The sequence below is a fragment of the Pongo pygmaeus genome, chromosome 4 (assembly GCF_028885625.2).
Source record: "Pongo pygmaeus isolate AG05252 chromosome 4, NHGRI_mPonPyg2-v2.0_pri, whole genome shotgun sequence".
In the NCBI taxonomy this organism is placed as follows: domain Eukaryota; kingdom Metazoa; phylum Chordata; class Mammalia; order Primates; family Hominidae; genus Pongo; species Pongo pygmaeus.
This window is the reverse complement of record NC_072377.2, coordinates 126,330,051-126,474,229: the sequence shown is the minus strand read 5'-3', so window position 1 is coordinate 126,474,229 and position 144,179 is coordinate 126,330,051. Positions and strand designations below refer to the sequence as shown.

General features: G+C 35.5%; 2 protein-coding genes across 2 annotated transcripts in view; one reads left to right on the top strand and one right to left on the bottom strand.

Annotated features, from left to right (window-relative positions):
- Positions 1-4,083, top strand: part of LOX (lysyl oxidase) — a 14,086-nt gene extending 10,003 nt beyond the window's left edge. Inside the window, exon 7 of the mRNA XM_054489132.2 lies at positions 1,838-4,083. Coding sequence (XP_054345107.1) covers positions 1,838-1,844 — 7 coding nt within the window. The 3' untranslated portion in view covers positions 1,845-4,083. The remainder of the gene's footprint in view (positions 1-1,837) is intronic.
- Positions 4,084-42,118: 38,035 nt separating this feature from the next.
- Positions 42,119-105,297, bottom strand: SRFBP1 (serum response factor binding protein 1). The gene is made up of 8 exons (XM_054488982.2): positions 105,078-105,297; positions 92,877-92,965; positions 91,766-91,838; positions 71,796-71,867; positions 50,560-50,641; positions 49,104-49,818; positions 47,517-47,554; positions 42,119-42,956 (listed from the first exon to the last, which is right to left on the bottom strand). The coding sequence occupies exons 1-8, from the start codon at positions 105,111-105,113 to the stop codon at positions 42,772-42,774; spliced, it is 1,290 nt and encodes a 429-aa protein (XP_054344957.1). The 5' UTR covers positions 105,114-105,297; the 3' UTR covers positions 42,119-42,771.
- Between the last annotated feature and the right edge of the window lie 38,882 nt (positions 105,298-144,179).

Genomic DNA, 144,179 nt, shown 5'->3' with positions numbered 1-144,179 from the left:
TTCTTTCTCAAATAATCTGAGTAAAGGCATTTTGAGTAGGGGAAGTGAGAGAATTTCACATATAACTGTAATAGAGATACAATATGAGAAGCTTCATGAGGGGTAAAATAAAATGTGGTGGGATCAGAAGGACCTTTGCTATAAGTTTGGTAACTCCCAACTATGTCTTACTGACTTCCCACTAGAAATAGGTCTGGAGAGGTCTGTTGCATAGAATGTCTCTTGCTTTTAATCAGTAGAATCCACTGAATTGGGTATTGCTAGATATTTAGAAGAAATAAAAATTGTTGTATTGCTCCAGCAATATGACTGTACAAGAGGGATTCCTGATGTGGTCACTCATATAGAGTTGATTTTTTTTTTTTTTTTTTTTTTTTTACTAGTTATTACTGACTGTAACAAACTTCAAGAGTGGTTGAAGCTGGAATGTTTATAACTAATATAGATCAGATGAAAATATGAAAAAGTGAAATTACTCATAATTAGTGATCATAATAAAATATCATACTTATTCTGAGTGGAAATATTGGGGAAAGTATAGAATATTTGAGAAAAAAAACCCCACACCTTCAGGATAATAATTCTTGCTTCTTATATTTTGACTTTCACATCAGGCCTCCCTTCCTAGGAATCAGAGTTCAGAGAGAGGAGAGGTCTCTTTGGGCTGAGTTTCAGGAGTGACTTTAGGATACATTTGAATTGAGCCTTGAAGTCTGAGGAATGCACTGGGGAGCATTAAGGAAAGGAAGCCCAGGGCAAGTCAACGTCACAGGCAACTTGCATGGCAGGAGGAAACTGCAGGGCATGTTTGGAAAAACAAGTCTTCTAGTTTGGCTAAAGCATACATTTTGTGGAGTTACGAGTTGGACAAAAAGGATGGAAAAGTAAGTTGGGGCCAGATGGAAGAGAGCCCTGAAGAGCAGGCTAAAATTTATTCTGGAGGCAGTGGGAAGCTGAAGCTTTTTGAGCAGGAAGTGTAACTTGCCTAAGGCCATCAGGTCAGTCTGGTGGCTGTGTAAGCAGCAGTGAGTGTGACTCTGAAGATTCACAGACTCTGAAGACTCTGATATCATTTATCAGTTCACGGATTGCTTTTCCTGCCAGATATTTAAGAGCATTCTGTTGATGTGTAAAAGCCACCCAGTAAATAGGTGAATAGGTGTGTGCTGTTAATGTACCCTCTCTCCTTAATTTTCCTCATTGAAACAAAATGTATGGACCAGGTGACTCTGAGGCTCCTTTCAGTTATAAGATACTATGTAAGTTTTTTTTTTTCTCCTCACAGAATTTACAGAATTTGTTTGGAAATTGATAGTTTATGATTTGAATAAGTGAATTTTTACTTCCTTACATGAAGATCTATGGTCACATTTAAAGATAGTAATATTTGATTGATTAGCTTTGGTCCAGTTTCTGCCTATTAATGTATTATTCTACATCCAAAGCCATGCTGGAGAAGGACTAATTCAAGATGGAGCAGAGGCCTTGACTCTGCTTCTTGGTGGACATGCCAACCTTGTTCCATGGAATGAATTCCCCTGGTCAGGGATGCTGGTCCCAGAAGTCCTGCTGTACTCTTGAGTGTTTCAGAAGTGGTTTCTTTGCTTCTAAATGTGAAGAGTGTAGGCATCGGGCATCTCTGCTGTTGACATAGTCACTTTCTTCAAACCATTATTAAAATGATATACTACTGCATAATTTCACAACATGATTGCTGCTTAGGTGGAGGGAAACTGTTGCATAAGGTTTTTAAAAGGTTGACTTTAAATTTGTCTGTTGTACTCATTCATTATATTATCAGGTTAACAATTTGTCTTATTTTGTCTTCTTAACCTAGGTATTAGAAGGCAAAGCAAAACTCCCAATGGATAAATCAGTGCCTGGTGTTCTGAAGTGGGAAAAAATAGATTAACTTCAGTAGGATTTATGTATTTTGAAAAACAGAACAGAAAACAACAAAAGAATTTTTGTTTGGACTGTTTTCAATAACAAAGCACATAACTGGATTTTGAACGCTTAAGTCATCATTACTTGGGAAATTTTTAATGTTTATTATTTACATCACTTTGTGAATTAACACAGTGTTTCAATTCTGTAATTACATATTTGACTCTTTCAAAGAAATCCAAATTTCTCATGTTCCTTTTGAAATTATAGTGCAAAATGGTCAGTATTATCTAAATGAATGAGCCAAAATGACTTTGAACTGAAACTTTTCTAAAGTGCTGGAACTTTAGTGAAACATAATAATAATGGGTTTATATATGTCATAGCATAGATGAATTTAGAAACAATGCTCCTACTGTTTAAATACATATGGACACATCTGGTGCTGAGAAAGAAACAAACACATTACCATTGGTGTCAAGAAATATTACTATATAGCAGAGAAATGGCAATACATGTACTCAGATAGTTACATCCCTATATAAAAATTATGTTTACATTTAAAAAATAAGTACATAACTTTCTTTCTTTCAAGTGCACAATTTCATTTTGACTTGAGTCAAGTTTTGTTTTGGAACAAATTAAGTAAGGGAGCTACCCAATCCTGTCTGATATTTCTTGAGGCTGCCCTCTATCATTTTATCTTTCCCATGGGCAGAGATGTTGTAAGTGGGATTCTTAATATCACCATTCTTGGGACTGGTATACGTAAGGCAGCCGTAAAACTGGGAAGACATTTTGATGACTGATATGATACATCCAGAGATAAAATGCATTTAAACATATTAAAGTATTTGCCAAAGATACAATTTTCTTGCTGACATAAAAATCATACAAACAAGTCCCCCCCAAACCACAACTGTCTCTCAAATAACTTAAAAAAATTGAAAAACATTTTAGGATTTTTCAAGTTTTCTAGATTTTAAAAAGATGTTCAGCTATTAGAGGAATGCTAAAAATTTTATATTATCTAGAACACAGGAACATCATCCTGGGTTATTCAGGAATCAGTCACACATGTGTGTGTGTCGGAGGTATAGTCTAAATTAGCAAAGCACATAGTATTACATACTTGAGGGGTTGGTGAACAAAGGAAAAATATACTTTCTGCAAAACCAAGGACTGTGCTGCGTAATGAGACAGCTGTGATTTCATTTGAAACTGTGAAACCATGTGCCATAATAGAATTTTGAGAATTTCGCTTTTACCTAAATTCAAGAAAATGAAATTACACTTTTAAGTTAGTGGTGCTTAAGCAGAATTTTTCCTACATTAACCAGTATTAAAATCTCAAGTAAGATTTTCCAGTGCCAGAACATGTTAGGTGGAATTTTAAAAGTGCCTCGGCATCCTGTATTACATGTCATAGAATTGTAAAGTCAACATCAATTACTAGTAATCATTCTGCACTCACTGGGTGCATAGCATGGTTAGAGGGGCTAGAGATGGACAGTCATCAACTGGCGGATATAGCGGTACATATTATCCTTAGCCACCAAGGCACAAGCTTACCAGTAGACAATACAGACAGAGCTTTTGTTGAGCTGTAACTGAGCTATGGAATAGCTTCTTTGATGTACCTCTTTGCCTTAAATTGCTTTTTAGTTCTAAGATTGTAGAATGATCCTTTCAAATTGTAATCTTTTCTAATAGAGATATTTTAATATACTTGCTTTCTTAAAAAACAAAAAAACTACTGTCAGTATTAATACTGAGCCAGACTGGCATCTACAGATTTCAGATCTATCATTTTATTGATTCTTAATCTTGTATTAAAAACTAGGCAATATCATCATGGATATATAGGAGAAGACACATTTACAGTCATTCATTGGGCCTTTTATCTGTCTGTCCATCCATCATCATTTGAGGGCCTAATATATGCCAAGTACTCACATGTTATGCATTGAGACATAAAAAAGACTGTATATAACCTCAATAAGTATTAAGAATCCCATTATTACCCATAAGGTTCATCTTATTTCATTTTTAGGGAATAAAATTACATGTCTATAAAATTTCAATTTTAAGCACTATTGTTTTTCATGACCATAATTTATTTTTAAAAATAAATTAAAGGTTAATTATACGCATGTATGTATTTCTAATAATTAAAAATGTGTTCAATCCCTGAAATGTCTGCCTTTTAAATATAACACCTACTATTTGGTTAATTTTGATGATTTTTTTTTCAATTAGAAAGCTAAAAATACTACTTTATTCCTTATATGAACATTCATCCCCCTCCTGGCACCTCTAAACACACCCAAATAACTCACAAGTACTGATTCAACACTCAGTATTTCTGAACTTCTTTGAACTATTTTGAACTTTGAATCTCTTCTCTGAATAACTGCCGAAACTCAAAGATAATGATTAGTTGATGAAGGTTATCAATTAATAAAATAACACAGACCAGTCTTACCAAACTCTAAATACATTTAAAAAAATAGGAACTGGCAATGATAAAAAGAATGTTGAGTACTGACAGGAGATTGGCTTTTACACTAAAAAAGACAGAAAATGGACTAAATAGGAACATAATTTCGGAGGTTATGAGTCAGTTTACAATATGCCATATTAGTAATCTCATTCAGACCACTGTCTGGGTTAAAGATGTCTTGACCGCTGAGGCTAGCATAACATATATGAGTATACAACTTGCCTATTTCCAGAAAATCTTTATATTTTTATAGAATAACTTTATTTACAATTTCTATCATCCAATTACTCACTAGGCATTATTTGTAGTACTTTTTTTCTCTTTGAAATCTCATAGGATAGTCACACTAATAAACATTCCCAATATTCGAATTCTAGAAGAAATGCAATTCATTAAAACTTTCCTGGCACTGAGAGTTAATCTTTAGCAGATTGCATGAAAATACTGAATTCCTGGTAAGGAGATATTTTGTTTTAAAAATAATGTGTTTTGATACTAATCAGTGTATTAACTGATAACTAAAAAGTACCCTTTTTTCTATATATATTTTTTCTTTTGAACTCATATTCACAATCCACATATTCAATCAGTGAGTTAAGTCTCTTTCCTAGCTACCAAAATTCCTGGGCCACTTTTAAACACTAAACATTTCATTTATCCTCTAAGCTAAAATGGTGCTGAGTTATTTAAATCTGAATGTAAAATGCATTAAATCTTAGCTTGTGGTATATAAACATTTAATTAATATAAAACTACTTGCTATAAACTAAGTAACATGTCATTTGGTGTTAGGTTTTTAATGAAGTTTTAGCTTCTCCCAAATTTTTCCGGAATGTTATTTGTAAGACGTGCAACTTTTTTGAAGAACTCTTATTTTAAATGCTCAGACATTGGCTTTTATTCTTCTTTGCGTTCTCATATTCTTTTATTATACATCTATACTATAATTGCAAGATTATATAAAAATGCCTTGAATAAATGATTTCAAGTGTCTATAGTAGTCATTTGTTGTTATATAAATAAATCATCTGATTTTCATTTTAGTTAAAATGTTATAAGCCATGGATATGGTTGGTAGTTTTTCTTAATTGCCTTTTGTACTAACAAATTGTTTAATTAGGTCACACTGGAAATTTGTCTATGATGGATAAAAATCTAGCTGATGTTTTAAGTAGACACTGTCATACATAAACTTTTATCACCATTACCAGCTACTTATAAGGACACAGAGCAGGCATTGCAAGAACAATCACACTGCTTTAATTAAGGTTTACAAGAAATATATCTGACTATAGATATAAACACACACATATACACACATTCATTTAGGCGATACATCTAATTCTAGCTACAAATTATTTATATAAAGAGACACATTGCTACCATAGTAATCCTTATTTAAACATGCACCAGATTAGCCTGAAATCTGTTAACATGAGAGGGCAAACGGGCCCAAACTTTGGGCAAGTGTTTCGGGGGAACAACTCACAAAACCCGCAAAAACAATTCATCCTTAAGGAGTCTTGCAGGTAAAACAGATGTAGACTTGTGGCTGGCAATTTGCAGATTAGAGCTGTAGAATATCAGTGATACTTGAAACCACAAATGTCCTGCCTCTGTCTCCTGCTCAAGACAAAGCATCTGAATATGCTTTTGTTATTAATTCAAAGATGATTTCCTTTGTCTCATCAGTGTACAGTTTCAAGCAGTGTTCATTAATTAGCTCAGTAACCAAAGAAAGGGGTGTGTAGATCTTTCCTTTTTGTCTGAAAACTTGTCTGCCTTTATGTGACTCATTTGTTAATATTTCTATTCCTTACCACAGATATTAGTAGAGGATTAACACACAGGTTGAATAAATCACTTTCATCATAGTAATTTGTAGCTTAAAATCAGAGACCTTTCCCCATACTCCTTTTTAATTTGGAGAGTAAATAATATTTATATAGAATTAGGACAATATTGATTTCCTAAAGCATGTACTAAAGAGTTCCAGTTTCACAAGATACTCAAAAAGAATCCAATATTAAGTAAGTATGGGAAATGTTATCTTTCCCATACTTTGGGAGATTCACAATACTTTTTAGCATATATAAGTGTCTGAGAAATCCTGCAGTAAAGAAACCACTTTATCTAGTGTTTCTTAAATTTGTTTTGTCACAAGTCTTTTTTTCTAATAGCACTTATTATCCTAGTATACAATTTTTGCTTGGAAAACTCTGGGATACACCATCTTAAGTAATTTTAAATTTGTAGAAATGAGATCATTTGGAACGTATTTAAAATAAATGTGGCAGCATTTGAGCTATAGGACATAAGGATACTGGATATCCAAAACTCACTAATTTACTGCCTGCTTAACTTTCTAAAAAACTACAGAACATGGTGAAATAGGACCTTTTCAGTGGAAAGGATTATTTAACTCTCTAAACCATGTTCTATTTTAGAAAAAAATATAGGTCTTCCCTATTCGTTAGATAACTTGAATGCTTTTAGGTACCACTTATTAAAATCTCTTCCCTCACAAATCTTAGTTGTTTATAACACTAGGGTAAAACAATCATTTTCTTCATGGTTCATTCATTTTGTATACTTAAAATTATGTTATGCATAATTGCATAACTTAAGTAATTTTCAGTTAAAGTTTTGTACTTCCCATTGTGGGCAAAGAAAAATGGGACTGGAAATAAATGACTTGGAAGGATGTATTCATATATTTACAATTTGCTACCAATAATTTGTTTGTTTCTTAATTATGGGAAGTAGGCACAAAATTTGGAGAGAGAAAAAAATAGAGCTACATAACCGAAAAGAGAACCATTAAAACAATTACCAAGAATATGCCTGTGTCACTGTTAGAAACAATATTGCCAGTTCTCAATTTACATACCAAGTCAAACCAGAGCTCCTGACACAATTGTATAAGGAGGGGCTAAAGACAAATTTAATGATAGAGCCTGATAAGAGATCGTTTGTTTGAAAAAAATGAATCAAATTATGTTGGGTCTTCATATAAATGTCTTTAGTGAATTAATGCATGAATCTTGAGTCTGACAATTTGGAGCCAATATTACCAGCTAGTCATTTGCAAACTGATGAGCTAAACCATTGCCATACAGCTAATATTGGAGTCAAGAATTTTCAATTATTTTTGACATTTTTTTTTAGAATGATGATATTAGTAAAAACCCTTTTAAACTGATTTATAGTTGGGTTGGTGCTGGGGCTAAGAATCGTGAATAAAAAACAACCTGGTAGCTGTGATCACTTCACGTTTGTTTTAGGATTCTGGTTTCTGCCGACGCATATATCTTAAGCTTGCCTGGTCAAAAGAGGAATTTTGGGTTCATGTAACCAAAGGACAAGGGTGGAGTTTGCTGCAGGAGCAGATGGAACGAGGAAATCAAACACCAGCAAGATCATATTCTTGCTGTCTATTCTCTGTTTCTTTGTGAATCAACTTTATTTTCTTGGTTTCATTGAGGTTTCATGAAGATGCAACCCTGGTTGCCTGCAGACCGGGGTACATATGTACACAGCTTATTGACCAGAAAAAAGCGGCATTAACCTGTGTTCCAATTTGAAAAGCTCAGGGGAAGGTATTTCATAAGCTCAGTTTGTGTCATTTACCAATCTTTGACCCAGTCGTTGTAGATACTACAGCTGATACAAATCGAGTCAATTGCTCTTATTTTATTAATCACTGAAGTAAAAAAGGTGAGGTCAAGTAAGAGGATGCTTCAATCCAAATCACATGACTGCATTTTGGCTTATGTGTGGGTGTGATGGGAAAGTGGAGGAAAGGAAAATGATTCCCCAGATGGGGGTAAGTTATTATGGATATTGCCAATGAGAAAATTACCAGGACCATCAAGCCACCATGTTTACATCCAGCAAAAAGATTAATAAAATCAACATCTACACAATCCAACTCAAAATATTTCCTTCCAGGCTGCTCACCTACCTGATTTCTGTTAATAACCCCCTTATTCATAGTATCTAAGGCCTGACTTTCTCTCCAGAAAGAACTAATACCACCATCTTCTCTACTTTTATATTACTTTCCTCCCCGTTTGCAGATCTAACTAGCCTGCTCATTCCCACCTCGTCTTCTGTGTTTCATGAAGTCTTAGTAGGGCATTTTAGGAGGAAAGCCCATTCTTAACACGTGAGAGAAGATCCAAGTTCCTTCTTATTCAACATGTCACATTGGAGTTCCAAAAAGGAGGGTCAAGGCAAATAGAAAAAGAATAAGATCAAGAGAGAACCATTCTTTCAAGCTTTTGCTTCTACAATTGCTACTCTTTCCTACTGACCACCTTCACCATCCCTCTACCCTGTTCTTGGTCTTTGACCATTAATGCGAGTCTCCCTCTGGAAGGAGCACATTAGGGTACATTGCACTCTTTACTTCTGTTAGTTATCGTGTACTTTTAACACATTTACAGACACTATAGAATGAGTACAGTCCAAAGGCCGGGTAGAGGGGAAGGGAAAACTTCAGAGAACAGTGCAGCAAAATACCCATGTTCTTCAAGAATTGCAGAGAAGTTGAATGAGAGTAACAAGGGAAGCTTGAATGAGAGTAACAAGTAGTCAGCTATATCCATCCCTCTCCCAATATTATCTCTTGCTACTCTCACCATTCCTTTTAATTAGGGGTATAAAAAAATTTACACATAGTTTTTGCTGGGGTAAGGTGGGAGATGTGTGCGGGAGTGACAACTCATCCCAGGGGTTCCTAAACCTGAGTCTAAGAATATCTGTGACTACATTAAATTTGCACTGCAGATCAGAGATGTAAGGGGATGAGTTCAGAGGGATGGGATAAAAAACACATACATGGTACAGTTTCCTCACTAATTTAGGCAACCTGCTCTCTGGGAAATAACAGACCTCCAACCTCAAGAAAATAACTTTCTCCAAGGTCTAGACTGACCAGAGATGCCTTTTAGTCCACAGGGAGTTACCCTGTTATTCTTTCAGAGTTTGAGAAGGCTTGTCAGGAGTGAGTCTCACAAAGCCTTGTTGCCCCATCTCCTACCATTTTCTCTGGGGGAATACTTCTGAGTAAAAGAGACTTGGAAAAAAACGACATATTCTTCTTTTCTCTGTCCTCATGTTTAGGGTTTCACAATTTAACTACAGGGGATCCTCTGGCATTCTTTCTCTTTCAATGACCTGGCAACATGAGGCCAGTGGGAATGCTTTAACCTCAATGTTGGTCTATTTGAATTTTCTAGAAAAATCTAAGAATTGGATTTTCCCCATCAGAATATTTCAGATCTTCATCCTGGTTTCACTGAAATAATTTTAGTTGGTTGGCATAAATAAATAATGCTCATTTCACTGAGGTGCCATGCTACCAGTGCTTCACACACACAGTCAGTTCACAGAATCACAAATTTACCACTGTTTTGGGGCTTATCTAAAAAATATTAAATCAAATGCTCCAACAACATGAGAGGGCTAATTTCTACAATGCAGTCCCATATAAAATAACAATGACAACATTTTTAGAAGCTGGTTAAGGGGAAGTGTGTTAGCTTTTGTGAGAGAGCCCAGATATATAACGATAGGTATTAAATATTTAATGAGTTGTTGCTATGTTCTAGACATAGGGCTTTATACACACACACACACACACACACACACACACACTATCTCATTGTCTTCTCACAGCTATGAAGTAGGATCTATTATTTTCTTCATTATACAGATGACTAGGAGGCTTCAAGAAACTAAGCCATTGCCCAAGTTATGACAATTCCAAAGAAAACCCAAGGAAATCAATCAAATATCTTAGAATGAATATAAATCCAAAAACTAATTATGTAAAAGATACAAAAATTTTCTTAAGCCAGTAATAACCAATTAAAAACTGTACTTTTCAAAAGATTTTGTTTATAACTAGAAATAATCTTGACATGGTGCTCATGTGAAGAAAACCCCAAATATTTGTTGAATAGAGAAGTGTACTATGTCATTCTATAGGAAGACTGAACATTGCAAATAAATCATGATTTAAATAATATTACCCTATAATGCTATCAAGAAACTGAGAGAATAACACTTTAATAAACTGCTTGAGGTTAAATGGACATCATTTTTTATGTAAATAATTTGACAATATATATCAAGAACCTTAAATAATTCCTCTTGGGCAATAATTACACTTTGAGGAACTTCTCTTAAGAATACAATCAAGGCCAGCAGACATGGTGGTTCATACCTGTAATCTTAGCACTTGGGGAGGCTGAGGAGGGAGAATTGCTTGAGTTGAGGAGTTCAAGACCAGCCTGGGCAACTCTGAAAAGACTCTGTCTCTACAAAAATTTAAAAATTAGTCAGGAGTAGTGGTGCATGCCTGTAGTCCCAGCTACTCAGGAGGCTGAGGTGGGAGGGTTGCTTGAGTCTAGGAGTTGGAGGCTGCAGTGAACTGTGATTGTGCCACTGCACTCCAGCCTGGGTGACAGAGCAAGATCCCGTCTCAAAAAAATTTTTATATGTATACATATAAAATTTTATAATATAATCAAATATACAGATAATCTTTATCTCTACACAGATAAAGATTTATGAAGCATAATCAAACCAGTTTAATCATTAGAAATAACCCATGTAAATAATTGTTAATTTTCAATCCTACCGTAAGAATTATGGTGCAGCCTCTAAAAACTCTGTTTTAAATTTGGTGGTATGAGAAAATGCTCTGCTGTAATATAACAATAGTAGTATTGGTTTACATTTTTCTACATGTGTGTTTTGAATGCATTCATATCAAAAAAGAGACTCACAGACAATGCAACAAAAGTTTAGTAGTGTTTAAGTTTGAAGCCTTGGATAATGAAAGATTTTATTTTTTCCTTCATATTTTTTCTGCATATGATGAATTTTCTCTGGATAGCATGCATTATTTTCTAATGGAAATTTTCAGACATATAAACATTATAATAATCTGTTGAAACTTCATGTACACATCACTCAGCATCAGCAGTTATTATCAGTAGTTATCAGCTGATTATTCCTTATCCACTACTTCTCAAGCCCCATGCTCATTCTGTTATTTTAAAGCAAATCCAAGATATCATGTAATTTTATCTAAATTCCTCGGTCAGTATCTCTAAAAGAGTAGGAATCTTTCTAACAGAATCACCATATCCTTATCTCACCTAAAAAAAGTCATAATTCTTTGATATCATCAAATTTCTGGTTAGTATTTAAATTTCACTAATTGTCTCAAAATCATTTTCTTTTTTAAAAAAGGTGGTTTGCTTGAATCAGGCTCAAACAAGTTCTACACATTGAATTTGGTTATTATGTATATTAAGACTCTTTAAAATATATAAACAGATGTTTTCCTTTTATGATTTTTTCCTTGTCTTCCTATTAATGTGTGGGGAAAAAATAGGCATTATATCTTATAGAATTCTCCACATTCTGGATTTTGCTGTTATATCCTGTGATGTCATTTAACACATTCTTCTATTCTCTGTGTTTACTAGTTTAAAAAGTCATATTTAGAGGCTTGACCAGATGTAGATTAGGTTTGATTTTAGGAAGCAATGAGACTTGGTGGTGTGGTGTTGTGCCCTCATAATTATATCACATGAGGAAGCCCATGATGTCTCTGGCTATCTTTTTGTGATGTTAAGAATGATCAGTGAGTTGAATGTTGTCAGTCCGATCCATCTACTATAAAATTCCCCATCAGAGTTTCACTTAATCATTTTAGCAGCCATTAATGAACATTGCTAGATTCATTATCAAAATCAGTATTTTTTTTTTTTTAAAGAACTGAGAGCAGTCCAGGAGTGGTGGCACACACCAGCAATCTCAACACTTTGGGAGACTGAGGAGGGAGGATCACTTGAGGACAGGAGTTTGAGACCAGCCTGTGCAAAATAGTGAGACCCTCATTTGTACACACACAAACACACACACACACACACACACACAACTGCGAACAATCCAAATGGCATATGTTTTTTCATTTGAGATGGACTATTTGTTTCTTTCATTAATGAGCTTCATTAAATAATAACCTGAAAACTTGATAATAAACCTTTCCTTTTCTTCTGATAGTAATTTGAGATAGTTTTGGAATCTCATGAAACATAGTCAAGGTGCTGTGCTCTTTCATGAGAAAAACCAAAACATTGTTTTTGGAGCTGTTTTTGTCATGTGCATGTGTATTTTTCTCCCATTATGGTCAAGTGTAATTTTAACCTTATACAAATGATCTGTTGACTTGAAATATCATGGGAAAACTTTGACCTAGAACATTTTCAAAGAGGTTACTGGAAAGACAAGAAAGCTAAGGACACTTGGCAAGGTAGTTATATTACATGCTTTACATAACATTCTTCTTCCTCAGATTTTTCAATTTTAAATTTGGTTTCTCAATTTCCTGTAACTAAATTTCAAGCACCCTAACTGACATTTCAGTCCTTCCTTTATCTGGTCCCAATTGTCCTCTTCACTGGTTTCATATCCCATTGATTTTCATGTATTCTTTCCTCTGGCTATTCTAGACAACTGACTATTTCCCTTAGACCTCTTATTTCCCCAGGAGTAAAGTACATGCCCTGTGGACACAGAGGGACTTTACCTTTCTATCTCTGAAGGTGCTTGATTCCTTTTTATAGATTCACATAGATGCACCTTCTCTTATTTGACTTGTAAGGGACAGCTACAAGTCTAACAAGACAAAGTGTTTCTTGGCTAACACCTTGTCTTCTTACTTTTTAAACAAAATTAGGACCTTAATTTCCTTTTGGGAAGACATATCCCACACATGGAATTGTTAATCATGATGTTCCACACCAAGCAATAAATAGCTCCAGGTTTAAAACTAGAAAAATTAAATAGTGCTTTCTCCCTACATTTTTATTCTATGTAAGTGACTAAAAGATTGATAACGGTTAGGAATGTTTATTGGCAGCCAGATGCGTTTCTCAAGAATTAGTGGCTGATATTTACTGAGTGCTTGTCAAATTGCTCTAACCGTAAAATTCTACTTGCAGATGTATCAGGGCTACATTTTAGTATTTATTTGATTGTTTTCTAGCTGTTTCCCATCCTCTCTTCTTTCTTATTTATATTCAGCTGGTCATTGTTCTACCCTAAGTAAGTTCATAACCACTCAAGAACAAAGATTCAAAAAAGATCAGCCCTAAATTGCCAGACAAGTTCTTATGACATACTTGTAGGACTGTTTTTTCTGTCTCTAAAACTAAAACTGGGAAAAAGAGAGAGAAAATAGAATGGGCAGTCAAACGAGAGAGGGAGAATGGACAGAAAGAAAATGGACAAGAACGTTCAGAGGTTTGGGGACCGGAGTGAAAGATTCTCTAATTTTTTCACCTATGAGAAGCCTGTTATTCAATACTCTTGGGCAGTTTGAGTCCTGAAGAAAGTGGTTAGGGAATTTGGATACCTTAAATAAAGATGAAGGCATAAACAAAACAAAACTCTTACTCCTTGACCAAACAGGAAACAAATAAAATTAGTGGGAAGTTCCCCTACAAATAAAGAGAGGTAACTTCAGTGTTAATTTTATTTCTTCCTTTCACTGGTTTCAACTTTCACAACACCATTAAGTGAAAATGGTAATAGCAACCATCCTCATTGTGTTTTTAATTTGCAACATGTCGCCATTAAATACAATATTTGCTATTTGTCTAAGACATCCATTTTCATGTTGAGAAATCATCCTTCTTTCCCTAGATTTTTAATGCTTTTCTTAGAAATAAAAACAGATTTTACTAAATATGTCTTGGTTTTTTATTGGGATGAAAAAATATCTTTTATTGGTTTTACTGGAATGATATATTTAATCAAATTTACTTTCTAAAATGTAACTAACACGACAATGCTGGACAACTTTTAAAATTGTATAGAATTTGGTTTTCTGTATTATTTACATCTACATTTACAAATGATTGGACTCCTCCCACCCCCACAATCTTTGTTAGGTTTTAGTATCGGGATTATCCTAGCTTCAGAAAAGCGTGGCTGCTATGGTCTGAATGTGTTTCTCTCCTCAAGCTTATACGCTGAAATCCTCACTCCCAAGGTGATGATATTAAGAATTGTTGGGAGGTGATTAGATGACAAAGGTGGAGTGCTCATGAGTGGGATAAGTGCCTTTATAAATGAGGTCCAAGGGAGCCTGTTTGCTCCTTCCACCATGTGAGACCTCAGCAAGAAGGCATCATGAGTGAGGAACAGGCCCTTACCAGACACTAGATCTGCCAGAAACTTGGTCTTGTACTTCCCAGCCTCCAGAACTGTGAAAAAGAAATGTATGTCATTTACAAGCCACTCAATCTATGGTATTTTGTTACAGCAGCCTGAACAGGCTAAGACAATAACAATTGTCAACACCAAAGTTTATTCAAGTCTATATCCTAGCTTCATCACTTATTGGCTGTGTGATCTTCAATAAGTCATCTGACCCACAACGATTTGGGTGGTATTACAGAATGTAAATGTCATAAGCCTTCATAAGGTAGAAATGACATAACTAACAAATTTGAGGGGAAAGAATGAAAAAGTGTGTTCTATTTCTTCATATTTTTAGAGCTGGGGTCAAAATATGCAATTTAAAGCAAATAAATATATCCATTTGCCTATTCTTACATTTATCAATATAAAAATAAAATCTAAGAAACATAATGCTGCCAACTAATAGTAGTGGAGGAAAGGAAGCTGAGAGAAAGATAAATATATTAATTTAATCATTACTCAGAAAAGGCAGTAAAAGGTACTATCTATAGCAGGCATCAATAAATATGAACCATGAGCCAAATCAGGCTTACCACCTGATTTTGTAGATAAAGTTCATTGAAACACAGTTACAGTGTCTTTCAAGCCAAGATGGCAAACTAGAAACAGCTCATGTATGCCACATTCATGGACAGGAAACAAAAGGGCTAGTGAACACGGACCCTGCAGGCTGATGATCTGAGAAACCACATTGGGGACCCAGCAAGTCAGCAGGGGAACACAAACAGCAGAGAGGAGTGAAGCTGGGCACCAGCCCGTCTGGGCTTAGCTCAGAGCCAGCAGAACCTCTCCAATACAGGAAAGGTGAGAGAATGAGAACCCCTAGGGGGATTCATGCTCTCCACAGGAACTGTGCAAGATGGATCAGGAGAATCTCCCTGGACCTCCCAGAAACCCCTACCACATTTTCAGACTGAGGCAGCGAGCCACTCAGATGTTTTGTGGGGGCAATAGTCAAGTCCAAAGAGACCTCTGCAAGCTTTGGGCCCTGGAGCAGATCAGTATCAGCTTAATAGCCCCAACAGAGGCTGCAGTTGTGGTGCCTGGAAGCAGTAAGATTGCTCCATCTCACACTGCTGGATGGGGCTTGCTGCCAGCTTCTGGCCCAGCAGTTCTGATTCAGCCTGAACTTGGCTGGCCACTCCAACTACCCCGCCACTTGAAGTCAAGTGGGCGATGCTTGCTAGAGCTTCCAGCCCAGTGGTTCTGTTTTTGTGTGAACTCAGCTGGAGGGTACAGCTTCCTGATGTACCAGGAAACACTTGGGTGGCAGGGCATGTGACTCCACCTACCCCCGCCACTGATAGCCAGGAGGACAATGCTTGCTAGAGTTTCTGGCCCAGGGGTCCTGCTTCTGTGTGAACTCAACTGGAGGGTACAGCTTCCTGTTGTTCTGGAAACTCTTGGACAGCAGGGTGCATGACACTCCACTCATCCTCATCACCGGTAGTCAGGTGGGCAACACCTGCTAGAGCTTCTAGCCCAGCGGCCCCACTTCTGTGTGAACTCAGCTGGTTGGTACAGCCTCCTATTGCCCCAGGAAGCACCCACATGGCAGGGCAGGCCAGCCCACCCACCCCTGCCACTGATAGCCAGGTAGGCGATGCCTGCTAGAGCTTTTGGCCCAGTGGACCCACTTCTGCATGAACTCAGTTGGAGGGCGCAGCTTCCTGTTGTCCTGGGAAACACCCCAATGGCAGAGCACAGGAACCCACTCACTTCCACCACTGGCAGCCAGGCAGGTAACACCTGCTAAAGCTTCCGGCTCAGAAGTCCTACTTCTGCATGAGTTTGCCAAGCAGTGAAGCTTTGTCTTACCCTGGAAACATCCAGAGGGCAAGGCAGGCAACTCCATCCAGCCCTGCCTCCTATAGCCAGACAGGACACACCTGCTAAAGCTCCCAACTCAATGGTCCTGCTTCCACATGAACTCTGTGACCAGGCACAATCCTGTGTTTTCCCAGGAAGCACAGGGACAACAGATGAGGGCTGACTGGGCGTCTGCCAACTGTGGCCCCTGCCTGAGCAGTCCCATGGACCAGGATACCCAACAAAAGAAACATGGGCATGGAGACAGTAATTGCAGGGGACTCCTCCAAGGCCCAGGAGCTGACTAGAATCAAAGCAAGCCAGCCAAACCCACCTTATACCATAATCAAATCCCCAAGGGAATCAAAGAAAAAAAAAAAAGCAAAAAATCCATCGAAAAGACAGCAGCTTCAAAGACTAAAGGAACATCAGCCCATACAAATGAGAAATAACCAGCACGAGACCTCTGATCACTCAAAAAGCCTCTTTCCTCCAAATGACCGCACTATTTGCCCAGCAAGGTTCTTAACTGAGTCGAAATTACTAAAATGGCAGAAATTGAATTAAGAATATGGATAGTAATGAAGATCATCGAGATTGAGGAGAATGTCGAAACTCAATCCAAGGAAGCTAAGAATCACTGTAAAACGATACAGGAGCTGACAGATGAAATCGCCATTATAAAAAAGAACTAAACTGACCTGACAGAGCTGAAAAACATACTGCAAGAATTGCATAATGCAAACACAGTGTTAAAGCAGAACAGACCAAGCTGAGGGAGGAATCTCAGGGCTCGAAGACCGGCACCCTGAAACAATTCAGTCGGACAAAAATAAAGAAAAAAGAATAAAAAAGTAAAAAGCAAAACCTCCAAGAAATATAGGATTTTGTAAAGACACATAATCTACAACTCATAGGCATCCCTGAAAGAGATGGGGAGAAGGCAAACAACTTGAAAAACATATTTCAGAATATCATGCATGAAAACTTCTCCCACCTCACTAGAGAGGTAAACATTCAAATCCAGGAAATGCAGAGAACCTCTGTGAGAGATTACACAAGACCACCTCCAAAACACCATTATAATCAGATTCTACAAGGTCCAAATGAAAGAAAAAATGTTAAAGCCAACTAAAAAGAAGAGGCAGGTCATCTATAAAGGGAACCTCATCAAGCTAACAGTGGACCTTTCAGCAGAAACCCTGCAACTCACAAGAGACTGGTAGTCTAATTCGGCATTCTTAAAGAAAAAAATTTCCAACCAAGAATTTCATATGTGGCCAAACTAGGTTTCATGAGTGGAGGAGAAATAAGATCCTTTTCGGACAACCAAATGCTGAGGGAATTCATTATCATCAGACCTGCCTTACAAGAGCTTATAAAAGGAGTGCTCGATATGGAAAGGACTGTCACCAGCTACTACAAAATCACACTTAAGTATACATACCAGTGACACTACAAAGCAACCACACAAAAAGTCTGCATAATAACCAGCTAACAACATGATGACAGGATCAAATCCACACATATCAATATTCACCTTGAATGTAAATGTGCTAAATGCCCCAATTAAAAGGCATGGAGTGGCAGCTAGATAATGAAGCAAGACCCAAGAAGGGTTTTCAAGAAACCAATCTCACATGGAATGATATCCACAGGCTCAAAACAAAGGGGTGGAAAAAAATCTACCAAGTAAATGGTAAACAGAAAAAGCAGGGGTTGCAATCCTAATTTCAGACAAAACAGACTTTAAACCAACAATGATAAAAAAAAAAAAAGATAAAGAAGGGTATTGCATGATGATAAAGCATTCAATTCAACAAGAAGACCTAACTATTTTAAATATATAGGGAGCCAAAACAGGACCACCCAGACTCATAAAGCAAGTTCTTAGAGGCCTACAAAGACTTAGATTCCCACACAATAGTAGTGGGAGACTTCAACACTCCACTGATAGTATTAGACAGATTATTGAGGAAGAAAAATAACAAAGATATTCAGGGCCTGAACTTAACACTTGACCAAATGGACCTAACAGACAGAACTCTACACCCCAAAACAACAGAATATACATTCTTCTCATTGCCACATGGCACATTCTTTTCATTCTGAAATCAACCATACAATCAAACATAAAACACAATACTCAGCAAATTAAAAAAAAACTAGAATCATACTAACCATACTCTCAGAATAACAGTGCAATAAAAATAAGAATCAATACTAAGAAAATCACTCAAAATCATACAATTACCTGGAAATAAATAACCTGCTCCTGAATAATGTTTGGGGAAACAATGAAATTAAGGCAGCAATCAAGAAATTCTTAGAAACTAATTTGAACAAAGATACAACATACTAGAATCTCTAGGACACAGCTAAGACAGCGTTAACAGGGAAGTTTATAGTACTAAATGCCCAATTAAAAAGTAAGAAAGATCTCAAATTAACAACCTAACATTACAACTGGAAGAACTAGAGAAACAAGAGCATGCCAATCCCAAAGCTAACGGAAGACAAGAAATAACCAAAATCAGAGGTGAGCTGAAGGAAATTGAGACATTAAAAAATCATACAAAAAGATCAATGAATCCAGGTTTTGGTTCTTTGATAAAATTAATAAGAGAAATAGACCACTGGCTGGACTAATAAACAAAAAAGAGAAGATCCAAATAAACACAATTAGTAACAACAAAGAGGACTTTACCACTGACCCCACAGAAATACAAACAAACAAACAAACAAATAAAACCCAACGGAGACTACTATGAACACCTCTATGCACCCAAACTAGAAAATTTAGAAGAAATGGATAAATTCCTGGACACATACAACCTCCTGAGATTGTATCAGGAGAAACTGAATCCCTGAATAGACCAATAACAAGTTCTGAAATTAAATCAGTAATAAAAACCAACCAACCAAATAAATCCCAGGACCACATGGATCCACAGCCAGATTCTACCAGATGTATAAAGAAGAGCTGGTGCATTCCTGCTGAAACTATTCCAAAAAATTGAGCATGAGGAACTCCTCCTCAGCTCATTATATGAGGCCGAGATCATCCTGATATCAAAATGTGGCAGAGAAAAAACAAAGAAAGAAAACTTCAGGCCAATATCCTTGATGAACATAGATGGAAAAATCCTCAAGAAAATACTAGCAAACTGAATCCAGCAGCACAGCAAAAAGCTAATCCAGCCCAATGAAGTGGGTTTCATCCCTGGGATGCAAGATTGGTTCAACATATGCAAATCAATAAATGTGATTAATCACATAAGCAGAACTACAAATAATAAGCACGTGATTATCTAAATAGATGCAGAAAAGGCTTTCAACTAAATTCAACATTCCTTCATGTTAAAAACCCTCAATAGATCTTTCCTGCTTTCTCTTGTGGGCATTTAGTGCTATAAATTTCCCTCTACACGCTGCTTTGAATGTGTCCCAGAGATTCTGGTATGTTGTGTCTTTGTTCTCGTTGGTTTCAAAGAACATCTTTATTTCTGCCTTCATTTCGTTATGTACCCGGTAGTCATTGAGGAGCAGGTTGTTCAGTTTCCATGTAGTTGAGTGGTTTTGAGTGAGTTTCTTAATCTTGAGTTCTAGTTTGATTGCACTGTGGTCTGAGAGACAGTTTGTTATAATTTCTGTTCTTTTACATTTGCTGAGGAGTGCTTTACTTCCAACTATGTGGTCAATTTTGGTATAAGTGCAGTGTGGTGCTGAGAAGAATGTATATTCTGTTGATTTGGGGTGGAGAGTTCTGTAGATGTCTATTAGGTCCGCTTAGTGCAGAGCTGAGTTCAATTCCTCGATATCCTTGTTAACTTTCTGTCTTGTTGATCTGTCTAATGTTGACAGTGGGGTGTTAAAGTCTCCCATTATTATTGTGTGGGAGTCTAAGTCACTTTCTAGGTCTCTAAGGACTTGCTTTATGAATCTGGGTGCTCCTGTATTGGGTGTATATATATTTAGGATAGTTAGCTCTTCTTGTTGAATTGATCCCTTTGCCATTATGTAATGGCCTTCTTTGTCTCTTTTGATCTTTGCTGGTTTAAAGTCTGTTTTATCGGAGACTAGGATTGCAACCCCTGCCTTTTTTTGTTTTCCATTTGCTTGGTAGATCTTCCTCCATCCCTTTATTTTGAGCCTATGTATTGACACCCTAACATCACAATTAAAAGAACTAGAGAAGCAAGAGCAAACACATTCAAAAGCTAGCAGAAGACAAGAAATAACTAAGATCAGAGCAGAACTGAAGGAAATAGAGACACAAAAATACCCTTCAAAAAATCAATGAATCCAGGAGCTGGTTTTTTGAAAAGATCAACAAAATTGATAGACCACTAGCAAGACTAATAAAGAAGAAAAGAGAGAAGAATCAAATAGATGCAATAAAAAATGATGAAGGGGACATCACCACTGATCCCACAGAAATTCAAACTACCGTCAGAGAATACTATGAACACCTCTACGCAAATTAACTAGAAAATCCAGAAGAAATGGATAAATTCCTCAACACATACACCCTCCCAAGACTAAACCAGGAAGAAGTTGAATCTCTGAATAGACCAATAACAGGAGCTGAAATTGAGGCAATAATTAACAGCTTACCAATCAAAAAAAGTCCAGGACCAGATGGATTCAGAGCCGAATTCTACCAGAGGTACAAGGAGGAGCTGGTACCATTCCTTCGGAAACTATTCCAATCAATAGAAAAAGAGGGAATCCTCCCTAACTCATTTTATGAGGCCAGCATCATCCTGATACCAAAGCCTGGCACAGACACAACAAGAAAAGAGAATTTTAGACCAATAACCCTGATGAACATCGATGCAAAAATCCTCAATAAAATACTGGCAAACAGAATCCAGCAGCACATCAAAAATCTTATCCACCATGATCAAGTACATACACAAATCAATAAACGTAATCCAGCATATAAACAGAACCAAAGACAAAAACCATATGATTATCTCAATAGATGCAGAAAAGGCCTTTGACAAAATTCAACAACCCTTCATGCTAAAAACTCTCAATAAATTAGGTATTGATAGGATGTATCTCAAAATAATAAGAGCTATCTATGACAAACCCACAGCCAATATCATACTGAATGGGCAAAAACTGGAAGCATTCCCTTTGAAAACTGGCACAAGACAGGGATGCCCTCTCTCACCACTCCTATTCAACATAGTGTTGGAAGTTCTGGCCAGGGCAATCAGGCAGGAGAAGGAAATAAAGGGTATTCACTTAGGAAAAGAGGAAGTCAAATTGTCGCTTTTGCAGATGACATGATTGTATATCTAGAAAACTCCATCGTCTCAGCCCAAAATCTCCTTAAGCTGATAGGCAACTTCAGCAAAGGCTCAGGATACACAATCAATGTACAAAAATCACAAGCATTCTTATACACCAATAACAGACAAACAGAGAGCCAAATCATGAGTGAACTCCCATTCACAATTGCTTCAAAAAGAATAAAATACCTAGGAATCCAACTTACAAGGGACGTGAAGGACCTCTTCAAGGAGAACTACAAACCACTGCTCATTGAAATAAACGTGGATACAAACAAATGGAAGAACATTCCACTCTCATGGATAGGAAGAATCAATATCGTGAAAATGGCCATACTGCCCAAGGTAATTTATAGATTCAATGTCATCTCCATCAAGCTACCAATGACTTTCTTCACAGAATTGGAAAAAACTACTTTAAAGTTCATATGGAACCAAAAAAGAGCCCGCATTGCCAAGTCAATCCTAAGCCAAAAGAAGAAAGCTGGAGGCATCACGATACCTGACTTCAAACTATACTACAAGGCTACAGTAATCAAAACAGCATGGTACTGGTACCAAAACAGAGACATAGACCAATGGAACAGAACAGAGCCCTCAGAAATAATGCCACATATCTACAACCATCTGATCTTTGACAAACCTGACAAAAACAAACAATGGGGAAACAATTCCCTATTTAATAAATGGTGCTGGGAAAACTGGCTAGCCATATGTAGAAAGCTGAAACTGGATCTCTTCCTTACACCTTATACAAAAATTAATTCAAGATGGATTAACGACTTTAATGTTAGACCTAAAACCATAAAAACCCTAGAAGAAAACCTAGGCAATACCATTCAGGACATAGGCATGGGCAAGGACTTCATGTCTAAAACACCAAAAGCAATGGCAACAAAAGCCAAAATTGACAAATGGGATCTCATTAAACTAAAGAGCTTCTGCACAGCAAAAGAAACTACCATCAGAGTGAACAGGCAACCTATAGAATGGGAGAAAATTTTTGCAATCTACTCATCTGACAAAGGGCTAATATCCAGAATCTACAATGAACTCAAACAAATTTACAAGAAAAAAAGAAACAACCCCATCAAAAAGTGGGTGAAGGAATGAACAGACACTTCTCAAAAGAAGACATTTATGCAGCCAAAAGACACATGAAAAAATGCTCATCATCACTGGCCATCAGAGAAATGCAAATCAAACCACAATGAGATACCATCTCACACCAGTTAGAATGGCAATCATTAAAAAGTCAGGAAACAACAGGTGCTGGAGAGGATGTGGAGAAATAGGAACACTTTTATACTGCTGGTGGGACTGTAAACTAGTTCAACCATTGTGGAAGTCAGTGTGGCGATTCCTCAGGGATCTAGAACTAGAAATACCATTTGACCCAGCAATCCCATTACTGGGTATATACCCAAAGGATTATAAATCATGCTGCTATAAAGAAACATGCACACATATGTTTATTGCAGCACTATTCACAATAGCAAAGACTTGGAACCAACCCAAATGTCCAACAATGATAGACTGGATTAAGAAAATGTGGCACATATACACAATGGAATACTATGCAGCCATAAAAAATGATGAGTTCATGTCCTATGTAGGGACATGGATGAAGCTGGAAACCATCATTCTCAGCAAACTATCGCAAGGACAAAAAACCAAACACTGCATGTTCTCACTCATAGGTGGGAATTGAACAATGAGAACACATGGACACAGGAAGGGGAACATCACACACCAGGGCCTGTGTGAGGTGAGGGGAGGGGGGAGGGATAGCATTAGGAGATATACCTAATATTAAATAACAAGTTAATGGGTGCAGCACACCAACATGGCACATGTATACATGTGTAACTAACCTGCACGTTGTGCACATGTACCCTAAAACTTAAAGTATAGTAAAAAAAATCCTCAATAAACTAGGCATTGAAGGACCATGTTTTTAAATAATAAGAGCCATCTATGACAAACCCACAGCCAACATCATACTGAATGAGCAAAAGCCGGAAGCACTTCCCTTGAAAGCAGGCAAAGACAAGGATGTCCTCCCTCACCACTCCTATGCAACATAGTATTGGAAGTCATAGCCAGTGCAATCAGGCAAGAATAAGAAATAAAAGGCCTCCAAATAGGAAGAGAGAAAGTTAAAATATTTGTGTTTGCAGACGACATGATTCTGTATCTAGAAAACCCCACCATCTCTGCCCAAAAGCTCCTCAATATGATAAAGAGCTTCAGGAAAGTTTCAAGATACAAAATCAATGTATAAAAATCAGTAGCATTCCTATACACCAGCAACATACAAGCCAAGAGCCAAATCAGGAACACAATCCCATTCATAATTACCACAAAAAGAATAAAATACCTAGGAATACAGCTAACTATTCAGGTGAAAGAGCTCTACAATGAGAATTATAACACATTTCTCAATGAAATCAGAGATGACAGAAACATATGGAAAAACATTCCATGCTCATGGATAGAAAGAATCAATATTGTTAAAATGGCCATACTGCTTGAAGCAATTTACAGATTCAGTGCTATTCTTATGAAACTACCAATGACATTTTTGGCAGGATTAGAAAAATCTATTTTAAAATTCATATGAAAACAAAAAAGAGCCCAAATAGCCAAGGCAATCTTAAACAAAAAGAACAAAGCTGGAGGCATCACACTACCTGACTTCAAACTATACTACAGATCTACAGTAACCAAAACAGCATGGTCCTGGTACAAAAACAGACACATAGACCAAAACAGAATAGAGAGTATGGAAATAGTGCCACAAATGTACAACCATCTAGTCTTTGACAAAGTTGACAAAAACAAGCAATGCGGATAGGACTCTGTTCATAAATGGTGCTAGGATAATGGACTAGCCATATGCAGAAGATTGAAATTGGACCCCTACCTTACACCAGATGAAAATCAACTCAAGATGGATTAAAGACTTAAATGTACAAACTAAAACTATAAAAACCCTGAAAGACAACCATTCTGAACGCAGGACTTGGCAAAGGTTTCATGATGAAGATACTGAAAGTAATTGCAAGAAAAACAAAAATTGACAAGTAGGACCAATTAAATTAAAGAGCTTTTGCACAGCAAAAGAAACTATCAACAGAATAAAGAGAAAACCTATGGAATGGGAGAAAATATTTACAAACTATGCATCCAACAAAGATCTAATATCCAGAATCTATAAGGAATTTAAACAAAGTTACAAGAAAAAAAACCAAAAACCTCCATTAGAAAATGGGTAAGAGACATGAACAGACACTTTTCAAAAGAAGACATACATGCAGCCAACAAGCGTATGAAAAAATGCTCAACATCACTAATCATTTGAGAAATGTCAATCAAAACCACAATGCAATACCATCTCACACCAGTGAGAATGGCTATTATTAAAAAGTAAAAAAAAAAAAAAAAAACAATAGATGCTGGCAAGGTTGTGGAGAAAAGGGAATACTTATACACTGCTGGTTGAAGTGTAAATTAGTTCAGCCATTGTGGAAAGTAGTTGTGACAATTCCTCAAAGAACTTGAAAGAGAATTATTATTTGACTCAGCAATCTCATTATTGGGTATATATCCAAAGGAATATTAATTGTTCTACCATAAACACTCATGCACATGTATGTTCACTGCAGCCCTATTCACAATAGCAAAGAAATAGAATCAATCTAAATGATCACCAATGTTAGACTGGATAAAGAAAATGTGGTACATATGCTCCATATGACGCCATTAAAAAGAAAATGAGATCAAGTCCTTTGCAGCAATGTGGGTGGAGCTGGAGGCCATTATCCTAAGCAAACTAACACAGGAACAGAAAATCCAATACTGCACATTCTCACCTGCAAGTGGGAACTAAACAATGAGAACACGTGGCTACTAGGAGAGGAACAGCAGACACTGGGTCCTACTTAAGGGCGGAGGGTGGGTGGAGGGAGAGGATCAGAAAAACTACCTATGAGGTACCATGCTCATTACCAGGAAGACAAGACTATCGGTACACCAACCTCCTGTGACAAGGAGATTAACTATATAACAAACCTGCACATCCACCCCTAAAACTTAAAAGTTAAAGAAAAAAAATTTAATGAATAATTTGTTTCCATATTATCCATAGCTGCTTTTGTGCTACAATACCAGAGTTTAGTAGCTGCCACAGAGACCTTACGGCCTGCAAAGTCTAGAATATTTACAACCTCATCTGTTACAAAAAAAGTTTGCTGACCCTTATTCTAAAGCCATGGAGTATTATTAAGTATAGTATACAAAATTACAACTGTAAAGAGAGCCTCTGTTAAGAAATGCAATTATTTCATATTGTAAAAGAATCAGTGACACACACAAAAGTTGCCTATAAAATGACAATGTGACTGAGAGCTGACTTGACAGAAACAAAACAAAGTCAGAAAACAGTGACAGGCTGGGCATGGTGGCTCACGCCTGTAATCCTAGCACTTTGGGATGCTGAAGTGGGCAGATCACTTGAGGTCAGGAGTTTGAGACCAGCCTGGCCAACAGAGTGAAACCTCGTCTTTGCTAAAAATACAAAACCTAGCCAGGTGTAGCAAGGCATGCTTGTGATCCCAGCTACTCAGGAGGCTGAGGCAGGAGAATTGCTTGAACCCAGGAAGCAGAGGTTGCAGTGGGCCAAAATCGCACCACTGCGCTCCAGCTTGGGCGACAGAGGGAGACTCTGTCTCGAAAAAGAAGAAGAAAAAAAAAGAAAACAGTGAGACAGTAAGATATTTTCATAGTAATGGAAGGAAATAAGTATTATTACCCTATTAGACTATTATTTAAGAATGAGACTATCACTATACAATGCTGAAAACATATGTACTTAATAAAGTAAAAAAATAATATTAGAAAGAAGGATGGAGACAAGGAAAAACTGATGAACACAGAAACTGGTAAACGTGGGTAAATCTACATGAACATTGACTGTTTTAGCAATAATATCTAGTAATTAAAATATTTGACACAAATGCATGCAAGATAAGAGTGGTGAAAGACTTCTGAGGCCTATATATTATTTGGTAGGCCTATAGAGTGAGATTCATTTAGATTTTAAGAAAATACATACCTTTAACTTTAAATGTTAATACCAAAAATTCCAAAATAGCAGAGAAAGAAAATTGAGAAAACAGTTGAAATGAAATTTTGAAAAGGTAGAAAAGAGAAAAACAGTATCTTAAAAATCACAATGCTTTGGAACCCATGGGATATGGCTAAAAGAGCACACAAAGAAAAAATACATACCTTCCTTAGGAAAATTGTTAACTAACTAATCTAGAAGTATAAAACACAAATATGCAAAACAAGATAAAGGGCAAAATAGTTCAAATTAGCAGAAGTTATTTTAAAAATCAAGAGGTGCCAAGTGTGGTGGTTCATGCCTGTAACTCCAGCACTTTGGGAAGCCAAGGCAAGAGGATCAGTTGAGGTCAGGAGTTCAAGACTAGCCTGGGCAACATAGCAAGACGTTGTCTCTACAAAGCCAGATGTGGTGGCGTGTATCTGTAGTCACAGCTACTTAGGAGGCTGAGGTAGGAGGATTGCTTGAGCCCTGGAACTCAAGGCTGCAGTGAGCCATGATTGTGTTATAGCACTCACCTGGGTGACACAGTGAGACCCTGTCTCAAAAAATAAAAAATAAAATTTAAAAAAATCAAGAGGTTACATTGTTTAGTTCTGCAAATAACATATAAAACAGGGACAAAAATGGTTACTTTTAAAGAAAAATTTAAATTGAGTTCAGATTAAAATAGAAACAGATAACTTAATACAGAAAAAATAGAGTTGTCAAAATGCACCAGGCACAAATGTTCTTTCAGAGTTATTCCTAGAAATGTTTAAAGAACAACGAAAAATCATATCTTCAGTTTCATAAATGTTTAAAAGGTATCTGATAAAGCTCAATGTCTATTCTTGAACTGAAAAAAAATACATTTCAGTAAGAGGAATAGATCTTAACACCATATCTATCTAAATTTAAAAGTGAATTTCATGCTAAAAGCAAACACTAGAATTATTCCCATTAAAGTCAGAAATAAACAAGGTGGTCTAATATCATTGCTATTATTGTATGTTTTACTGGAGGTACTAACAATTCTAATTAGGCAAGATAAAGAATTATGAAAATTAGAAAGGAATAAGTAAAACTATTAATATCTTTAGATGATATAATTCTGAACCTGGAAAAACACAAGAGAAACAACAGAGGAACTATTAAAAATAGTGAGAGTTTGTAAGGTGGCTGAGAAAATTATCAGTATATAGGAGTTCATAACCTTCACATATACCACCAACAGCCAATTAGAATGTAAAAGATCAGATCACATTTATAACATGAATAAAATGAAATATTCTGTTTGAAAAAAATTAAAGCTAAAAGGCAAAAGAGAAAATGAAAATTCTTTGCAAGTCATGGTAGGCAAAAGGCTAATTCCTTTAACATATGAGGAGCTCCCACAAACCAATAACAAAAAAGATCAAGAGCCTAAAATAGATATGGTTAAAAAAAAAAGCATATCACAGAAATAAAAATACAAATGCCTATACTGATTGCTTTCACTTTAAATCAATGATGGTAAAGTTCAAATGGGGCCCAAATGCTGCCCAGTAATCATACCGTTTCTTATTTCAATTACTCTACCATACTTTCCTTAGGGGATTGATTCATTCCTTTCTATATAATCAAATATCCATCACTCTCTCTCCCATTCTCATTCTCCACTGCTACTACTCAAGCCCAAGCCACCCTATCTCTCATTTAGATTATTCTAATAGCCTCCTAACTGGTGACTACAGCTATTCAACCATATGAGTCATTGATAAACTGAAAAACTTATACATATTTTAGAAAAGCAAATATTTAACTGAGCACTTACTATGTATCAACCACTGTTCAAAATTGTCCCTAATCCACAAATCCATATTCTAGATGGGGGAGGCTGAAAACTATATAAACTTATATATGTTAGGTGATGAATGTCATAGAAGAAAAAGCAAAGAGGAGGAAATAACCAGTTGATACTTTCTAAGTGAAGTCAGAGAAGTTCTCTCTAACAAGATGACCTTTGAACAGAGATCTGAAAAATTGAGGGAGGGAGGCTTGCAGGTATTAAAGTGCGGAACATAAATTCAAGCACTCAAGAACATACACTTTAGGTATATTAATTGTGCAATTTTAGTGCTTGTAAATCTTTAAAAATTTGATAGGGCCTGACAACCTCTTCTTTATCACAGCTGGTGCCTATGATATCAACTAATTCACACCTATTTCAAATACGAGCTAAATTGCTTGCTTGTTGGTGTATGTGAAGGCTGTGAACTTCTGTCCAGACAGAGAGAGCAAAGCCAAGCATTGAGTATTCATACCATAGTCAGATGAAAAATAAACACAAATACCCTTCTCCCTTTATTGACCCTCTAAGCTTTGGCTGTCTTTACTGAAAAACATCCTTTTAATTTTATCCTGAAAACAACATGGAGAATGACTTTCTTTCAAAACAAGTTTTCCCTGAAGAGAAACACATGTTCAAAGTACAAACAACATTCCAGTATTCAGCTTAAGGCTACTTAATTTTTGCAGGATGATATCATACTTAGGCTACTGAACATGTTCCTGTACATATAATTTGTTCTACAATTCTATAGTATAGGCCCAATTCACAGAGGCAAATCCATGATTTTATGCAACTAATTAGAGAATAACAAAAAGAGATGTTTGAAATACAAATACTTCCCAGGTTACAAACAATTCCTAAAAGTAATCAAAAGTAATGACCCAACATAATTAAAAAAATAAAATTTCACAAATTGATTAAAAAATTATTTGTAAAGAAAAGGTATAAGAATAGCTAAGAAAATTTGGGGGAAAAGATTTATGGATAAACCAAGCTACTGGTTATCTGAATAAAATATAAAGGTATAATAGTTTAAAATGTAATACTGGATCAGATAAAGAGATAAGCAAAAACAGTCTCTAGGAACATTTACATGATTACATGGTGACATTTCAAATAAGGATAACCCAATTACTCAAATATAGCATTAGAATATTATTCATTCTGGACAAAATAGAATAGTTAGATTCCAACCATATATCATATATGTGTAAGGATAATCCTAACTACAGTAACAGATAAACTCCCTAAATCTCAGTCACGTCAATACTCATTCATTTTTTGCTTGTGTAAAGACTGGATGGACTTGGGAGGCTCTGCTCCATGCAATTATTCAGAGAACCCGGCAAATAGAAACTTCACCATCTTCAAACTCTATCTTGAAAATTGCCTAGTATATCAACGTCTCTCTGGGAAATAATGGAAGAAGGGTGGAAGATTACCTGGAAAGTTTTGTGGGGAAGGTGAAAATCATGTAATCATTTTACCTGTATTCCACTGGCCAGAATTTGCCTAACTTTATGGAGGCTGGGAAATATTATTTGCCCAGGTGCCTAAGGAAAGAAGAAATAGATTCAGTAAGAACTTAGCCAGTTTTTAACATACTATGTCCTTCTGGTTACCAAATATCCTACCACACCTAGAACATACACCCTCCTTCCTCAACAGAGGCAATTCAAAGTTCCTTCCAGTTACTATAACCAGTTCAAACTCCAAGGTCTTCGAATGAAGCATGGTTCTTTCCATTAATTCTGGATATACCTTCTTAAACACCAGTTATAGAAATTTCTCCCCTGCCACCAGGCCCTACATACTAGGATGAGTAAGGACAAATTTATAATAGAAGCTGCCATTCCCATTAGGGAATATGAGAGATACAGAGGACACACAGTTCTGTTATAGTTACAATATCTCACTAGCAAACATTTTGAAGTCCTCTGATCCAGGAGTGAGGGCATTTCTTTGATTTTAATTTTGCTATCTGTAAGGAAGTACTTGTTCATTGTTTTTCAAAGCACTAGAGCCATCCTCTTGGAGATTCTTTTTTTTTTTTTTTTCATGATTACCATATGCCACATTTGAAATAAATGATGGAGAGTATACCCTCCTTGGGGGTTTTTATAGTTTTTGCAACCCACCTCTTCCCTGAGAAAGTTTGGGAGCCCCAAAGTACGTTTAATGATAGAACATTCAAAGGCTGATGGAGTCCAGTCTTGCAATTACTTTGGCACCAAAAATAGGCAAATGACTATAGTTTTTGAGAGGAGGGTGTCTATTCTATTACATACATTGGTAGCATCTCTTAAAGTTCTTTCCTAAATAAAGTTTTCAAGACTGCCTTGCGTTTTCCTTCCTTTGTCCTTATGCCTTAAAGGCTATCATGTTTGGAAGGAAATTGCACACCCTTACTCAGGTCTATGCTGGAGCCAGGAGTCTCAGTGGATCTTTGTACACAATCTCTTATCACTTGGGACTGGAAGCAGTGATTTTCCATCCTTTGCTTTTCATTTTTGTTTTGCTTGCAAACTAGTAAATGATTCCCACAGCCCAACACTCACTAATAACATTTCATTTTCCAGTCTTTTTTCCTAGAGTTACAGGGTTAGGAACCATGTGGCCCACCTTCCAAAAAATTGCAGATGACCACTTTAATAACTGTTTTGTCACTGTATAACATGAATCTCCAGTTTTTTAGCCCTGGCTAGTCATTTTCCTCCTGACCCTGTGCCAGACCCTATATTTTGGGCTTTTGGGCTTCTTCCCCGTCCCCCACCCCTATAGGAGTATCATTTTTCTAGCACCAATTTCTGTATAAGAATAGTGCTACCTGTACTATAACAAAAAATTCCAAACTCTCATTGGTTTAACAAAACGGATGTTTATTTGATGATCACTTAAGTCCAAATGGCTTAAGTGGAGGAGATTCTTAGTTATTTAGGCTGATAATTTTGATAATTATTCCTTCATCTTAAAAAGGCAGGCATCCATCTGAGACATAAAAAATGAGTGAGAGATACGAGATTTTATGGGCCACACCTGGAAATGGCTCACATAGTTTTCATCCACATTCCACTTAAGGATTAAGCAATTCCTAAGTCACATGACCCAAACCTAACTTCAAGAGGGGTTGGAAAATGTAAATTAGCTGTATACTAATTGGTTAGATCAAGCAGTTTGCCAATCTCTGCCAGAACACACAGGGGTAAATCCAGATGGATTAAGAGCTACATTCAGGCCAAGCACTGTGGCTCATGCGTATAATCCCAGTACCTTGGGAAATCAAGGTGGAAAGATCACTTGAGGCCAAGCGTTTGAGATCAGCCTGGGCAACGTGGCAATGTGGTGAGGCTCCATCTCTACCAAAAAAAAAAGAATACAAAATAAAAACTGAATAGCCAGGTGTGTTAGCATGTGGCTGTAATCCCGGCTACTTAGGAGGATTCCTTGAGTCCAGGAGTCCAAGGCTACTGTGAGCTATGATCATGCCACTGCTCTTCAACACAGCGACAAAGTGAGACTCTAAAAAATGAAAAAAATAAAATAAAATAAGAAGAGAAGAGCTACATTTAAACATATACCTATAAAAATACTAGAGGAAAACATGGAATAATTTGAAGATAGTAAGAATTCTATGAGGAAAGGGAGTTTACCCTACCTGCAAGCTACTAAGTTAGCCTGTGACAATTTTAGGCATGCCGGCAGAAGACATGTGGTCCTGGATTAGAGACAAATAATTTTATTAGTCATGGCAAAAACAAGAGGCAGAGTGTGAGCATGATGCTTGTGTCAGTTTCCCCATTGGGTTGGGGGTCCTAAGGACCACCCTGAGGCTCAATGATTCACTAGACTCACAGGAGGCTGGGCACAGTGGCTCACGCCTATAATCCCAGCACTTTGGGAGGCCAAGGCAGGCGGATCACCTGAGGTCGGGAGTTGGAGACCAGCCTGATCAATATGGAGAAACCCCATTTCTACTAAAAACACAAAATTAGCCAGGCATGGTGGTGCATGCCTGTAATCCTAGCTACTCTGGAGGCTGAGGCAGGAGAATCGCTTGAACCCAGGAGGCAGAGGTTGCAGTAAGCTGAGACAACGCCATTGCACTCCAGCCTGGGCAACAAGAGTGAAACTCCGTCTCTCAAAAAAACAAAGGACTCACAGGAGTCAGAAAATGCTGCTATACTCATAGTCATCGTTTATCACAGATTAAAGGATATAGATTACAATCAGCAAAGGGAAAAGGTACATGGGGCAAAATCTAGGACAAAACAGGGGCAGGGGCAAGCTTCTGGGTGTCCTCTCCCAGTTGGGTCATATGGACACACTCCAAAAATGATGTGTGAAAACATGTACTAATGTTGTCAACCAGGGAAGCTCACATGAGCCTTGGTGCTCAAGGTTTTTACAGAGGGTCAATCACATAGGCGTAAATCACTTACAGGACTGAACTCAGCTACTCCATCTCTAGCCTCCCAGAGAAAGAAATGTTCACCGTAAATAACATTGTTAACATAAACTCTCTGATCAAATCAGTAACACGTTTGCAAAAGGCTCAGAGGTCATCTTCCAGGAGCTGTCCAAGAGCCAGTCCGAAAGACAGGCCTTTCTCAGGATGTACTTATTTCTCCCAGCACAATGTGTGACAACTTCTGCAAAGTGTTGCCAACTAGGATGCTCACCTGATCCTTGGGGTCTATGGTTTTTAATGGGGGGTCAGTCACATAGATATAAATCACCTGTATAATTGACCTCAGCTACTCAGACTCCAGTCTCCCAAAGCACAGATCGGTACTCACCATAAATCACTTAGATAAAACTAGCTGATCAAAGTGGTATTAGAAGGTCCAAGGCCTTACGCATACAAAAATGCTCTTATCAGAAAGAATTGTTAGTTCAGAGCTCATCTTCCAGGAGCTGACCAAGAACCAGTCTGGAAGACAAGCATATCTTGGGAATGTGCAGAGTTTGAGCAACCCTGGCCAGCTGAGTTAACCCCTTCCTGTATACTTGTATTCTCCCAAGCCCTATGGGGGAAACACAAAGGACCATCGTTTGATACCTGTAGATTCACTGTAGGAGAGGAGTATTGAACTTGACTGATTTTTGTCCTGGAGGAGATGTTACTCATTCCTCAAGCTTGCTCAGTGCAAATAAAATCCTGAAAAATGACCCAGGTAAAAGGTGAACAGGGCTTTGAGCTCTTGGTATACTTAGCGAGAACCTGTGGAAGCTCAAGGCTTATGGCAGATTGCATTGTCCAACAAGGGTAGGCTGTCTTACATAAGATAAAACACAGATGGCAAATTGAAGTGACTGATAAATTTGGTTACATAAAAACACTTATACAGCACAAAAGATACCATAAAAATGAAACTGGGGCATAGAATATAGTAAGCCGGAATGATCATTATTTCCACTCTAAAAATTCTAATAGAAAAAATTACAAAATCATAACTTTTCTTGAATCCAACAAAGAGATGTGGTGGTTGGAAAACCAAGCAGCCAGAGATCTAGGGAAGTACAAGCACCTCCTAGGAACAAGATTTAAGAGCACTGGCTCTCTTGTGACAGAGCACGGAAGGAAGATGGTGTTGCCATAAAGGTAAGAAGTATTTGATTAAAGTTTTTGATGAACTGCTGCAGCTGAATGTAGGCTAACTTGAGACTATGAAGCCCTGAGAGCTGCCGACATAAAGGGAATTTGCATCTAATCTTAGGCTCATAGATATGAGCCTACACTGGACACTCAGGAGAAAGATGGGAGACAGGGCAGATAAAACTGTTGAGGATGTAGGCCTGAAAGAGGAGGGGCTGCTGCTGTAGGAAAGATACAAATCTCCACTAGGACCCTTTTCCCTACTGGAAAAAACAAACAAACAAACAAACAACAACAAAAACTTAAGCCACTGGAAGGAAGGACATCAAACACTGTCACTCAGGACACAGGTGAAGACTCACTGTGACTTGTGAAAGGGTAATAGAAAAAACAACAACAACAAAAAACCCTGTATCTCTGGAAAGGGACAGAAAGCTATCCTGTGCCCAGACAAATAGACAGATCTCCTAACTGGGAAAGGGGCAAGAGACACTCCTGGAAAAGATTTATCAAAGATACAGTGAAGAGTTTTGCTGTCACAAGGAAGAGTGGCAGGATCACTGAAAGTAACAATCTCTAGATTTAGCCATGGTTCTTTAAGTATCAAAACTACAGAAAAACTTTTAAACATCAAGAGCTCAAAAAATTCTTTCCATGAGTCTTATTTTTTAAGAAATGTGCTAGAAAATAAACTTTATTCAAACAAAAAAATGACTAGAGAAACTTCAGCAATTTAGCATTAAATATATTTAATTGCAAATCTAAGATCAAAATTAAGGTGAGAACAGGGTATAATAATAATAGGTTATATGATAATGCTATTTGTTTCGTGCTGTATGTTCTGATGAATAAAAAATGATGCAACTAAAAATAGGAAGAGAAGGTAGATGAAAAGAGGAAAGTAGGAAAAACTCAGTAACTAGTATTGAAGCAACATGTGAAAGTTAAAGAATGTCATTAAAGATGGACAATACAGTTTCTAAATAGAAAATGGGCGGGGGGGCGTTAAGGGCATTAAAAAAGTATAAGAAACATAAACATATCAGAAACATAAACCTTCCTAAATACCAAATTTAAGATTTTGTTTTTAAAGGAGAGCACAGTAAACAGATTATGAGAAACAGACTAAATGTAATAAATGTAATAATTACAGCATAAAATAATCTGGAAGGGTTGACAGCAAACATATTCATCTTAACACATGTGAAAGGGCTTACTTCACTCATTAAATGGAAAAGATCTTCATTTGGGTTCATAAAGAACCAACTATATGCTCTATTCAAGAGAAACACCTAAAACAATTATTTAGAAAGGCTAAAAATAGGCCAGGCACAGTAGTTCACGCCTGTAATCCCAGCACCATGGGAGGCTGAGGCAGGTGGATCACCTGAGGTCAGGAGTTCGAGACCAACCTGGCCCATATGGCAAAACATCATCTCTACTAAAAACACAAAAATTAGCTGGGCGTGGTGACATGCGCCTGTAATCCCAGCTACTCAGGAGGCTGAGGCATGAGAATCGCTGGAACCCAGGAGGCAGAAGCTGCAGTGAGCCGATATCGTGCCACTGCACTCCAGCCTGGGCAATGAAGCAAGACTCTGTCTCAAAAAAAAAAAAAAAAAGACTGAAAATAAAAGAATATCTAAGGTCTTCCAGGAAAATGGAAACAAGAAAGCAGAAGCACCGGCTGGGCGTGGGGGCTCACACCTGTAATCCCAGCGCTTTGGGAGGCCGAGGCGGGTAGAACACCTGAGGTCAGGATTTTGAGACCAGCCTGGCCAACACGGTGAAACACCATCTCTACTAAAACTATAAAAAACCAGGCGTGGTGACAGGTGCCTGTAATCCCAGCTAATGGGGAGGCTGAGGCAGGAAGAACTGCTTGAACCCGAGAGGCAGAGGTTGCAGTGAGCCAAGATGGCACCAGTGCACTCCAGTGAGACTTTATTTCAAAAAAAAAGCAGGAGCACAATACTGATATAATACTGATATTGGATGAAGTAGTAAGCAAAGCAAGCAAACCGTTGTAAGGAAAGATTTTTGAACTATTTTTCTCAATACATTTGTAAAAATGAAATAAAAGGAAATAAAAAGAGAAACTCATGCATCTGATTACATCGCAGAAATAAATGGCAGAAAAAGAAATAACATGATAGAAAAACAACATAAAATCACGACAATTGACAAATTGGGAAAAATAGTTGCAGTATATAAAACAGGTAAAGGGCTACTATCCCTAATATATAATAAATAAACCTTAAAAAATTAGGGGGAAAAGGAAAAAAAAACCCTCACCAGTGGAAAAATGGGCAAAAAAATATAAAAAATTCAAAAAATTGATACAAAAGTGGTCCTTAAACATTAAAAATTATTCAACTATCCTCCCAAAGAGTAAGCAATACATAGCCAAATTACACAGAGGTAATATTTCTTACCCATCTTATTGTCACAAAGAGGTCATGGGAGGTGACAGAGCCAGACTCCGCCTCAAAACAGACAAACAAACAAAAAAACAAAAGCAAAAACAAACAAACAAACAAACAAAAAAAGAGGTCATGGGAAAATAGGCCTCTGTCATACACTGCAGTGGGCATACATACCTTCATGGAGGGGAACTTTTAGCAATTTTCAACAAAATTACATATGCATTTACATTCTGACACAACATTCCCACTTCCAGAAATTTACCCTGAAGACAGACCTGCAACAACACGAAATACATACTGTTTTTTCTTATATTTCCTTTGCAACACTGTTTATAATTGCACAATGTGAAAATAATCCACATACCCATAGATAGAAGAGTGGTTTAGTAAATTCTTATACATTTACCCAGTGGAGTACTACAAGACAATTTTTTAAATGAGGAAGATCTCTATGAACAAATCTGCAGTGATTGCCAGGATATATTTTAAATGAAAAAGGCAAAGTTCACGTAATCATCTAGAGACTGCTAATTTTTGCATAAGAAAGAATATGAGGTAAGAAAAATAGACATATATTTGTTCATCTGTGCAGACAGGAACACAGGAAGAATTTACCAGGGATTAATGAGATTTATTGTCTACAGGGGATGGGCGGGAATGGGGTGGAAAGAACAAACAATGGGAAAGGGGAGAGTTGCTACTCCTCTGATTATAGTATTTTGTGTAGCTCTGACTTCAGGAACAGTGTTGCCGTTTCATATACATAAAGGAAAAAAAAAACAAAACTACCAAGGATGGAGGAAAAATCATTAAAATAAAATACTCTCAGAACCATATAAATTTCACTACATTTCAAATGAAGTACTACATATACTGTAGGGAGGAGGGAAACCAGTATTCACCCAGGAAACTTTATATTATTTTTTTAAATTGAAATATGATTCACACAATATTCACCCTTTTAAAGTGCAGTTTAGTGGATCTTGTATATTCACAAGGTTGTATAATCAACGCTATCCAATTCCAGAATACATTCATCTTTCTAAAAATAAATGTCGGACTCATTAGCATGCACTCACTATTCTTCCCTCTCCCAGCTCCTAGCAATCACTGATCTATTTTCAGGCTCTATGGATTTACTTATTTTGGACATTGCATATAAGTGGAACCATATTATGTGTTTGGCTTCTTTGTTAGCATGATATTCTTAAGGCTCATCCATTCATGTTGTAGTCTGTATCAATACTTCATTCCTTTTTATGCCTGAATCCAGTCCATTGTACGTATAAACCACACTGTTTACTCATCATCAGATGATGGATATTTGGGTTCTTTTTTTTAGCTATTATGCCACTATGAACATTCACATTCAAGTATAACATGTTTAATGAAAACATGTAAGCACGTTTTCAATTCTCTTGGGAATGTATGGCTATGGGTGAAAATTCTGGTTGACATGAGACTTTCATCATGCCTATGTTGGTACATCTGACAGTGTCCCACAGGTCTCTGAGAATCTGTTCATTCCTTTTTGGCTTTTCTTCATAATTTCTATCCCATTATTGATATTCTCTATTTGGTGAGACGTTGTTCTCAGACTTCCTCTTAGCTCTTTAGGCATAGTTTACTTTGGTTCTTTGAACATATTTAAAATAGCGTTTTCAATGTCTTTTTTGAGTAAGTCTGAAGTCTGGGCTTCCTCAGGGAATTTCTATTGCTTTTTTCCCCATCAGTGCATGGACCGTTCTTGCTTGTTTTTGTGCATGTCTCAATTTTTTGTTGAAAATTGGACATTTTAAATAACATGTTACAACTCTGTAAATCAGACTCCCTTTCCTCACCACGTTTTGCTGTTGTTGCTATATTTTGCTGTTTACTGACGTTTCTGAACTAGATATGTGTAAAGTCTATATTCTTTGTTATGAAATGCCTGATTCATATGCTTAGTAGTGTGCTAATAATTGGACAGATTTCCTCAAATGCCTGGAATCAATACTTCTCTTTGTATTGGGGACTCTGTGTGTTGGGGCACACCTTTAATACTTAGCCACAAGTTAACAGCTTCTCCTTAGCCTTCACCTACTTATGCAGTGCCTCAAGGTCAGCCATTGGTGAGAGTTTAGGTCCTTCTCAGCTTTTTCCTGAGTATGCACACAGCTTTATGCATGTACATAATCTCCCTGATTCCAAAAAAATATGTCATAACTTATCAAAGTCCCTATCTTTTAGTTGTTTAATCTTTCTGAACTATTTATGTGTAAGGTCTATATTCTTTGTTGTGTAAGGTTGTTGAAATCTCTGATTCATTAAGCTTAGTAGTGTGGTTACTTTTGGTTAAAAAGAGTAATAGAAAAAAAGCAATAGAAATTCCCCGAGGAAGCCCAGACTTCAGACTTACTCAAAAAAGACATTAAAGACGCTATTCTAACTTACTTACTTTTTGGTTAATTTACTGTTTACCCCAACTGTTACTCACTGCCTAAGGTAGTCTTGATGTCAAAAAAAAAAAAAAAAAAAAAAAAAAAAAAAAGCCTCTAATTGTTTTTGAAAAACAATCTCTGGGAAAAAGCTTATCTCATTGGGCAAGCTCTAACTCAGATGAAACAAATATAGGATTGCAAGTTAAGTCTTCCAGTTAACCATCGGTCAGGTCAAATAATGACAGTACTCAGGGAATGTGTCTGAAGAAACTCCAACCCTGTTCTGAACTCCCTCCAGTGGCTGCCAGGCTGTTGGTTTGCACTATGATCATGGGCTGTTGGTTTTCACAGCTACCATGAATCTGGGAAGCAGATTAGAATAAGGCAAGGTTTCACAATGATCCCTGTTCTTATCAAGATTTAGATTCAAGATTTAGATATTTTTTCTTTAGTAAATATTTCTTGGATTGCTGCAAGCCTTTGGTTAATTATCTAGAGTTCTGAAAAGGTTGATTCTGATAGTTTGGACAGTTTTCTTATTGCTTTCACAGAGAGAAACATTTTTTGGATGTTCTTACTCTGCCATTTTAGCTGTTATTACCCCAAGTAACTTTTAAAGAGCTCTCAACAAATATTGAACCCTTTGGCTAGTAGGCTTCTGTTTTGCAGAGCTATCACTTAGCAATTCTGAAACTAACTTGTGTATGTATTCTAGGGTTGAACTTTCAAATATGTAAATATATCCTCGATAATGGTAATCAATTTTCTCACTATTAAAGAACTTACACGTTAAAAGGACATAGGAAACAACTTGTGGAGGCTCCCACTGGCCAAATTAAGTAGAATTTGAGCATTAACACAATGAAGGACTTAATTTAAAATCCAGGGACTGGATTTGCCCTTCTATATTAAACAGCTAGGAAACTGCACAAAGTACAGCAAACAACAGTTTTCAGACAATGTAGAACAGGTGGCAAAAGATAACCATAACTGACAGAAGAAAAACAAATGAGTTTGAGTGCTACAAGTATACCAGCTCACTGCCTGAAGTTTCCAAACTACAGTGCAGACAGAACCACCCCAAAAGAGCTCAGTGGCCTTATTGAAATTAGAGACAGACTTCAGAGTTCAGAAAAGTCAATGTGATTAGAATTTGTGAGGCAAAATACTAGAGGAAGGGAATACACAGAAAAAGTGCTCCAAAGCTCTGTAGAAGGGTTCTTTCAAGTCTTTAGTGGAAGATCAACCTGCATGAGCCGTATAAAGAATATAACTAAGACCAGGAAAAAAACTAAACACTAGAAAGGAGTAAGTGGATCTATGCCTTCCACAAGCCCAGGTATAGTTTGTGTTCTGACCAGCCATTGCGGAAAGATTTCCTGATAGACACAGTAACAGGTAGAGTTCCTAAAATGGTAATGCCTCGTAGTGGAGTAAGATGAACCCTAGACCAGGGTTTCTCAACCTTAGCACTGTTAACATTTTGGGCTATAAAATTCTTTTTTTGTGTGTTGTATATATTACAGACAGCTTAGCAGCATCCCAGGCCTATATCTGCTAGATGTAGCCAACCCCCACCCCCCACCCTTGACTATTCAAAATATCTCCAGATGATGTTGCCAAATGTTCCCTGGGGGGAAAATTACTCCAAGTTGAGAACCCTAGACTAATGGCTCTTGTAGACCCATTCTAACAAAGCACAAACCTCAAAATGACCAATCTGATTCTAAGTAACTTCACTGCATCCCAGAAAAAGTCCAACAGTACTTGTAACAAAATCTAATAGCTAACAGCTAACAAATTTAAAACTCTTCCCTCTTAACTTTTTACTTGGACCCTAACTCCTTCCAGTTGAGGTAAAAAGTCTTGGACAGACTCAGCAGTGTGGAGGATAGTGACCCCAACTTCACAGTCTGGCAAACTCTGGGTAGGTACAGAGACATTTTCCTTTTACTTTTTTGTCAGTCTGAAATTATGTCAAAATAAAATTTAAAAGAAAGAAGTACAAAAACAATGTATGCATTTGACACAGCAAAAATAATTTTCTCTCTGCATAATCTCTTGAATTCCATTATTCTATTTATCAATTTTTTTTTTTTTTGAGACAGTCATACTCTGTCACCCAGGCTGGGGTGCAGTGGTGCAATCTCGGCTTACTGCAACCTCCACCTCCCAGGTTCAAGCAATTCTCATGCCTCAGCCTTCCGAGTAGCTGGAATTATAGATGCTGGCCACCATGCCTGGATAATTTTTTGTATTTTTAGTAGAGACAGGGTTTCACCATGTTGGCCAGGCTGGTCTTGAACTCCTTGCCTCTAGCGATCTACCCGCCTCAGCCTCCCAAAGTGCTGGGATTATAGGCATGAGTCACCACGCCCGGCTGAGTTATCTAAATTCTTAAGCTCCTGAAATAAGTAGAAACTCTTGAGAGTTTGTGAATACAGGTTAACCAGATGGCCTTCCCTGCCATTAAAGGAACTAATGTGCAGGAAACATGGATTAGCATTATTCAGTTTACCAAGAACTTCAAAATTTTTCCCAGCATAGCAAAAGTGAAACATTTGAAGGGATTAAAAAATTTCTGTTTTCCTTTTAAATAGCAGTACTGTGATGTATAAAGCAGTCCTTTCCTCAGTGAGTCATCTTACAACTTCTTTGCTTAGCCATCAGTGGAAATGTTCTTTTAATCCTACCGCCTTCAGAATTTGTTCTTAAAAATTAGAATCTATGATTCATTAAAAATTTTAAAATCAGAATATATAGTCAAAACTAGATAATATACATTCTTGATTTAATGGAAATATTTATATGTAGTGAAACATAAAACGAATTATTGGTTGTATTGCTACATTTAAACAATTTTCTTAACTAAAATATAATTAAGAATCCCAAAATTGTCCTAGACAACTATTTTAGAATCAAAAAGTACATGATCACAAGTACTTAAAACTATAATAAAATTAATATTTATTTATCTGTACATCCATAATAAAAGTTACTATTTTAGTTTGCTAACAAGAATGATTTTTAACAAGGGTGATCTGGTTTAAATAGCTATGATTTCCTATGTTTCCATTATTATTTTAAATATATATTGACATTTATTTTTAAGGAAACAACAGAGCTGAACCAGTGAAGCACATTTCATGATAAGCACTAAAGAGAAAATATGAGATCACTAAAATCCCCGAATTACTTCATAAGGGAAACAGTCTGAGGGATATTATTAAAAATCAATTTAGGTACATATTGGATTTGTGAAAGGCTTATATAAACATAAGTTGAATTTACTTAAAAAAAAAAAAAAAGAAATAGAAAAACAAACATTCTATAATTCTCCCCAAGAGATTTATTCAAATACGAGTTTAAGTAAAAGCTGCAGGGCCTGGGGTGAGAAAGCTGGGCATGGTAGTGCGTGTACTTGCAGTCCCAGCCCTTTGGGAGGCAGAGGTGGGAAGATCACTTGAGCCCAGGAGTTCGAGGCTGCAGTGAGCTGTGATTGCAATATTGTACTCTAGTCTGGGCAACAGAATGAGATCCTGTCTTAAAAAAACATTTTTTTTTTAGATGGAAAAGTTCGCAGAAAGAGGCACTAATCAATCATCAAACGTAATTTTTTTCCCCTGAAACACAGCAATATTAGATTGCTGTTCTTTTCGCCTTCTGCTTGCTTCCCATGAAGGATGAAGAGGCAGCTGCAATTGCTGTTTTGTATTTTCAAGTCTTCTTGATAGCTTCTTATTAAACTGATTCTTGAACTGAGGCTCATTCTGTGGAAAATCTAGGAAGAGAAAGCAAAAATAATAATAACTATATACCTAAAGAGCATATAGGAGAAGTAAATTTCATCTTTTTCAAACCAATGTTAAAAAAAGAAATTTTGTTTTCTTAAATGGAATATTTCACAATTTAAAACTGAAGTCTAACAGGGAATAGTTTGAAGTTGAAAATTTATATACAAGTAGTCAATTTTGACACACATGCTTTCTAACCCTTATAAGTAGATGTTTATTGAGTGCCTCTTAATTTATGCTGTGCTGTCTTATTTATAATAACATAAAGAAAGGAATCACTCTGTTGTACTAGCATATAAGGCAAAAAAGAAGGGCATCATGTATTTTCAAAGGAACATCATTGGCTTATGATATCTGTGTACATGAAGCAGACGTAGCCAGAAAATTCACATCTTAGCTAAGACACTCCACTGGGTCTGACAATACTGATAGTGCTTTACTCATTTTTAAAGGCTATAAGTCGATTCCACTCCCGTCTGTTATTGAGCCAAAAGTGGTTATTACAAGGCAAATAGTACTAAGTCTACTCAAGAATATAAGACAAAGTTCTTTTTTAGTTGTAACGTTACTCTCCAGATATGAAGGTGGCAACTTGTGTTCTAGTCCATATAGTATTTTATCACTTTACATGATTTTGAACCAAGTCTTATTTGGGGAAGACATACTAGCATGAAAAGACATGAATCAATGAACATTTTAGGTGCTTACAGAACTTAGGGGACGGAATCAGAAAGAAAAAGAGAGACAAAAAAACTTAATATAGACTTATTAATCAGTCCTATAACTATGTAATTTCTCCACTGCAAGTTAGAAATCATTGTCAAAAGTATTTTTTTTTTTTTTAAGACAGAGTCTTGCTCTGTTGCCCAGGATGGAGTACAGTGGTGTGATCTTGGCTCACTGCAACCTCCGCCTCCCAGGTTCAAGCAATTCTCCTGCCTCAGCCTCCTGAGTAGCTGGGATTACAGGCGTGTGCCACTACGCCTGGCTAATTTATGTATTTTTAGTAGAGACATATTGGTCAGGCTGATCTCGAACTCCTGACCTCAGACGATCCACCCGCCTCAGCCTCCCAACGTGCTGGGATTACAGGCATGAGCCACCGTGCCCGGCCTGTCAGAAGCCTTTTAAAGATCTCTTTATGAAAACGAATAAAATAATGTTATATAAACCAGTGCATAGTTTGGGATAATATTTACAAAACATTATCTAGACAGAAATCAAAACAACCCTTATCTTATACACATCACATGTGCTCTAGAAATCTGTTACAATATTCAAAGAGTGCCTGTAGTGATGAAAAGTTTAAAAAAAAACTGTAGAAGATGTGCAGAAATAGGAACACTTTTACACTGTTGGTGGGACTGTAAACTAGTTCAACCATTGTGGAAGTCAGTGTGGCGATTCCTCAAGGATCTAGAACTAGAAATACCATTTGACCCAGCCATCCCATTACTGGGTATATACCCAAAGGATTATAAATCATGCTGCTATAAAGACACATGCACACGTATGTTTATTGTGGCACTATTCACAATAGCAACGACTTGGAACCAACCCAAATGTCCAACAATGATAGACTGGATTAAGAAAATGTGGCACATATACACCATGGAATACTATGCAGCCATAAAAAATGATGAGTTCATGTCCTTTGTAGGGACATGGATGAAGCTGGAAACCATCATTCTCAGCAAGCTATCGCAAGGACAAAAAACCAAACACCGCATGTCCTCACTCATAGGTGGGAATTGAACAATGAGAACACATGGACACAGGAAGGGGAACATCACACACCGGGGACTGTTGTGGGGTAGGGGGAGTGGGGAGGGATAGCACTAGGAGATATACCTAATGCTAAATGACGAGTTCATGGGTGCAGCACACCAACATGGCACATGTATACATATGTAAAAAACCTGCACGTTGTGCACATGTACTCTAAAACTTAAAGTATAATAATAAAAATAAAAAAATTAAAAAAAAAACAAAAACCTGTTTCATAAAAACAGGTTTGAATAAGGCAGTATTTCTAAATGAATGTATTATTTTATATATTACACAGAGTTGTATATGTAAATAAACTGGTAAATATTTTCAGCATACAAGCTAAGCACAAAAAACCCTTTATTTGGATATTCTCATTGTGAAAATGTAGGTATGTCTTATATTTACAGTTATCCTATGTTTGTGAATATATGGCATAAATGGGGCATACTGACATGTTTCTGCCAAATCCTGTATTATCTTCCTTTTAGGCATACAATCAGAATATAGTTTCCATTCCTGCTGCAGTTAGGTAAGGTCATATGGCTAACTGAGTTATGGCCAATAAAATGTGAGTAAAAGGCCTGGACCATAAAAACCTCACATTCAATCTTCCATTACTTCTCTATCGCTGATGAATGAAGAGAACTCCTAGGATCCAGACGAGGCAAGAGGCACAAGACAGAATAAAACTCCTAGAAGCAAACAGACTGATAGATGACAAACCATTGAGATTTAGTAGTTACTTGTTACAGCAGGTAGCCTACTATGAATAATACTAAAATTGGTACTCTGAAGTACCATTACAATAACATAAAAATCTGGCATTGGCTTAGCAGTTCGGTGGTAGGTAGCAAGGAAACAGATAACTGAGAATGAGAAGTAAGCAACCTATGTGCCAAAGAAATAGGTAAAACTGTTGTCAGTGATAACTTAGCAAGCAGGCCACAAGCCTATGGAGTTTGCTGTACAAAGGTAACTGGCTGGAAAGAATAAAAAGATCAGTGTATATTACTGGCTGTCCTTGACAATGCACTACACAAAAGAGAACAGAGAGAACAAAAGAATCTAGATATTTGGGAACTTAAGGTTTAGAAAAGCCTTTGACTCCTGTAACCTGTAAGTCTAAGAAAAGTTTTAAGCAATAAAAGGCCCACAGCAACCCAGCCCTAGAGCAGAGATAAGACTAAATGTATGGCATTCCCATCCAAATCTGATAATTCTCAATGCAGTAGATGCTGAATGAGAGTGGGAAGTGGGAAAAACAAAACAAAACACAAACAAACATAAATAAGACAAGTTTGAGAACTAGCTCTAAGAAAGAATTTTCAGTACAGTAACTAGCCCACAGACAGACTGAAGGAAACAGAGGTCAGAAATCCACTGAGTTTTTGAGGAGGTGTATAGTGAAAGAAATCACAAGCCTGGGATGGAAAAAACCTCTGCTGAACTTTGTACAATCTTCATCATTTTATATTTGTACCAGTGACTTGGGGCAAACTCCAAAGAGATCATGTTAAATATCCACCTCAGATGTGGCCATGAAACAAAGACTCTCCCTAGACACGGACCATGAAGAGCAATGGATAAAGAAGTTCCTCTCAGAGCCTTCATAATCTTTGCTCAGCAGAATTTCAGAGAGTAGACCTGTTGTGTGCCTTCCATTTTTTCCTTAAGCAATCAAGAGTTTTTATCGTCATTACTTTGTCCCTGTTCTGCTACTCGATACATGGTATATCATAGTATGAATTTCTTTTTAGTACAAAGGTCAACAGACTTTGAAGAATCTCATCCATGAGATTTGATGGAAAGTACTCCATGACCAGTGTTCCTGGACTTTGAGCTAGATGAAGTGACTGGATGTGACTTTGGGTTGGCTTCCTTGGGAAGGAGGTAAGTGTGCTCTGTGTAGGAGGAAAAGTGAAATGGCCATCTGGTGATAGAAAGTCTGGTCACTGGCAGAAAAAGTTACGTGTTCAGAAATTCCACTTCCTCTTTTCTCCTAGATATATAGTAAGACTGCATTTCTTAGCTCCCTTGTGGCTAGATGGAGTCATGTGACTGAATTCTGGCTAATGATATGTGAGCAGAACTGGTTTCCGCTACTTTCAGGCCTGGCTCACAAACACCTGCAAAATTCTCCATGTACTCCATTCCCTTCTATTGGCAAATGGAGAATATTTGGAACCTGGAGGAGGAAAACGCCAAAAGATGGAAGAAGCCTGATCCTTGAATGACTATGTGGAACACAGCCTCTCTGCTAATTCATCACAGTGGACTGTGATGTGAATGAGAAATGAATTTTTGCTATGTTAAGTTAGTGAAAGTCTAGGATTGTGTGAGAAGTCACTCTACCCAAATACATTAAACTTAGATTTGTTACGAATTAATCTGAAAATATTCTGATTATACTCTTGCCCAAGAAAGTAATATACTTGTTATTCAATGTTTAATGGCATGGCATTAGTGTTTAGGATCACTAATAATTAAGATATAACTTACATAATTTACTTGAAAATGTGTTGGTTTAATTCGAGGTAAGTTAAATAGACATAATATTTCCTGATAAATTTTGTCTATATCTTTCCCTCTGGCAGGACATAGAAAAAAAGAAAACCAACAACAAAAAATTATATTGATAATTATAAGATGCTCTGTTAATATTTCTGTGGGTACATAATTTATTCAGGCTATATTAAGCAACAACAATTTCTCATTCTTTTACTCTGGTAAAACATAGCTTAATTGCATATGAAGGTCAGGCAACTGTGAATACATACCTAGGGATCTTGTTTTTGGAGCCTGTTCTTTGAAATTTCTAAAAGAAGAAAAACACCATTATGACTTTTTAAAGATAAATCCTCTGATCTTAAGAAAATAACAAAATTGATGATAAAACTAATTCAAAGGGCCACTATACTCCTTAGTCACACCAGCAAACAATAAAATAATTATGAAAGTCCCAGGTTGTACCTGTATCAAACAAAGGTTTGTTAGAATCCAATGTTACTACAGACACATGAGGACCTATTTCCCTCACCACTTTTAAAGAGAATTTTGTTTGTAATGGGAAATATCTTGTCTTGGTTACCTTGCCTTTACCCTTGGGGATTATCTAGATAAAGAATTTCTAAAGTCTTCTCACAGGAAGAATGACTCTCATATAACAAAAATTAAGATTTACATTTTGGCGGGGCACGGTGGCTCACGCCTGTAATCCCAGCGCTTTGGGAGGCTAAGCAGGGTGGGTCACAAGGTCAGGAGTTCGACACTAACCTGGCCAATATGGTGAAACCCGTCTCTACTAAAAAAAAAAAAAAAAAAAAAAAATACAAAAATTAGTCAGGCGTGGTGGCACGCGCCTATAATCCCAGCTACTTGGGAGGCTGAGGCAGGAGAATTGCTTGAACCTGGGAGGCAGAGGTTACAGTGAGCCAAGATCGCACCATTGCACTCCAGCCTGGGTGACAGAGTGAGACTCCGTCTCAAAAAAAAAAAAAAGATTTATATTTTGTGGTAAAGGGATAGTGGTGTGCCATTTTCAAATGAGGTAAAAAAGGTAGCTTTTTGAGGCAAGTTTGGAAAATATAAGTAAATATTTTAATTATTTCAACACTCCACACGTTTTTATGTCTTTGCCATACTGTGACATTCTTGAAAAATTTTTACATCACATTTTTCTATTTCATTAAAGACTATCCCTGACTTGTAAATATATGCAAAAACAGTTTATAGCTGTTACTGAAGAAATTAGCTAACCATAAGCTTCACTCTAAAATGTGAAGATATCCTTTATCCAATTGGAATTACAAATAAAGTTAAACTTACTGATTTATAACAGAACAGCTATGAAAAGTAGTGAGCAACAGAGATGGAGATAGCAACATCATCAAATAAAAAGCAGTCTGGAGAAACTCAGTTTAAGGGCAAGCAGCCTTATATACTGAAATGGTACTAGACAGTAAAATGACTGATGTTTACAATAATGGTCCTGGATCATCAAGAAAAAACACCATATTCTTTTCAGAAAGTTCTGTTTAGAAAGATACATGAAACATTTTCAAAAGTTTTTCATCAAAAAAGATTTCAAAGTTTCAAAACTTTGATAAGTGAAGGAATAAAATTTAAATTAGCTGGCATATTATTTGGCTATAACATCTCATTTTCTGATGAAACTGGGCAAATGTGGCATTGCCATATGTGTATCTGTACCTAATATCCCACTATAACCTTGGAGAGGGCCATGTCTAAAAACAGGATGGGTTGTACAAACTAGAATTATACTCTCTTCATGTACGGACAAGTAGGTATTTCCAGCTTTTTAAAAAAGAACTAATGATTATTTCAGAATAGAAAAAAAATCTTACCTTCTAGAGCTTTTAGATCCAGATAAAGAGTGGAAAAACACTGATTCTAACTTTCTGGTTTCTGTACTTGGCTTGGTTTTGTCATTTCTTGTATCCCCATGAGTTTCACCTGTATCTTCTTTAAGAAACACTTTTTCGAGTCGTTTTTGTTCCTTAACTGAAGAATGACAACTACTTTCCTTCTTTCGTGTCCGTCTGACTTTCCCAATGAAGAAGTCATCACCGCTATCACTATCTTCAGACATGGAAGACTGCTTGTAAAACCTTTCTTCTGTGCTATCATCAAAATATTCCTTCTCCTCTTCACATAATTCTTCTCCGCCATCACTGTTACCAGAGAGTGAGCTATCAGATTCTTTGTTTTTTTTGGTTTGACTTAGAGTTTTCAGTTTTGGGTCAGCAGGTGTCTTCTGGGACTCAAGGGAAATTACAGAATCCTTTTCTGAAGGCTTTGATGGAGAATTTGCAATAGTCACTGCTTTAGGTCCATGTTCCATCTTGGCTATTTTTTCCTTTGAATTATGTATTGGTTTCTTCGCCAATATTTTGGTTTCTTTGACTTTTTGCTCACTGATGACAGTTCCTTCACGCTGTAAATTACTTCCATTATCATTTGAATATAAAGTATTCTTAGAATGATTGTCCTCTGAAGCATTCTTTGATGACTCAACTTCAGTAACATTTTGTCTTGCTTCTTTAAAGGCTTGTACAGCAGCTGCAAGAGAAACAGTGCATGACTCATTTTAGCACTGAAACATATAAAACATGACTGTTTTAGGACAGTATTTTAAAAAATTATTTGAAAAGATTTAAGAGGGCAGTTGGAATTGATACTAAATACATATACTCGGTCTGAATTCATAAAGAAATCTTTTGACTTCTTAGAAACCAAACATAAGATATGCTCAGACGTATTCATTTTAAATTGTGAAAATGAAAAGAAAATCTTTTCTTCATGTCTTGGAGTTATGAAGAACAGTAAAAACATCACAGAATACAAATAAAAGGAAATGGCAACTTTAATTTATATAATAATAATGCATTATTATAAATTGTGCTTTCAGACATAAAATTCAGTATCATGTGACAAAAACATTTTATAAATATATTTTATAATAAACATATATAAAATTATGTTCCTAAGTGGCAAAACCAAAAGTAATGAGTTATGTCAATATTTTAAAAAAACTATTCAACTTTATCTTGTGTATATTATATATAAAAAGATATATATTACGTATTATATGTTCATATATTAGAATTTATTAAATAATACAGATTTGGTTTTTCTTCAGAGATCACACTTTCTGTATTTTCAGACACCTTCCACATTGGTAAATATTTGAAAGAAACTTATATTTATAATAGAACCTCAAGAGTTAAAATAAGTGAATAGCCATTATCCAAATTCTACAAATACATTAAGTACATGGCTTAAAAGTCATTTAATTCATACCTTTTAGCACATCTATCTTTTTCTTCAGAAGAGGATGTACTGCTAGTCTGGCAATTGCTCTTTCAGTTGCAGTAGAATCTGGCTGCAAATTTAAAAATATAATAAATGTATGGGAATGAAATAAAAATGACACTATTGAAAGTGAGTAAAATAAAATCTATCATAGTCTTTAAAATTAGAGTTGGAGAATAGAATTAGTTAATATTCTCCTTAGATAGGTTATCTGTATAATCAATCCATGCTAAAGACAAAGATCATCCTGACAAAAATATTACTGCCTTTGAACAACTAAAATTATCACTTAATCATTAATAAATAATCTTTGGATACTTAATGTTCTCAGAATTGTGATAAGCACCATGTGTAACATTAAAAAAAGAACATAGTTTTTACTATCAAAGAGCTTAAACGATCTAATTAAGAAGACTAAATTAATATCAAAGAATCAAATAACATATTAGTGCTAAACTGGGTGAGACTACCGTAATACTTGAAGTCCCATTTAACAGAGACCTAGAAATTATCTAACGCTCTATATTTCTATTTTAAATGTCTACTATCACTGACACGTTCTCAGGGCCTAGACTGAATGGGAACATTATATACAATATTCAATATATTTATAAATTTGGAAAAATCATAATGCTGGCTAATGACTTGAAATGCCGTATGAAGGCTGACAACATCTAAATTTCGACCTCCAGCTCCAACCTGAGTTCTAAGCTGATACATCAAACCACCTAACTTGACATCTATTTGACATTGTCAAAACAGAATTCATTGATTTTTCCTCACAAATCTGCTTCTCCTGTAGCTTTTCCAACTTACTGTATGTAATTTCCATTGTTCTGGTTGCTCAGGCCTAAAACTCTAAGGATTCTTTCCCACTATTTCTCTTTCCCTCAAAACTCACAATACACCCTGTGGTTCCAAATGTAAAATATATCCAGAACCAGTTGCTTCTCACCATTTCTATTCTTACTACCTTTGACTAAATCACCAACACCTCTCACCTGGACCAACATAATTAAACTTATGCCTGGTCACTCTCCTTTGCAACTTGCTCTCTCAACAGTCAATTTTCCACATAGCAGCCATGGTGATTTTTAAAAATGTAATCAAATCATGCTATTTCCATATCTGTTCTTCTTTAAGCTTTATTGCTTTCTGATGCTTAGCCCATACCATTGCAATCTTTTCTTTACCTGGAATACTCTACTCCCAAATATATACACGGCTGATTATCTCACTGTATTCAGGTCTCTGCTTAAATGTCATCTCAACTAGCACAACACTTCCCATCACTATTTACTTCACATCACTTAGCACTGCATGGCAGTGTAGATGTTTTCGTATCTGCAAAGCAGAGACTTTGTTTGCCTCATTGCTGTAGATTCAGTGCCTAGAATAGTGACTGGTAATAATAGTAGGCACCTAATATACACTTAATAAAGCAAGTGAATAAATTTCACTAGTGTATGAAAGTAAAACAACCAGTTTCAAATGTCTTTATCCTAAATTTACCCTTCACCGTGAACAGTCAAATATAAGGCATTTCCAACCCAGTATTATAAATGTACGAATACCAAAATAAAAACAAGATGATGGTAGTATGCAAGCTATTCTGTTTGTAGGATTTATCTGAGTAATGTCACTGAAAGAATAATTTATTTAAATTACACCTGGTGCAAATCCTGTGCCAGGACCACCTGCTGTTTAATTACCTGTGTACTAGATTGAATTGCGTCCCCTCAAAATGCACATCCACCTGGAAACTCAGAATGTGAACTTACTTGGAAACAAAGTCTTTGCTGATTAAATTATGTGGAATCACAGTGGATCAGGGTGGTCTTAAGCCCAGTATGACTGGTTTACTTATAAGGAGAAGAATATTTTGATACGGGGCACAGAGAGACACAGTAAAGACTACGTGAACACTAAGGGCAAAGATTGGAGTTATCCTGGCATCAGCCACCAGTGGCTGAAAGACACAGGAAAGTTTCCCCTCTGGAGTTTCCAGAGAAAGCGTGGCCTCACTGACACCTTAATTTTAAGCTTTCACCCTTCTCAACTGTGAGAAAATAAATTTACTTTTTTTGTTGTTGTTGAGACGGAGTCTCACTCTGTCACCCAGGCTGGAGTTGCAGTAGTGTGATCTTGGCTTACTGCAACCTCCGCCTCCCGGGTTCAAGCGATTCTCCTGTCTTAGCCTCCCGAGTAGCTGGGATTACAGGCACCCACCACCACGCTCAGCTAATTTTTGTATTTTTAGTAGAGATGGGGTTTCACCACGTTGGCCAGGCTGGTGTCGAACTCCTGACCTTGTGATCCGCCCGCCTCGGCCTCCCAAAGTGCTGGGATTACAGGTGTGAGCCACTGCACCCGGCCAATTTACATAGTTTTAAACCATTCAATTTGTGATACTTTGTTATCGCAGCCTTAGGAAACTGATACGTGTCTATTCTGACTATTAGACACAGCTTCTGTTCAACCGTTTCCAAGAAATGTCGTCTACTTATGGACCATTCATTTAAGTACAGTGCAAAGTGAACCCGTTTCTTCAACCTGCTGCTGAGTTTCCTGATACAACAGAGGAAGGATAGAAAGAAGAGAATTTAGGAAAGAAGCCTATTGCTAGTATCCTGAGTCACTTAGTGACAAGCTGAGCTGCTGAAGGCATAGGTCAAACATGCTTGCTTGAGTATTAAAAGGTAGAATATAGAAACCCCAATGAAAAACATGATTTTTCAGGCTAAGAAGACTGAAAACAATATATGAAAATAGTCACATTAGTATATTGGGATCTACAAGATTTCAGATAATAAAACAAGTCACCAAATAATAAACTAAAAAGAAAAGATGCACAGATCACAATGGTTTCAGACTTTAATTCTGGAAGTCAAACTATAGCAGCTAATGCTTCTAAAATTATGAAGGAAAAGAATTTCCAACCTAGTGAAGAAGAAAAATACTTCCACACATGCAAAGTTTTTTCAAAAAAATTTACATCCCTTGTACATTTCTGTCCAAGAAGCTACTGGCTCCCCTAAAATGAGGAAGGATACAAATAATAAGAATGGCATAGGAGACAAGAAACAGAAGACCCAGGCAGAAGGAACTTCCCAGGATGATGGTGACAGGAGACTTAGGTTTGGGATACTTGGTGTGTTGAATATCTGGAGAGGACATGTCAATAGCAGATGGAGAGTTTGGTGTTACACTAGAGATAAGACAGAAAACTAACAAAACAAACCTATCACAAACTGTAGAAAACAGAAATATTATGCAGAAAAGTACAATAACTCAGTACATGACTCACAGTCACAATAACATAATCAATAAATGTTCATCTAATCTGATTCAAGTATATAAGGAGGAAGGAGGGGATTAGGAGGGATATCAGGAGATGAGTATATGAGGAGGATGGAGGGGATATATGACTTAGAGCCTGAAGGAGAAAAGAGATCTAAATCCTTACCTACCACAACATAAAGTTAATAGCTAGTGCTTAAAATGAAAAAGCTAATACAGTACATAAACATCTTACTGTAGGGGTAAACTCTGTACGAACTAACTGCAATTGAAGCAGGAAAGGAATAATAGAGTACTGCCATTTTTATAAAAAAATTCTTATAGAAGTATTTGATTTTCAAAACCAGGAATTGGCAAACTGGCCCATTGGGGCTGTTCCAGCCTGCCGCTGGAACTTTCTTTTATTTAATAAAGTTTTACGGAACAGAGCCAAAGTCCTTCATTTATATACTGCCTATGTCTGCACTCATGACACAACGGCAAAGCGAAGTAGTTGTGACAGAAGCTGTGTGTCTTACAAAGGCATTCATTTCAGGTCCTTTACAGAAAAAGTGTGATGCCTGCTCTAAATTACATGCAAGTAGAATCCTTGGTGGGGCAGAACTAAAAAATCAGGAAGAAAGAAAAAATTGTGTAGTAGGCCTATGATGTTTAAAAATTTAATTTAAAATAAAAATACTACCATGCCAGACTTCTGTTGCCAAATTAAAGCAACAGATTATAGCAGTAAGTGTGCTTCCAGATTGGTAACACAATTTGAGATTCTGGCTTGGTAGAAACAATTTGGTATTCAATGAAGAAGCAGTATATTTTAATCCTCAGGATTAATTACAGAAGGTTTGTATGCAAAAACAATGACAACAAAAATGACTAATCCTGAGAAATATATTCCCCAGGAAACTGCCCTTCAGGTTATAGGAAAAAAGAAGATATTCCAGGAGCAGCTTTTTACCTTTTACTGCTTCTTTCAGCATGTTTACCTCTTATAGTTTCTAAAAATCCACTTCAAAGGTAATTCCCAATATGTGAACTGATATAAAACAGACATAAGAAATTCTGGGAATCCTAACCAGATTTTGATTAAAATGTATTCAAACAATTGTTGAAAAACACATCTACTGCTGTTTGCAAATCCCTGCTTTGACAACTTGCTAAAATCTTTGCTGAACTGGGTATTTCTTTCCAGAGTTAGCTATATCTTCCCATCTTAGTTATAACAAGTTTTAGAAGAGCAGTGGTAATACTTGCATGTCTAGTGTGGACTCCAGGGTAAATGCTATTTTGTTAAGAATGATTTTATCATTAATTTCATTTAGCAAAGCTGTTTCTCTGCCCTGGAAGATATCCCAGACTAGCTCTGATTTAGTAATCTGATTTCAGTGAATTTCATTTTTTTCTTAAAGGCTCTAGAAAAAGATTTACAATTCCATAATTATGTACGAATCTCATGAATGAAGATTTTAATTATTTTTTTTCTAATGTCTTCTTCTATAACTGTGTTTTTATGTTGCAATCTTTGTGGAGCACTTATTTGTGGAAGAATATCAAGTTTATAAAAAATGAGACTGATTCGAAAAGGGCCACCGTGTTGCATAATCCCCGGAGAGTCACTCACATTGTAGTTGTCAAATTGGAGCTCTGCAGCCATATGTAGCAGCGGTGAGTCAAAGGAGAACATAAAAGTTTGGGTCTACAGGGTATGTAGATATATAAAATGAGTAGTTATGTAGAATTATGTATACTACAGCTTTAGGTTCTGTAATTATATGCAATTTGTGTTTCTGAATAACAGTTAATGCTATCAGCTGATAAAATGTTATAAATATATACATATTGTTATAAAACACTAACATGTTTTGTTTTATTTTAATTGACAATAATTTTATACACTTACAGAGTACAAAGTGATATTGACACAGGCATACATTGTAGAATGATCAAATCAGAGTAATTAGCATATTTACCACTTTAAACATTTATCATTTCTTTGTGATGAGAACATTTTAAATCCTCTCTTTTGGCTATTTTGAAATATATTGTTAACTGTAGTCACCTTGCTGTGCTACAGAGCACCAGAACTTGGTCCTTCTTTCTAACTGTAACTTTCTATCTGTTGACTGATTCTCCCTTTTCCAGTTTGTACTACTCCTGCCCCCAGCCTCTGGTAACGACCATTCTACTCTCTATTTCTATGAGTTTGACATTTTTAGATTCCACATACAAGTGAGATCTACCAAATTTGACTTCCATTAGCAATATATTAAAGTACGTTTTTCTAGGCAGTTTTCCCATGCAGAATGTTAGCAGACTTTTTGTTCTTTGTAATCCTGAACTAAAAACAGTAAGTCATTAAAACGTTATTTTTTATTCATTATGTTACTAAACCACTTGTATGTCCCTTTCTATAAACATCTGTTCATAAATCTTGCTTTGTTCTTTTTCTGCCGGTTTGTTCATCATAAGCAATCTTTATAGATTTAGAAAATTAGCTGTGTCCTTTCACACATATTTGCAATGAATAGTATTTTTTAAAATCTTTTTTTGGAAAATTTTCTGGGGGAGAAATTTAAAATTTTCATGAGTCAAACTTTCATGACTTCTGAGTTGAATTTTTAAACAAAAATGTCTTTGAGGTATGTGCTGTATCTACTTTGTACCATAATTTTATGGTGTATATACATTTGAAAATGTACTCAGTGCTTCTAATTTTTATAAATGAAATTTTGATAAAGTTGCCTACCCAATACCATGGCCAAACATCTTAGAGAATGAACTACTTGTTATATTGAAATATAAAAAATGTTAGAGTTAAGAATACTTAACAAAGTATATTTAAAAATTACAATACAGACATAGTGAGTGCATGACACAGTGAAGCTCTGGGGCAAAATAAATGTAAACACTGGGAGGATGAGCTTTGTCATTTTTATGTGATGCCATAACAACTTTGAAGAGGGACTAAAATGCAACATCACGACGTTTGATCTGGAAGATCTCTTTATTACAGAAATGAGAAGCAACAAGAGTAAGAGGTGGTAAGTAACCTGACTAAAGTCACAAAGCTAGGGAGAAGGCAACACTAGTTGAAATGCAAAGACTCCTAGAAATTTAAACCTCTAACTTTTGCTAAACAAGAATCTTTGCAGAGGGTGAGTTCACAAATGATAATGAGGATATTACCAATTAGTTCCTAGAAGTGTATCTGAATTGTCAGCCTCAAAGAAAAAGGCACAAGTTATGTTCAAGTACTAATTAGAATACTGGTATTATAACACTATAAGAAATCATAATAATTAGAATTGAGGCTTTCATTGAATTAAAAATTATTTAATCAAGGCATTCCTAAACATCAGAATGTATTGTAGGAGAGACATGTATCTCCTTAGTATGTATCTGGTCCTTCACTATTCCTTATATTTAGCTGCCAGCTATTTTTAACTAATTTGTATTTCATCTTGATGACATGTTAGTAATTTGCAAATCTCAGTTGCTTGCAATTACGAGAGTAGAAAAAATATTCTAATAGGAAAAAACTGTGCAAATGAAAAACTTATTAACATACACATTAGCTGTATGTTTCATAAATATTAAATTTAGTTTTCCATTCTTAAAAGACCAATAAAAATACTACATATATACTTGAAATGTTTGTTTTAAAGAAAGTCTTTGACATACCAATTTAGTAAATTATAGCAATTATTCAAGGATTTTTATTCTTTCTAAGAGAAAGTCAAATTTAATATTTTTAGCTTTTAATTTTATTCCTAATTTTCATTTTAAATCTTTAATTTTATTCTTAAGAATTTTATTCTTAGAAAATCCTACATTTTACTTTTAAAATTCAAATTTCAACATGATCTAAAGGGGAAATGGACCAAAGATTTTATCAATCAATTAGACTAACCTTCTAGGCTTGATTTCAAGATTACCTAGCCAATTAGGGACAAGCTAGAACTCAGAATCTGTTTTCTGAATTCAGTCTAGTATTCTCGACAAGTTTTCAACTCTGAGATAACTTTCACATTTCCTGACCCAACTCCAGATGCTTTTTACACTATAAATTGCATAAACCTCCCTTCATGTGTTTTTGAAAAGAAATGAAATATAAGCATTAAAAAAGAAAGTTGGTGAAGCAGATGGGCTCAGGTTTATTCCCTTGGCAGTGTTTTGGGTCTCTGTTGCACTGAGATAATATTTGCATCTTGCTTATTGCACTGGGATAATATTTGCACCTTGCTTACTGCACTGGGTTAGTGCAGAAACTCACAAGAATGAGTAGAATAGACTCTTTCCCTCCTTATTTCTCTCTTGCCCATCTTCCTTCCTCACTTAACTTATTCCCTCTTTATATTTACTGAACTCTTATTATTATGTGAAGACACTGCCTTACACATGAGGACACACAGATCAACTTTTGAAGCTCACAATGTTGCTCTAATTTAAAAGGCTAAGACAAATGCACGAATAACTAATAAAAGGCAGAATGTGATAAGCTTCATAGGTGAGATAGAAAATGGAGATTTATAGAGGGAATAAAAATACACTGATGCATCTTAAATAAATTTATTTTGAAGCTTAAAAGGCTACTAAGTAATCTCAATGAACAAATAGTTTTTACACCTGCATGAAAAAGTCTTCCCAATATCGGGAGGTATGAAGGAAACCACAGCTTTCCTTATTTAAAGTTGACATAATGTTTGCCATGGAAAATTCTCTGGAAACTGGTTTTCATGTACCTCCAGTTTCTTTCATTTCAAATAAATTAAATAAAAAAGGGAAAACACCTTACCTTTTAATGGAAAATTTTTATTTGGGTATATGGGTATTTATTGTAAACAGAAAAGCATTTGGATGTATCTCAGAATGTAAATAACCCAAAAATGAAAAAGATCTCTTCTTTGAAATGCTACCTAAAATAAAGCGACTATAAATAAACTGGTGGAGGTAGAATGCTAGTAGCAGTAGTTTGAATATCAGATGGACTTAATTTCAATTATAGATTTCATCTGATGACATAAATCCACATATTCATATTTGTACTTATCAAAAACATTTAGCAAAATAATAGCAAACAGTCCATTTGGCTGTATCATGAGAATTGGGGCTAACTAAACATGGATATTTAGGTGGTGATGAAAAAAGTCTCAATTATATTATCAAATATAAACTCAACTAAGATTTTTAAAATAAATGCTGAAAATAGACAAATGAAATATTTTCCATAGGAAGGAAAAAGAATTCTCTGGAAAAATACTCTCCAATATTCTGTCTACTGTATGTTCCTTTCTTTGAAGACATTTAATAAAAACACTGAAAACTGGTCATATATAAATAGTTTTTTTGTGAAAATTAAATAAAATTTTATGGGAAATTTAATTTGATATACATACATACACACAGAATGTTATATGTGAACATTACTGTGAGGGAAGGAACATAAGTGTAAGTGATAAAGCCAGTCATTTAATCATTCAAGCTAATCATTTATCAATCAACTGGAGGAAGTAATAGCTTTGTAGTAGGGGTATCTGAGCTATTATTTGTTTTCTGCACGAAAAGGGAGAGGACATAATCACTGCTCTATTTCCCCTAAGCCACTGGGTCTGCTTTTAAGTGACAGTGATGTTAATCTTCAATTAAAACTTACATTAAATACCAATTACAGCCTTCCTTGGTTCCTATTTCCAGCAATGGATCAATTTCTAAATGTATTTGGTCCCAGAGCACCATATGCATAGTCCTATAGTCAACTAAGGAAGAACAAACACATAAAAATAGGACAAAACAACAAGAACAAAAAGGAAAACTATGTAGAACTCCATGTACTTATAACGAATTCTAGGCAAGCAGAGGCCAAAAATGAACCTTCCTCTAATTCGCCCTTTTAACACTGGAAAGCCATAGGGAGTTAATAATATGACAGAAGGAAATGAATGCTGGAGAAAATAAAAAGCGTAGAAATTAATTAAAAAAAATTTTCAGTAGTGATGTGACACAACTGAATCAAACAGTGTTTATACTTATCACTATTTTATGGGTCTTTGGATCTTACAATTTGGTACTGGTGGCAGAGTTAGCGGGAAGGGAAGGTTAAAGGGGAGGATGGAGTTGAGTGCCAGAAAAGAAGCATAGAACAGCTGAACAGATCAGGATGGGATGTTCCACTATGGCACTAGCTTCTAAAAGAAAAATGGAAAAGATTGACGACATATAGAAAGCAAAAATTCCAAAGACAAACTTGGCCCAGAATATTTTCCCTTGAGAGATTATGGGAATTATCCTTGCCATTATTGCAGAACATGAATCACTTTCATCAACTTGACTTGCTTGCAAGAATAGTAGATAGACAAGAAATAGGTAAGGTAATCCTTTCAGGACCATGCTCATCTATATACTACAAAGAGATACACATACACAGGACAGTCATTTTAACTATTTGTGGTCACCCTACTCGGAAAACTTACCAAGAACTATGCATGAATCTATCCTTCTACCCATCTGAAGAATGGAATACTTCCTGTGAGCTTTAAAATATCACATCTTTATCTGTTTATTTTCCACCTCCCAGTTTCAAAAAGAACTAAAAAGATCACAGATATAACATATAGTAAGAAAATACCAAATAAAAGTAGGCAGAAAACATGAAAAGGGGGGAAAAGAAAGAGAAAATATTATCACAATGGAAGAGACTAATTAAAATGAGGAAACTGTATCCATCAAAAGACACTATTAACAAAGTAAAAGGAAGCCAAATAATAAAGGCAGCTATTTCCAACCTGACAAAGAGCTCACTCCAAAATATCTAAAGAACTCATATAAATCATTAAGAAAACAAACCAATTAAATAGTTAAAAAGATAAAATCAGGCACTACACAAAAGTGGATATGCAAATGACCAAACAAAATGATGACATTTCAATGGAAAAATGCAAATTAAATTTAGGTATTATACATGCACTAGGATGTCTAAAATGAAAAAGACTAGCAATACAACTTTAACTAGAACTCTCATATACTGAAGGTGGAAGTATACATTAGTGCATCTACTTTGGAAAACCAGCATATCTCCTAACTTGAACATATGTGTGATACTGTTACAGAATAAGAAATATATATTTGGTCTTTATCTTGGTTCCTAGCCAGAGCTCCCAAAACTCATGTTATTTCATAAGCAATAAGAAAATAAAGGTAAAAGGAACATATTTTATTATAATATTTTATTTTCGGTCCTAGTTTCTGAAATATGCCATATTCCATAACCAAGTAACTCCACTTTCAGGTATATGCCCCAAAAGAAATATGTAACAATGTTCATAGGGACAGATGTCAGCAAGATGGCAGAAGAGGACTCTCTAGGGCTCATACCTGCACAGAAACATCAATTTGAATGACTACACAAAAAAAAAATCTTTATAAGAGCTAATGAAACCAGATGAGATACTACAGCACCTAGGTATAGCACAGAAATAAGAAAAACAGAAAAACAACAACAACAACAAAAACACATGAAGAGAGTAGGAAGGACAGTTTTATACTACTCAAATTACCCCTTCCCCAACCCCAGGCAGTAAACCATGGAGACAAATACTTCCATGTGGTGATGGGAGGGAGAGGTGAGCACTACACTTTGCCTGGGAACCCAAAACACAACCTACTCCAGTAAAATCAGCACCAGGAAGGCCGTCACAGCCCAGACTCCAGGTTGGGAGCCAAGGACTGAGACTCCAGGCCCACCAGTGCTAGGTTGAATGCCGCAGTCCCAGGCTCCAGGCCTACACAGCAAATTGTGTCTCTCGGTTGTCCCAAGACAAGCCAACATCAGTGGCTCCAGGTTCTGAACTGCCCTCAGCTGAGGATGATCCCCATGGCCCCAGGCTTCAGGCCAGCCCTAGGCTTCAGGGCAGCCCAGTATCAGGCCAGCACTTGTGGTCTCAGCATTTAGGTCAGCCCCTGTCAGACCTGTCAGGTCCCAGGCTCCAGGCTGGTACATTCAGACTAAGCCTCCAAGCCTGCCTTGGCACCAGGCAGGATCCTACAAACCCCAGGGTCCAGGTCTGCCTCAGTGGCTTCAGGATATATACTGACCCCCGTACTGAGGTGGTTTTTATAACTCTAGGCTTCAAGCCCACCCAAGCACCAGGCCAGGCCCTGTGACTGAGGATACCGGCCTATGCAGCACTAAGTCTGCCCCTGTGGCCCCGGGTTTCAGACCTGCCCCATGACCAGGTTGGCACCCTTGGACACAAACACCAGGCAGGCACGTGCAGAGACAGGCTCCAGACCTGCCCAGTGCCAGGCTGAGTCCCCAAGGCCCCACGCGCCAGGTTGGCCTCTGATGCTCCATTCTCCAGCAGACCCAGGGTCCAGGTCTGTCCCAGAAAACTCCCACTGGACCAGCCAACACAGACCCAGGGTGCAGGACCACTCCTGTCTACACAGGTCCCGGGCCTGCCCCTGAGGCTGTAGGATACAGGCCAGCTTTTGTGGACCTAGCCTCTAAACCAGCACCTGCACACCAGCTTCTAGGCTGGCACCAACAGACAGAGGCTCCAGGCTGGTCCCCATGGCCCCAGGATCCAGACCAGTCCCAGTGGCTCCAGACACCATGCCAGCACCAGCAATATTAAGTTTAGACCAGCAACGTGGACCTAGGCTCCATGCTGGCCTTGATACCCAGCCATCCCCCATGGTCCCAGGCTCTAGAGGATCCAGAGTCCAGGCCTACTTCAGTAGACCCAGGGTCCAGGTCCATCTCAGCATTCACCAGTGCCAGGCTGAATGCCATGGACTGAGGCCCCAAGACCACCCGTGTAGACTGTCTCTCCAGCCCAGCCCTTATTGATCCAGTCTTCAGGCCCTATCACATGAACCCAGATGCCAGGCCAGCCCATATGGTGACCTGGTCACCAGGCCGGCATGCCCAAGGATTCCAGCAGCAAGCCTGCCCTCAAATCACGCCAGACACTGCCCAAAATCTCTGGATGCACTGACTGGAGAACGGTTCTCCCAGAAAAAGCGAGTATGCAAACACTAGAATAAGTCCCTACTTCTGTAAATATGCAAAAATCAACATAAGGCAACAAGAGACAGAAAAAAACCTAAGAGATACAACACGACAAAAATAACAGAATAATATCCTAGTAGCTGACCTCGAATAAATGAAGATATAGAACAGAATGACAAAGAATTCAAATATTCAAATAATTATTTTCAGAAAGCTTAAGGAATTTCAAAATACATACAGAAACAAATTAATAATATAAAGAAAACAATAAAATACCAAAATGAGAAAATTAACAGAATGACTAAAATTACATATGTGAAAAATTTAAATTCTGGAGGTGAAAAATACACTGAAATAAAAATTTAATGGAGAACATCAACAGCAGAACTGATCAAACAGAAGAATCTGTGAATATGAAAATAGGTTATGTGAAAATATACAGTCAGAAGAGAAATTAGAAAAAATAATGAAAAGGAATGAATAAAATGTATGAGATTTACGGAACAGCATCAAAAGAACAAATGTTTGAATTACAGGAGTTTGTGAAGGGGAAGAGAAAAACAAAGGGGCAGAATGCTTACATAAAGAAATAATATCAGAAAAAATTTCAAATTTGAGGAAAGACATAAATACCCAGGTACAGGAAGGTCAAAGGTCTCCAGTGAGATTCAATCCAAAGAAGACTACACTCAGACACATAATCAAAATGTCAAAACTCAAGGACAAAGACAGCATCTTGAAAGTAGCAAGAGAAAAGAAGCAAATAACATGTAAGAGAGTTCCAATAAGACTAGCAGCAAATTTCTAAGTAAAGGCCTACCTTATAAGCCAGGAGAAAGTGGGATGATATATTCAAAGTGTTGATGAAAAAAAAAATGCCAGGGAAGAATACTGTACTTGGTAAAGTTGCCTTTCAGAAAAGAAGAGAAATAAAAACATTCCCAGACAAAAGCTGAGAGAGCTCACTACCACCAGACCTGTCTTACAAGAAGAAATGATAAAGGGAGTTCTTTGAGTTGAAAGAAAAGAACACTAATTTTAACACTAAAATATATGATAAAACTCACTGCTAAAATAAGTACATAGTCAAATTTAGAATCTCCTAATACTCTAAATGGGGGTGTGCAAATCACTTGTATCTTTAATATGAAGATCAGAAGACAAAACTATTAAAATATTGTTAGCTACAACAGTTTGTTAAAGAATACACATGCAAATTATAACACCTAAATGCAGGAGAAGGAGGAATAAAAGTATACAGTTTTTAAATACGATCAAAGTAGCCACTAGGGAAAATGATTTAATGAGAAACACAGCAAGAGAGAAAGAAAGGAACAAAGGAGCTACAAAACAGCCAGAAAACAATTAGCAAAATGGCAGTAGTAAGTCCATATGCAGAAATAATTACCTTGAATGTCAATAAATTCTCCAATCATAACACATAGTGGCTGAATGAATTTAAAAAACAAAAAACAAAAACAAAAATAAGACCCAACCATATGCTGCCTATAAGAGACTTATTTTATCTGTAAGGACTCATAGACTAAAAGTGAAGAAATGAAGCAAGATATTCCATGCAAATGGAAATAAAAAGACAGTAGGAGTAACTATACTCAGTTAAAAAAGACAAAATCAAAAACTGTACAATGAGACAAGGGTCATTATATAAATAAAGGGGTCAATTCATCAGACGGATGTAACACTTGTAAATATATAAGCATCCCGTGTCAGAGGACCCAAATATATAAAGCAAATATTAACGGAGCTGAAGGAAGAGACAGATTGTAATACAATAATAATAGATGACTTCAATACTCCACTTTCAGCAATGCACCGGTCATCGAGGCAGAAAATCAGTAAGGAAACATCAGGTTAATAGTATACCTTAGACTGTAAAGACCTAATAGACATCTACAGAACATTTCATCCAACAGCAACAGAATACTTCTTCTCAAGAACACAAGGAACATTCTCCCAAACAGATGATATGCTGGGCCACAAAATTAGGCCTAACACATTTAAGAAAACAGAAAACATATTAAGTATCTTTTCTGACCACAATGATATAAAACTAAAAATCAATAACAGAAGGAATTTTTGAAAAATTCACACATAGATGAAAATTAAACATCGTGCTCCTGTACAACTAATGAGTCAAAGAAGAAATTGAAGAGAAAATTAAAAAGTATCTTGAGACAAATGAAAATGCAAACACAACATACCAAAACTTATGGCACACAGCAAAAACAGTTCTAAGAGTTCTAAGAGAGAAGTTCATAGCAATAAATGCCTACATCAAAAGAGATCTCAAATAAATAACTTCAAGTTACACCTCAAAGAATTAGAAAAATAGGAACAAACTAAACCCAAAGTAAGCAGAAGAAAATAAAGATTAGAGCAGAAACAGATGAGAGAGACATGAGAAAAACAAGAGGAGATCAACAAAACCAAGAGTTGGTTTTTGAAGATACAAAACTATAAACCTATATAGCTAGACTACAAAAATGAGAAGACTCAAACAAATAAAATGAGAAATGAAAGAGGAAATATTACAACCGATAACCACAGAAACACCAATGATACTGACCAAAAGAACAGAATAGAGACACCAGAAATAAATCCACGCATTTATGGCCAACTGATTTTCATCAAAGCTGCCAAGAACATACAATAAGGAAAGGACAGTCTGTTCAATAAACAGTACTAGGACAACTGGATATCCACATGAAAAAAAATTAGACCACTATGTCACACCATACACAAACCTCAACTCAAAATGGATTAAAGGCCAAAACATAAGGCTGGAAACTGTAAAACTGCTAGATGAAAACATAAGATATATGCAAACCATACATCTGGTAAGAGTCTAATATCAATCATATTAAAGGAACCCAAGAAACTAACTAGCAAATTAGCCAGGCATGGTGGTGCATGACTGTAGTCCCAGCTACACTTGCTACACCAGAACTTGCACACCAGCCTCCAGGCTGGCACCTCCCACCTTGGGAGGCTGAGGTGGGAGGATCGCTTGAACTCGGGAGGTAGAGGTGGCAGTGAGCCGAGATCCTGCCACTGCACTCCAGTGTGGGTGACAGAGCGAGACCCTGTCTCAAATAAAACATAGAAACAAACAAAAGGAAACTCACTAGCAAGTAAACCCAATTAAAAATGGGCAAAGGACCTAAACAGACATTTCCCAAAAGGACACATTCAAATGACCAACAGATATATAAAAAAAGTTCAATATCACTAATCATTAGGGAAATGCAAATTAAAACCGTAACGAGATGTCACCCCTAACCCATATGAATGGCTATTACAAAAAAGCCTAAAGATAATAAGTGATGGAGAGGATGTGGAGAAAAGGGAACCCTTATAAATTGTTGGATGGCAATGTAAATTAATACCACCATTATGAGGAATAGTATGGAGGTTCTAAAACAAAATGAAAAATAGAACTACCATAAGATTCAGCAATTCCATTACTGGGTATGGGTATATATCCAAAGGAAAGGAAATCAGTATGCTAATGACATATATGGCAAAAAAACAATTATTATATTTTGACATCTCAAAAAATAAAAACAAATATATTGTGCCATATTTTGATTTAATTAGCACTATTCTGTTCAACGTGTCATTATTTTGTTCAGTAAGACCTGAGCACAAATTTAAAACCATTTTAGGGATAACATTTTTCTTCTTTTTTTTTTCTCTGAGACAGGGTCTCACTCTTTTGCCCATGCTGGAGTGCAGTGGCATGATCACAGCTCACTACAGCCTCGACCTTCCAGGCTCATGTGGTTCTCCCAGTGTAGCCTCCTGAGTAGTTGAGACTACAGCTGTGTGTCACCACACCCAGCTTATTTTTTGGATGTTTTTGTAGAGATGGGGTTTCACCAAGTTGCCCAGGCTAGTCTTGAACTCCTGGGCTCAAGTGATCCACCTGTCTTGGCCTCCCAAAGCACTGGGACTACAGGGTGAGCCGCCATGCCCAGCCTTTCTTCTCTTTATGAATGAATTATATAGACTAAAAATACTCACTGCAAAACTGCACTCATAACTTTGGTGTTGCTTTTCTGACAAGGACAGCTTTTCTTGCCAGAAAATGCCTTAAAATTTAACATGACTAACATTAATTAATTGTAGAGAAATGAGTGAGAGTCTACATAAATGTAGCATCAGAGTGCTTTTTTTCTTAAGGCTGGGAAAAAACCTTAACATCATCCAGTTCAAAGAACTTTTTAATCTTTGGATTTTCCCTGAAAAATATTCTCAACACTTTGAGACTCTAATATTCAACAATTTCTCACATCTCACATAATTACAACAATTTCTCACATAATTCTCAATATTCTCAATATTCACAATATTCTCAACACTTTGAAACTCTAATATTCAACAATTTCTCACATCTCACATAATTACTGCCATGAACTACTAATGATGCCAGTGGACTGATGATTCCTCCTTAGGAACGATGGAGAGGAAGAAAAGTAAAAACTATGCAGTATCTGTTCCAAACATACTTTCACAATACGTAATTCTAAATCTAAATCTAATCAGAACCTCAAATAAAAGTCATTGGTAAGAATTTAGTTTTTGAAGTTATACTATATTTAAAAATTCAAAAAGAGTAAGCCCATTACATGGATTCCACAGCAATCCTGAAGAAAAGTAAACATAGGAAAATCCAGATTTGTCATAATTAATGATGAAAATCAGATTATGCAGAAGAATGAATAAGAATGAAATCCAGATCAAAACCCTGCTATGTTAATGAAACCTTCAGAAGACATGGATTTACATTCTTGTTTAGTTAACTTGCTGATTGTGTTAATCTGGACAAACTAATCTCCATGAGCTCTAGTTTCCTACTTTATACAATGGGGATGTAATTCTCTACCAATCAAAACTTCTCCACTAGAGTTGCGAATATTAAAAATTAAATGTGATTGTATCCAACATACTTTAGTGAAAACTATAAGCACTGAATATATGTTGTATTTAATAAATAATTCAGTTTTAAAGACAAGTCAATACGTAATATAAGAATGAGTATTTTTAAATCTTTTTCTTATACACACCTTATAATTAAAGTATAAATTCTCTTTTAGAAATAAACTCTGTGGTTAAGATTATCTCTTATATTTTCTTGTACTGTCCTTAGCAATGCTTTTAAGATACCAAAGGATGACTTGGCTTCTTAACTGCCAGCCCCAATCCCCACAGTAGCTGTTTTCATTTATTTAATATACAACACTTAGTGTGGGGTAAAATTTTTAACAAAAGGTTCTGAGAAAAATAAGTTTTGGAAATCATGGCCCTAAATCATCTAGCATGCTGATTTGCACATAAACATCTACTGAATGAGTATTTAGCTACCAATCTGTTACAGCAAAATTTCCAACAATTTGAGAGATCTTAACATTACACAAACTTTTATTCATTTTACTCAAGTAGTTATGATTAGAAACTTTTATATAATTATCATAGTATATTTTAAAGTATGCTCTGATTTATTACATTTGAATTATCCCATCACTTTTTAAGAATAGTGATTCTCAAAAGCAAAACTTTATGGAGGTTTAGAAAAAAGAGAAAAACTTATGAGCTTGGAAGAGGGACCTTTAATGGTGATCTCATTGAAGTATTTTATTGATTAAAAACATGACATCCAGAGTCAGCGTATGTCAAATTTTTCTATTCAAGTCTCCTGAAGGCAGAAAGAATGATAATGTATCCTCTGGGAACACACAGATCAAGGTTACACTCTAGATAACCCAAAATTTGGTAGTCTTATAGTTTATCATAAAAATTAATGCAAAATTTAGATTTCTGGTTTCTTTTCTTCTAAAATTCAGATGTTGAGACTTGTGAATTTCTGGTTCCTATACGGAGAGTTAGAGAACCAGAAAGAGCAAAAAACAAAAAAGATGGACAAATAGCAAATTCACACTGAACCAGTCAGAGTGAACATCTTATAGTCAATTTGGAGTGGGATGAGGTGGGGCATTATATACAGAGGACCAAAGATAAGAATTATGTCAGACTTTTACAAAATTAAAGAAGCAAGACGACAAAGTGCAGAAAGACAAGAACTATCAACACAGAATTCTATACTTAGTAAAAATATTTTTTAAAATAAAGGACAAACAAAAACTTTCTTGCCAAAAAAATTGTAGAAACTTACTGCCAGCAGATCTACTCTTCAAGATATTTTAAGAGTCTTCAGGAAAAACAAATACACCAGCAGAAAACTTGGATTTAAACAAGGAAATAAAGAGCAATCAAAACTGAATAAGTGAAAGTAAAAAAATGATTTATTTTTATGTTTAATTATTTTGAAACTGAACTGAACGTTCAAATGTTCAAAGCAAAAATAGGAAAATCTATTATATGCTTATAGCATATGTAAAATGTTTAACAACGATGGCACAATAGAAGGCATAAAGTAATTGGCATTTACTGTTTTTAGATCATTACACTGCATATAAAACAGCATAAAACTAGGTGAAAGCAGATTTTGGTTAATTAAAGGTGTATATTATGAACTGTTTAGAGTGAACACTAAAAAACAATAATAAAATATGTACATGTAATGAATAGGTCAATAGAAGAGATAAGATGCTCAATTAACTCACAGGAGACCAAAAAAGAAGAAAAACAAAGCAAAAAAGATATGAAACAAATAGAAAGCAACTGCTAACTGGTAGATTTTAATCCAACCACATCAATAATCACATTGAATAGAAATGGCTTAAACATACCACTTAAAAGAGAGATTATCAGATTGGATAAAAAGCATGATCCAAGCATATGCTATTGATTTTTTTTAAAATCACCTTAAGTACACAGACATATGCAGGTTAAAAAGTAAAATGACAGAGAAAGATATTGAATGTAAACACTAACCAAAAGAAAGCTAAAGCAGTGGTATAAATTTCAGACAAGACAGACTTCAGCACAATAAATATTGTCGGAGTTAAGGAGGGCCATTACATAATGATAAAGGATCAGTGCCCCAAGAACATAAATCCTAAAAGTTTACATATCTAATATACATGTTTCCAAATGAATACGGCAAAAAGTGACAAAACTGAAAGATCAAATAGGCAAACTGACATTCATAGATGGAGGTTCCAACACAGCTCTTAATAAAGTAGGCAGAACAAAAAACAGTAAAAATATGGATAATCTGAATACCATCAACCAATTTGACTTAACATTTACAGATATCCCAACAGAATATATGTTGTCTTCAAGTGCACATGAAATATTTACCAAGATATGCTATACTCTGGACTATAACAAATAGTACAACATTCAAAAGAATAGAAATCACAAAGTTTATGTTCATGGATCATAAAGGAATTAAATAAACAAAAAATAGCAAAAAGATACTGGAAAACCCCTAACTGTCTGGAAATTAAGCAACACATTTCGAATTAAACCATGAATCAAAGAGGGTTTAAAAGAAACTTAAAACATTTTAAACTAAGAAAAGAAAATACAGCATAAACTAGTTCAACCATTGTGGAAGTCAGTGTGGCGATTCCTCAGGGATCTAGAACTAGAAATACCATTTGACCCAGCCATCCCATTACTGGGTATATACCCAAAGGATTATAAATCATGCTGCTATAAAGACACATGCACACGTATGTTTATTGCGGCACTATTCACAATAGCAAAGACTTGGAACCAACCCAAATGTCCAACAATGACAGACTGGATTAAGAAAATGTGGCACATATATACCATGGAATACTATGCAGCCATAAAAAATGATGAGTTCATGTCCTATGTAGGGACATGGATGAAATTGGAAATCATCATTCTCAGTAAACTATTGCAAGGACAAAAAATCAAACATCGCATGTTCTCACCCATAGGTGGGAATTGAACATTGAGAACACATGGACACAGGAAGGGGAACATCACACACCGGGGACTGTTGTGGGGTGGGGGGAGGGGGGAGGGATAGCATTAGGAGATATACCTAATGCTAAATGACAAGTTAATGGGTGCAGCACACCAGCATGGCACATGTATATATATGTAACTAACCTGCACATTGTGCACATGTACCCTAAAACTTAAAGTATAATAATAATAAAATAAAATAAAATAAAAAAGAAAATACAGCATAACAAAATTTATGAGATGCAGCTAAAGTATTGCTTACAGATAAATGCATAGCATTAAATGCTTTTAATAGAAAAGGTCTAAAACCAGTAATTTAAGCTTCCACATTAAGAAACCAGAAAAAAACACAAATCAAAAAGATGGAAAGAATGTAGAGTGGAGCAAAAATCAATGAAAGTAAAAAGAAACGCAATACAGAAAAATCAATTAATACAAAATCTGTTCTCAAGTGGAGCAACGTGGGTACAAATTATAAAAGGGAATTAGTAAGGAAGAAGCAGGAGTAGAAAATCCAAAGAGTGGAAGATGTAGAAAAATGTAATGATGATGCCACCTAACAGTGACGTGTTCTTAATCACCTAATTTAATTCTTTTTGGGTTCCAGTTTCCTCATTTGTAAAAAGAGGGTGAAAAAACATCTTTCAAAGAGTAAATGTACAGATTAAATGAGATATTCATAAAAAATATTTGGAAAAGTAATAAAGCATTTTAGTTTTAAGTAGTATGATCAACAGACTAATTTTTATATAATACATGAAATGTCATATTAAGTTCAACATACCTTTAAGGACCTCGAAGGTATGATATTACAGCAAAACAAAATACATAAATTAGTATAAATTTTTTTTTGGTGGCAGTAATGGAGTTCAGTTAGGAAAAGTAATTACAAACTAATAGCATGGCTTCTTGGTAAGTTTTCTCTTCAAGAAAAAAGTAAGCAATATAGATGAGAAACTTTTCATAAGACAAATATAATCTACTGCAGATATACCTTTTTGCAGATTTTTTCAAAGTTGATATCATCACCAAGAGCAGATTTAGTTACCATATCAGGTTTCAATTCCTGTCAAAGAATAAAACAAATTAATTTTAGTTATGTGTCTATTTTTAAATTATCACTATTATTAAGTTCCTTTCCATATCTTTAGAAACTTAATATTAAATAACATCTTAATTTTGAGAAAAGAATTAACTCCCACCCCAGTAAGATATTATCATGCTACTAAAATAGCCACAGCAAAATGACTTTAAGAGCAAATCCTTCTAAGAACAACATACAAGGCAAGTAAGAAGCAATATTTTCAAGGAACTCAATACAGACAACTCTAACCTTAGGATTTTACACCCAGTCAAGCAGCTCTTCAAATATCTAATATATAGAAAACCAGTTTGAACTGCAAGAATTCAGGAAATATTATATATATGTGCCTCTCCTGAGGAATCTTCTAGAAGCCAGCAAGAGATAACTTCGATAAAATAATTGATGTTGAGTACTGTATCTATTTGTAGAGCTATGAGTAAAACAAGTGTGGGGGTATAGGAGAAAGAACAGTAGGTAGGCTTTATATGTTTTGATTAAGCAAGAAAAACTACAACTAGAAAAAGTAGAGGAGACGGGGAAAGAATAAGATTACCAACTACCATCTAGGCCAGGTAAACAGGAGTTAAAGGATACTGTTCAAAACGAACAGAGTAGAAAATAAAAGATTACATAAGAAAATGGAAAAGTATAGGCAATATGAGAGATATAAATACAATGGCATCCATGGAAAGAAAATACAGATTTTTCTAAATACCAAAATAATTTTTTGAAAATCGCAAGTAAGACACATTAAAGTGGAGAAATACACAGTAAATACAACATAGAATATTCAGTAATTAGAATATAAAATACGACAGAGTTGAAAGAAAACATCAGGAATATAACAGAATGTGAATTAGTGTAATGTGCCTATTAGAAGAAAAATATTTTCAAACTGTTGAATCAAAGCAAAACCTAACTCTATACTGTATATAATAAAGACTCACAAAGAACACAGTTATTTAAAAAGGTTCAAAGATATACCAGGCAAACAGGAAAAACTAGAAAGCAGGTGCTGAGACTGTGTTTCAGATAAAACTGAGGCAAAGAAAACAAAACGAAGACAAAGAAGATAACATTTATGACTATGTGTCAAATAAAACACAACTATTACATAAAGCAGAAACTTCACGAAATAAAGGAAACAGAAATACTATTTATTAGCTCAAGACTCTGACACACAACTTCCAGTCAAGAAAGAACAAAATAGGGAAATAAAATTACAAGATCTTAACAACAATTGTATCTTCTTCTCAAGTACACATGCAATATTGATAAAAATTATCATCTATTAAGTCAAAGAAAGTATAGTAACAGTAAGCTCCATCAAGTAAAATATTATTAGCAACACTCTCCGATCACAATGAAAAAGTAGAAATGAAAGAAAATCAACTAATCAATAAAGGAAAAATTACAAAAGGCCCTTCCACCTGGAATTAAAACAATAAATAAATAAAACCACCTCAACTAAACAAGTCTTGAGAAAGGGAAAAGATAAACAGATATGTCAGTCTAACAATAAGAAAATGCTACGTATCAAAATTTCTGAAAAGCATTTAAAGTGGTTATTAGCCTTAAAACAACTGTATTGTTAAATAAAAATAATGAAAGTAAGTGAATTAAATTACTCAACTAAAAGTAACCAAAATTACCTCTGTCAATTCTTCATTTAACAAGTGAAAAGTAAGACTCAAATCGTGATTTGTCCAAGGTCCTATAACTGGGTGGTAGAAAGACTGACCTTAACTAGTACCTTTATTAGATCATCATCTTTCTGGCCTACTGCCTCTATGATAAATTCAAAAAATCTCTACCATGTTTAAAAGCATTCATGAAAAACTAACACAAAATCAATTTATATTTCATGGTTTGTGATGATGTCATATGACCATTTAAACAAGACCATCAGAATCTTCTAGGTATGAGAAACACAGGTTTTAAAATGAAGCATGATTTATATGAGCTGAGTGTTATTATAACCCTTTCAGCAGAAAGGAATATATACATATGTTTTTTCATAAATGTGAGGGACTGAGCAACCCAGGCAGGTAATTTTGGCAACTTCCGTGGTCTTTCAGAAATATTACAGGGAGAATGATGTGAAGGTTCAAAATCAACAAAATATATTTAAAAGATATATAGAAAGTGAAGTTGATATGAATTTAATCAGGTTGGGTATATTTAAAGAAATACGTTTGCCACTAAGGCTGTCAATTTGTTGGATTAATTATTAGCAATACCCAATGTCGAGATTTGCAAGCTAACAAGTTAGCCAAATACAGTATCACAGATGTTGGTAAAAGACACAAGCCTCCTGGGTCGGAGACAAAGGGCAATTTATTACTCATAGCAATAGCAGGAGCCAGAGTATCAAAATTTTTAAAAAGCTCATTCACTGTTTTACTTTTTTTGCCCCAGAAACCCAAAGCCCCAGATACATGGTAGATATTAAACTTAAGACATTAAAAAATCCATGTAATAAAAACTAAAGGGAGTAGTTTAGGAATATAATACCTCTAAAATGGGCTAATATAAGTGGAAAACATATTATTTGATTGAGAAAGAGAAAACCATTTGTAGCTCTAGTAGTATGATACGCAAACACGAAGCACGATCACAATAACCTCTACTTTTAGAACCTAAGTAGCGATTAATTACACATTGGGTGCTAGGCTGAATAGCTCCTGGAAGACGTCCATGAGCCTATGAACATGTTATTTTACACGGCAGAAGGGACTTTGCTGATGTAATTAAGTTAAGAATTTTTTAAGATGGGGTTATTATCCTGGATTATCCAGGTAAGCCAAATGTAATCACAGTCTTCCTTACAAGAGGGTAGCAGAAAGGTCAAAGAGAAGGAGATGCAGAGAAAAAAAACAAAAACAAACAAACAAAAAAAAACCGAACTGTCGGAAATGGTGGAGGTGGAGGGGGGAGAAGAGAAAGAGAGAGGGAAGAGAAGATGCTATGCTGCTTGCCTTGAAGATGGAGAAAGACACCATGAGTCAAGGAATGCAGGTGGCCTACAGAAGCTGAAAAGGCAGGAAAAATTCTCCCCTAGAGCCTACAGGGAGAATATGGCCCCACTGAAAGTCTACAGAAATAATACAGTCCTGTTACTGTTAGGACTTCTAACCTTCAGCACTGTAAGACAATATATTTGTGTTGTTTTATGCCACTAAATTTGTCATAATTTGATACAGAAGCACTAGGAAACTAATGTATTTTCCATCTCCTACCAGTCTTCGTATTATAAAATAATTCATTATACCATATTATTCGGACAAACACTATGTGCCATAAATAACGCCAATAATTAAACATTTACCTTAAAACTAAGTAAAATATAGATGCATTTGGATGGCTTAAACTTTTTGTATTATACCATTTACACTTCAGTATTTTGGACCAACTCGTTTATTACCTTAGTTTTAAATACAGCTATATGTGTGATTAAAAGGGAATACTATCTCCTAAAACATGTTTCATATAAAATGTAAAAATTGTGTTTAGCAAATATGGATGGATAGGAAAGCTGTGCTATAACTGGAATTGTCAGGTACTATTTTAAGTAAACAATGAGAAACTAAGACTTTTTTTTAGACAACACAAAAACTGCAATAAATGATATATTATGAAGTTATTCTTATCTTCCTATACTTCTTATTCAGAAGAAATCAGGTACTGACTTTCAGAATAAGGCTCCTTTTGATGTACTATTACAATTGCACAGATAGCACCTTAAATATTAGTGTTCCTATTAAAAGATTAGAGAAAATTTCACACACAGCTTTTCTGAATCCTTCTAAGAGTCTGCTGTGAAGTCTGCTTGGGAAGTTCATGCTCAATTGTCAGGACTCGCAAATTATTTCTCTAACTGCTCTGAAACCTAGATTTACATATATTTTAACTCAAAATATCTATTTTTTAAGGGAGAATTTTAAACAACTTTCTTTTAATCACTGTAGGACTGAATTTAATAGTGTCATTAATACATTATAATTTGGCCACAAAATTTACTTGTGTTTTAAGAACATATAAATTACCTATCAAATTGATTATGGAAGCCAGTCATAGCAAAACTCAGTAGAATCCAGAAGACCAGTAATTAAAACTGGAGGAGACATGCGGAATTGAGTTTTCAAGATCTGAAGTAATTCATTATTTACAAAGAATGCCTGGGATGATGGACAACTTCCCTGGATTTGAGGCTGGGGTCCCTTACCTGACAATACATCAACTCTCTTCATTATAAATTGCTTTCTACAAGTGCACTGGAAAGCAGGTAAGCCCTAATTTTGCTAAAACGTAGCAAACTCTGAAAGACAAATGGTATGTAGAGGCTTGGGCACTAAAGAATCATAGCTTTCTGGCTAACTATTCAGAAGTGTACATATATTCTAACCAGCTTGTTGGGAACACTTCTGCTTCAAGTGAGAACGTGGTCAGGCAATAAGACATGTAGTCAAAAGAAAATGTGTTGAGGACATACATAAAACAAACAATTTATGCTTACAATAACCTTTGTTCTCCATATTCTTGACAGAAAAATGGAACCAAGAGCCTAGAGTGTAAGCTCTTCAAGGGTAAGAATGGTGTCTTATTCACCTTTGACTATGAGAGTCAAGCACGATGACACATGTTGAACAGAATTGGACCAGAGTAGAAACATTTTAAATGTCTATTTCCTTTTTTTCCCAACTTTTATTTTAGATACAAGGGTACATGTACAGATTTGTTACATGGAAATATTGTGTGATGCTGAGGTTTGGAGTAAAGATCCCGTCATGCTGGTAGTGAGGATAGAACCCCATTGGTAGTTTTTTAACCCAGACTTCTCCCCACTCCACCCTCTAGTAGTCCACGGTGTCTGCTGTTCCCATTTTAAGTCCATAGGTACTCAATGATTAGCTCCTACTTGTAAGTGAGAATGAGAACATGCAGTATTTGCTTTTCTCTTCGACTCTTAATTTGCTTTAGAATATAGCCTGCAGCTCCATCCATGTTGCTGCAAATGACATGATTTCATTCTTTTTTTATGGCTGCACAGTATTCCATAGTATATATGGACCACATTTTCTTTATTCAATCTACCATTGATGGGCACCTGCACTGATTCCATGTCTTTGCTATTGTAAATAGTGCAGCCGTGAACATAGACGTCCATGTGTCTTTGGTAGAATGACTTAATTTTTCCGGTATATACCCAGTAGTGGTATTCCTGGGTTGAATGGTAGCTCCGTTTTAAGTCTATTTCTTAGTGAGAGAGGAAAAAAATCAGTAAAGTCTCTTATTAGCAAAAAATTCAAATCCAAGATTTGCCAAAAAATTTTCAGTTGCCAATCTAGGCTTTTTCTTTAGAGAAACAAAGTTGAAAGAGAACAAATGCTGGGAAAAAAAATCAGCCAAGAGTACTACTAGGGTGTTGCAAAGAAGAGTACTTACCGCTCATAAGTATTCTAAATTACTCTGTTTTACTTATAATGGGAGAAGGTAAAGCACTACTTAAAGACTCACTGAAATATACAGATTTATAATTGTGAATGGCTGAGAAACTACATTAGGTATTAAGCCAGGCAGGTGCCAGATACAACCTTGTTCTTTCTGAGGAAAGGTTTCATGCCAAATGGAAAACTAAGATTCATTTCTAGACCCAGTAATAGACATTTTAGACAGGAGTTATATACCTATTCCAAGGACATTTTATATGTATTCACTGTTTAAAGATCACCTAGTCCCTCATGTACCACATTTAATTGTGGTTAATACCACTTAAAATTGTGAAAGAAACTAGTTTGTGCTTATATGATACTGTTACACCATGCGCTTCCTAGTGTATATTGTTAATGCTAAGTAAAATGATTAACCAGACAGCGACACTTAGGCTTCCTTCATCTAAAACTAATTCCAGGCAGGGCGCGGTGGCTCACACCTGTAATCCCAGCACTTTGGGAAGCTGAGGTGGGCAGATCACGATGTCAGGAGATGGAGACCATCCTGGACAACATGGTGAAACCCCATCTCTACTAAAAAAAAATACAAAAAGTAGCTGGGTGTAGTGGCGCGTGACTGTAATCCCAGCTACTCAGGAGGCTGAGGCAGGAGAATCACTTGAACCTGGGAGGTGGAGGTTGCAGTGGGCCGAGATCATGCCACTGCACTCCAGCCTGGCAATAGAGCTAGACTCCGTCTCAAACAAACAAATAAACAAATTCCAATGTCTTTTTTTTTTTCAGATAAATGTAGTTCTCTTGAATTTAGGTTTTTCTCTAAAATGAATACAACTGCAAATACTCTAAATATTCTGCAATTTCGAATGCAGAATATAATGCATTTTTCCACATAGTAATATGCAAATTTTATGTAAAAGTTATACATTATGAACTTAGGAGAAAAAAAATACCTAGATACATTTCAATTTGGAAAAAGAAAATTTAGGTTGCTCAACTCTGTACATACTTGAGAAAGGCCTGTCATCAGGACTAGCCCTTGGCCAGCTCCTAGGAGATGACCTCTGAGCCTGTGGGCCACAAGGTACCAATCTGATCAGAGAGTTTATGTTAACAATGTGATTTACGGTGAATGTGTTTTCACTTTGGGTGGCTTCAGTCTGAATAGCTGAGGTCAGCCATGCAAGCAATTCATGCTTACATGACTAACAGCCAATAAAAACCCTCAACACCTAGGCTCAGGTGAGCTTTCCTGGTTGACAACACTTTGAACATGTTGTTACATTATGATGGGAATGTGGCCATATGACTCCACTGAGAGATGTCACCTAAAATTATGCCTATTTTTTCCTGGACTTCACCCCATGTGCCTCTTCCTTTTGCTGATTTTAATCTGTATCCTTGAAGAGTAATAAACTTTTTGTGAGTATAACAAGCCTTTTATGAGTCCTGTGAATCTTTCTAGAGAATCATCGAGGCTCAGAGTGGTCTTGGGGACTCCTGACCCACTCATTTTATAGAAGAGGAAATCATGACCCAAGGAACTTTAAGAAACTCATTCAAAGAATCAAAGCAGGGCTAGGACTAGAATCCCTATATTCTGCTTTGTGGCTATATTGTCAGTGATGATCAATTAAAAATTGTTTGAATTCCTTCCTAATTATGTTAAACTAATATTATTCATGTTTTCTACATTAAAGACGTCATCCCCTAATAGCCAGATCCATCAGAATTATTCCAGTTCTCTTATTCCCACAGTGCTAGATGACACTTTTTGCTTTTACACAAAATATCAAATTAAGTCAAAATTAGGTAATCCCAACTTTGGTTATTTAGCTACAACCTTGTCTTTCTTCTTTCCAAGGACTTTGTTTGAACAATCTAATATAGTGACTCATAACTGTATAAGCAGTGTAGTGTTGCCTCTGGTTAAGCAGGGAAAGTAAACATTTGTAACCAAACTACTCTGAATTGTGCTGTGGGAAGGGAGATTGGGTAAATACAAAAAGCAACTTGGAGGCAATAACCATGTTGACATTTTTAATTTCAAAAGAATCTTATCAGAGTCAGGCTTTTAACTTAATAAAATATAAAACATGTTTGTATTTTCCAAAGTGTGATCAAAATTGGAATAGTATATTTAGGTTATAAGGGATTATGCCCCAATACAAAAAATTAGAAGGTGCCAAGAAAAGTCTGGGTTCTAGATTTTTGGTCTATTTGAAAATGAGTCATTTCTCTGAAATAAAGAATCTGAAATAACTTGTGAGAGTGAGAGACATCAAAATCTTCATACTTTTCTATAGTTGAGAATTTCATTATGATTACCTTTCAGTGACAACAAAAACTTAATTTCCTAAATACTGTTCTGCTTTTTAAATACAGTTCTAGATGAAACTTCAATAAAGTTATACACTATCATCATATTGCCAATAGATTTTTTTTCCAAATAAAATATCATATCTTCTTCCTACACCTATCCCTGTGTTCTCTATAGAAGCCAATTGCATCTCAATCCTCTGCTGCTAGGATTAGACAGCTCAGAGTCATGTGATACTGGGAGTCCCTTCACTATGCTTCTGTTATGCTCCTATCACCCTTTCTGCTTTCTCTTTGGTACTGTCAGTTGTATCTGTTCCCTCCATTGTATTACCATTATCCTACTCCTAGGTTCAAGACTTCTTCATGGATTGTGTGGATTATAATAGCCTAATTGGTTTTCCAGACTCGAGGATGAGTAACTCCAAGGCCCATTGTATCACCATCCGGAATACACAATGAAGTCAAACTTTCAGTTTGGTATTTAAATTCTTTCAGTACTTGGCCTTAATGTATCTTTCTGCTCTAACTGCTCTAATTTTATAATGCACTTCCATGTTTAACATTCAGTTCTACACAGAATCACCTGAATAAATTTTCTACCTCAATATCTTTGTAATATGTTTGCTTTTCAAAATTTTGTCTTTAGAATGCCTTCTAACTGGCTACCTAACTTTCTCACTCCCTTTCCTTCCAATCAAAAACTATCCATGTTTTGGATTTTGGTTTTTAAATACCACTAATAATGAAGCAGGACTTCTTAGAGAAATGGCTGATTACAGATATGAGGCAGAAAAAGTATAAATCCTGTGATAATTTCTTATGCCAGAAAAGGACAAATGGGATTCAAATTAGGGTCTCAAACAAGTTATGTAGGCTGGCTTAAAGGGACTACCATTGGCTAAATTTGGGTGTCAAAAAGAATACTGACAGCAGTGAATCACAACCACAATGATCATGTATTTGTTGTTCAGACTAGGGCCCATCTGAGTATAAAATAAGGCCCTATTAATAAACACGCTGGGCCACATGGTGAATGAATACCAGGACAATCCCAGGGAAATTTGGTTATATGATCACCCTAATTATAACACCTGTCAACACTTGCCATCTCCAAATGCTCTTTATTTTCTCTCCAACTCACTTCACTGGCTTTTGTCCCAATTACATCAATCCCACTATTTTAAGCCCGTGGTGATCTCCACGCTGCTAAATCTAACGAATAAGTCTCAGTACTCCTCTTACTCAACGCATCAGCAGCATTGTCCCCTTCTTGGCCTATCAATTTTTGTTAAGTTAATTCTTCCTTTCTTCTTGATACTCTATCTTCATTTGACTTACGTCAGACCCATATTCTTGGTTATTTTTTCTTTGTCTCCTTTGCTAGTTCTTTCTCTTCTAACTTAAGAATGGACCAGGACTCTGTCCTTGGTACTCTTCCTTTTACTATTATCTAATAACACCTCACTGATTTCATCCAGTTTCATTATTTTAAATATCATATATATGTGAACATCTCCCCAAAATCTCCATCTGTAGCCAAGATAATTTCTCTGAACTCCAGACTTACATATCCAAGTATCTACTTTACATCATTATTCCTAATCCTTCCCACTCTGCTCTATTTCTTCCACAGTATATAATCTACTAACATGATATACAATTAACTTAAATGTATTATGCTGTCTACCCTAATCCCCCAACCCCCCACAAAAATAAATTACAAAAGATCAGGAACCTTTGTCTACTCTTCTCAGATATATCATAAGTGTCTAGAAAAGTACATGGCATTTGGTAAATGCTCAGTAAGTGCTTGTTGAAAGAATGGATACTGAAGTTATTTTTACTTGTTAGGTATTATAAATTGTTACACTAAATATCTCAGTTATCACAGTATTAGATATAACATAAACCAGACATGTCAGTAAACACTGCCCCTGTGCAGGAACCATGGCAGAGAGTGTATTTAATAACTATGTCTTTCATTCAAGTTTATTATTTTCTATTACCTAGATTAAAAAAACACACCAGTTAATCTCTCTTGATCATGTTGAGATCTGAGTTTAAATCACTATCTTCCTTTACACAGACTTCATGAATAGAAACTAACAGAATAATCTAAAAGCTTTGTATTTCTTGATTCTACACATACTTCCTTTAAAATGTAAAAAAGAAAAAAAAACAAAACAAAACCCAAAACCAAAAGAAAACAATGAAGCAATACAAATTAAAGTTTTTCACCCTATAATTTGTAAAGTTTCACTCAACTTTTAAGACTCACTGTTACAGAAAGACTTCCTTGAATCCTCAAGCAGTGCTAAGTGTCCCTCCTCCAATGTGTCTATTAGCATCTTTCAATACATCACAGTGAAGCTCTCTCCATTTTTCTCATTAGACTTTAAGTTTCTCAAAGGCAGACACCATATTAATTTCTATATTTTTATAAACTAGCCAAACATGGCACACACAAAGTATAGACATATATTTTTGTTGAGCCAAAATAAAGTGTTTTGGTCATGAGGATGGTTCTGAGATGACATTATAAATAAGTATTTGAACTTTTCTGGCAAAGTACCAGACTAAAAAATATCAGGTAAAACTTCTGGCTTTTGAATCCTACAGTGCTAACTGAAATAAAGACAGCTACTTTATCTTCTGATCTAAAGTCACAATGCAAACTGGACAATGATAATGGACTGTGTGGTATAGCTGATCTGGAAAATATCTCTGTTCTGGATCCCTCTGTCATTATTAGTTTTAGTGTAACTTTTCAAAATCATGTTGAAGGCAATGGTCATCTTAAATAACATTTCATTTATGCCATTTACATGCATTAAAAGACTACAGAAATTCAAATTCTTAAAAATTAAAGTGTAGTATGGCTAGGAATGTTGATGTTGTATATGTTATTTACTCACCACAGCAAATAAGTGAAACAAAAATTATATACTGCTATAACCTCTTAAAAATCTACTTATAGATGTGCCCATTTATATTTGAAACATGTCACGGAAATTCCACAGAAAGCCTTCTATGTGCAGAACATTGTGTAAAAAGGCAATCCAAACAGAGTTTCATTTTTGAAGTAACATGCCAATAACCTGTCATAGTAACAGAAAGATGTGTTAATAATAGATTTCTAAAAACTGATTACCTAAGTACTGTATGTATGAAGATGAAGTAAGCAGGGTAATTTTAAGTAAGTGGGGTAATTTCTGTTTAGCGCAGTTGGTGGGAACAATAAAAATATAACCAAATTACTAGAGGAGCTTTCTCCAATCACACAAAACTCCCATCCATTATGACATATGCCCTAAGGCACGAAGCCTTATGCATACATCCTCCATCTTTCCCAATAAAATCACTACTTTAGAGGTTGGTGAAAGCTGTGAAAATGATGCATTCTGATTTTGCAAAAGTATGTGTGATGTGGTGGAAAATCCTGCCTTGTTATTAGACAAAACCGTAGACAAGAATGAGCAATGTATAGAGAATATAATGTTGACTGTAGTATTAGATACAAATGAGGTTAATACAGTTGTGCAGGATGACAGGGGTCAACTGATGAAAATGCTTTTAATACTCCTGAGAAATTAGATCCCATCTGGCAGACAACAGGAAGCTAATTTTAGGGTCTTGAACAGAACAATATAATAAAACAAAGTAAGTTTACTACTAAGAAATTTTACTAGTGTCAGGTTTTTGCTGGCAGCCAGTTAAAGAACTACTAAATGTCTACAAATAGTACTGTCTTACTTTAGTTCCAAGCTGAATTTCATGTCAAAAGTTGAATCTTCATATTCTAAAAATTAAGCTGAATGCATTTTTCACCTATACATTATTTTCATCAATATATAAAAATAATTGTTTTAGTGAACAAAAGCTTAAAAAACTTGTATAATTCAACTGTACAATGATCTGCATCTTATCAAAAAATATTAATTAAACATAGACATTACCAGATAAAGCAGTCAAATGAAGCTCCAAAAACTTCTGTTTTACCATACAGTCCTATCTCTCAGTGAAATACTTTTTAGAAAATAAGGCAAAATAGTTTGTTTAATGTAAGTGATTAAACATGATCACATTTTTTATGCCAAATAAAAACATCAAAATTGTTCCTGGCATATAAAATTGCTCACTTCTGTCAGGTACAAAGAGGTAGACAGAGAAAATGACACCCAGCAATTACATTAGTCTGAAGATTCTACATAGAACACTTCTGTATTCTAAGAAATAAATCGAAGAGACAGACTTCTTCATTCTGGACATTCTCTTCTAACAAAATGGATGGCCTTGTGAAGAAAAGCTTTTTGTTTGAAAATAATTTGTCTCCATTTAACCCCAAATTGAGGTGATATCCAGTTGAAAAAAAACAAAAAGAACATCTCATTTTGTAAGACCAGTTACTTACTGATCTTATTGCTGCTTTTCTCTAGGGCCCTTTGTCTCCTATTATGTGTTTCCAACAAAATATGTTGTAATATTTAACTCTTTTCTCAGGCACCATATTATTTCAGACTGGAATTACGATAGTAGTATCGGTTGTCCAAAATTTTTGAATTAATAATTTAAAAGTGCTTTGGATACTTTCACAGTTATTAGGAAATGTTTGGCTAAGGTTTAGGTTCAAATTTCCAGAATTACAAAACAAAAAAATCTAATCAAAACAAAACAAAAATAAATGGGAAACATTAAAAAAAAAGCCATGTTATACTGCTGTCTCCCTTCATACTGCTCAATCTTGTTTATACACTCAGTAGCCTCTGAAGTAGGCTTATCTAGGTGAAGAATTCCAGAATCAGTTCCTTAGAATCAGTTCCTTATTTAAAACTTAGGTGTATACTATGACTCAGTAAATAGTAATAGCATTTTCATCTCTTTTGCCAACAAAGGCCTGCAACTTGCTCTTTGTTTTCAAACAGAAGCAAGCGGTTCAAAAACAGACGATACATACTATCGTTATTTTTCACATATGCTCTTATTTAGAAGACAAGAATATTTTAAGGCAATCATAGACTTTATATAAACATGGCCTCCAATGAAAATCATGACTCCTATATATTAAAAATGCAACAGTGTTAAGAATTTCAGGAATATGACCTATACAAAACAGTAACTTAAAGCTGTAGAAATTACAGGCCAGAAAGCAAACTGGGATTTCAGTATGATGATCTGTTACTAAATGCTGTTTCATGAGTGTGAGGAGAGCATTATATACTGATCTTTTAAAATAGCGCTATGATTTCCTGTTTATAATTTCAAAGGTCACAGTTAAGTACAGAAGGCTAACAAACCAGGACATCTTGCTTGCTCTTTTAGAAACAAAATTCTACCTTTGAAAACATTAAATTTGAAGTTATATGGTCTCAGGGCATTGGCTAAGGTGACTGTATAAAATGAAGAACCTTTTTCCTCCTGTTTCTGATACTTAACAAGCAAAAAGAAAAGCCTCTGATTAGAGATTCTTCTTAGTAACAGTTCCATAGTATTCCATTTATCTTTAGCGACTCAGAACAACCTCAACACTGTAAACGTGCCAACATGTAAAAACAAAATTTGCAGTAGAAGTCAGTCAGCTAGCCAAGCAGCGTTCACTCTGTATCAGACACATTACTAGGTGTTAGGAACAATTAATTGAGTAAAATAACCCATTTTCTTAAGAAGTTCTGTCTAAGAAGCAGGAATGGCATGAAAGCAGACTGCTATACCATATGATAGCAGAAATACACACAAAGTAAAAGGGCCTGCATAAAGTAGGTAAGTAATTCTTCTGGGATTAGAGCAGAAGTGCCAGGGAAAGTTTCCTAGAGCAACTAACATAAGAATTAGGTGTTGAAGGAAGAGTAAATGTTTGTTCAGGTGGGAGAGATGTGCTATGTTTAAAAACTCTGATGTAGGCAAGGGGGGCTGAAAGTGCTAAGTTTGGGATTCAGTTTAGCTGGTGAAAAAAAAAAAAAGGTACAGGGTAAGTGGAAGATACAGAAGCAACAGAGAGGTAGCTAGAGTACAGATCACAAAGGGTCTCGTATATCATTCAGGGAAGAAGTCCCATTAGATATGCATTTCAGAAAGGTCACTGGTTAGAGTGCAGAACATGATTTGAAGGCGAGACCAGAGGCAGGAAATCTGATTCGAATGTGTTTTTAAACGTGCTCATTTTAAAAACACCTAATTCATCATTCCCTTCTTGAAAGAGTTTCTCCACAGTTTCCTAGATACTCTTGGTTCTTTTTCTCCTTCACTGGCTACATCTTTCAGCCTCTTTTACTTATTCTTCTTCATCTTCCTAAAATCAAAATTTTAGTGTGTCTTGAGACCCTCAGAATAAGATAACATGATTAATCATCCCCATCCCTCCAACCCTGAAAACAACCATAACACCTGGACACACTACCAAAAAGCCCTATCTGAAGATACTAGAGAGTAAATGGAAACAGACAGACTCTGATGGAGGATCCACCAAGCTTACTTGGAGGAAAGAAGATAGAAAGCTATACAGCACAAGTAGTTATCATTTCTTCAAGGTTTAGCCTAAGGCCAACTGCAATCAGCATGGTTTAGAAACAGTGGCAGACCTACCCCTGAGAAAATGAATCCAGGATACTTTATCTGCCGAGAGAGCAGGGTAAGCCCAGAAGGGAGAGAGAAGAAACCTCTAAACATCTTAAGTGTTCAGACAAGTAGCAGATTCAAAGCATCTTGCTGAAAGACAGAAGATGTAAACTGAGACTGGAACTGCTAAGTAACATAGTTTAAAGTTAAAACCTAGCCAAGAAAATTCATTCAAACAACCACTTATCCGAGAAAAATAACCAAATCCAGGATCTCTGCAACTTCATAATGTCCAGGGTACAGTCCAAAATTACCCAGTATACGAACAGGAAAGGAAACAGAACATTTTTCTTCTCCATAAGCAAAAATGGCTATTATCACTATCCTTGATGGTATTCAAAAAAATTGCTCTCAAAAAATGAAAATATTATCAGAGAATTATTGCAGCAGAGAAACAGAAACAATAAAGATGTTTTAACGGATGTAGCCACAGAACATTAACCACTGGGTGAAAGACTACAGGATATTCACATAGTCTCACAGTATCATTTCACAGATTACTTAGTAACAGCAAACAGAAAAGATACCTTCACAATGGAGAAATCTGGCATATGGCACTTGAAATCAAGTGCCAGAACTCAGCACTGATAGTAAAGGTACAAACATGGATGTGATACAACGCACTATTATTATATTGTAGTATTACAATTTTCTATAGGTTTGAAGTGTTTTCCAAAAAGTTGGAAGGAAAAGTATAAATACAGTATTATTAGAGATTATGAAACACAAAAGAAAGGCTAAAAGGAAGATTATTACACATCAGGGAGGGAAGAATTAAAGTAGCTATCTTGGGATCTATTCACTTCCTTTACCAGGAGGAAACTCTAGCAAAGGGAGGTGATGCTGTTTAGTCTTCATGTTAACATGCTGGTAAGCAGTCCCTCTGGTAGACAGGATAATGAGTTTTTGTTAGGAGGAGGGTCCTTATCTGAAGAATGCTCTTAGTAGGCTGTCCCTTGTTAAGGATGCTTACAATAAACAAACCCAGAATTTATGGGTTTATGAAGCCTGGCACACTGGAGAATATCATGTAAGCTATATAACCTTAGGATATTACACGGAGAAGTTTCAAAATGTAAACGCTCTCTGATATGAGGTAATAACCAGACTTCCTCATTTGGAGACTCTGGGCTGGAAAGTACACGTCTGATGTGGAAAGGAAGGACCCTGTGGAATTATATAGAGTCCCAGATCTCTCTCCTTGCTTCTCCTGTCCCCTTTGACTACTTGCACCCTTACAATTATTAGTAAAGCTGATTCTAGGTGAGATCTCTAACACATTGAGTCTGATTTGATAACATGATTATTTGTATTGGCTCACAAATAAAACTGTCAGAAATAATTATAGTGTAAGATTAACGATACTTTTAATACAATTACTTTCATAGAATAAATGAACAAAATGTTAAGTTGACATAGCTAATTAACACAGTACAGTGTACTTACAGACTTCAATAAGGTATCTTTTACCCTATGGAGAAACTTGTTTAAGCATTCATAGGAAAAAAACTTACCAAGATCACAGTATGTGAAACTATAGAAAAAACTCAGTAACTTTTAAAAAAGCATATATAACCAGAAATATCACAAAATTCTAAACAGTATATGAATATATACAATGATAAACCTCCAATCTAAGGGGTATACGCAGCCTAGAATACTTCTGAACATGTCCTCTGAAATGGGGATTCTCCCTAGAGCTGTGGTGAGGTTCAAGTGGTATGATATAGTTATTATATTATTTTGATGATGTATCATTTTACTTAACTTTTATGCCTTTAGAGATTATAATCTATACTATTTTTTTCTATTTGTGATCTCCTAATGACAACCACTTAGGAGCAAGCTGTGCAGAAGCCTGAGACAAAGTGATCCTAACTGCTGATTATAAGCTCAAAGGATGATTTTAATAATAGATTTCAGAATGTAAAACTAGGGGAAGAACAGAACAAAAGGAGAAAGAGTTTTAAACTAGAGGAGAAGTAAGAGGTAGCAGGCAGAACAAGTTCTCAAAGAAGAATACAGAAATTCTCATCTTAAAGAATATGCAGGATAGGAAGAAGTAACAGCCTTAGAGAGGAAGAGGTTAAAAAAGAATACAGATAGGCAAGGAGTGGTTGCTCATGCCTGTAATCCCAGTACTATGGGAGGCCGAGGTGGGCGGATCACCTGAGGTCAGGCGTTCGAGACCAGCCTGGCCAACATGGCAAAACCTTGTCTCCACTAAAAATACAAAAGTTAGCCAGTCGTGATGGCAGGCGCCTGTAGTCCCAGTTACTCAGGAGACTGTGGCAGAAGAATCATTTGAACCCAGGAGGCGGAGGTTGCAGTGAGCAGAGATCGGGTCACTGCACTCCAGCATGGGCGACAGAGAGAGACTCTGTCTCAAATAAAAAAAAAAAAGAAATACAGATATAGGCTACTGTGTATATTTACCTGTGAGGAATTAAAGGATCTGAAAACACATTGCACATCTTTGGGTATTTTTCTTCCTAGATGGCAAGTTTCATGTTTATTAAATTATCTCCTCCAATATCTAGGAAAGTGAGTTTGGATGTATCATAGGATGTTCTCAACTTACTGAAGCAGTATACTACAGTGGATAACATAATTAGCTTTATAATCAGTTACAAGTTGCTCAGTTTCTCTAAGCTTGAGTTTCTTATTCTGTAAGACAGGGATAAAAATGATATCTACCTAGTGAGACAGTAAATATAAAACACATAATATACTGCCTGGCACATAGTAAATGCTCAGTAAAAGCTAGTTGTTACTTTTATTATCGAGTAAGAGACTTGTTGCACATTTTGAGTAATTTCAGCATATGCTTGAATTTTACCATCTCCTTCTCCAGTTAAGTACCTTACTGATCTATAAATGTTGATAGGCTAATTTAACTAACTTTCAAAGAAAAACTGTTTTAGAAGCCAATATTTCTACTAATATCAAAGTTAAAAGTATGGACACTATTACAGAAAAGGCAGCAAAGACTTGGGTTTCATACACCATAGTCTATAAAATTAGAACCTATGATTTTATAGTGTAAAGATCAAGCCAATTTTTTTTCTTGGTTGGCCAGAAAAAGCAAACTCTCATTTCTAAAAATACTCATGATTTCTTCACAAAGAAGTCATCCTGCAACAAAATACCCTATTATTATAGAAAGCAAGAATAGGATAGTATGTCATCAATAAGACTATAAAAATGAATCAGTATCTGAGCCAAGGAAAAATTTCTCTGGAAAAATAAATAAGCAGAGGTCTTTTCTCCAAATTTAATTGAGATTGAGAGTTTGTTTTGTCACCATTTATTTGATACTCCCAAGTAGATAATAACCATTTCCTAAGAAAATTACAAATGACCTTTTAATTAAGAAAAATGCTTTATTTATTTGCTTTGTTTAGAAAAGACAACAAAATTTGTAAAAGAACCATAAATAAGGAATAAAATTTGACATGTAAGAACAGCAAATATATAGTCTTTCTAGTATTCATTTTATATTTAAATTTATTTCAGTTTTTAAAAAGCATTACAAAAGAAGTTGAAGTCAGAGTAGCCAACCCAGCCTGCCCTAACTCCTGCCACAAACTCAAGACATACACATACGATGAATTTTATGAATTCAAGGAATACATAGGCTATGAATTTGGCTTTCTATGATGAAACCATTCCATTGCGTAATCACGGGAAAAATAGAACACAAATCAAACCAAACCAAACCAAACCACGGTAGTGATGTGGTAATCTTGTAAACCTACAAACTTTATCACTGAATCAGATTTCCCTTTGCTGATGAGATTCAAAACAAGAAACAGAAAACAGGCTTTACATTTAGATCAAAAAGGACAACTTTTCTTTCTAATTAATCAAATGTATCACTGAAATTTACAAAAGGGAAGTATTCTAAAGATTATCTTTTGTTCTCAAACTCTTCATACACCACATACAAGTTATTATATATAACAAACCATGGAAAGAATGTAGTGTGTGTGTATATATACATTTCTTATATATATAAAAAATTTTATAAATTCCATTTTATTCCAGTTTTTCAAAAGCATTACAAAAGAAGTTAAAGTCAGAGTAGCCAACTATACATTGTATGTGTATGCATGTGTGTGTATATATATATATACACACACATGCATACACACACACACTGCATTCTTTCCATGGTAAAATAAAATCAGCAATTATATAGTAGCTCAAAGCCTCTGAATAATTTAAGACTACAAAAATGACTATTTAGAAGAAATTACAGGGAAAAATTTAGGTAGGCAATGTAATTTAGTAAGAACCTTGGTTAAGAGAAAGTGAAAGAGATAAATTGTAACTTCCTATTTTATTGCTATTCTCAAGACAAAATCTCTAAAGGTTTTATTTCTCATAGGAATATCATTTTAAAAAGGTATATGAAAAAGACTAAATAATCTGCAAACCACAGAGACACAAATGATCACTGACAGTCAAATACAGAAGACTTTTTTTTCCTGAATGACTGAATAAAAAGGGGATTATAACTTTGAGAAATAAAAGTTATATCAGATGGATTCCATGAATTTTATAATAGTGTGCAGCAGGGGGAGGGAAGAACACAAGAAACAAATATACTTCATATCAAGGAGTCATTTCCTAGATGTTTTTATTCAGATTAACTGGGATAACTTTGTCCTATTAAAGACTTTACTATCCCTTTAAAAGGAAGAAAGGGTGAGAAGCTTTGATAACCTAACTCAATTAAAATATTGTTAGAGAGTTTTCTTTCTCTTTTACTTAATTGAAAACTTGAAAGTTATACCAAAATATAATAGGCAAACATGCATGCAAAATGACCCTGCAATTAAGAAAATTGCTGGGACCAAATGTTGTTTTTAAGTTCTACAGTAAAACAGTCTCCCAGACATTTAATGTCATGTCATTTGGTAAATGAAAGTTTCCTCAAAGTAAGAGCAGCAAGAAGACCTAAAAATTATGCTAGCGAAGAGTCTGACTGAAAAAAAAAAACAAAAATATGGGATCACGTTGGTCTAACACTAATTTTATTTGAAGTTACTACAGAACTGAATAAAATGCTAATAACAATACATAAAAATTTATTGAGTTGGCAACAAGGAAAGCATGATGTCACCCACCAATATCACCATCCACATTCCCAAACAGCATGAAGACTTTAATTATTGAACGGACTTTGTGCTAAAGTTACAGTAAAAATAAAAACCTGAGGCATGAGGCATTATTAAACATAGATGAATTTAGTTTGGCACAATTTTGACTCAAATTAGCCTAGCACTTTAACAAATTCAGTCAAAAACAGAAAAATGCAAGCTTAAATGTTACAATTTTCTAAATGTGCTACATTCTTCACCAAACAGACTGATACAAGATGTCTTAGGCAACTCTAGGAATATTCAAATAAGCAATACCACACACAAACAAAATGCAGGATAACAAGATACTCAGAAACATACATACCTACACACCCACACAAGTCCTTACCTTCATGGCATGGATTTCTTCAAGCAATCGTTGCGCCCGTCTTTGGTTTTTTAACAGTGCATCTTCAGTACCCCTGCAAAAAGTACATTACCATATGTATCCAGGCAAAGCATTAATTTTAGACTCGTAGTGTAATGGATAATCACTTCATTTCTTTTTAGAAAAGCGTAATAAATCTCTAAATAACAAACACACCACTATCCTACACTGCCCATTTCCCCCACTCCCAAAACACACCTCAATTTATTAAACAAACCCATCCGTTGGAAAATGGCAAAAATAAGTACTGTCTTGGCATTGTATTAATGACTATTACTTTTGATAGTTTGCCTTCTCTAGTTCCTTAATAACACTTTTTTTAATCCATCAATCAATAGTACATTGTATTTAATGTAATATAAATGTCATAAGTTACAATTAGAGTTTGACTATAATTTTATCAAATGAAAATTTGCTCTCCGGCATTTAAGGAAAAAATAAAGAAGTGCTATATTCTGACATATTTATGAAAGAATAGGAAATAAATCAGGAACAAAACATACTTGAAGGCTAAGTATTCATGCTTACATCATAAGAAGAACTATAAATAAAATACTTTTTCACTAACACTAGTGATACTGAAAATACAAAATATTGTATTTTTCCAAAAAATTACATGGAACACAATGTTCTAATAAACACTTTCATAAGGTACTGAAGATTTCAAATTACTTAGCAATTCAAGAAAAAATGTGATATAAAATCTTCAGAACTGATTCTTAAGGTATTACTAGATTTGTTAAGTTGTATCAGTATCTTAAAATAACTTCTGATAACATAAAACACACAAGCCCAAGGGAATTTCACTCTAAAAAGACCAAAAGAGAGTTTTGCAAAAGCAGCAAAAAAATTCATCCTGTATCTTGAGCAATGATGGTCCAAACCATAGAAGAGCATGCTGACACAGCACATTCTATCTCACTCACATCATCTCCGCATACAAAACAAAAATGGTGTATAAGTAAGACATTTAATTACTTCTCTACATCCCACCCTAAACATTTTAAAGTATCAAATAAAAACAACTTTTGACATTTTATTAGTCACAAGATCATTACTTTAAATGACTAACTTTTTTGACTTCAGTCGGCCAACACTCCTGACAAGTTTTCGGATAACTAAAACTCGAATTCTCTTCACTTCTTTTCTCATCTTCACAACCTTTGAAGAATAAAGCAATAATTAGAAGAAAGGCACTTACTTCAGGAACAAACACACTTTATTTTGAGTCTTAATATTTGAGACTTAGTCTACCACTTTAACTACTTTTTTTGTCTGACTATATTCATAGCTTGATGAAATCAAACCTCTTCCATAAATAGTGAAGGAATAAATCAACAGTCTAAAAATGTGTCTGAGAGCTTAAGAAAAACAAGTTATAATTTTTTAAAAAGTCACAGTATTACCCGAAATAAGTATTTTAATGTTACACTTGTATCTTGCTGGGCTTGGAACATAATAAACAGTGAGTTCCCAGAAATCACAGCCTGTCATAGTCATCTTTGTATTCTCACTGTTAAAGCCTCACTCATAACGGTAGGAATTTAATTTGTTGAATGAGTATTTTAATTAGCAAATTAGCTTTTAATTAGCAATTTATTTTACTTATTTATAAAACAAATCTTTCATTATTTTTAGTAACAAATTATTTCAAGTATAATTTTAAAAGAAGATCCACAAACACAAGGGCATTGTGTGCAAGCATATGTGCATGTAAATATAAATGCCCCTCCCCCACACACATACACACACATACAAATACATACTTTAAATCATCCTACTAGAGAACAATGTTTAAGAACAAAAAGCAGAGCTATAGGCCAAGAAATGGAAATTCTAGTTATAAAAAAAATACACATTATAACAGCTTTCAGTGCAATGGCATGTAATCACGGAGTTTATGTTTCATCTATCAGTTAGGAGGCATACATCTTAAAAATTACTCCTGGAATGTCCTTCTTCCCCTTCTTCACTTTAGGAACTACATAAAATTCAGGTTCAGATATAGTCATTCCAGTGAAACCTTCAATGACTTCTTCAGTTAGGGATAACCACTCCATCCCTGGGGTCCCCAATATATAGATTCTGTCATTAAAGCATCTACCTCACTGCATTGTTACTAATGGCTCATGTGGCTGTCTTTTTCTATAGACAGCAAGCTCCTAGAAAACAGGAGTCTTGTAATACTTATATAGTGTTTTCTTTGTCCTGCAAGAGTGCCTGGCACACAAAATTCCTCAAATTCTTCTTGCCAAAATAACATTATCAACATCATCCTGTTTACTTAAGGCTCTTCCATTTAATTAATATCTTCTCTTACCCTTCATGTCATTCACTCCCTTATTCACTGAAGATATTAGCAACCAACTTAAAATTTCTTTACACCCTAAGTTCTGCCATCATTCTGTGTAACTTATATGTCCACTTGAATAGCCCATCTGATAATTATATCTTCACTTCTTTACTTATTTTCTAAAGACCTAATCTATTCTATCTCAGCCATCCACTTCCATGGCCACACTGTCAACCTTGTCATCATTCATAATATTCAATTTCTAAAACCATTAATTCAAATATTCCACACTGTGATCACAACCTCTATCAGCTTGCTTGTTCAACTCCACCTATCACAACCATCTTTGACTTTATTAGGACCACCAATCCACTGACTCCTACACTTAATGTTCCTCTTTTTATGCAGTTTAGATACATGATAAACATTTGCCAATTTCTTAAACTCCTATCCCTCTGGTTAGGAAACCGTAGTCCTGAATGAAAAAAACACTCTGAGTTCTTCATTGTCATATGCCAACAGCAAATACTTTAACATTCTGTCTACTATAAATTCATCATAATTAACCTCAAGTGGACCCCCATTCTTCCTAGCCATCCTATATTTTTCTGTTCAGTTCACTCTACAACGCCTGTTTTAAGCTTTTGCCTACTCTCCTAAATCCTCTAGTCTCCGTCCTCCTTTCTCTCTTTCAATCGCGTGGAGAAAATAATTAACAGTTGAGAACCATCATTTCTCTACTACCATGAATGAAAATGTACTTCCATGACCCATCTTCCTTTACGAATAAAGTTACAATATAAGAAATACCACTACACATATCTGAGTTTATCTTTTAACTGTCTTTTAGAGCCCATTCTCTTCTGCCTTCCTAGAACCTCTACTATGGATTATCCCTTTACCATAGCATTGTCATTCTCTTCCTTTTAATGCATTTGTTTCTCACTGATTTTTAAACATGATTGAGTCATTTTCATTAGAGACTAAATAAACATCCTCATTACATAGTTTGCTAGGACCACCCCCTCTTTAGTTGTGTGGAGAACTAAGCCTTTAGAAAGAGACGTCCAAACTCAGTATCTCTATTTCTGCATGCCACACAAATCCAGTTTGATTTTCATCCTCATCAGTCTACTAAAAGATGTCACTAAGGACACCAATGAATTCCAAAAAAGCCCCTGAAATCCAATGTAAATTTGACATTTTTGACCACTTTCTCTTTCTTCAAACACTCTTCCCTTGGTTTTCCAAGATAGTTTTCTTCTTTCCTTTCTACTCACTCTAGTTTTCTTCTTTCCTTTCTACTCACTCTATTTTGATCTTCTTTGAAAATTCATCCACCTCTACCCAGTCATAAAATGTTAAGAGTTGAAGGGGCAGTCCCAAGCTAGTGTTTCTTTTCACAATACATTATTTAGCCTTAAGAGATCTTATGTGTGCATATTTAATTTGCCACGCAAACAGAAAGGAGTCAAACATTTTACCTTCAGCTGAGATCACTCCTTTTAGCTTCAAGCCCAAATGTGCAACTTCCTGCTCGACATTTCTTTCTGAGTGCGCTCAAAAATCACCTCAAATTCACGGCTAAATTCATGTTCTTCACCTCCAATAAAACCCTTCCCTTCTTTTGTGGGGAGGGGGGTTTCATATTTCAGAGAATGGAACAATCCTTTTAGTTATAAACCTAAAGGTCATTAGAGGTAGCTCTCTTAATCCTTCACAATGAATCTCCAAGTCCTATTAATCTTAAATCCTAATTATCTTTCAAATTGTACCACTTTTTTCCCTATCTTGACCTTTTTGCAATCTTGGCTGAGTTACCGTTAACTGGTTTCTCCACACCTATTCTTGCCTCTCTCCAATCAGTTATCCACAATGCCATCAGAATAAAATTTTTTAAAGTATATATCCAATGTCGCACCTTTATGTAACTCTTTTTAACGGTCTCCAATTGCTCTCAGAAGAATAACATTGGCCTTTCAGTCCCCTGTCCTCACCATGCTCACTTCTACTACAAAGCCTTTACACCTACCATTTCCACTGGTCAGAATGTTCTTTTTTCCCATGTCAACTTGTTAACATCTATTCGTCCTGATTTTGGACCAATTGTCATTTCTTTGAAGAGTTTTTTCTGGCCTCCCTGAGAGGGTCACAAGAACCTTTAATTTGTAACTTAATACTTTACTTTTAATCTGATTATTTTTAACGTGTCTTTCCCCAGTAGGTTATAAATTTTGTGAAGCTGATCAAGTATCTGGTTTTATTCAACACTGTATCTTAATACCTAACATAGTGCATGGCACACAGTATGTGTCCAATAAATATTGGTTAAATAAATGACCAGAAATGTAGCAATACACACTGTCTATTCACTGTTTCAAATGCATAATATATTTTAAAAATGCACAGTAATCAGGTTTCTTTCCTGCTAGATAAGTTAACCTCTTAGGAATTTGTTTCGAAGACCCATTTAGAAAAAAAATCATACTTTGCATAAATGAAAAGGCACACAGACAAGGCTTAAGGAAAAAAAAAAAGAACTGCCCCGTTGCATGAACAGAATTATACAGTGTCATGATACATTTTTTAAAGTTAAGTTATTCATAAAATAAATAGCAAGCAATGAACTGTACATTAAAATATATTAACAAATGTTTCTAATTGCTGAACTTTGCAGGTGCATGAGATGATAATATACCATTTGCTAACCGCTGTTAACTAAACTAATAAACTGCAGTGGGCAGAGTTGGTCTTTGGTTACATTCCAATCATAACAAAGCTTGTCTCCAATTTTAAAATTCCAATTTAAGAAATACTACGTTTGTCATTAATGGATAAGGGAATTCTAAAAGCAAAAGGAATACCTCATATACTTAAGACTTAGGTTTCCCCAAGCACTTAGATTTTTGCAAAACTGATGACAAATATAGCCTTTAAGTTAGGATTTAAAAGGCTGCCAATTTATTTGTCACCCAGGAATTATAAAGTTGGCTGACAACCCAGAAGTCAACGAACAGGCCTAACACACCAATACTGCCAGAAGTCCAAGTGCACTGCTTAATGGCAGTACATTTTGGCAAAACTCTAACCAAAAGCAGGAACTATCATTGTTAGAACTGTAAAAACAGTATGATTATTGTTTGGGACGGAAAAAACAGAGGAATAGTGTGAGCACAGAGAAAACAGAGGCACAGAAATGTAAATAAAATATGCTGACACAGAAGAAAGAAAATGAAAGAGAAGTAGAAGGAAAGGGTCTGAAGACAGAAATTGAAGGGAAAATCTGAGGCCATCACCAACAAGACTGATTAAGCCAAGCCGAGGGTCTTCCAAATAGCAAGAGAACGCATTTAAGACAATCTATAAGATCTGAAGAAAAAGAGTTAAGACTTACATACACAGTGAATATATATGTACTGACAGTGAAGTATCGCCTAGAAATTAGGCATACAGAAGACTTTAAAGTTAACCTGGCAAAATCTAAACACAGGGCATCTCTTGCATAGACAGTATAAAAATACTATAAATAAAGTGGAAGTCTAATATACCTATTTGAGAAAAGACCATGTGAGATGACTCAGAAGAGTCAACACAAACACAGGAAAGGAAACCACAGAGAGGCAAAAGTTGGCAGTGTCCAACTCAAGGAAATTCCAAAGAAAGGGTTCCCCAGCTCAGAGACTTGAGAAATCTAATCTGTTCTGGAATAACTCAATTATGGGAACAGATGCATCATAGCTCAACATGAATCATGCAACTAAAACCCCTTTCTGTATTTCTACATACCAAGCAGCTGATGGTCAGTATACAGGAAAAGAATGTGTTTTACAATGTGAGCATTATTATGTATATTAGATACGTTTTTTAATAAACTAGCTTTCTCATTCACACAATTTCTTATACACTTATGTTTAATATGAATTTGCTTTTTAGAGAATGAGCTCTATTTCTGGGGTGACAATGACAGCAAGTTTCTGATATATAAAGCAGACAGGAGACTGGTCCAAAGACAAAATTAAATGCTACTTGAATTGACTTTTGGCTGGCTATGTGATAGTTGGCCAACCAGTTAGCCTCTGATAATTCACCAACTTTACCATGTTTTTGAGTTAGCCTGTAACAAAAATCTGTAGTTATTAGAAAATAGTTATTCTAAGAGCTAGTATTGTTCCAGGGGAACTTGCAGTGTTAAGAAAAATCTAAGTATATCTGCGTTTCTAAGAATACTAACACTTCTGGCTATTCAATAATTACCTATCAGATTAGTAAATACAAAAAAACTATGACAACACATTCTCTGTATGAAGTTGTGAGGAAACAGACAAATACACTGCCAGTAGAAATGCAAACTGATTTACTCCTTTGGGGGAAACCATGCTGTACTTTAACAAAAGTCCTACTTCTAGGAATCTATTCAGAAGACATATTCTCAACAACAGGAAAAGGCTACACACAAGATTATTCATTGCATCATTTTAACAAAATGTAGCATGAGAGAGAAAATAATGTATATAAATAAAGCATATAGCAATGTAGTATTTTAAATTAATGCAAAAGATCTCTAGGCATTACATGGATAAAACCTGAAAAGTAACATTTCGTGAATAAAATACAGTAGTCCCCCCTTACCAACAATTTTGTTGTCAGCAGTTTCAGTGACCTGCGGTTAGACAAAATTCCAAATATAAATAACTCATAAATTTTAAATTGTACACCACTCTGAGTAGCATGATGAAATCTCTCACTGTACTACTCCATCCCACACGGGATGTAAATCATACATCCAGTGTATTTCTGCTGTATCCGTTACCTGCCCATTACTGTACAGAAAATAATAATAATAATAATAATAATAAAGAAGACAGAGTTTGGTACTATCTGAGGTTTTAAGCATACACTGGGGGTCTTGGAACATAACCCCCATGGATAAAGGGAGAGTACTACAATTTATAATTTGTAAAACAATATGCAGTTTAAAAGTATACAACACAATACTATACACTGGGTATAGATATTATGTTACTAAAATTGTGAAAAATATAGAAGAGAAAAACACACACCAAGAGGAATAAGTACCTCTGAGGTAGAAAAGAAGATGGGTGGAATTAAACATTAAGATACAGCAAAACACTGACATTTCCTAAACATAGGAAGTAGATTATAAGAAGATCTGTTACATTATTTTCCATACGTTTGAAGTAATTCATAGTTAACAAAATTATTGGGTTTCTTGTCTTTTTTTGAAACAAGGTCTGGCTCTATTGCCCAGGCTGGAGAGAAGTTGTGTGATCTGGACTCATCACAACCTCTGTCCCCCTCCCGGGCTCACGCCGTCTTCCCACCTCAGCCTCCCAAGTAGCTGGGACTACAGGCAAGTACTACCATGTTTGGCTAATTTTTCTGTATTTTTTGTAGAGACGGGGTTTCACCACGTCGCCCAGGCTGGTCTCAAACTCGTGAGCTCAAGTGATCTGCCGGCCTCAGCCTCCCAAAGTGCTGGGATTATAGAGTGAGGCACTGCACCTGGTCAAAATTATTTTTTTATAAAGAGGACCCTAATTTTATCATATGGATGATAACTTATTGTTGATTTTACTTTTTATTTCTGATGAGCAACAATTTTTTAAAATATCTAGAGTGCTTAGGGATTATCTACAATTTAACCATTATTGGGCATATGCTGCCACCTAGCAAAACTTCCCAGAATAGTTTAACAACTAAACACAAATTGGTTCTTATGGACAGGCCCTAATTTAATATTTCAGAAAAAAATTATTAAAAAGTACTATGCACCTAATCATGACACAGGAGTTTTGTAACTTCATAAGCGCATACAAACATGGTTCTTGACATTCTTATGTTTTACAATATGTGGAGGAAACTCATTTTGTTCTTTGGCACTTCAGTTTCTACCTTTACTGTCTTACATGAAATGAAAAGCAATTTTCTAATGGGCTTATTGGTAATTTGCCATCAAAGAATAAAATAGGCCGGGCATGGTGGCTCACGCCTGCAATCCCAGCACTTTGGGAGGCTGAGGCAGGTGGATCACGAAGTCAGGAGATGGAGACCATTCTGGCTAACACGGTGAAACTCTGTCTCTACTAAAAATACAAAAAAAAAAAAAAAAAAAATTAGCCAGGCATGATGATGGGCACCTGTAGTCTCAGCTAGTTGGGAGGCTGAGGCAGGAGAATGGCGTGAACCCGGGAGGCGGAGCTTTCAGTGAGCCGAGATCCCGCCACTGCACTCCAGACTGGGCGACAGAGCGAGACTCCGTCTCAAAAAAAAAAAAAAAAAAAAAATGTCAGTTGTACATATAGGCCTTTGGCCTTCCTATGAAATTAAAGCACTCCATCAGATTGCTACATCTCCTAAATCTGATTTTTACATATCACTACTGCCTAAATTTTAGAAAACAGATGACTTGAGAAAATCTAGCTCTAGTTTTGCAAATTATTTACTCACTAAATGCTATGGCACTGTTGTTTTCAATTGTGCATTTCTCCTCTAGTTCTAATGGAAAGGGAGGAAAAAAAGTCAGCATTTAGGAGATTTTCCCTCTCATTTGAACATTAGTTGACAGTTATGCTATCCACGCTTTCATCTGCCCATTATATACCTACTTCTTATTACCTGTAGACAAGGTACTGTGCTGGAGGTTAGAGAAGCTGCTATAAAAGCAATTAAAAATTCTCTCTTCAAAGTACCAAAAATAAGCAATAAATAATCATCAAGATAGAGTAAAAAGTGATGGTTTATTTTTTAGAAGAGTAAAGATAAATTTTTACTTTACTTCGCAAGAATAACAACAAACTTTAATCTTAATCTCTTTACAACACACTTAGTATTGGAAGTTCTGGCCGGGGTAATCAGGCAAGAGAAAGAAATAAAGGGTATTCAAATAGGAAGAGAGGAAGTCAAATTGTCTCTGTTTGCAGATGACATGATTGTATATCTAGAAAACCCCATTGTTTCAGCCCCAAGTCTCCTTAAGCTGATAAGCAACTTCAGCAAAGTCTCAGGATACAAAATCAATGTGCAAAAATCACAAGCATTCCCATACACCAATAATAGAGAGCCAAATCATGAGTGAACTCCTGATTCACAACTGCACAAAGAGAATAAAATGCCTAGAAATACAACTTACAGGGATGTGAAAGACCTCTTCAAGAACTACAAACCACTGCTCAAGGAAATAAGAGAGGACACATACAAATGGAAAAACATTCCATGCTCATAGATAGGAAGAATAAATATCGTGAAAACGGCCATACTGACCAAAGTAATTTATAGATTCAAAGCTATCCCCATCAAGCTACCATTGACTTTCTTCACAGAATTGGAAAAAACTGCTTTAAAGTTCATATGGAATCAAAAAAGAGCCTGCATAGCCAAGACAATCCTAAGAAAAAGGGACAAAGCTGGAGGCATCATGCTACCTGACTTCAAACTATAATACAAGGCTATAGTAACCAAAACAGCATGGTACTGGTACTAAAACAGATATATAGACCAATGGAACAGAACAGAGGCCTCAGAAACAAGACCACACATCTACAAACATCTGATCTTTGACAAACCTGACAAAAACAAGCAATGGGGAAATGATTCCCTATTTAAGAGATGGTGTTGGGAAAACTGGCTAGCCATATGCAGAAAACTGAAACTGGACCCCTTCCTTACACCTTATACAAAAATTAACTCAAGACGGATTAAAGACTTAAATGTCAGACCTAAAACCATAAAAACCCTAGATGAAAACCTAGGCAATACCATTCAGGACATAGGCATGGACAAAGACTTCATGACTAAAACACTAAAAGCAATGGCAACAAAAGCCAAAAATGACAAATGGGATCTAATTAAACTAAAGAGCTTCTTCACAGCAAAAGAAACTATCATCAGAGTGAACAGGCAACCTACAGAATGGGAGAAAATTTTTGCAATCTATCCATCAGACAAAGGGTTAATATTCAAAATCTACAAAGAACTTAAACAAATTTACAAGAAAAAAACAACTCCATCAAAAAGTGGGCGAAGGATATGAACAGACATTTCTCAAAAGAAGTCATTTATGCAGCCAACAAATATATGAAAAAATGCTCATCATCATTGGTCATTAGAGATATGCAAATCCAATCCACAATGAGATACCATCTCATGCCAGTTAGAATGGCGATCATTAAAAAGTCAGGAAACAACAGATGCTGGAGAGGATGTGAAGAAACAGGAACGCTTTTACACTGTTGGTGGGAGTGTAATTTAGTTCAACCATAGTGGAAGACAGTGTGGTGATTCCTCAAGGATCTAGCAATAGAAATACCATTTGACCCAGCAATCCCATTATTGGCTATATACCCAAAGATTATAAATCATTCTACTACAAAGGCACATGCACACGTATGTTTATTGTGGCACTGTTTACAACAGCAATGACTGTGAACCAACCCAAATGCCCATCAATGATAGACTGGATAATGAAAATGTGGCACATATACACCATGGAATACTATGCAGCCATAAAAAAGGATGAGTTCATGTCCTTTGCAGGGACATGGATGAAGCTGGAAACCATCATTCTCTGCAAAGCAACACAAGAACAGAAAACCAAACACCGCATGTTCTCACTCATAAGTTGGAGTTGAACAATGAGAACACACGGACACAAGGAAGGGAACATCACACATCAAGGCCTGTCGGGTGGGGGGAAAGGGGGAGGGATAGCATTAGGAGAAATACCTAATGTAGATGACAGGTTAATGGGTGCAGTAAACCACCATAGCACATCTATACCTGTAACAAACCTGCACGTTCTGCACATGCACCCCAGAACTTAAAGTATACATATAAAAAAAAAAAGATTAAAGTTTGAGAAGAGTCAATGTAAGTAGTTGCGAAGCTAGTACAGTAGCTGTACTAGGATTCTAGTGGTGATGGAAAAGAAGTGAAAAGATTGAAAGCTAATTCAAATTATTTTTCAGATACATTTCCTTCTTGAAGAAGTTAATTCATTTCTTCTGCCTATTTTCTGAGATGGTTTCTTTTAATTTCTATGAGGTATTTCCTATTAAGGGCATTAGCCCTTTGTCATATTTGCTGTATTTTTTTTTCTAGTTGGTTGTCATTTTTCTTTTCTTTGGTAGGTTATTCAATTTTTATGTAGATAAATCTCTCTTTCCTTTTGTGGGTTTTTTTTCCCACTAATTTTAAATTATAATATCCTCTATCATCTCCACTTTTTTCTGTCCTTTTTATCTCCTTCACATTAGAACACACTAGACTTCAGTGGTGGATGCGTGTAGTTCCTGCTTTCATAAATTCATTTAATCACCTAGTAAACATATGCGCTACACATGACAGACACACAAACACAGGAAAACAGAAACAGTTACATAAGTGTTTCCAGAGGAGAAAGCAATCTGGGTGCACAAAGAATAGACACCTAACCCAGACCGAGATGAGTTAATGAAGGTTTCCTAAAGGTCAAATTTTAACTGTTTTGAAGAAGAACAGAAGTTAGCTAAGTGTTAAAAGAGTCTTAAATGACTCATCCCCTGTCATTTCCATCATCAAAGTCATTACAAAATTTGATATGAAGCTCCCTGGGGTTTCATCCCCAGGGACATTACTCTGATCTTTCATACATCACAGGTAACCTAATGGAAAATAGCCCACCAAACGCTTTCTGGCACAAAGCATAAGCTTAATGTATGTTTATGAATAAATAGTAACTGCTTTCACCCTCCCTCTTCAGCATATCCTGTACTCCACTGTCAACTGAAATCCTGACTCGTTAATCTGGCAGCAGAAAATATATTTCAGTTTTATTTCCTTCTTCATCTCACAGGTTCCCATCAGTGAAGAGTTACCTACCCCTATATTACCCACGGGTTCTTCTGTTACTAGCCCTTTCCTGCTTATACCAGTCCCTTTGCCTGGAATGACTTCTTCCACTTTCCTGAATCACTGACTGCAATTCCTGTGTAGGATCCTTAAAGACCAAGGACATATATCACCCACTTCATTTTGCCGCCTTTGGAAACTTTACTGCATTACTAGTTTTGGGGGGCATTCTTCACACATTGTTCTGTAACACAGGTGAGTGTTGCTTAGCTCTCTTATTTGAGTATAGGTTACTAGAAAATATGAAATATCCCTTACACTACTGTGTGTAATCTAAACAGTGACTTGCTCATAAACGAGATAAAGAATTTCCTTTCTGTATGTAACTGTGAAGTCCTTACTCGATCCTTATGTTTCCAGCTTACTTTAAGACTTCGGATGACATTACTTTGTTGAATAGAAGCAGAAACCAGAGGGGGATAAGTAGTAGAAATCGTATTTTGCTGACACTGGCACATTATGGAAGTTACGGTGGTGAGAACAAATGTCTGATGAGGATGGACTGAAGAAGCAGAAAAAAGAATTGGGGATAGCAAGTATAAACAGCTCTTTATTGAAGTTCTGCTGTAAACGGAAGCAAAGAAATAGGACACTAACTGGAAGAGGAAACGAATTATTGAGCATACAGTCTCATTCAAGATCAGCAATTTCTTAGAAGCTACAGCTCTTAATTTCTCTCCTTCATTTTCGACAGGCAATAAAGAGCAGGTAATGTGTACTGAAAGTTTAAGGGTCAGGCACTTTACGTATCTCAGAGTTAATCTTACAACCCTGGGACGAACTATCTTGAGTTCCGCTTTACAGACGAGAATATTGAACATACACACTAAAGGGTCTTCCCAAAGTGCCACAGACATAAATTCGTGGGGCCTGACACATGTCTCTCACTTTAGTCACCTAGAGACCGAAAAGGGAAATTACCGGTTGCCAAACTCCAAGTTGCGGGAAACCCGCCTGGGCCCACCACGAAAGTTCCTCCAACCGCACCCTCTATGCCCGCCTCCGACCACGCGTCTCAAAAGAGCTGGTTTTGAGGACCCTTAAAGTCAGCCCCATAGGTTCCTCGGCGCTCACCTCGTTATTGAGGTTCAGAGTTCCCGGCTGAGCCATGGTAGATGAAGGAATATGACATTCCACCGCTGCCTGCACGTGAACCGGGTCTCTCAGACCGCGGCTGCGTCGCCACGCCCCTCAACGGAAGCCTCTTCTGTCCAAAACTCATCCGCCTTCTGCTCTAGCTGCCGCCTGGGAAAAAGAAACGTTGACGCTTGGAAGGGAAAACCGGAACTGAGATAGAGCAACTACCGGCGCAGAGGGCTACGCAACGGAATTGTGCGTTCCTATGGAAACCAGACGGGGGCTGGTAGCTGGGCAACGTCTAGTTTTTCAAGATTCGGTTTTTGTTCGTGTGTGTGTGTGTTTCCTTGGTACACTGCGCTCGCATTGTACCGGCCTTGGTTTTTCTCTCTAATGGCTAGGGGGGCGCTGAACGGCGGTGAAAGAGCTCTTCTGAAATGATCACTTGAATGAACGATTTTTTGCTTCCATTTTTTTAAATCTAGTGCTTGTGAAGATTTCTGCTTTTCTAACAAGCACGCCTTTTTAAATCCTGGCAGTTTTTTGTTCCAACCTCACATTATAGCTGAGGTGCGGATATTTTTTTCCTGCACACTATAGAAAGGTTTAGGTTTAGGGAATGGTAACACCTTCTAGTATTGGCCATTAAAATGTGTCAAATGCTGGCCCAAGAGCTTTACATAAATTAGCTCCAAATCTCCACAGAAATCCAACAAGATAGAAATTATTATCCTTTTATTAATATTATTTTGTTAGAGACCCAGTCTCTGTCACCCAGGCTGGTGTGCAGTGGCACAGTCATAGCTCACTGCAGCCTCAAACTCCTGGGCTCAAGCCATCTTCTCACCTCAGCCTTCCAAATAACTAGGACTACAGGAGTGAGCCACCCTACTCTGCTCTGAACTGTTATTTTACAGATGTGGAAAGTGACTTCGGAGGCCCCAAGTGCCTCGCCCAGAGTCACTTGCCTGGGACTGTCCACTGCTACAGGACTTCAAGTCTAGCTACATAATACCTGGGGTACAGTGCAAAATGAAAATCCAGGCCCCTTTATTCAAAATGCAGGAAAAACGTTTCTTCCGGCAGAGGGCGGTGGCTCACGTCTGTAATCCTAGTACTTTGGGAAGCCTAGGTGGGCGGATCACCTGAGGTCGGGAGTTCGAGACCAGCCTGACCAACATGGAGAAACCCCGTCTCTACTAAAAATACAAAATTAGCCGGGCGTGGTGACGCATGCTTGTAATCCCAGCTACTCGGTAGGCTGAGGCAGGAGAATCACTTGAACCTGGGAGGCGGAGGTTGCCATGAGCCAAGATCACTCCAGACTGGGCAACAAGAGTGAAACTTCGTCTTAAAAAAAAAAAAAACAGTTTCTTCCATAGTGTTTCTTGACTCTTCATGGTGTTTGTTAATTTACTATTTAATACTATGCTCCCTAAAGCACAGAGACATTAGGTTGTCAGGGCAGACCCTCAGAGGTGCCTGAGACCCCTGCCCCAAGACTCAGGTAGGAGTGTATACACTGGAGCAAGGTGGCAGCAGTTGCTGGGTGGGGACAGGAGAACAGGAAACCAGAGAATCCACCTGAGGAGCTGTTGGGGACAGGAACACACATGACCTGAGGCAACAAGGCCTTGGCACATGTTCCATTATCCCACTAGACTTCACTTACAAAACTCAAATTCCAAAATGAAATTACTAATAATTTCAAGACTGTGCCCAAAGCTCAGTTAACCAAGGCCCACTTCTGAGCCTTTGCCCAAGAAACCAGCCTTGTCCAGAACCCATGCTGTTACCTCATAAAACTGAACTCCACTTAGAATAGCTCTGACTTGGTAAAAGAAATGGGTATTCTTTTAGTTTGGTGCATTTGGACACAAATGGATTTAACAGCTGACTTCCTGTTTGACCAGTGTTGCATGAAGGTAGATTTGCCACTACTAAATAGTACGCTGAATTATAATTGTTTCCTTTGTCTACCTTCTGTCATTAAAGCTGAACTCCTGGAGTGTAGGAGCTTTTTCAGCTCCAGGTGGGTAGTGTACACTTTGCATATAAATACATAGGAAGGAATGTTAAATAATCAAGATAAATAGAGAGCTTTATTGAAAATTTGTCTTCGAATTTGGGAGAAAGGAGATATTATGATCCCATAATGCTTCAGAAAATGTATTATTAATACAAAATTTCCCTGTAACTCTGAAAAGCTTTGCAGTCTTTTCTCTTGACCACTTCTTTTACTCCCTAAAATCTCAGTTCTTAAACCACCAGTCTCCTCAGGATCAGCACTTGCTTAGCTGTTTTCCTTCTTAGCCCATGCTGTCTCCCTTAGCTATGATGCTTCGTCTGCTACATCTGCTTGCTCAAGTGCTATTTCTCAAGACCAGGTCAAATTCCATCCATCTCTTTTAAGAATTATTTCCACATCCCCAAAGATAAGTTTAATTTTGCTCACCAGTGGGTCATATTTATAGTATTTATGATAGTCTACCAGTGGGTCATACTTATAGTATTTATGATAGTCTACTTTAATTTGAAATTATTTGTGTACTGATTATTCTTTTATATTAAAAGCTCTCAACAACCTTAGATACTCTTGTTTTTAAAGAGACCAGTATTGTTCCATTTTCACAATATTAATGTGAAATCATTTGTTCCAGATATATCACCTCCAAGTCAATCTTCCTACCTCTTTTGATGCCACAATCTCAAAAATTATTTTGTTTGATAACAAAGGTAGTTCTACTAACTGGCTTTCATTAAGCAATGCCCAATTTATCCAGTAATAATAATGTATTTGTGATAATTAGGTTGAAAGTTTCTCTAGAAAGCAAACTGTCTCCCTGTTTTATTCATGGAGGGCTGACCCGGATCAATTAAATGCTGTCAGATGTGTGAAATGACAAAGCTATAATAATCAAAAGCAACTAGTTTGAGACCTTTTTTTTCTTTTTATTACAGTGCTCCAATTAGTGGAACTAAGGGTCCACAAACACATTCAATAGAGACTCAAGTTTTTCAGTGTCAAGTTCCTCAAGAGGAACTTGTGTTAGTCCCACTGTGTTAGTTGGTTTGGGGTGCCATAATAAAATCCCGCAATCTGGATAGCTTACACAACACAAATTTATTTAGGATACTTGAAGTCCAAGATCAAGGTACCATCAGGATTAGCTTCTGGTAAGAGCTCTCTTCTTTGCTTGTAGATAGCCACCTTTTTGTGGCCACAACCCCATGTGACCTTTCTGCTGTGCACATGTGGAGAGAGAGCTCTCTGGTGTTTTCCTCTCCTTATAGTGGCACCAATCCTATTGGATTAGAGTCCTACCATTATGACCTTATTTAAACTTAATTACTTCCCTAAAGATTTTTATCTCTGAATAGCATCATATTGGGGGTTAGGTCTTCAACATATGAATTTGAAGGGTGGGGAAAACAATTCAGTTCACAACACCTACTTTCCTTGAGAAATCTTCCGTGATTATGTCAAAGTAATCTCTTATCTAACATGCTGGATTACTGCCATTATTCTCATTTTGCACTTTTCTTAATTTTTATTCATACAATTCTAGATTACAACTAAACATGGATGTTTAGCAAACAGAATTAAGAAATGCATACTCACACATATATGAACAAATGATTTTTGAGAAAGTTTCAAAGGCAATTCTGTGAGGAAAAGTTAGTTTTCTCAACAAATTGTGCCTGAATAATTGGATATCTGGAACACACACATGTTCACACACACCACTTTCACCCACATGTGACACCACCTAGAAAAACAACTCAAAATGGTTGAGTTTATATCTACATGGAAAACCTATAAAACTTCAAGAAGGAATCACAGGACAAAAACTTTGTACTGTGAGCAACTACATGCTAACAAATTGGAAAACTTTGAAGAAAGGATAAATTCCTAGACACATACAATGTACCAGGATTGAACCATGAAGAAACCCAAAACCTGAATAAACCAATAAGTGATAAAATAGAAGCCTTAATAAAAAGTTTTCCAGCAAAGAAAAGCCTGGGGCTTGATGGCTTCACTGCCGAATTTTACTGTGCACTTAAGGAACTAAGAACAGCCGTACTGAAACTATTCTGAGAAATGAAGAGAATACTTCCAAAGTCATTCTAGGAAGCCAGTATTACCCTAATACTAAAGGCAAAGACACATCTAGAAAAGAAAACTACAGACCAATATCTCTGATGAACACTGATGCAAAAATTCTCAACAAAATACTAGTAAACTGAATTCAACAACACATTAAAACATCATCCATCATGACAAAGTGAGATTTATCCCTGGGATGCAAGGATGGTTCACCATATGCAAATCAATTGATATGACACATCATATCAACAGAATAAATGACAAAAATATGATAATTTTAACTGATGCTGAGGAAACATTTGATAAAATTTAACATTCCTTCACAATAAAAACTCAACAGAGTACACAAAGAACATATCTCAACATAATAAAAGCCACATATGACAGAAACAGTATCATGATTGGTAAAAACCTGAATGCCTTTCTGCTAAGATCTAGAACAAGACAAGGATGCTCACTTTAACCACTGTTATTAAACATAGTAATGAAAGTCTTAGCTAGAGCAATCAGACAAGAGAAAGAAATAAAGAGCATCTAAATTGGAAAGAAAGTAAAATTATCCTAGTTTTGCAGATTATATGATCTTATATTTGGAAAAACAACATCTCCACCAAAAAGCTATTAGAACTGATAAATTGATTAAAGTTGCAGGATACAAAATCAGCATACAAAAATCAGCAGCATTTCTGTGTTCAGTGAACCATGTGAAAAATCAAGAAAGTAATCCCACTTATAATAGCTACAAATAAAATTAAATACCTAGGTATAAACTTAACCAAAGAAGTGAAAGATCTCTACAATGAAAACTATAATGCAAGAAAACTATGATGCAAGAAATTGAAGAGGACACACACAAAAATGGAAAGATATTCCATGTTTATGAATTCGAAGTATCAATATTTTTTAAATGTCCATACTACCCAAAGCAACCTACAGATCCAATGCAATCCTACCAAAATATCAATGACATTTTTCACAGAAATAGAAAAAACATCCTAAAATTTATATGGAACCACAAAAGAACCAGAATAGCCATAGCTAGCCAAAGCAAAAGACTAAAACTGGAGGAATCACATTATCTGGCTTCAAATTATTCTACAGAGCGATAGAAACCAAAATATGGTACTGGCACAGAAATAGACACACAGACCAATGGAACAGAGTAGAGAACCCAGAAGTAATTCACACATTTACAGTGAACTCAATTTTTACAAAGGTGCCAAGCACATGCATTAGGAAAAGGACATTTTCTTGAATAAATGTGCTGGGAAACTGGATATTTATATGCAGAATAATGAAACGAGACCCCCATCTCTCACCATATATAAAAATAATATAAAAATGGATTAAAGACTTAAATCTAAGACCTGAATCTATAAAACTATTGAAAGAAAACTTTGCGGAAGCTCTCCAGGACATTGGTCTGAACAAAGATTTATTGAGTAATAGTCAACAAGCACAGTCAACCAAAGCAAAAGTGAACAAATGGGATCACATCAAGTTAAAACGCTTCCACACAACAAAGGAAACAATCAACACAATGAAGAGAAAACTCACAGAATGGGAGAAAATATTTGGGAACTATTCATCTGACAAAGGATAAATAATCAGACTATATAAGAAGCCCCAACAACTTAGTAGAAAAAAGTCTAATAATCTGATTTAAAAATGAGCAAAATATCTGAATAGATATTTCTCAGAAAAGACATAAAAATGGCAAACAAGTATGAGAAGATGCTCAATATCTTGATCGTCAGAGAAATGCAAATGAAAACTACAATAAGATGTCTTCTCATTCCAGTTACAATGATTTTTATCCAGAAGACAGGCAATAACAAATGCTCAAAAACTAACAGTAGAACTACCATATGTTACAGCAATCCCGCTGCTAGGTATATACTCAAAAGAAAGGAAATCAGACTATCAGAGAGATGCCTGCACTTCCATATTTATTGTAGCACTATTCACAATAGCCAAGATTTGGAATCAACCTAATGTTCATCAACAGATAAATGAATAAAGAAAATGTGATGCATACATGCAATGAAATACATTCAGCCACAAAAATGAGATCCTGTTACTTTCAGTAACATGTAAAGAAATGTAGAACATGATGTTAAGTGAAATAAGCCAGGCATAGAAAAAACAAACTTCACATGTCCTCACTTACTTGTGGGAGCTAAAAATTAAAGCAATTGAACTCATGAAGATAGAGAATAGAATGATGGTTACAAGAGGCTGAGAAGGGTAGTGGATGGGGGAAGTGGGGTGGTTAATGGGTACAAAAATATAGGTAGATAGAATGAATATGATGTAGTATATGATAGCACAACAGGGTGACTACAGTCAAGAATAATTTATTGTGCATTTAAAAATAACTAAAAGAGTATAATTGTAACATTCATAAAACAGAGAAATAATAAATGCTGGAGGTGATGGATACCCCATTTACCCTGATGTGATTATTACACTTTGTATACCTGCATCAAGATATCTCATGTACCCCATAAATATATACACCTACTATGTATCCATAAAAATTAACAATACAAAAAATTAAGAAAAAAATCTTTTCAATTGAAAAAAATATTGCGACCTTGGGTTAGGCAAAAGTTTCTAGGATATTAGACAAAAAGCAGAATCCATATAAAAATACATTAAAAAATTGGACTGAATCAACAATAGAACTTCTACTATTCAAAAGACACTGGGAGGATAGCCAAAAGAGAAACCACACATGGAGAGAAAAATTTTGAAAATTACATATTTTGTAAAGCACTTTAACCTTGACTATGTAAAGAACTCTCCAAACACAAAAGTTAAGAAAACAGGCAAAATATTTGAACAGATATTTCACTCTTAAAAAGATATGTGAACTGCAAATAAGCACATGAAAATATGTTCAGCATCTTTATGAGAGGTGACAACGTGCTGGCAGCCCTCGCTCGGCTTCGGCGCCTCCTCGGCCTCGGTGCCCACTCTGGCCGCACTTGAGGAGCTCTTCAGTCTGCCACTGCACTGTGGGAGCCCCTCTCTGGGCTGCCCCAGGCCTCAGCAGGCTCCCTCTGCTTGCAGGGAGGTGTGGAGGGAGAGGCGCCGCCGGGAACCGAGGCTGCGCTCAGCGCTCGCGGGCCAGCGCGAGTTCCGGGTGGGCGCAGGCTTGGCGGGCCTCACGCTCGCAGCTGCCGGCCGCCGCCGCCGCCGGCGCCGCAGGTCCCTGGCAGTGAAGAGCTTAGCACCCGGGCCAGCAGCGGAGGAGGGTGCGCCCCGGTCCCCCAGCACTGCCGGCCCCTCCTGGCACCGCACTCGAATTCTCCCTGGGCCTCAGCCGCCTCCCCGCGGGGCAGGGCACGGTGGCTCACTCCTGTAATCCCAGCACTTTGGGAGGCCGAGGCGGGCGGATCACGAGCTCAGGAGATCGAGACCATCCTGGCTAACACGGTGAAACCCCATCTCTACTAAAAATACAAAAAATTCCAGACACAATTAGACATCGGGGAAATGCAAATTAAAACCACAATGTGATTTCTTTATATACCTATTAGAATGGCTAAAATAAAAAGTCTGATCATACCAAGTAGGATGTGGAGTACCTGGAACTCTCAAGCATCACTAGTGGGAATGTAACGTGGTACAATTTAGAGACAGAGTTTCTTAAGAAGTTTCTAGTATATGACCTAGGCCTTCTCTTCTAGATTAATAGAGAAATGGAAGTACGTGTCCATACAGAATCTTGTGCTTAAATGTTCAGAGAAGTTTTAATTTTAATAGCCAAATGATAAAAACAATACAAAACTTTATTCAAAAGGCAAATGAATAAACTATGATACACACACGCATACGCACACGTGGACACACACGAAAATCATTCAGTAAAAGAAAGCAATGGCACACACTACAACATGGGTGAATTTTAAAATAGTTATGCTGGGTGGCAGAATCAAGACAAAAAGAGTACATACTGTATTATTTCATTTATATAAAATTCTAGGAAATGCAAACTAATGTATAGTTACAAAAATAGATCAATGGTTGCCTGCAGAAGTGAGAGAGAGGGGATAGAAGGATGCCAGAAAAAAAAATTGCAAATGGTCATGAGGAAGTTTTGGATGGTAATTGATATGTTCATCCTATCAATTTGTGATGGTATCACAGTTGATACGTATGTCAAAACTTATCAAAGTGTATACTTTGTATATATATATGCAGTTAATTCTGTGTCAATTAAAGCTCAATAAAGCTGTTAAATAAATACATTTACCCTTGGACTAGCAGTTCTACTTCTAGAAAAATATAGTAACATTACACTGGTACAAATTATTGATGCTTGTAAAAAGCTATTCAGTATATAAGTGTTTGTAATAATAGAAGATTGGAGGGAACTTGTCCATCAACCCGTAACTGACTAATAATCCATTAAAAAGAATAACCAGCTGTTTATTGGAATGAAAGGCTTTTCATGATATATTGCATAATGAATAAATCAAGTATCACTACACAATAGTATGCTATTGTTTGTGTGTGTTAGGAGGGAAGATATGTGTACACACACACACACAAATCACAATTACTTGTTTGTATACTATCTTTGTTCTTTATAGGGGAAGTCAGGAGCTGGGTAAATGTAGGAAAATTCTTTCTACCATGTTTCCTTTTGTACCTTATAAATTTTGCACCATGTGTTATTAACTTTTAAACCAAATAAAATTTAAAACATAGTCTCATAGTTGTTGTTGCAATTGTGAAAAGAATATGTTCTCTCATTTCCATATACTTTAGCTGGTTATTGCCAATATAGATACAAACTATAAATCATGAATTTTTTTGTGTATGTTATCCAATCACTTTTCAAGTATTTTTTGGAAGTGAGAAGGATTTTTAAGTTTGCAATCACATTATTAGAAAGATAATTACCTCTTTCAGTATTTATAACAATTATTTGTTTTGGATGATTATATTTATTAGAATTTCCAAACAAATGTATTAACAGTGTAAGTAATAACAGTGATAGTGAGTATCCCTTACTTTTTCCTGACTTTCATGGGAAGAGCTTTAACATTTCACAGCTTAAAATGATATTTGGTGTTTTTCATGGTGAATAATTTAATCAAATTCAGGTTTTTTTTTCTACTTTACTAGAGGCCTTAATTGCTTTGATATGTTGTTTTTCTTTTTAAGGCATTTTTCCCATATGTGTTGTAATTGTATCGCAGCTGTCAGAAACTTACGGGCCATTACTAAAAAAGTAGATGTAGCTCTATATTTTTCTCTTTTACTTAAATGAATAGATAAAGGAGAAGTTATTATTGAGAATCCTATCTTTTTTATAGCATATTGTTTACAACCTTTAGCATGTGAACTATTGTTAGTAATTCAGCTCACAACAGATTGCAACACAACTGTTTCATCCGCAATCCAGTACCACTGCTCTAAAATTTTATTTTGACTCTGCACTTTCAATCCTCTATCCCCTGGGTGGCAGTGTTGTTCTCCAAATTGCACATTGTAATCCAAATTGCAGATGTTGAGGAAAACAATCTAAATATGATATGTGATAGCATTTTCTGAATTAGAAAGAAAATAGATGGATATACCAGGTCTTGTATTTATTTAATGCTTGGGATTAACACCTTAAGGTTTCAAACTTCGATTTTAAGTAAGTCACTAAACAATAATAAAGTGTCTAAGTGAAACACTAATGGATTCATTTAAGATTCTGTTTTTAAAAAATATATAACAAACTAAAGAGTGTAAACAGCTACTGTATAAGGGGCAGGTAGTTCAGAAGTCACTAAGCTAACAGCTTTACTAAATCAATCTTCTAACATATTTCTGGCATAAATTGCATTTTAATTTTTATGGAGCATTTTGATTAGATTTGTTACTTTATGTCTCTAGGAAATTTAAGAAAGTTTTATTCTAGAAATTTTGTATCTTAAAAATTTCAGTAGCTAGTTAATGTCATGAAGCCAAGTTTTATAAAATTCGAAGTGATAGAGCTAATATGTACTTAGCAATTTAACATTTTGGCTAGGAGCTTTGGCTCTGGAATCAGGCTATCTGATATTAAATTCTAATTCTACCTCTTAATAGCTATATAATCTTGGGGAAATTATGTAAGCTCTCTGTGCCAACGCATCTTTATTTGTGAAAATAGGAGTGATAATCTATCTCACAGGATTGTTGTGATGTTTAAATGAAAACACAGTATAGAGTTCTTGATGAATATTTACCTCTAAATAATTTACTGTTATTTTTATTATTTCATTTGATCTTAACAGTAACTTTGTGAGATAGGCATGGTACATATGAGGGATTCATGTCTTATGTATAACAAATATACCTAAGATCATAGAGGTAATAAGGGGGCAGTCCAAATCTTTTGACATAAAATCACTGGTAGCAATTTTATAACAGCTGTATGATATGAATGTAAAATTACATTAATAGTTTGTAGCCACCATGTCATTAATTCCCATTCATCTAATTATTTATTAATTAATATCAATAATTAATGAGGTAATATAATTTATAAACTATACATTCCTTCACATATACAATTTACTTCTTTTAATTATTTGCCAATTAGCCCAAGATAGGCTCAAGATTATTGCAACAAAGCCTGTAATAATGTAAAGTTAAGTTCAGAAAACATTATTAAAACGCAGTTCAGATTCTTTTCGACATAGTGATTGGCTTTGATTCATTTTAATAAACGTTTTTGAGTGTCTATTTTGTAAAGTATTGTACTAGGTTCAGTAGGAGATACAAAAATGATGGAGACATTGTCTGTGTCCACTGTGGACTCACAGAGTAGTAACTTAAATGATTCTAATACCAAGATAGACTACATTAAGTACTGTAGTAAGAGTGTGAGGCACTATTGGAGTCTAACAGGGCAGTGAACAAGCAGTTTGACAAGAATGCTTCCTACAAGAGGTGGAATTTGAGTTTCATTTTCAAGGAAGGAAGCACTTTTAATAGGAAGCTGAAGAATAGGAAGAGAAAGTTTCCACTGGAGGAAATTAGTTAGATAAAAGTAGGTAGTAGAAGACACACTATTTCACAAATAGAATAAAGCTTCCAAAGGATTTTTCATAAACCCCTAAAATCTCCAAAAACATTGTTAGGCCTAGAAATGAAAACCTTTTTAATTTCTTAAATATATTTTCTACACACGACCCTCCTAAAAAATGATAGTTTTCTTAAGTTATTAAACATTTGAAAAAACTGAAGTAAGGTGTTTAAGGCAAAAAACAAAATACATGAATCTTAATAGACTGATAGAAGTAGGTTTCAGAATACCTGGAAATTTATGGATCCGTAAATGATTGAGTAATCTCTAAAGGAAATTTTGCTGCATTATACTGAAACATAAAGATAGAAGTTTGAAAGAAAGTAAAGTGAATGATATTGTGAAAGTTAATTATTCAAAATGGAGACATTCATGTCATACCCAACTAAAATGGAATTGGGAAGCCATGGGGAAGGACACCCAAGTCCCTTCCAGGAATTATTTTTGCAATTCAAGAGAAAAAAACATCATTTTAAGATTACATCTTACATAGTAACTGCAGCCACTTACTACTTAGAGCTCAGAAGCTCCTACACTCACTCAGCTCAACACTACTAGTGCCAATGAACTTTCTTTCAAAACAACGTACATAACTTTTCTCTTTTTCTCAATAAAATTCCAGCCTTTCTTTTTGTTTTTCAGACACATCTAAGAGCTACTCTGGATTGTGTGCATTGAATTGCAATTTTAATCCTTGTATATTATTCCCAAATAACTTGTTTATTTGGAAATTCAACTATAAATAGTTTTACTTAAGGTTTACAATGTAAGCCTGTCCAGAGAAAACATTTTTAACTTGTCCATCAAGGAATAAAGGATTTGTAACAAATTTATTGATCCACTTCTCCATCAAGACCAAGAGAGAGGCAAGATATATGGCCTGGAGAGGTAAAATTATCAGCTCACCTAGCCTCTCCTTGAAGAAATCAAATGCTGTTTCTCTAGTAAGAAGAAGAGTAAGACAGAGAAGCTCTGTTATTTTGCCCAATTCATATTCAAGCATGATATCTCTGCTTCATTATTTTACAGAGATTCCTCAATGTGCTCACTGAACTTTAGTAACTACTTGTTACCACTCTACTGCAAGTCTACTTCTCAATGTCACCAGTGACCTCCTAAGCACTAAGCTGGATTTCAGAGCGCTTTAGTATAAGATCATCATCCCAGTCCTTTGCCATTGATTGACAGACTTGACTGTGTTGGCTGAGCCAGTGACCGCTTCCTCTCTTGCCTCCTAACGTGTATCACTGTCTAAGCTATAAGCCTCATCAGGTAGTGGTTGCTTCACACCAGACTTTTTCATACCTGACCTAGCCACATGGACACTATTAATTCAACAAAAAATTATCCAGCCCAAATGTCCATAGTGCTGAGGTCGAAAACCCCTGATCTATGTTTATGTCCATAACAACCAACTGTATAGTGCAATGAAGTACCAAGGGCTGGGCTGTGGGAGAGGATAAAATCTGCAGAAGTTTGGGCTTAAAAACAAAGACAGTAATGGTGTTAGGGAGTTCTGTGATACACCAATATGTAGGAATGTCTCTACTTTTTGTGTTTGATTAATAATTTATTAAATATACTTGAAAATCAATATAATCTGTAAGGAGCCTTTAAAATGATGCTTTCATAGTTTTTTTTTTTTTTACAATCATAGAAAGCAGATGGTTCTCTAAAACTTACAGGTAATTAAAGGCTTCTTAAACTCACAGCATACAAATATTTCAACATGTAAATAGAAGGTCATTTTCTTCTAAAGTAATTTCCTTGTACATTCTTACAAAAGTATAAAAAGGACAACATTAATAGTTTTAAAACCCTATATTTAACCTAAATCAAGATTTTTCTACAAATTATCCCTCTTCCCAAAAAGTTTAAAAGATATCAGAGAGTAATGTGATATTAAACCAAATAATCTCATTACAATGGAGCATTTTACTTTTAAGAAATATTGCGCAACATTTCCTATTTAATCTTTCATGCTAGGTTTTAACTGTATATATGCTACATGACATACCCGATTAATCCAAGTCATTCTATTTATGCAGTAGATTGTTATATACGACCAGTTACCATATAATATCATACTGTAATTGCAAAAATGGCAATATTTATGATAAAGCTTAGAAAGTCTTTTTAATAAAAAGCAGACCTCACTGCTCCAATTTTTTATAAAAATTACCTTTTCTCCTCCTATTTATTTTTTGCCTTGAATGGTACCTTTCATAGTATGTTAATACGCAAAGATATTTACATTACTTTTATCTAAGTTAGACTTTTACATGGTTGCTTTCTTTTTGGATACACAGAATTTATCAAAAGACACTGATAGTAGATTCTTAAGCAATTCTGAAATTTTTGGTCCCTTTTTAGGTTCCTCCAGAATGATTTTCCTCAGAAAAGTGTATCTCTAAGAACTTAATGAACCAAAAGAAAATGAATGACACAACACAGCAACTGTATTTCCATGGTATCTTATACCCCAAGAAACACTTCAAGATTACATTGTCTAATACTAGGTCTATTGCCATGCAATGACCTTGAGCCAAAGACCACCAGAAGCACAGCTGTAGTTAAATGAGTTAGATTTATTACTTGTTTCAAGGAGGGAGAATGCACACTATAGGGTCTCAGTAAGAAGGTGTTTGAAAGCATTTGTAGAATTAGGGGTTTGCTTGAGTAATTTTGGAGAGGATCTGATGAAGCAGGGGTTAGATCTAAATTGGGCGCTTCAGAAAGCAGAAGGAAAATCCATGGATATCTCAATAAATCTTATGTATAGGGGTGGGCTGACTATAGTGAAGATAAAGTTGAAATTGGTTTATAAAACACTTACTCATTTTAGCTGGGGAAAAGAATATTTGGTACTTTGTGGTTGAATAATGACCATTTTTTAGTTTCACTTAGTAATGGTCTCAGAGTTACCTCATTTGATGTTGATATTCTGAGACTGTTTATGTTCAAGAGCAGAACAATATGGCCTAGTTTAGAGCATCAAACCAACTTGTAACAACACTGTTTTAGATCAGTTCTCCAATATCAGGAGCGGCTGTTTTTCTTCTTCAGCTCTATTTACAAAACTTATTCTTTGTTCTGTCTTATTTACTGATGTAATCTTAGTCATCTAAACCAGAAACACTTGATTAATTTTAATATCTCATTTATCTTACCCCTGACACCTGAAAGGATTATTTGTCAGCAATTTCTGTCATAAGTATGCATGAAATGTCTTTTAAATTCATTCCTTGTCCTCTATCTTACTACCTTTGTTCAGTCTTTCATTATCTCTTACCTAAACTGTTAAAATTGCCAGCAAACTGGTCTCCCTGTTTCTTGTTTTACACCCTACAATGCCATTCTCTCACTAATATCAAAACCTTCTTCCCAAAACATAAAAGGATCATTTTGTTTCTTCATTTTATAACCTTTAATGACTCTCTTTATCCATACATTTTATTGCACAAGGTCTAAAGTCCTATCCTGCCATTCAAAGCGCTTAACAATTTGGTGCATCTTTACATTACCATCTCTCTTCAGATCAGTCTACCATTTCCCATATACGGTCAGTGTCCAATAATTCATTCAACAAATATTTGTTGAAGGTCTTTATCATGTGCTTTTATTGGGCCATGTTACTTTCTGTAATTTTTAAAATTATGTGACCACTACTGTGCTTGTTAAATGTCTGTCTCCTCACTAAACTCTAAGCCCAGTATTAGTTGGAACCATGTTTGATTTTGCTCACCATCTTATTCCCCGCATCTAGCTGAATATCTGTGCTATTAACAGGGACTACTACATGTATTTTGTGCATGGTGGGATTGAGTACTTGGTCAAATTGAGAATATTATTAATAAAAATAGCAAAGTCAGATTTTCTTAATATTCAAGACTACTATTAGTAGTCACTAAGATGAATAAAAAGCTACATCAGTATGAACATAAAGGCAGGCTAAGCAATGGATTAAATGAATCCTCATAAAAATGCAGAATTTAGAGAATTATAAAGGGACTCTGAGTTAAACTGGTTTTTTGACTCCATGTTACAAAGATCTGAAAATAATTCTACATTGACATGCTGATACCTTTCCAAGATTGAGAATTTGATGAATAGCTAGATGCTGCCAAGAAAATTTTTAAGAGATTTAAGAGCCATGGACTATGAATCAGAATGCTTCTGTGTCTAGTGCCAATATGAAAACTTATTACTGCTGTGGCCCTGGGAGAGTCACTTCATCTTCTTGGACTTCAGGATCGTCACCTGTAAAACTAGGGTGGTAGATAGATCTCTACATAGACTATCTTAATTCCACAAGACAAAAGGTACAGCAGCACTCCCTGCCCCAAAGGCTTCATAAATTTACTTCATATTTTTTTTGACAAATTGAAGATATGCTTTCTCTGTCCAATTCCCAATGTGAGGAAATGGCAAATTACCACTTACCATCATTATCCTCTAATTAATCAAAAAGAAATATTCATCAAGGATAATTCAAGGTGTTTCCTACTTTCCATTTCTGCTTATTCTGTTTCAGACCAAATCTAGTACAATGAAACACCAATATGTCCTTGAGGATTCAGCATACATTGAATTAGCTCCAGGGCCACTAAACTATTGTCTCCCTCTATATTTTACTTCTAGTTGGTTTCATTTTTTAAATTCTTTGAAATATTGATTGCAGGACTCTCAAGTTCTCTATTTTATTATATGTTATTCTAGACTGATAATTCTGTAACTGTGATTGATAGTTTTTTCTACTCCTTGTTCTCCTCATGAGATATTTTAAGAGAATCATTGATTTTTTTAAAAAGCTGGGACAACTAAAAATATATTCACCCACCCAGAGTATAGACTACAGGTTAGCCTCCTGTACAGAAATGTTGGCATGCTTACTCATTTTGAATCCTTTAGAGGAATATAAGTGAATTGGTAGGTACAACTTACATTGAAGTGAATGTGCCTCCAAGTCTTCCTCCTTCCTGCTGACAGGAATGTTGATACAATGGTATGAACTTCAGCAATATTTGCAAACATACAGATGAGGCCACATGTAAAAATTGCAAAGTAAAGTTTCGAAGGAGCTTGGGACCTTGATTACTTTGTCAAGCTATCATACCAAGTTTTGGCTTTTCCTTGAAGAAAACAATAACCAACCAACCAAATAAACAAAAAAATTTACGTGTTTAAGCCACTGTTGATTTTGATTTTCTGTAACAGTTGGGTCAACCTAAATTTCTCTGATATAATGGTAATGGTAACCATCTTTTTAAAAAGTTTCTGCTGATTTGCCTACCAACTGGTCACTTTTCCTCCCAGACAATTGCCTATCTACTCAAAAGCACTCAATGCAGTTTGGCGAGATAATATTATGAAATAGCAAATTTACATAAAAATAAAAAGAATATCTGCCTCCTTTTCACATCCCATGTAATACTTACACCTGGATGCTGAGAGTCTCTTCTCCTCCCCCGCCAAAAGGCCAAAAATCAAAGAACACGGATAAAGGCTATGGAAAGAATTAAACACACACACACACACACACACACACACACACACGTGGAAAGAAAAAAGAAAGGCCACTGGTCAAAGCAGAATTCAGAAGTCCTAGAATACACACGGAAATGTTAATCTTGCTTGGACAAACTGTATAAATAGAGTGCAGGACCAGATAAAAGAAGGAATTCAGAATACCATGAGGCAAGGGCAAATGTGCTAGAGGAACTAAGAGACTTTGCCAAAGCTTCAGTGATATGGTTTGGCTCTGTGTCCCCACCCAAATCTCATCTTGTAACTCCCATAATTCCCATGTGTTGTAGGAGGGACACAGTGGGAGATGATTGAATCATGAGGGTGGGTCTTTCCCATGCTATTCTCATGACAGTGAATGGGTCTCATGAGATCTGACGGTTTTAAAAATGGGAGTTTCTTTGCACAAGCTCTCTCTCTTTGCCTGTTGCCATCCATGTAAGACATAATTTGATCCTCCTTGCCTTCTGCCATGATTGTGAGGCCTCCCCTATGTGGAACTATAAGTCCATTAAACCTCTGTTTCTTCCCAGTCTCAGGTATGTCTTTATCAGCAGCATGAAAACGGACTAATACATTCAGCAAACTGTTTCTTGATTCCATTTACCATATTTTTCACTCTCAAACATCCAATCACTATCAGCCATCCTACTTTCTTTTCCTTTCTAGCATTTTATTATGAAAAAATTTTCAAACATACCGAAAAGTTGAGAGTAAATACATGTAACCCACCACCCGGATTCTATCATTAACATTGTACTATATTTGCTGTATAACATTATCTATCTATCTATCTGTCTATCTATCTATCATCTATCTATTTATCTCTCCACCATTAATCCATCTTACTTTAGGTACGTTTTAAAGTAAATTTCAGATATCCATAAACTTCCCCTTTAATACCTCAGAATGAATGTAATTAACCAAAGTTTATTATTATTGTAATATTATTACTATAATAGTAATTCTCTCTGATATATGTAATTATTTATATATTTTAAAATTATTATTGTATTAAAACATAATTACTGTACATAATAATTGTGTAATTATATAATATATCATGCAATATGTTATTCTCTCTGAAATACATATTTCTGAATGCATACATATACATGTGATTACTTGCATGCCTACTTTACCACTGGACTATGATCCCCTTGAGGGCATGTGCAATGATCTACATATATCTGCATTCCCAATGGCTAGCCTAGGACCATTTAGCAGGTGATAAATAAATGCTAGAATGAATGAAGTTACCTTCTCACAGTGGCACTAATCTAGTCAGTTTAGGTAATAGGATCATTCCCACTGGATCATTCAGATCCAAAATTAGGTTACTTACACAAGTCAGGCAGGGAACAGTGGCAGGATGTCAGGACACAGACTGAGTTTATAGCCAATGCAAGCTTTTTTCTGAAATGCTTTTCTTACATTTAACTATATCCTAAAAAAGTGAGAAAATAAAAATTTACTACATGACGAAGGGCATAATGCTTAATTGCTTTCTTCACTAGGGCACGACTATTACTATAATCACGTTTATTCTCTATCATGGTTAACTAAAGCCTAATATTTTTATTATTAGTTGAGTATGCCAAGAATAATCACAGTTATAGTCTCTTAATACAGAATTACTTTCAGAGTATGTTGTACCTTTGAGCTTCGTTAAATAAAACTCTATTATACATAGCAGAAAGATATCACCAAGGAGTGAAGTGTCACATCAGATCTAACTGGACACAACTAAAGTTGGCTTTTAGGCATCTGTGTTGATTTTCCATGGTTGCCTATAGTATAAGTTTTACTGATATTATCATGCTAATAAGAAAATTAGGACTGTGTAATATATCATTCTTCCAACAATGTAATGAGATAATTTATACCCCCTGCTAAGAGAATCATTCTGCATACTTGCTGAACAGATGCAAGGAAGAGAAATGTGTGATAAGCTCTGGTGGGATGACATCATCCATGATATTAAACAAGAAGCATGTGTCATAAATGTGAACCTTATATAATAGAATAACACCTTTTAAAACACAAATGTGATCATAAAACCATCTGCTTCATAATCATCTTGCAAAGTACATCTGGTATTACTATAATGGTTCTCTAAATTGTTCCTAGATGAATTTTAAAAACATAAAATAAATACAGATAGTCTACGGTCTGAAAGACTAAATGTCCAGATGGCCTCTTTTAGTACCTTTGCTAATTTCATCATTGTATTTCTTAATTAAGCTCTGTGAGTAAGCATGTAACTTAGCATTAAAAACACATATTGATTAAATGAGTGTTTGAAGGACTCAGGTAAGTGGTGGTCTTAAATTTAATTTTGTAAGTTGAATATAATTTTATTTCTAGTTAATCACTCCTTTATACTAAATTTAAAGAAAATACAACATCCCTAGAGTCCTTACTTCAATCATGATATCGTATAATATGATAATTTGTTTGAAAAAACTGGAAAGTTTAAATTGGCAGATTAATGTACCCTAGTCAGTGGATTCTAAATTTAAACATATTAAGAAAGGCACAAAACAGCTTAGTCTATACTCAGAAGACATTCTTCATTTTTACTATCACAGACATCAGATAATTTATTATATTTTTAATAAGACTAATATTTGAGTTGGAAATTATTTTCTGATTCGGCACAATTTTTGTCTAAAGTGAGGAAAAGTTCATCTTTGGACTAGTTGGAGAAAACCTACAAAGAATTTATGCATAATAGAATATTATTTTAATTATTATGTGGACTACGTTTTTCACTATAACCCTTCTCCTGTGAGAGTTCGAACTGTTTTCTTAGTTGGGATTTATATTTGCATGTATGTCTTCTCTCTTGTTGGCCTTGTTATAGAAATAATCCTTTCACTTTTGCTCTACTGGAGAGCGAGGAAAAGGTGCTTCCATTGGAATGTTTTAACAACACTTAAAATCAGCACTTAAAAAATATTTATTGGGTTACTGAAAATATGAGCAGGGGGCCACTGCTCTAGTAGGTGTGTAATACTCTAGTATTCTAATAATTTTTAGAGAAATTTTGTGAAATATATTAAAATGTAAAATGTTTTTACCTTTTATTTCAGCAATTTTATTCCTAAAACTATAGGTAAACTTTGCAAATGTACACAGACATATATATAGTCATATATGTTCCAAGTTATTTAGTGTACTCTAATCTTGTTTGCAAATTGTGAAAAATTGAAAATAAAATAATTATTGCACCATAAAAAAGTTGAAAAAAGGTCGCATTTATGCTTATCTTTTTGTTGAAAGGAACCTGAAACTATCAAACGGCTATAAATGCCTAAAAAAAACAGAACAAAGAAAAACACAGAAAATCTCAAAACACTGTTAACAATGGGTCTGTATGCTTTTGAAAATTTGATATTTTTTTTATTTTTGGCTTGCTTACATATTTTACAACCAGCACCCTTGTAAACTGACAAATAATAAAATGAATCCTTTCAGTGGTAGCATGGATACTTGAAGTGATTTTAATTTCTTCATCTCCCTTACTCCTACAGGCAACAATTGTTAACTTTTGAATATCCTACTACTTTTGAAATCTTCCCTACATTTCACTCTTTGCAAATCCAATCCTTCTCATAATGTAGCTATTACTTAATCCTTCAGTGCCGAAACAACATCTTACATAATTGCATTATGATTTTTCTGTTATTTACTATTACCCTGATATTCACTGTACATATTTCTGAAAATTTATTTTTGTTTCAGAATAATTTATTTCCTGTATAGAATCAATGTTGATAGTTTTGGTGGTCTTATTTTTAGTTATTTCTGCAATGTAGTTATTTCAGTCACATCCCTAGGTATTTTCCCCCCTTATCATAGAAGCCCCTGCTAAGAAAACTGTAGAATTTATTTGTCATGCAAATTGGAATGTATGAGTACTATAATTATGTGAATATAGAACTACAAATGCTAGCAGGCCATTCTAGCAGGAGTTCAGTAGGTAGAAATAATATTATTTACATAAAGTCTAAATAAGTACCTTCTAGCTGCAGAGAAATAGAAAAGTTTAGTAGAAAAAGCCGAGTCATATTATGTGAACCCTGTGCTATTCATGTTTAAGAAAATTTCCCTTAGAGAGCGCTGGTTTTGCTGTCTAAGGCTAAAGGTCCATGTTGAGACTCCCAGTTAATAGTTAAAAGTTTGTGCTTTTATTATGTGCTTGCCCCCCGATATTAGAACCTTGGTTTACTTAAAAAAAAAACCCCAAATGCCCATCAATGATAGACTGGATAAAGAAAATGTGGTACATATACACTATAGAATACTAAGCAGCCATTAAAAGGAGTGAGAACATGTTTTTGCCAGGATATGGATGAAGCTGGAAGCCATCATCCTCAGCAAACTAACACAGGAACAGAAAAGCAAACACCGCATTTTTGCTTAAGTGGAAGTTGAACAATGAGAACACATGGACACAGGGAGGAGAACAACACACACCAGGGCCTGTTGCGGTGTGGGGGCATGAGGGGAGGGAACTTAAAGTACAGATCAATGGGTGCAGCAAACCACCATGGCATACATATATCTATTAACAAACCTGCACATTCTACACATGTATTCCAGAACTTAAAATAAAATAAAATAAATTTCAACTTTTATTTTAGATTAAGGGTATATGTCCAGGTTTGTTACATGGGAATATTTTGTGATGCTGAAGTTTGGAATACAGATGATCCCAGTACCCCAGTAGTGAGCATAATACTCAATTAGCTAATAAGTAGTTTTCCAGCCCCTTTCCCCTTTTTATCTCTCCCTTGTAGTCCCAGTTTCTATCATCCCCATCTTTATGTCCATGTGTACTCAATGCTTAGCTCCCACTTATCAGTGAGAGCATGTGGTATTTGGTTTTCTATTTCTGCATTAATTTGCTTAGGGTAATGGCTTCCAGCTGTATCTTGGTTTACTTTTGATACAGCCTATTTGATTTATACGCAGCACAAGTTGGATCCTTATGCATGCCAGTATTCTTGACCTCACACCCAAACTCACATTCCAGTTTCAAATAGTTCATTCAAAGGAATTTACTTTTTCATTGTGTTCAAGCCACTTACTCTTTTAGAAATTCTGACAGGAGATATTGTTACTACTCTCAAAGAACTAAAAAATTAAAATTCTTTAATAGTGATATTAGGAGGCTTAGTTAAGAAGGTGAAAGGTGAGTTGGGTAAGAAGGATAGATAAGACTTTTGACAGTTGGAAGACATCTAAAATACAGAGTACAATTAAGGGCAAAAAAGTGAGACTTCAAAAGAAAAGAAGCAGAAAAAGAAATTAAGGTTAATTGAGTACTTTTTTTAAACTGAACATTATACTAGGAACTATTCAAATATGTTTTATTTACCCACCACAGCATTAAGTTAGCTCAGCCTGTATGGTTCCCAAGTGCATACTCTTTTCTCATATTTCTGAATTCAAGTTTCTGGTTGGGACTTGGAGATGGTAGAATAAGCCTTTGCAAAGGTCCTTAGAACAAAGAAGTGGGAGAAAAAATGAACATCTTTATTACAATGAATTTCTGACAATTTTATCATCAGCTAAAGAACTTAAATTTTAGTCTAGAGACTCTGTAGTCATATCAGTAACATCATCTATTGTTGCCAAAGTAATAAGCAACTGGAGTCTATAAGGAAAGGTAATAGAGCAGAGGAAGGGAGAATAAAATGATCTCATTAAGGTGTTAAAATGCCTAGTGGTAATATTTCCTTGACATTTCATATGTATCCTTAGGAACTAATCAAATATGTCCTGTGAAGCTGTCTGGATCAAGGACATCGCTCCATTTTTTCAGAAAATAAAGTACAGTGATGAGTTACATGGAAGATAATTTGACAATCTTTTTCTGCTAAAGGTTAGTTGTGAAATATTAACTATATGCTTTATTTATTCATTATGTATATATATATTTTTTTACTTTCAAAAACAAGAGACTTTAACTTGATATAGGCTCCAGGGGTAGAGAGTGAGAAAGAATACATTATTTCAGAATCAGCAAGTTGTGTAGTTATACCACAGTTATAACAACCTCAAGTTGTTAATATTTCTATCTCCCAGAAAGGACAAAAAGGGAGAAAAGTTAAGGATTAAGAACAATGTTAATAGTAATAAAAAATAATAACGAATTCTAGTATTCACAATAATAAAACAGCAAAATTTGTTTTCTAAGTGCCGTATATCTCTAAGCACTTGATGTGCTTTATTTTACCTTCAAAATGACCCCTTAAGGGTGGTACCGTTATTAAGAAAAAAAGTTTCCCAATAGTTTCAACAACTGAAGCACAGTGAGCAAATTAATTCACCAGAGCATGTCACACAGTGAGGAAATGTTGAAGCCACTATTTGAACAGGGATAATCTGGGTCAAGCCATACCCTTAAACACCAAATTCTGTTATATCAAAAAAATTCCAACACAAATACATATGGAATGTAAGAGATTGCTTAATTCTGGTCTTCTATGGTACCTAGAGAATAGAAGATGATGACAATGATAATGATGGGATATTCATTATACTATACTTAGAACAACCGACATCGGTAATACATTGATATTACTTTGGATCCATGCTTCTACCTGTAATTTTAAAACAACTTTAAAATTAACAATTTAGTTGATCAAAGGGTTGGTGCTTATATTGTGTGATAACATCAGTGACAGTTTTCAATGTCTCCTATTTAAGTGCTTGATGCTTCCTTGACTGGAACAAAAAGGAAGAATATGTATTTATATCCTCAAACAGAAGTTGACTTTCAAAATCTGTTGTATTGAGAGAGATATCAAGCCAGATAAATAATGTCAAGATTCATCCACAGTTTTTCATTGTATATAACATGATTAGTATTCAGGGTGAAGTATTTAGGCACATAATTCTTCACTGTTTTCTTCTTCTTTTCTCTCTCACTATTCAGCGCTCCTTTCTCATAAATTCCCTGACACTACTTTCTTCAAATGTTTTGATCTGTTTCCACCTGAGTTGTTTCATTTTCCATGTATTGAATAAAAGTTATCTAGGGAAAGAAATCAGAGTTAAAGTTATTAGTTGGTTTCCAGAATTCTCTTGTAAGTGAGTATGAGTTTTCTATTTACTACTTCAGCACCTATCTATTTGTTATAGTTTTACTTTGCTTCTCATAAAATTAATCACACAATTTAACGGTCCATCTATCTGTTGTAGAACAATAAGAAAATATATTTTACTGGACGTAGTGGCTCACGCCTGTAATCCCAGCACTTTGGGAAGTGGAGAGAGAGAATTGCTTGGGTCCAGGAAATTGAGACCAGCCTGGGCAATATAGTGAGACCTGGTCTCTACAAAAAATTTAAAAATTAGCTGGGCATGGTGGTGCACATTTGTAGTCCCAGCTACTCAGTAGGCAGAGGCAGAAGAAGGCTTGAGAAGAAGAAGGCTTGAGCCCAGGAATTTGAGGATGGAATAAGCTGTGATTCTGCCATTGCACTGCAGCCCTGGCATCAGAAACAAAACAAAGAAAGAAAGAAAACATTTTAAATCCACCTATTACACAGAGACCTTAAAACTAAACACCTACTGTATTCTCATTTAATTTTTTTTTGATCATGGTGAAAGCATTTTTAATCACATTCATAATTTTGTACCTTTAGTTCTACTTATCACTGCTTATAGAATTGTTTCTATTAAGTCACATGCTTGTCAAACTAATCAATTGTGATCAATTAAGGCTAATTAGTGAGTCAATATATTATGTCACACTACCAATAGCTTTTTTATTGTCAAGAAGAAAAACTGAAGTTAAGAAGACATTTTCGTGATTTGTGAGTGAAAGAGAGAGAGATTGAACAAGTACCAGTATGTCTGGAATAATTAAATGATAGGAAAAATACAATAGTTTCTTGAGCGTTATTCTAAAGCTAGGGAAAACGTGAGGGATGCTATCACAATAACAGTATATGAATGCATAGTAACTTCCACGTGCCAGATACTGTGCCAACACAGGAAAAGAGAATACTGTGCTAAATCATGCCTTTGTGAATATCAGCTGTAAATTTAAAAACTCTTCTAAGAGCTAGTTTGATACTTTTTTGTAAGAAGTGGAAAAGCCATACTCTGCAGTATCTCTTTTCCCTAATTTGTATTTCTATTTAGATGAATGTTTGACTACATTCATCTAAATATATAAATTTTATAATTTATGTTTATAAATACTAATAAATTATATTAATATTTAACATATTAAATAAATAATTTTAACATATTAAATATATAAATTTATGTTTATATTTATATGAACATATAAATTTTGATAATCTTTCCTAGTTTATGAAAGAGTAAATGTTTCAGACAAGTGTGTGTCTCCTATTGAGTATTTGATATTCCTAAAAAGTTGGTATATAGTAGAGTCATATTTCATAATGAAGAACAGTAAATTGGGGATGTCAGTAAAATTTCTTTTTGCAAATATTGGCTCATTTTTTTGTCAAGCACTGTTTAAACTTCTAAACCCCCTCAAGTTTCTATCTCTCTCTCACTTGGCTTCATATTTTAGGTTTGCATGTTTTCTCACAGTTCAATTAAATAATAGGCTCAGTGAAAGATAAGAAGAAAGTATTTTTTGAGGATAGTAGAATTTGGTAGCAAAACTAGATATGGTAGTACAAAATTATAAGCCAATTTCACTTAAGAACATAGATGCAATAGTCTTCAATAACATATTAGCTCATTGAATCAAATAGTGTATTTAAAAATTAGCATCTGGTTTTTGAGTAAAACTTATCTGAATAACGTAAAAAAGTAAAGATTACAAATAATTTCGGATAAAACAAGAGTCTAATTACTCTGGGAGATCCGTTAATTAAAAAATGCTAGATTAAACATAAAAATAAGTTTTAAAAATGCATCACTGGCCTGATACAAAAGAAAGTAATCTAAAGATGCTAAAAATAGAGGAAAAAGTGATAAGCAAAGATGTTGAAAAATATATAGGTACATCTAAATTAGCAATGACCTTATAAAATAATAAAATAATGTCTGACTTATGGGGTTTAAGTAAAAGATGAAGCTAAAATACTGGAAAAAAATAAGATAAATTGACAAAGAATGAACAGAGTTAAATCATTAAAGATCTATCTGTTGCTTGAAGGAAAGGTAAAGATCATTAAATTTATATATTAAGTGTGCCTGTTAAGATATCTAAGGCACACTCACAAAAAATGTTTAGAGAATATATTTTATTAATTTGTAGGAGTGGAATAAAAGGAAGGATAGAACCTCTCCATCAATCTATAAATAGTCAGAAACAGAGAAAAATAAATTGAAATAGGAAGGCAAATAGTACAATATGAATGGCAGCACTACACTAAAATATGTTGTTAGTTACAGTAAATGTAAAAGGATGAAAGTAACATACAAGGTTTGTCAAGTAGGATTAAGAATACAATTTTTTTCTAAGAGACATCTAAATTTTTCTCTCTGTTTATACACACACACAGACACAGATAATATATACACGTATATGTATATATGACAAAAATCATTAGAAAATAGTAAAAAGTTATATAGTCCAGGAAGATGCAACAGTCCTAACCTGGTGTACACTAAATAACTTAGTCTAATAATACATAAAGCCTATATTTGCAAACTCACAAGGACTATCTACCATCATATTACAATATTTTAAAACACTTCAGTAACTACTATACTAGGTGTATAATAAAACCAATAAAACTACAGATAATTTGAACAGCATACTTACTAAACTTGTTCAAACTGACATGCATAATATTAAATTGAAGAATTAGAGAATGTACTAGTTTCAAGCCTATGCAGAAAATTTATTAAGATAGTTCATCTGTCATATAGGGTATAAAGCGAACCTCACTAAATTTCTGAGAATTAGTAGCCCCCAGTCTATAATCTAAAATAGTGTGTTTTTAGTAGTATTTATCATTAAAATTTTGTAGGTTACTATTAATGTCATATTTAGAAGGGTGTCTATAGTCTTAAATACCTATATTGGGGTAAAAGATTTAACATTAATAAGCTAAGTATCTTAAAAAGTGAAAAAAACTCATGGAATAAAGCCAAAATAAGTAGAAGGAAGAAAATGATAAAGAGAAATGCCGAAACTAGTGTAACAGGAAGCAAACATGAAATACAGATGATAAATACAGCCAAAAGTTAGGTCTTTGAACAACTGAAAATATAGACAGTACTGGTGAAGACACAAGTGAAAGATAACAGCTATTTTAGAAAGGGCCAAAACTCAGATTATGTAGAGCTAGAGGGAGAGAGCCAGGTTACTGAATATTAAACACAATTGGCAATGTATTAACTAGTTATTGTTGATATATGTTTTTGCTGAGACCACAAATATATTAATAGTTTTCAAAGTACTGCATCATTTAGGCTATTTAGCATTGAATTTCATTTCTACATTTATGAATATGTAATTCTGTTTTAAGCATTCTTTCAAAATGTAAAATAGTGTCATATTTATGGGTAGGAGAAAGTAAGATTTTGGTTAATAATTTCTTTATTGCTCTAACTCAAATTTGACAAGTATGATTACATGAGCACTCTTGTATTTGGCTGGAATCATTGTTAACTGCTGTTATAAATATATAGTATATATTATACACATATAACATTAAAAACTTTTTTTTGAGACAGAGTCTCACTCTGTCGCTCAGGCTGGAGCGCAGTGGCATGATCATGGCTCACTGCAGCCTCGACCTTCCAGGCTCAGGTGAGCCTCTTGCCTTAGCCTCGTGAGTAGCTGGGACCACAGGTGCATGCCACCATGCCCAGCTAAATGCTGTATTTGCTACTATCTTTTTGAAAAGGAACTTGGTAGTATTTCTAAAGAAATTTTTGAAAACTCATATGACACGGTCTCAATAAATATGTTTCCTAGAAATCCAGGGTTTTTGAACAACAGATTTGTTTAAATAAGCATTTATGTAAAAAGCATTAACTATCAGCATTGGAAGTAACCTAAATATTTAATATAAGCAATTGTTGAAATATCTTTGATACAGGCTACAAAAGTATAATGCCAGTAATGATTCTGCAAAATTTTCACAATGCAATGTTAAATGAACAAAGGAGTACAAGCTTCCCAGGCCACATGTACTTCAAATTTTATCTAAAAAATATGTATATGTGTGTAAATAAGAAAAAAAAAAGCTGGAAGGAAATATACAAATGTATTAAGACATTTTCTCTGAGTGTTGAGATTATTAGTGACTATTTTCTTTTTAAAAATTGGCTATATGTTATACATTTTCTACCTTGGGCATTTGTCTTATCAGCAAAAATAATAAACATTTATATAAACTATCAATGCAATTAATCATAAAAGACTAAAAAACCTCTTTATAATCAAGTCCATAGATGAATAAAAACAATAAAATAAAAAAATTATAGATGATAGAAAGTTCTTGGAAAGCTGGGATTAGAAAGAGAAATTCTTTTATTTTTTATTTTTTAACTTTTAAGTTCAGGGATACATGTGTAGGTTTGTTACACAGGTAAACTTGTGTCACGGGACTTTGTTTTATAGATTATTTCATCACTCAGGTATTAAGCCTAGTACCGTCAGTTATTTTTCCTGATTCTTCCACCCTCCACCCCCCAATAGGCAGAAAGGGAAATTCTTTAAGAAAAGCTATACACTAAAACCCTATAGCAAGCATAATAATAAATGGAGAGATTTTAGACGGGTCCTGCAAAACAACAGGAAGAAATTTTAAAAATCCACAAGATTTGAGAGGAAGGGACAATTTATTTTCAAATTATATGTCATTTGATTACTTACATTGAAAAATCAAAATAATCCAAGTACTTCTTATAAAAAAAATAAGATTTTTTGTTTTCTTTTTTTGAGAGGGAGGAGTGCAGAGGCGCGATCTCGGCTCACTGCAAGCTCCGCCTCCCGGGTTCACGCCATTCTCCTGCCTCAGCCTCCTGGAGTAGCTGGAACTATAGGAGCCCGCCACCAAGCCTGGCTAATTTTTTTTTTGTATTTTTAGTAGAGACGGGGTTTCACCGTGTTAGCCAGGATGGTCTCGATCTCCTGACCTGGTGATCCGCCCGCGTCGGCCTCCCAAAGTGCTGGGATTACAGGTGTGAGCCACCGCGACCGGCCAAAACTAAGATTTTTTTTAAAAAAGTTCCAGTTTTAAAAATACTATATGGAAAGCAGCAACATTCTTTATATCAACAAGAACCAATTAGAAAGTGCTACATAGAATAGAAAACAAGATTATATAGTATCCAGGAATTAATATAGCAAGAAACATAACTTTTATATAGGACGTTTATAAACTGATTAAATTTTATAAACTCTGCTAAAGGATATACAATTTCAATAGAAAGAGATATAGGATTACGAACTTGTGTGAAAGGATAAATTACTATAAAAGGGAAAAAGAGGGAATGTTGGAAAGCTATATGAAGAAAAATTGAGTTGGATCCCAACATCAAACCGATACAAAAATAAATTTAAAATCAATTAAAGTTCTAAATGTAACTATGATGTTAATGAAGAAAATGTCAGGGAATATTTTGAGAATGGGAAATAATTTCTTAAATAAGATCTAAACCAATAATCAGAATTATTAACAGTATAAATATTTACAATGTAATTAAACATTTTGGTCAATCAAAGCAAAGGTTAACAGGCTCACAAAGGTGATGGAAAAGTTGATGTTCAACAAATACAATATTTATTATGTACATAGAACTACTTCACATCGGTAAATGTCAGGAAAGTCAGTTCAAAACTGGGCAAAGAATATAAAGACACAATTTTTAGAAGGGAAAAATTAAATACTTGATCAGTGTTGTAACATCAATGGTCATCAGAAAATGCTAATTAAAAAGCAGTAATATATGAGTACACATCTGTCTGTTCAGTAAAAATTAAAAATCAAGTAAAAATCAGGGACAGGTTAGGATGCAGGAAAAATAAGACCTCATGTACAACTAGTAGGAGTTTAAATTTGTACAGTTATTTGTGAGAGTGAGAGTAATATTAAGTCAAAAAATCAGTTGATATATGTGCATATTGCAAAGCATAGTCATTTTGCTATTGGATATCTACTCCTGGACACATTCCTATGGTGTGCAAGGAGGCTGATATGCGGATGTTTGTTGCTGCTAGGTGTGTTGGATAAGCAAATGTGCCATCTGCATGCTTTGGGATACTATGTACAGGTTAGAAGGAATAGACTTAGATTGTATAGCAACATGGATATCAAGAAACATAATGTGAATGGAAACAGTACAAAAGAGAAAAATTGTTGAACACCATTGTTTTAAATTGTAAGTTATAGTCACATATAACACTATTATATATCACAGATAAATCTATATGCAACTTGGAAGTTTAGTTGAAGGGAATAAATGAATGGTGCTGGAAATAATTGATACAGATATAACAGATACAGAAACTAAGGAGACTCATAAGGACCAGTGATTATCATGATAGTCATGAACACTATACTATAAATAACTGAATATAGTCAGAACTAAACTGGAAAAAGAAAAGGGAGGAAAAGGCAAACTGAAAAAAACATGTGAGAAGGAGAAATAAATACTTACAAATACAAAATCAGAGTGGTGAGAGCACATGGACACATAGAGGGGAAAAACAGACATCAGGGAAAATATTTAATGTGTACTAGGCTTATATCTGGGTGATGAAATAATTGGTACTACAAACTCCCACGACACAAGTTTACCTATGTGACAAATCTGCACGTGTACCCCTGAACTAAAAAGCTAAAAATAAAAAAAAAGAAAAAAATCAGAGTGGCAAGAATGAGTACTCAATGTAAATCCTTTCTAAATTTGGAGGCAGACAGATTTTTGTTTTTTCTCTTTTTAGACAGGGCCTTACTCTGTCACCAAGGCTGGAGTGCAGTGCCATGATCATGGTTCTCTGTAGCCTCAACCTCCCCAGGCTCAGGTGATCCTCCCTCCTCAGCCTCACAAGTAACTGGAACTTGGAACTACAGGTGTGTGCCACTGCCCCTGGCTAATTGTGTGTGTGTGTGTGTGTGTGTGTGTGTGTGTGTGTAGAGATGGGGTTTCGCCGTGTTGCTCAGGCTGGTCTAGAATTCCTGAGCTCAAGCAATCCACCTGCCTTGGCCTCCCAAAGTGCTGGAATTACAGGTGTGAGCCACAAAACCCCCAACCCAGAGAGAATTTTTTCTTAATTCCCGCACCCTAAACAAACACTTTCTCTTCCTCTGGGTAGATAGTGGAGAGGAAGGTCAGTCAACATGATGGATTTCTGATTATGATTATTATTTTGTGCAGATGCTGTGTATCTCTAACAATAATTCTCAGTGACTTTGCCAGTCCCTTTACTGTGTTGAAGCTGTATATATTTTAGTCTCACTGGACACATATTTGATTTCTTACAAGCTGACTAGAGTGCCTCAGGCTCAGCTGTCTAATTTACCTCCGAGCTACTGTCTGTCATAATTTTTATGACAAAGCTTTGTATAGTATAATTTTATATCTTTGTGTTATTCCATGAAATAATTGTCAGTCAGCACTCATTATTACCAGGTGCTGGTTAATTCTGTAATTCTTTTATCAGTTTCACTACATAGGTCTTCCTATGTTTTTCCCACTAAGCTTTGTTTATTGAGATATCATTTATATACAGTAAATTATACATTAAACTTTTAATTGTGGAATTATGTATCTGTTATTTGCTTCTGGATTGTGATACTACCGACCTTTGGTATTGAACCACTTGTGTTTAGAATACTCTAGTGTAATGTATTTTATATTTATATTTTTTTAACGTTTAGTTTCATGGTGTGCACGTGCAGGTTTGTTACATGGATAAATTGTGTGTTGCTGAGGTTTAGTGTTCAAATGATCCCATCACTCAGGTAGTAAGCATAGTACCTCATAAGTAGTTTTTCAACCCCCACCTCTTTTGTTCCCTTCTCCAGTAGTCTCCAGTGTCTGTTTTTCACATCTTTATGTCCATGTGTCTCAACGTTTAGCTCCCATTTATATGCGAGAACATGCTGTATTTGGTTTCCCTTTCCTGTAATGTTTATGGTATTTGTGATTTGGCATTATTCCTGAAAATAATAGCTCAAAACGAAGACTATGTTCAACATAAAAGAAATAACTCAACTTTCATTTAAAGTTTTTTTTAAAGCCACAAATTCACACAATTTGAGGGAGCTAAGAATGGACAAAGCTCAAGCCTTCACCTAATTGAACAGAAATTCTACTGTGTTCTTGTTTACATTCAAATAAATAAAACTTGCTTATTAGATGTGCCATTAGGAATAGAACTTACCATCAGTTTTGCTTGATTTTATGTGATTCTTAATATTTCTGTCTCAAATAAATGTCTGGAGAGCCTTATAAGAAGTACTTGCAAATTTTTTCAAGCCATTGTTATTTATTGTCCTTACAGGGTAAAGCACAAATTTGAGTGGGAGAAAAATCTATAAGTATTATACACTATTTAAAATGCAGCATATTTTACTTCTTGGCTAGGTTTGTAAAAGTTAATGTTTATAATGTCACATTTAATAAAACATTAGCTTTGAGAATGCATGAAGATATTATTCATTAATATAGCAAGAAATTATTCCTGTATTTTCTACTTTAAGTACAAACTATGAATTAGTTATAATACCTTAGCTTGGCCTAATTTTGATGTTCTTTTGAGAATAGTAAAGTTTCAATTATATTACAATTATATGACTGTTTTTTAAACCTCAGTAATTCCTGTAGAATTTCATAAGTTTTGCCTCGTTCATATATCACCCTTCCTATTATTTACTTAGTATTACAGTTTTAATATATTACTAATATGTTCTGATATATGTTCAATAAACACACTACCACTAAAATTAAAAATGTTTTATTGGTGTACCAACTAAATTATATCAAGTACTCTGAATGTTGAGTGTTCCACATTTTGGGAATGACTGTATTATATTATACATTATTCTGCTATGAGGGCACAAGGTACTTAATATATCTACACCTCTGTGTATATTGCCGTGAAAGACTATAGTCTTGGGACCTGGCAATGGTGGGATTTCTACAATCGGATAAAAGGATTGTGGGTTGGAATCTCAGTTTTCAATGTGTGGAAGTCTTAGACAAATATAGACAAGTCACTTAAATTTTTGTTTAAAAATGATGTTTTAGGTTAAAATATAAACTCAGATACTATGGTCTGAATAAATGGGAAATTATCCCACAAAATACGTATTATTTCTATGGAAATTCTGAATAAAATATGGTCCACTAACAGTAGTGTCATATTTAGCTGTTTGTGGGCAGAAATAAGAATCAGGAAAAGGGGCACAAAGTTTCTCAAAATGGGAAGAATGGTGACCTTGGATATTAATAACTAAAGAAAAGACCATCAAAGCGTTCTTACGAACACCAGATTTTCATGGCACTTGTTAATTTTCTACTTCTGTGGATGTGAAAGTGGTGGGTAAATGGGATACCATACAGACAACCAAGGTTATATTCTCTCCTAAGTTGTAAAAAAGTATCTAGATAAAATTTGAAGGTCCTGAGAGGGATAATGAAAATGCTTTTGATGTAAAGCCATCTTTAAAAAATCTGTAAGTTACACAATTCAGGGAAGCCCATGGGATGTGCTGTGTATGATTTAAGAGATTTCTAATATATTGAATATCATCAAGCTTAGAGAATACTGTACTGAACTATGCAGGATTTGACACCTGTTAACGTTTTTGTTGAGATTTGATTATATAGGTACAATATTCTTTTTCTTCTACTCTAAATTACATACCTATAATTTAGAAACTAATGTTTAGTGATTATTTTGCACGTCGGTTTAAATAAAACATTCTATTTTGGTAAAATAGAATGAATAGAAGAGAAAAACTTGCTCTAGTCTTTGGTACACAATGTTATGAATCTGGCATTGCTAGTGGTAATACTATGAAGAGTCAGCAGAATTCAAGATCAAGGTTTAACAGCAGATTTTCTCAATAAAGCAAGTGTCTTCTATCTGCATTTGAAGAATTTCATTTTTTCCTGTTTTTAGTTAAGACAAAATTAAAAAATTATGAAGCACATTGGTCATGAAAATGAGATTTTTGAATGGTATTTTTTTGAATATTTCTTTACTCAAGCAGTGTAAGTTTGTGGCTAAGATTGTGGATTCAAGAATCAGACAGATCTGGGAAGCGTTCAGGTTCTGCCAATAATTAGGCCAAAAAGTCCTTTCAAAGTCTCAGTTCTCTTAATTATAAAATGAAAATAATAATAGCATCTATTTAATTTGGTCACTGTAAGCATTAAATGAGATGATTTCCATAAGGTTCTTGGCATAATGATGGGAATATAGTGAGTAGTCCATAGATAGCAACTATTATTTTAAATAATAATATAGAAATAGTAAAAATAAAACATTATATAATTCAAGAGTATATAAAATTTGTATATACATAACTAATGAGGGATTCCTAGTTATTATTATCATTACCATGTTGATAAAACTATGAACAATGGATTTCAAGCATCCACTCACTATGTTAACCAGCTTCCTTACTGGGAAGCCACGAAGATAGCTATCAGAACTGTGAATGCCAAACGGTGATGCTATAATTTCTGTAACTTACCAACATCCTTTGATAATTGCTTAGAAGATGTAAAATGAGCTTTTAATTTAAAAATTGATGCCATGACTTTCTTTAGGTACCAACTCCATGATATTTTGAGCTGCACTGATCAATTAAATTCTGCTATAAAATGATGACTCACTGTTTGCTTACTTGTTCATTCTGACTTTTTATTTTTGCATAATATGTACAATCAGATTTGCTGCCTTCATATCTCTCTTCAAACTTATAGTCACCCTGAGCTGTTCTAAATTTTAGAGAAAAATATATTTAATTCCTAAATCTGCTCATTCTTAGGATAAATTTTAAGGGACAGGTATGAAACAGTGAAAATAAATAACCACAAATATACACATATGCAAGATAGTATACAAGGCAAAGGAATAAATGGCAATTGAAAAATTCTTTACATAGACTACATTTTAGAGGTTTTCCAGATGGTAGCATCTATATTATTCAGCTGCTCCAGAAAAACTGTGGTGATTGGGAGAAATAAACTTTTTGGCTATGTATTTCCTCCCTTTTTTTTCAGGCTTATGCATGGTTTTTTGGAAACTTATAGTCTACCTTACTTTTAGAACATTGTTAATCATAATGTTAACTATTTTGATAAAGAAGAAAACAATTTAGATTCTTAAATTTTCAGCTCTTTTTTTCTTCCATTTATAACCATCGTCAAAAATAAAATTTTATCTTTTTGACACACTTAGTTTTCAGATATATATGTCTTTGAGATATTGGAAACAGTGCAATTCAGGCTTAGACTATACTTCATAGTCTAAGACTGAATTCAGGCTTAGACTATACTTCATAGTCTAAGACTGAATTTCAGGCTTATCTTTCTATTGTAAAATGAAATATAAAGGGATGATAAAACCAACCAAACAATATGAATGATATGACTTGTTTATTTGTTATGGCACAAAATCCGACCCACAACAAATATTTAAAGCCTTCTTGGTAAGTGGTTTCTTCTCAGGCTTCAAATAATATATATTTTTATTTTACTACACTGACGGTAAAGAATATTTTAAATATAATTTTATGAAAATAAGTTTTAAAACTAAAATTTAGTGATATTGCAAATATTGACATCTTGGTTACATAACATTTGATACCATTTTACCAATAAAACATTGAAAATTAATATATCAAGAGAAACAATATGCCTAATAAACTACTCTTAAAGTATACTTTTGTATACTGTTTGTTTATTATTCAAAACTCAGTTATAATAATTGCTGTGCTGGTAATGATGCTCATTTTTTCTTTAACTTCTGCAACCATCAAAAGAAAACATTAATAGTGAATTGACTACAAATGGCATAATTGTGGTTACATGGATAACTGCATTGTAATGAAGCTAATCTCAGAGTCACAAAAACAATAAATCTTGTGCGTAATCCTATTCTGTCAGGAGGGTATGCAGCTAAATTCCTATCCTTCTTTTACATTTTAATGAGGCCAAACTATTCCAATGAATAACGAAAAGACACAAATATTATAAGAGAATCTGTTTACTTATTCATTCATCCTTCTATTAGTTAATGTACTGAGCTCCAAATATTCACAGTCACTGTTAAGTGATAAAAATAGCATTAGGAATACACATAGTCTGTACTCTCAAAGAGTTCTTAATCCGAGATTAGAGATGGATAGATCAACAAAAGCACTAATAATGTGGTGTGATCAGAGTTATCATGTGTTCAGGATGGGGAGCACAGGGAGAAGCAACTAGAGCAGTCTTGGAGGCTTCTAGGAGGAAGTGTGGATTGAGCGAGTGTTAGCTAACTAAACAAAAATTTATCCAGTCTACAGGAGGCAAGCATGTTTCCAATATGTACAAATGTACAAAGGCATGAAAGAGCCTTATATGTTCAAAGAAAAAATTTCCATCTGAAAGTGGATAGATGGATAGATGGATAGGTATGACAGCGAGGTTCAGACAGATTAAGTAACTTAAGTAAGGTAATAGAGCTAGTTAATGGTAGAGAAAGAACTAGAACAAACAAAACAATTTAAAAACAAACAAAAACAAAACAGGTTTTTTTTTTGTTTTAGGAGTAATCTAATACCTCAGGACAAGGAGTCTTTAATTCAATTTCCACTCATGAATTTCAAATTCCACAGCTCTCAAAGTTACAACAACATCACTGAGTTCAGAAGGGCAGTATGCTTGCCACATCTTTTTTTTTTTTTAATTTATACTTTAAGTTCTGGGTTACATGTGCAGAACGTGCAGGTTTGTTACATAGGTATACATGTACCATGGTGGTTCACTGCACCCATCAACCCGTCATCTACCTTAGGTATTTCTCCTAATGCTATCCCTCCACTAGCCCCCCACTCCCAGCGGGCCCCAGTGTGTGATGTTCCCTTTCCTGTGTCCACGTGTTCTCATTGTTCAACTCCCACTTAAGAGTGAGAACACGTGGTGTTTGGTTTTCTGTTCCTGTGTTAGTTTGCTGAGAATTATGGTTTCCAGCTTCATTCATGTCCCTGCAAAGGATATCAACTCATCCTTTTTTGTTTTTTGAGAGGGAGTCTTGCTCTGTCGCCCAGGCTGGAGTGCAGTGGCGGGATGTCGGCTCACTGCAAGCTCTGCCTCCCAGGTTCACGCCATTCTCCTGCCTCAGCCTCCCGAGTAGCTGGGACTACAGACGCCCGCCACCAAGCCCGGCGAATTTTTTTGTATTTTTAGTAGAAACGGGGTTTCACCATGTTAGCCAGGTCTTGATCTCCTGACCTTGTGATCTACCTGCCTCAGTCTCCCAAAGTGCTGGGATTACAGGCATGAGCCACCACGCCTGGCCGAACTCATCCTTTTTTCATGGCTGCATAGTATTCCATGGTGTATATGTGCCACATTTTCTTTATCCAATCTATCATTGATGGGCATTTGGGTTGGTTCCAAGTCTTTGCTATTGTGAATAGTGCTGCAATAAACAACGTGTGCATGTGTCTTTAGAGTAGAATGATTTATATTCCTTTGGGTGTATTCCCAGAAATGGGATTGCTGGGTCAAACGGTATTTCTTGTTCTAGATCCTTGAGGAATTGCCACACTATCTTCCACAATGGTTGAACTAATTTACACTCCCCCTAAGAGTGTAAAAGCATTCCTATTGCTCCACATCCTCTCCAGCATCTGTTGTTTCCTGACTTTTTAATGATCGCCATTCTAATTGGTGTGAGAGGGCATCTCATTGGGGTTTTGATTTGCATTTCTGTAATGACCAGTGATAATGAGCTTTTTTTCTTATGCTTGTTGGCTGCATAAATGTCTTCTTTTGAGAAGTGGCTGTTCATATCCTTTGCCCACTTTTTGATGGGGTTGTTTGTTTTTTTTTCTTGTAAATTTGTTTAAGTTCCTTGTAGATTCTGGATATTAGACCTTTGGCAGATGTATAGATTGCAAAAATTTTCTCCTATTCTGTTGGTTGCTTGTTCACTCTGATTATAGTTTCTTTTGCTGTGCAGAAGTTCTTTAGTTTAATTGTACCCCATGTGTCCATTTTGGCTTTTGTTGCCATTGTTTTTGGTGTTTTAATCATGAAGTCTTTGCCCATGCCTATGTCCTGAATGGTATTGCCTAGGTTTTCTTCTAGGGTTTTTATGGTTTTAGGTCTTATGTTTAAGTCTTTAATCCATCTTGAGTTAATTTTCATATAAGGTGTGAGGAAGGGGTCCAGTTTCAGTTTTCTGCATATGGATAGCCAGTTTTCCTAATGCCACTTATTAAGTAGGGAATCCTTTCCCCATTGCTTGTTTTTGTCAGGTTTGTCAAAGATCAGATGGTTGTAGATGTATGGCATTATTTCTGAATCCTCTGTTCTGTTCCATTGTTCTATATATCTGTTTTGATACCAGTACCATGCTGTTATGGTTACTGTAGCCTTATATTATAGTTTGAAGTCAGGAAGCATGATGTCTCCAGCTTTGTTCTTTTTGCTTAGGATTGTCTTGGCTATACAGGCTGTTTTCCGTAAATAGAGCAATAACAAGTTCTGAAATTGAGGCAATAATTAATAGCCTGCCAACCAAGAAAAGTCCAGGACCAGATAGATTCACAGCCAAATTCTACCAGATGAGCTGGTACCATTCCTTCGGAAACTACAATAGAAAAAGAGGGACTTCTCCCTAACTCATTTTATGAGGCCAGCATTATTCTGCTACCAAAACCTGGCAAAGACACAACAAGAAAAGAAAATTTCAGGCCAATATCCCTAATGAACATCGATGTGAAAATCCTCAGTAAAATACTGGCAAACTGAATCCAGCAGCACATGAAAAAGCTTATCCACCACGATCAAGTCGGCTTCATCCCTGGGATGCGAGGCTGGTTCAACATATGCAAATCAATAAACATAATGCATCACATAAAGAGAACCAATGACAAAAACCACATGATTATCTCAATAGATGCAGAAAAGGCCTTTGATAAAATTCAATACCCATTCATGCTAAAACCTCTCAATAATCTAGGTATTGATGGAATATTCTCAAAATAATAAGAGCTACTTCTGACAAACCCATAGCCAATATCATACTGAATGTGCAAACGCTGGAAGCATTCCCTTTGGAAACCCTCACAAGACAAGGATGCTCTCTCTCACCAATCCTATTCAACACAGTATTGGAAGTTCTGGCCAGGGCAGTCAGGCAAGGGAAAGAAATAAAGCGTATTCAAACAGAACGAGATGAACTCAAATTGTCTCT

Coding starts and splice junctions, on each gene's coding strand:
- SRFBP1 (XM_054488982.2), bottom strand. CDS start 105,113: ATGGCTCAGCCGGGAACTCTGAACCTCAATAACGAG. Junction 91,839..92,876: donor GGCCGACTGAAGTCAAAAAA/GTTAGTCATTTA, acceptor TACTTTTTGCAG/GGGTACTGAAGATGCACTGT. Junction 50,642..71,795: donor TTGAAAAAATCTGCAAAAAG/GTATATCTGCAG, acceptor TTAAATTTGCAG/CCAGATTCTACTGCAACTGA.